Here is a 137,383-nt window from a genome sequence, read left to right on the forward strand (position 1 = left end):
CCTTTTTTTTTTTTTTTTTTATCATGGGAGGCTTCTTTGGCAGCCCAGGTCTCTCTCCAGGCATGGGCAATGCCCTGTGAAACCAAACCCCACAGCCTCCCTGAGCATTTTTAGCCTGGTACCATGGTTCAAGGGCTGACCAGGAGAATGCATAGTCTAAAATCAAGAGAAGGCAAATGCTGGGGCTTGCCTGAGGAAGCAGCTTCCCTGCTTCGTCCTGCCTGGTATTATGGTATTGTTTATCCAGTGCCAGAGATGAATGGAGCACGTGACATCAGGAAAAATGCAAGTTGGACAAGGTCCCTGCCCAAAAATGCAGCAGCCCCTGATTATGGCATTACATTGCAGCACAGGCCCAAACCCAAATCCGCCTCCCTGTAGCAGCACACTCCCTGGGAAAGAAAACCCCAAAAGCTCACTGCTTGCAGAGGCAGAGGGTATGGGGGGAAAGGGGCCTTGAGATTTGACGTCAGTAAAATATAAGGTTGGTGGCACATCCAGGACCAGATTTCAACCCAGTTTTCTCTTTCAGCCACCATTTCGCCCACTGTCTGTCTGGAACAATAGTGTTTCATTTAACAAGCCATCATGATCACTTGGGAGAGGGAAGGGGGGGTGACTGCTTGGCATCTATGTAGCGTTTATTTTCAGATATCCCAGCACTCTGGGGTCATTCATCAGCTCCAAAGCACGGTGCTGTTCCCGCGGTGGGGTTAGTCAGGTCTGGGAGCATCTCCAGTTCTCCCTGGGCAGCGATAGAAACAACCCCTCCCAGCTCCCGATTCCCAGATTTACCCATCAGACTTGAGATTAGTGAAAGTGAGAGGAGTGCTGTGGTTTTCTGGGGATTTGGTGTGGCGTTTTTTAAATTATGCTTGGCCTTGGAAGAGACTGGTGGGAAACTGCCCGGAGTGTAGTCAGGCTGGTCATCTTTCTGAAAACCTCCTGGACAGGGCTGCGAGAAAATCTCGGTGCAGGGCTTTGGGAAAACAGCTCGGGATGGGCGGGATGGAGCGGTGAGCGATGCTCCCGGCCTGCTGGGGGCTGCAGGGGACCAGCGTGTCCCCAGCCCCGAGCATCAAGGGGAAGGGAGGAGGAGGAGGAGAAGGAGGCGCCGGCATCCCGCCCGCACCCAGCCGTGCGCTCCCGGCCGCGGGCACGGAGATCGCAGGGCAGGGACCGGGGCCGGGCGGGACGCGTGTAGGGGCCGGCGGGGAGGCCGCGGGGGTCGGAGGGGCGCGGGCGGTCCGCGGGCAGGGCCGGGCGGTGCCCACGCCCCGCGTGGGGCGGCCCCGGGTCCGTCCCTCCCCGGGCGGGGCGGGGGCGGTTTAAAGGCGGCGGCGCGGCGGGGGCCGGCGGTGGCGGCGGCGGCGGCGAGGAGGAGCGGAGAGGCGAGGAGCGAGCGGAGAGAAGGATGCTGAAGAGCTGCGGGAGGAAGCTGCTCCTGTCCCTCGTGGGCTCCATGTTCACCTGCCTCCTGGTGCTCATGGTGGAGCCGCCGGGGAGGCCGGGGCTGACCCGGGGGGAGGCCGGCGGGGCGCAGCGGGCGCTGCAGAGCCTGGGGGCGGCGGCGGCCGTGGCCCCCCCGGCGGCACAGGGGCCCCCCGGGCTCCGCAGCTTCGCCGACTACTTCGGGCGGCTGAGCCGAGCGCGGCGGGAGCTGCCCGCGGCCCCACCGAGCCCCCCGAGGCCGCCGGCCGAGGACATCTCCCCCCGCGATGTCTTCATCGCTGTCAAGACCACCAAGAAGTTTCACAAGGCGCGGCTGGAGCTGCTGCTCGACACCTGGATCTCCCGCAATCGCGACATGGTAAGGGATGAGGAGAGGGATGGAGATGGAGACGGGGACGGTCCCCACCGCTGGCCGGGATGGAGTGGCTCAGGCCGATCTGTAGCCCACGCGTGTCCGCCGCGGTCCCGGCCCTTCGTTCGGGACCGCGGGTTGCTGTAAAATACCAAATGCCACCTCCCCTTCCCATTTCCCCCATATCGCTGAGCCAGGTATTTCGAGGCTGACTGGGCTGTTCTAAAGCCGGATGTGTTTTTGGGAGGGTAAAATGCAGCGTTGAAGGGTGAGTTTGGAACAGGGGAGGGGAGTGATGGAGAGAGCCCGACTTGGGCTCCTCACACTCAGCAGCCCCCCAAAATTCTGTTCTGGGGTACTTCTCACTGAGCACTTGCCATTGCAGAGCCTGCCTGAGTTGTTTTCCACTGGTGAAAATGAGGCACAGTGTAGAGGTGCAGCCCATCCCACGGGTGCCTCAGTCAGGGTTGAGTCCCTGCGATGAGGTTTGGCAGAGCCCTATGAAGTGCCTGTAGTTGGGCTGCCCAAAGGACACCCAGTTTAGCAGGCCAGGGCTGGGAGAGTGTTGGGATGTGCCAAGGCTGTCGGTCCCCTTGCAAGGAACTGGGCAGGACTGGAGTAGCTAGAGGCTCTTTTGGGTCTGTGATGGCTCATCCACACCGGGGCAGTTCTACCTAGTCTGGTTCCTGACCTTACTATGTCCTACCCAGAGCCATGGCAGTCCCTTAATCTGTCCTTCAAGTACTGAAGCAAAATTGAAAAGGAAAAAAAAAAAGCTGTTTCCTTAGGAAATGTGCCTTGCCATCTGCTCTTAAGACACTTTTTCTACCCTTAGACAGCTTCCCAAGAAAGTTATGTCTGGTCCTAACCTTTCCATCCTACTGTCTTCACGTGTTTCCTCCCGGCCTGGAATTGAGTTTCTTCCTTGCAAACTGTTTTCCTTGGAAATCTGGAGTGGCTGAGGGGGGGGAGGCGACAGGGGAAGAATCAACCTTCCTCACCCAAGTCTGCTGGACTCTGTGGGATCTTGGCTCCTGCAGCTTACCTCAAGAATTATCCTTCTTTTTTTTTCCTCCTGTGAATCTTGTTCCTTCTTCTTTTTTTTTTTTTTTTTTTTTTTGCTCAGGTTTCCTTGGCTTGGCAGTGGATGTGCCATCTCTCTTTGGTCCACTTATTTAATGGAAACCTCTTTTATGCTCTGCTGTCACTGTGAGGGGGTAGTGAGTTTTGGTGGGGGGAAACGCTCTTTGAGCACCTACAGATGATCCTGGGAATGGCTGCTCTTTTTTTTTTTCTCCTCCCTCTTGTGAGCTACGGCTTTCTTCTAGGTTTTCTTTTTTTTTTTTTTGTGCTCCGTTTGTCAGTTTGGATTCCCAGAGCCCCAAGGCTCGGCTCTCACGCTGTCCCCCTGGGCAAGCTAACAAAGCCCCTTTTCTCCTGGCGCGGAGAAAAGGCTTCGCAGCCTCTTGTGTGGCACTTTCCATGGGAACGAGGGAGCCGGAGCCGGCCGTGTCCAGGTCAGGTTGCCTAGAGATGAGGGCCATGAAGCCAGGGGGGCCGCAGCCCGGCGAGGTGCCCGCCTGACAAGCCAAGCTGCTGAGTGACGGCTCTTGTACAGCACTTGAGGACAAGGAGCTGCCGAGAGAGAGCTGGAGGCGGCGCAAACTCCTGCGGAGCGAAGCGAGGGCTGGGGGGGACACATGGAGGCAGAGGAGATGAACCCGCCGGCTCCGCTCTTCCTGCTATGACCCAGCTGCTGCCTCTGGGAAGCTGAGGTACACTGGGCTTCCCAAAACTTGGCATCGAGTTGAGGATTTCTTTGCCTGCAGAGTGCAGGATTGGCTCCATGGGGCTCCTCTCCCTTGCTTCCCTGTATCTCTTCCTTGCCTGGCCCCCAGTTTCTGTCCCAGGAGGGTGGTTTGGTGACAGCAGGGCACTGCCACTACTCAAATGTCTCTCTTGGTCTGAGTCAGGCCTCTTTCTGCTCATCCTGCCCCTCTCTCGCTCTGGTTTCACTAACGGCTCAGGCACATGTACTGCCTCAACAACACGGGGAAGTTCCTGCCCAAGGGTTGAGAATCCCCCATGTCTGATGCTGTGTCTCTGATCCTCCTCTCACATCAAACCCCAGCCTCCCTCTGGCTGTTCATTAGCCAGGCAGAAGGGATGCAGACACTGGTAAGAAGGGGTTAAATCCAGCAGGTAGCTCCTGGCTGGACCCTGGCAGATAGAGGGAACAGCTATTGTGTCCTTCCTTGACTGCTCTTTGTTCTGCCCACAATGGTCCCTGTTTCCTGCCCTCTGTCCCCTCCAAGACACTGCAAAGGGCACCCCCTTCTCCTTCCTGCCTCTCTGCACAGGGAGGGCAGATCCCTATTCCCTTCTAAATCTGCTCCTTGGGTTGCACAATCGAGGCTGGACAAGCTGCTTTTGGGAGGAGAGTTATGGGTTTTCCCCTCCTTGCTTTGGGGAGAGTTCCCAGCTGTCTCAGTATCCTTAGGATGCCGGAGTGGAGGTTGGAGAAGCTTTGCACTTGAAATAAAAGAGAAGGGGGGAGGAAAATGGCCATTAAGCAGAAACCCTGGACAGGAGCAAGTCCAAACCCACTGCTTTCCTGCTGAGTCAGCTGATTTGCAGTGGCGGAGTTGCATAAGATGCATCTCCTGCCCCTGGGGTACCCCAAAGGTGGCTGGGTGTCCCCTGCCTCTGGGACACCTCAAGGGCAGCCGTGCAACTCCTGGAAGGTGCCCAGGTCTCCCCTGTCCCTGGGGCACCCCAGAGGCAGCCGGGCAGCTCGGCACACGCCGTGGAGCCCGCGAGGGCTCCAGCCTGGGCCGCCGTCCCGCCAGCGTGGGATCTGCTGGCTGCCTCCCGCTCCTCGGCACGGTAATTGCAGGCTTTGAAAAATTCCTGCTCTCGGGGCAAAGGGAATGCTTTTGCCTTCCAGAGACAGTGCTCCTCTGATGGCGGCTCCCAAATTTCTCTAGCACCTTGGCCAGGGTCCCCACCCTCGAGGTGGCCGTGGAGTGTGCTGGCGTGCATGTCCCACTTGGACTCCCACCAGAGTGGCTGAGACCAGGGGGCTGCTCATCCCAAACCAGCTCCACGGTGCAGCTGGGCTGTGTGCCAGGGCCTGCTGAGCACTGTTGAACTCAGCTCATGTGTGAGGGTCCCTCCCTGCTGTCCCCCCGGGCAGCCTGTGTGGCTTTTAGAGGTGTGGGCCCCCTTAATTACCTGTCCCAAACGATGCTGCTGTCCTTGTGCATAAAAGCCCTGGAGCCGGTGAGCGGCGCGTGGAGCACCAGGCGGGAGGGTGGGGGACCCTTGCCACACAATGAGCTCATTGTTTTTGAGGAGGTTATTAAAAAATTATAGCATTTAAAATTACAGTGGAGGATTCTTCCTCTTGCTGAAAGGAGCTGGGGGAGGAAGGGCCTGAGGCCTTGCAAGCCCCTTCCCCGCCTCTGCAGGTCCCAGCCCTGGGATCCTGTGCCAGCACAGACTACCCCTCCAGTCCTGGGGAAAGACACAGCCACGAAGTGGGGACGCTGCCATCATGGGGACGCTGCCATCATGGGGACGCTGCCATCATGGGGACGCTGCCCTCGCACTGCTGCCAACCCGCTGAAAAGGGGTGGGGATTTTCCCTCCTAACCTCTGCAGGGAGGGAAAAGGAAAGCATTTGCTGGGGAACACAAAGCTGGGCAGGGACCTGCTCCAGCAGCATCCTCACCTCCTCGGGAGCCCTTTGCCCAGCTGGAGACTGAGCTCTTCCTCCAGCACTTCCTCACTGCCTCCTTTCCCCTGCACCCAAGTGGGGTGTCTGTGAAAGGGGGTGCAGCCCCCTCTGTGTGCTGTGTAGGTGTGTGCTGGAGTGCTCCATCCTTTCCCAGCAAGGGGAAGTGAAATGTGGCACAAGGTCAGGATTTGTGCACTGTGGGGTCACAAGGTGCCTGCCTGGCTGAGGTTCCCCTTTTTGGCAGTGTGCTGGTGTGGTGGCAGCAGGCACGGGGTGTGTTGAGTGTGTGTCACCCCGGGAAACCACTGATTGTGTGTCACCCTGTCACCCCAAGAAGTCACCAAACCACTCAGCCAGGCAGCTCAGAGAGGGGCAGGATGGCCCTGGGGTGGCCCCAGCTGGTGGGACACCTTATGCAGCACTCAGCCATGAGCAACCCACGAGCTCCGGTGGTGGAGGGGAAATGAGTCACCCTGAGAGGAGAAATGAGGGGGAGGGGGGAAAAAAAAAAAAAAAAAAGAGAGGAGGAGCCCTCCCCAAGAGTGAGGAGGAGGCGGGGGGGGCTGCTGGTGGCTACCTGGCTCCTGGTAGACTGCTGGGGGGGGCTGACCCCATTCTGGCCATGGGGACCCCGGGTGCCGCTCAGTCCCGTCCGCAGGGGCCGTACATTGTGCGGGGCTGTGTGGAGTGGTGGCAGCTATTGTTCGGGAGGGATTTGGCATCCTGTGTTTCTTGAAGCTGCAGTTCTGAGAACAATGAGGTTTCCTGCAGGGGCTGAGGGGGGTGCAGCGGGCCCTTCCTCTCCTGCACCCCGCAGGAAAAGTTACTGCGGGGGGGGTCCAAGAGGTCCTGGCACCCTTCAGTGCCACGGGTGGGACAGGGGCCAAGTGGGAGAGGGGTGGATGTAAGGGCTTGGGGTACTTCTGCCTGGGAGGGGAGTGGAGGCTGGCCCTGCTGATGTTGGGTCTGGAGATAGCTGGTTGGTAGGTGACAGCTCAAGGATGTTGGCTGCAGTGTCCCATTGACTTGCACCACTGTGAACTGGATGCTGCCATCATGTCCAGCATCCCACACTGGAGGTGCCAAAGGTGGATTCATGTTTTTTGAGGTTTTTTTGTTCTCCTCCTTTCCTGGCCTGTCCCTCCCCAGGCTTGGCTGTCACCTGTGCTCCTTGCCCCTGCAGCCCCAGGCAAGGGGCCGTGCAGAAAGGGTGCAGCTGCCCTCCAAGAAATGCAGACAAAATAATTAAAGAAATAAAGCCTTTAATTTTTTTAGTTTTAATTGAATATCATGGTGGGGCTGGGAGGGTTGTGGGAAACCTATGAGGCCCCGGTAGGTGCCCACATGGGGTGACTTGCAGCTGTGTGCCCCTGTCCTGGTTTCCAAGTTGCCACCTGGTCCACCCACATCAGGAATATTGCAGGGATGTATGTGGTGAAAGGGCAGGGGAGATGCCTTGGTAGGATGAAGCCTTTTGGTGCGGGCGAGTAATAAACAATTGTCCCTGTGGTCTATTTATAGCGGTTGAGCCGGAGGATTAGTTGTGGGGTTATTTTTGGAGCAGCTGAAGGCAGTTGCTGGACGGCGTTTCTGAGCTAATCAAGCAAACATTTTCTGTCTCGCCTGTGCGGAGGCTCCGTGTCCCCTGTCACCCTCTGGTGAGGCGGAAACCTGGGGTGGGGTGCCAGGGCAAGTGTGATGAGCTTGTCTTGGACATCCTTGGATGGTCTCCTGCTGCCCTGGTTCAGCTCATACCTGGTTCAGCTACTGAACCACACCCCAGGCACCTGGGGGACATGGGGACCAGCAGCAAGGTGCTGTACCCTGCATTGGTTGGGGGTGACATCCCCCTCCTCTACACACAGCACTGACCCTGTCCCACCAAGCAGTGATATGTCCATGGAGCCAAAACAACCACGGGCATCCTTGGCCCCGCAGCTGATGGGCTGAGGTCCCCATCCCCCAGCTGTCCCCTCCTCATCAACGATTCCCCCTCCCCTTTGCTCAAGGCCTTCCTGACCTCTGTCCCTCCCCAAAAGCCAGGCTGCACGACAGGCTCTGCATTTGTGAGAACTTGCCTTCCCACCTCCTCCATCCTTTTTTTTTTTTTTTTTTTTCCCCTTTCTCTTTTCTCCTTTTCAAGCCCCAAAGGTCACTTGTAGCCCCGTCCCCTCCCATTGAGCCTTCTTGCAGATCCGGGCTCTCCCCACCAGCCCCGGCTGGGGACCTGAGCAAACAGGGCCGGGTTAACCAGCGCAGCTGTATGCTAATGACCGCTGCCCGCTTAACTCTCCTCCGCTGAGTAAAGTCAACCCCACTATTGTACCCACCTCCTCCAACAAGCCACAAAACCCCAGCGCGTTCCGGGGCCGGCTGTGGGGTGGCACCCAATTTCCAGCTCACTTGTAATTCATCATCCCCAGCGCTCGGGCTCCATCGTCCCCCCTCTGCTGCCTCCTACCTCCCCCCCAAGCCCTTTTGTCTTTCTTCCTTTGCCCTTTTGTGCACGTCTGGTTTTTAATAGCGCTTGGCAGCTGGTTGTGGTTTCTCTCCTCCAGCTTTGTTTGCTGCCCGCTGATTGATGGCGATGCCTTTCCCACCCCCTGCTCTCTCTTCTTGCTTCTCGCCCTTCCCCAAATCCCAGGCCAGCAGCAGCCCCCCCAGTCCTCCTTCCCGGGCAGCATATGCCAGGAATTAGCTGTGTAAATAGAGGAGTGCAGCCTGGGGGGTAGCTCAGGAGCCCAGGGAGGAGATAGGGTGCTTTCTGGAACTTGGGGCCGTGCTGGGATGGGCAGTGAGGGACTGTCCACTCCTTGGGGCTGGTGAGAGGCACCTGTAAGGCACCATCTCAGCCACCCTGGGGGGGGACATGGGGAGCAGAGAGGAGTCGTGGGGGTATTGTGCAAGTGGCCAGGGACAGCCATGTGCTGTTGACACAGGTGGGGACGCAGTTGGCAGCTGGCACCACAGGCAAACACACCTGCCTGGGCGGCTGCTTTGGCATCCCTGGCCACAGGCGCTGGCCAAAGTCTGAAATCCCCGCTCAGATCGAGCCGCGCTCTGCACCTGCTGCCCTGCACACACCCCGTCTCACTCTGGGGACAGGCCCCAGCACCCGAAACCTCCCTGCCAGCTGCTGCCCTGTGGGAAAGGCGAGAGGATGGGGATGCTCGGCGTGTGGGCTGGGGTTTGCATCCCAGGGGGGCTTGGCACCCTTCTTGGTCTAAAGCTGAGTGTGTTATGGGGATGCCCAGCTCCCAGGTGCTGGTTTGGGTTTTGGCGAGAAGGAAGAAGTCATCGCCAGCATCCTGGAGGAACTGATCCCAGGTGCTGCCCAGGGGCACTGTGTTGCATCCAAAGCCACGTGGTCTCAGCCCCTTGGTCCTCAGAGGTGCCTTGTCTTCTCTTTCAGACCTTCATCTTCACAGACGGGGAGGATGAGGAGCTGAAGAAGCAAGCACGTGAGTCTGTGGCGCTTGTCCCTTTGTGTGTGTGACATGGCCAGGTCCCCTGAAGAGCCCTGCTTGTGGAGCATGGCTGGCATGGAGCTTGTCCTGGGAACCCTGGAAAAGCCCTCACCACAGAGACCTGGACTGAGAAGGAGGCAGTTTTTTTCACTGATTATGCTTAAAGCACCCTCTGCCCAGGAGCCCCACCTGGGGGCAGGTTTCTTTCCCAGTCAGCCCAGCCTGTCTCCTGTATGATGCTGCTGGGGAGCACGCTAACAGGGTGGGGTGCCTTTGCACTGCTTTGTCCCTGGGGTGAGCTGGGACTGATGGGCAATACAGACAGGGTTTCATGGGAGCATTTCCCTGGCAGTCATTCTCCAGGCTGGGGTCAGCGTGGTCTGTTCTTCCCATGCAAATGACTCCTTTTCAGGCTGGGAAGTGATTGCCTTTGAGCCAGGCAAGTAAAATAGGGCAGGATTTTTGCTATCATGTCCTGGAGGAGCTGGCTCACAGACACCCCCTCACCCCCAGGGTGGCTGGTGCATGGCTCTGGGATGAGCAAGGCGTTGTAGGATGGCATAACTCCTAGAACACGGGATAGGGCCGAACTATGGTGCATCAGTTACATCCACTGCATCTACATCCCTTGATCACCCCTTCCCTTATCTCACGTGGACACAAAAGACGTTCTCTAAAAATTCATCAATTGCCCAAAATGGTGTGGCATGGAGGTCTTTGAGCATCAGGATCATCCCTGAATTTCCATCCCCCTGGCACACCTGGGACATGTGTGGTGAAGTGTCACCATCTGAGCACGTGGGGGGGGTATGGGATGCTGCAATGCCGGGCTTTGACCCCCGTCTCTTCACGCAGGAAACGTCATCAACACCAACTGCTCGGCTGCCCACAGCCGCCAGGCCCTGTCCTGCAAGATGGCTGTGGAGTACGACAAGTTCATTGAGTCGGGCAGAAAGTAAGTGGTGTCCAGAGCTGCCGTGGAGGATGGTGGGGCTGAGGGGAAGGGATGGTGCAAGCAGAGACGATTCGTATTTTTGGGGCCTTATTTCAGTGTGGGGTCTGTGGAGCTGCCCCGGGCCGGTGTGACACTGCTGTCCCTGCAGGTGGTTCTGCCACGTGGACGATGACAACTATGTGAACGTGCGGATGCTGGTCAAGCTGCTCTCCAGCTACCCCCACACACAGGACATCTACATCGGGAAGCCCAGCCTGGACCGGCCCATCCAGGCTACAGAGAGGATCAGCGAGAACAAGATGGTGAGGGTGGGGAGAGGAATTGGATCGGGCTTAATTTGGGCTGGGTGGAGGAGGAGGTCTCACTGCTGTTGTCTCCCATCTCTTGCAGCACCCTGTGCATTTCTGGTTTGCCACAGGTGGAGCGGGGTTCTGTATCAGCCGGGGGCTGGCGCTGAAGATGAGCCCTTGGGCCAGGTAAGAGCTTTGGTGTTGCCCTCCCATGGGGACTCATCATGGGCTCAAGCAGGGCACAGAGAAGCGATATCTTTCGAGATGGATGTTGAACCGTGTCCCCTCACCTTACTCTTTGCCTTGCTGAGGTTGTCTGCAGGGGGCTTGGAAACAGGCTGGGAAGGGCTTCAGTTCCCCCAAATTGACTTTTAATCAGAGCTGGGCACCCACTGGCCAAGCCCAGACCCTGCAGGGTGCCCACATCCCCTGGGATTTGCTCCTCTGCAGCCCCTCTCTGTCTCCCCGCAGCGGGGGTCACTTCATGAGCACCGCGGAGAAGATCCGCCTGCCCGACGACTGCACCATCGGCTACATCATCGAGTCCGTGCTGGGCGTGAAGCTCATCCGGAGCAACCTTTTCCACTCGCACCTGGAGAACCTCCACCAGGTGCCCAAGTCGGAGATCCACAAACAGGTACCCCAAGTTGTCACCTAAAAATTGGGCATCGCGGCTAAGATATTAATTGACATGAGACCCAAACATCAGCAGAGGGGAAAAGCCCCATCGGCCCATCCCTGTGGGGTGATGCAGAGTGTGACTGGAGGCTTTGGGAAGTGGGGTGAATCTTGCAGCCCTCCATGCCCCTGCTTGATCCTTATGGCCACGTCGGCCACTTGACCCCCCTGTGCTTGCCCCCCAGGTGACACTAAGCTACGGCATGTTCGAAAACAAGCGCAACTCCATCCACATGAAGGGAGCCTTCTCTGTCGAGGAGGACCCATCCAGGTGAGAACAGGGGACCCCGTCCCCCCCCAGGCTGGGGTGCTGCGGGGCTGCCACTGTCCCGTGCTCAGCATTGCTCCTCTCCTCTGCAGGTTTCGCTCCGTGCACTGCCTGCTGTACCCCGACACGCCGTGGTGCCCCACCAACATGGTTTACTAGGAGGCGCGTGTCCCCTCCAACCTCGTCCCGAATTTCCCCGGTATCCGACGGGCGTGCGGGACCTGCGTGCGGGTGTCTCAGTCTGGCCTCGTCGCGAGGCGGACGGACGGACGGACGGACGTCGTTGCTGTGGTATTGCACAGTGTGTGTGTACTGAAGGCTGCTGTGCGGCCCCTTGTCCCCTGCCCTGCCTGCCTGGCTGCCCGTGCCCGCCGCCTGATCCGGCCGGGATGGTGGACAGGGACGGGTCCTGAGCACTTAAACTGTTGGGCACCCGCGGCTGGTGGGCCCCACGCCATGCGTGGGAAGCGACCACAGCGCGGGGCCTTGCCCGCCCCGGGCTTGCTTCTCCTTCATTTTTTTTTTCCTTTCAAATGTCAAGTTTTTTGGTGTGTTCTTCCCCTCTTTTCATCTACCCTCCACCCCACTCCCATAACCCCTCACCCACCCCACCCTCTCTCGCAGTCCCAAAATCTCAGCAGCAAAGCTCTGGCTCCCAATTCAGATGAGGGATCCCTGTGAGTTTTGCTCCCTGGCTCGGCAGGCAGGCAGGGGCAGGCAGGGGAATCCTCTGGCCATGGCAGTGGCTGCTCCAGGGTGCTGCAAAGCTGCTGGGTGCTCGATGGCTGCACTGGAGGGAGATGGGGTGGGCTGGGAGCCGGCGTTGGCATTAGCTCTGTTTCCTGGAGCTCCCCCTGTATGGCTGAACTGTTGCCGGCAGCACTGATCTGCACACTATTTATAGACTCATGTAAAGACTTTCTATAAATACAGGGGTGGGAGGAGGGCTTTTCCGGAGCTGCCAGAGCGGCGTGGGCATCGTGTTTGTGCAGGGTCTCCCTCCAGTGCCGCCTCCCTGCCTGCTCACAGGCAGCCCTGCACCTCTGCAGAGGAGCACCTCAAAGTCCAGGCAGGGGCTCTGTGGGTGTCCCCTGCCCCACTGTGGGGCCAGAGCATCCTCCAGCACTGACCTGGCTGTGGGTGTTGCTGGGGTGGCCGGAGCACCCAGGAGGCATCCGGCCAGCCAAGCTCCTGCCATGGGCAGGCAGTGTTTCCCAGCCTGGCTGTTATGCTCTCCCTGATGGAAAGGGATTTATCCAGGGAGAGAGAGGGACCCTACATCTTCTGAGAGCTGCCTTGCCTGCCACCATCAGCCCTCTGCCCCTCGGCTGAGCCAGAGCTGAACGTTTCCAACCTGAAGCTGAGTGAAAATAGCCCATAATGGGTGTGTTGTAAATACGTTATTGTGCCAGTATTTTTTTTACTGTGCCTTTTTTTTAAGGAAAAAAAAACCACATTGAGAAATATGTAGATTTAAAATGCTTTTTATACATTTTCTGTGGATCAGAAAAAGAAAAATCCCCAACCTTTGATAATCTGTTTAAGAAAGAAAGAAAGAAAAAAAAAATTTGCGATGTCTTGTAACTATCACTTACCTTAATTTATATGTTCCAGTATCTGGAATGTCACTCTGTGCTTTTTGTAACTAGGATGTGTTTAAAGCAATAGCTGTGGGAAGGGGAACCAGCATGGACAGTGTGTTCTCAGGGACCTGAACCCGACTGCTGCCACGGGGTTCCCGTGGGAGCGGTCACCAATAAAGTGGCTTTTTTGCTGACCACAGTCACCTGGTCCTGGGCTCCTGTGTCTCTTTATGGATGAGCTGCTCTGAACACCCCTTGATCCCCCGCGGATGTTGTCACCTCTGCCCAAGCTCTCAGGGAGGCACCGAGGAGGGGTTGCACCTATCATCCCTCTTTTCCCACGGGTACAGGGATCTGCTAGCCATTTGCATCACAGGGCGTGAGGACCCTCTCCTCCTTCCCCTTCCCAAAAGGCTTGGATAGGGCTTGTCACCTCAGGGCTGGTTTTTCCCAGGCTCAGGGGTGGGAGCGGAGGCGGCGGGGATGAGGTGAGAGCCGGTTGTTAGCAGGGTGTTGTTAACAGCCGGCCGGCAGGCGTGTGCGTGGGAAGGTTGGGGGCTGCAGGGGGGGCAAAGAGCCCCTTCTCTCCCAGCCCTCCCTTCATCCTCCTCACCACAGTTTCAGCCGTCACTGAATATCCACCTGCCAGTAACAAGCCCCAGCTTTCCTGCACTGTAGCAATATCATAAGATCTTCCACCTGTGCCATCCCCACCTTCCCCCATCTGCCTACATCCCAGAACTTTTTTTTTTTTCCTTTTCGAGGCACACTTACTTACTTCACAGTTTCACTTGAATCTCTGGGTTATCAGGGGTCGGCGCTGCTAAAAATACGGCCTGGCAGGAAGTCGGCGTGTGCTGAAGCAGCCACTGCTCCTCCCAACACCCTCTCACCCTTCAGACAGCCACAAAAATCAAAAGTCCCCCAAACTCTGCAGCCCTTGGGCTGCCATGGGCGAGGTGGGGCTGTGGCTGCTGCCCCAGAGAACGAAGTATTGCCCTGACCTGGCCGCCCCAAAAAGCTCCCCAGAGAAAGGGAGGGGTGGAGAGCAGTGCTGCCTTCCCCCAGCTGACTGGGGCCAGGGATGGGTGCAGGATTTGGTGCCCCTCAGCCCTGCCCTGGTGCAGGGTCAGTGAAGGGACCTGTGTCAGGAGCAGGAAGCTGTGACGCTGTGGCACCGTCCCCTCGCCCGCGTGTTTTCCTATTGCTCATCAGCTGCGGTTTCAGCAGTGCCGGCTCTTCCCGGCAGCCCCGTCACCCTCTCTGAGCCTGACTTTCCCTTGGCCCCCGGGGGGTGGGATGGAGAGTTGCACCCAGGACAGGGCATCACCCATCGCACCCCACGCAGGGCTGGGTGCAGGGCAGCTGTTGGCTGCAGAACAGCCCAAATCTTGTGTTAAGTGGTCACCAAGGCACTGGGGAGTCAGGGGATGTGGCATGGGACTGGTATGGTGCTGCAAGGAACAGGAGCCCCTGACAGGGTGAAAGGCTGGGAGGGTGCTGGGAATGGTGCAACACCTGCAGGGGACTTAAAAAGCAAAATAAATTAAAATAAAATACAAAATAATACCCCACGAATAAATAAAATGAAATTAAATTAAAATAAAATAAAGATAAAATAAAATAAAAATAAAATAAAAAAATAAAATAAAATAAAAATAAAATAAAAAAATAGAAATAAAATAAAATAAAATAGAAATAAAGTAAAATAAAATAAAATTACCCCATCGAGCCTTCAGGAGCGGGGGCAGGCAGCTCACCAGCCCTCCAGTTTGTCTCCCACCAGGCTCCCAGCCTCTCCCTCCTCCCTTCCCTACTCGTGGGCCGAAAAGTAAATAAATACACGCAATAATAAACAAAAGGAAAACAAAAGCAAAGCCTGCTGCTCTCGCATACTTGGCAGCTCCACAGGCCAGCCTGCTTTCATCTGCACCCCGGCGCTGTTGTGGGACGTCCTGTTTACTCTCCCCGGCTCGCGGCAGCTGATAAGGAGGCTGTACCTTTTGGAGAGTCTGGTGTGTGGTGGGGGGGTGGGGACAAGCCCAGTTTACTGGGGACACTGCTGCTGTGTAGGGACCACTGCTGTCGACACCACCGTGCCCAAGGGATGCTCCAGCACCGTGCCCGGCCAAAGGCTTTCCCCATCCCTGGGTGGTTGCAACATCGAGGGCAGAGAGTAACACAGTGGTTTAGTCCTTTTTGTTGCTTCCCATCTCCTCTTTTTTTTGGTTTAATTTGCATTTGGGTCACTTGCAGCCCTGGACTTCATGTGAATCACTGCGTTCCCAGCCCGGCTGCGGGGACTCTCAGTGGGGAGCGTGTGCGCGGCGGCGGAACGAACACCCACCCTGGCACTGACGGCGGCGAGAAATGCTTGAGACTTGGGGTGGGAGGGCAGTGTTGGGAGACAACAAAACTTGTGTGAATCGGCTCCAAGAGCCACTTCCAGCTGCTTTGGCCCAGCAAACTGGAATATTTGTGGGAAACGAACATAAAAGCATCCGAGTCGCGGGGCGTGAGCAATGTGTGCAGTGCTCCAGCTTTGGGAGTTGCCTGTCCCAGTGCTGGATGGGAGAGTGCTGGGACCCCCTGGGCTCATGATCTACATCCCACCATCTCTGTGCACCTGGAGGTGACTAAATCCACCGCCAGCATTGTCTGTCTTGGAGCGAGGGGCCGCAAAGCCCTGTGGCAGAGAGTGACGGCTGCAGGATGGCCGAGATGCAGCGTTGGGATGTGCAGGGCAGCCCCTCAAAAGCAGCTCCCAGCCATCACCCACATCCCCTTTATTTTTTTTGGCTTTCTACTATTTCCCACTCCTGCATAACACGCAGGTGGTTATAATAAATACCCCCCAAGCTCCACAAAGTTTATTTTTTCTCTTCCTGACTTTTAAGACCAGCCTTGAATCTATCAAAATGAATTCCCTCAGCCTCAGAGCTCCCAGCAGCCGCTGCTTCTGGTCTGCCTCAGCTGCCCAGTGGGGCCAGCTCTGCTCCTGTAGCCATTTGGCAAGCCAAGAGTGGAGGAGGAGATAAATGGAGCATCTTAAAAACAGCTGGAAACACTTCCCACGGCTCTGCCAGATGAGATCCATGAAGCTGTGGCTTTACCGCACAGCCCCGCTCCCAGCCTCTCCTTCCTCCTCCTCCTTGGGTGTGTCCCACATCCATTCCCCCTCAAACCAGGGTGGTTTCACCAGGGCAACAGTGTCAGGTTTGTGCCTGTCCATGCTGAGGACAGGGACTTGAAAGCAGCAGTGACATCACAAGCAGTGTCACTGTGTTGGTCCGCACTGGGTGATGCTCCAGCCATGTCCACATCATCCTAGTGAGCCCCCCCTTATTTAGGGGGACACAGGATGGGCTGTTGAGCTTGGTAGCCCTCGGGAGCAGGGGACCATGCTTGTTCCCTGTTGAGCAACCCATCCCCAGGCCCCAGAGCTGACGTGTCTGGAACAGATCATGAGTGGCCGGGTGATTTATGGGGTGCAAGCGCCAGGTTCCGTGATGTTTGGCTGGTGGGAAGAGGAAGCGGGTGGGAGAAGCACCAGCATCTGCAACACCTCGCAGTGAGAAGGGAGCTGTGCTTCCTCCCACTTCCCTCCAAGGACTGGGAGGGATTAAAAAAATCCCTGAGCTGGGATTTTTGCTGAGGTCATGGTGAGAAAACACCGCCTGCTTTAGGCAAAGCCTTCCTTGCTTGTAGAGCCCTGCGGTCCCACCGTCAGCTGCAGGAGGAAACATCCTTCTGGCCCTGTCACCGTCCAACCCCTCTCCACCACACAACAGCCCGAGGGCACTGATGTGTGACCAGCTGCTCCATCACCGTGGCCACAGCCAGGCCACCCTCTGGCCCTGCCTGGTCACCTCAGCAGGTGAAGGCAAACGAGCTGGGAGGTCCCAGGGTGCTGGGACCCACCAAACTGGTCCAAGCTGGGCTGCAGACACGGGGTGAGGAGGAGCATCCCCGTAGCTGCCTCCTCTACAAACCCTCCCGACTTCCAAGTGCAGGGCTCCAGCATCCCCACGTGGTCAGACTGATCGGAGTCTCCCCGTTCAGGGTTTCCTTTCCAGGGCTGGCAGACACTCAGCTCTGTCCTGGCCTCCCTGCCACCTCCTGAAAGCACCGCAGGGAAGGGTGGGGAGATGGGGTGTTTACTCGGGGACAAGGGTGCTTCAGAAGGCGTTAGAGAAGATGAGCTGCAATTTCAGCTGCTTGTTGCCTTCCTGGACACATGGGGAGTGCAAGTCCCTGTTGGACCATCCCGAAGGAGAACCATGAACCCAGCTCTCAAGTGGAAGGAGTTGGGCAGATGCCACCTGCACAGTACCATGCTTGGCAGAAAACATGTAGCTTGGGCCATTTGCCATCCCAAGAAGTGACAGGAGATGGGGGCACAGTCCGTAACTGTGTCCGAGAACCACCAGCTCTGCCCGATGGTTTTCCAGCTGCCAACCCACCAACAGCTCCCGGAGGCAGCGCTCCTGTTAGCACAGCTCAGCAGACCACAGAGCAAACACGCTTGAAAGCATCTCCCCAGGGCATCCCTCCCTGCCTTATCTCGGAGGACAGAGATCTAAGGGACCACTACTGAAGGCTGATCTGAAGGCGAGGTTTATTCAAACACATACTGCACCCTTCCCTCTGTTTTCTCCGAGCTCCGAATGGCTCAGGAGAGAGTCCTGCCCTGCTCCCGCTGGGACAGGGAGCGGTGCAGAGGGTGAGCTGCTGGGGATGGTTGGCTGGAAAGCACCAGGAGAGGTCACTGGGCAGGTGGCCTTTGCAGGTTCCCATCCCTGGTGGAGCCCATAAACCTGGTAAAATATTTACATGATGACTCTGACAGAGGCTTTATTTTCCTTCTCACCATCAGACTCCCTTGACTGCTCCAAGCCCTTTTAGAGCTTTAAGAGAGCAGGTTTAATCATCTCAGATCAGGGATGAAGGTGGAAAACATGGGTTTCTCCTTTAGATGGGGGGGGGGGGGGGAAGGGAGACAAATCTGTCAATTATTTATTGGTGAAGGGAGGAAAACTGGTGTCTGTTGAGATTCACAGGCATGAGGGGGAAAGTCACAACAAGGAGTCCTCTGTAGTTCTGCACTGGACCAACAGACAGGACTCAAGAGCACAGGTGTGGGTTTCAGCCATATTCAGAGCATTAAAAAAAATAGATGGCATTTACAAAGACAGAGTTAAATTATTGCTTATCCCCACACCTAGGAAGGGATGGGCTGAGGTCAGGGCAAGAATAGCACAGGATGGAGGCAGGAGCCCAATCCCTCCATTTGACTGGCAGGATCAGGCAGAAAAGAGATCAAGAAAATTACAGGAAGGTAAAGGTTTCAGTTTACTACTTGACAGTGATGCAGCAGCGGGCCTGTGATCAGAGAACAGTACAAAGGAAGAACTAAAAAGAAGCCCACGATAGCCTGGGGGCAGCACTGAGAAAGATGAACCCACACTGAGCTGCACCAGCCCCCCAGCTCGCTACCAAAGACATGTAATACATTTCATCACCTCCTGAAGAGGGACACCTTTGCTGTGGCTGAGCTGGGGGTGCACCCTCCCACACCATTTTTCCACACTTCTTGTACTTCTGCTGGTGAAAATGAACCACTCCCATTTGCTGTTGCTCCAGTGTGGAACAGCCAAGGTAGCAAAAGAGGTTCAAAGGAGTTCACAGTCACACAGACCATGCACAGGGGGAACATCTCCCCAGGCTGATGTGCACATCCCTCAGCTGCTCCAGCACTTTCTGCTGCATTTCCTGTAGCCCTGGAGGTCCCTGGTACCAGCCTGGCTCCATGCATCCCTCCAGGAGCAAATACAAATCAATAACTAGGAACAGTGGTTTTAAATCGTTTATTTTTAAAACATGAAACCCAAGCTGAATAGAAACCACAGAAATTACATTTAGGTTTTTTTGTTTAGTATTTGCAAACCAAAAAGTTACAGTAAAAAATAGCTACGTTACAATCAATAGAACTACAGAATTAAAAGTAAAGATACAAAAATGGGCTCAATCCTCTTTAATCCTCACAATTTAAAAACATTTTGGGTAAGTGCAGGAACACTTGAAAGAAACTAGCAGGTCCAAAGTTTTAAAAAAAAAATTATATATATTTATATATTATATATGTATATAAAGTGGTATGATATACAACCATTATGGTTAAGAAGAGAAAAAAAAAAAAAAAGAAAAAAAAAAAACAAACCCAGAGAAGTTACAAAAAGGCCAGGTACGTGTTCACCATTAGGTTTCTGTGCACAGTGTCCAAGAAAATAAACTTCCCTCTGAATGACGTGAATAAAACTCGTGGAGCCTCCTGTTACCAAGGGACCTGAGGCACACGACGTGAGGCTGGGCGGCTGGACCCGATGCAGAGCACAACAAAAGGAGTGAAGCTTTCCTGGGACTTCAGCAGCCTCCTGGGCAGAGGCCACTGGAGAAGTCTTGGTGTGAGATTAGAGGAGGAACAGGAAGGAAGGAGCTGGGAATTGCATAGTGAGGAGCAATGTGGTATCAAATATGCAGAGCACCTAAGAGCTTCATGCTACAGTTATCCTCATTAGGAAAGGAGTATTTTGAACTTTCTGGTTGTACATCAATTTATGTTCCACTTTGTTCATGCAGCCACAGGGGCTGGGTGAGCACCTGGGAGCTCCAGGCCACCTGTAACCCATCCCTTCTCTCCCAACTGGGCAACATGCTCACCATCACAGCTTGGCAGGAGATCCCACACCCCACTGAATCACTTGTTAGCCATCTAGGAACTGCTACCAAAGCATCCCACGCTTCTGCTGGGCCTCCTGGAATGACTGGGGAAGCCATCCATAGCATGCACAGAAATAATTTCTGGAAAACGGGAGTAGGCTGTGATGAAAGGAGATACAGATTGGGTCTTGTCAGGCCTCTTTCTCAAGGCATTAGATCTACTCCTCGGTATCTCCCTGGAGGGCTTTTCCCCTCCCACCCAGAGATGTTCACTGAGTTACACGCACAGGCTTGTTGAGCTGGGGAAGACCCTGGCTTCTCCCTGGTTCCCGGGTAGGAAGTACTTCAAAGACAGCTCCTCTCCCGAGCTAAAGGAAAACCCATCCACCTCATCTCCTCCTGAATCAGGTGGGGTGGTGAGGATCAACGAGCCAAGACACTTTCTTCTTCAAAGGGCTCAGTATGGTATTTCAGCTGCTACTGGAAGGAAGAGAAGGTGGGACCAGAAGCAAAGCCTGGGTTTATTCACGCAGGTACCTGTACCTTGCTCGGACGGGCACCCACCCACTCCTGCCTGCTGCCACCCTGCAGCACCAAAAGCTCTCCAGAGCAATGGCTGAGCAGCTCCCTGAGAAAGGGTTCCACTCTCAGAAAGGCCAAACTTTTCATGTAGTTTCAGGGAACTGCTATGGAAATCCTAACTCAGGATCTCTTGAAACCCCATGCACTGTGTCCCCCTCAAAGCACTCATATGAACATCCCTTGCATCTTGGCTGAGATGACTGTACACGGAAAATCAACACCTATCAAATGGAGAAACTTAAAAGGACAGGAGGGGAAGGGAGCACTCCATCCTTCACATTTGGATACATGGATGCACGCTAAAAATCTTAGCTTGAACCCTTTTATCAGCACACAAAATGAACTCAATTTAATAATACATACAGGATACAAATACTACAGTTATAATTCCCAAGACAGCACAAGAAATTCACAGCCAAGTCTTGATTTGATTTCCTTTACAATTACAATGCAGTCTTGAACACTGGACACAAGAGTCCAACATGCTATTTACATTTCACATTGTGGAGATGTTTGTGTGCTTGGAAGAGTTCTCAGTTCCAAAAGAAAGTGTCATTCACACATGATGACGCGGTGGAAATAAACCAAGCCAACCAGACAAGCCAATGACCACATTTGTGCTTCTGAAAAAGTAACATGAAGTGTCTTCACCGATGCAGTCACCCTCCACCGGACAAGCTGCCTTCTGTTCTGCAGTCAGAGAGGTGTCCAGAGGCCAGTCTCAGCTCCCCTGACTTCTGGACCCTTTTGCTAGCAACCAGTCACGTGAGAAATGTCCGATAAGGTCAGCTGGGACACACCAAGTGATATGGCCTTGGCATTTTGTCACATTAAAAACAGAGAGACACGATGGAAGAGAGAGAAGTCTCCACAGCTTTACCTCCTGCAGCTTGAAGAGTCTGGACTCCCTCAACCATGAATGCCATCCAGAACAGATGAGTCTTTGCCAGATAGCACCTGCTGTTCACCCGAGAGGGAGGCACAGAGTCTGGGAGATCTTGGCTTTTCAAAGTCCACTCCTCAGACAGAATGTGACCATATGGATGAGACTGATTATGTCGCAGCCATAAGAATAGGCAAAGGCCATCTGTTCTTCAGCAGATCCTTTCAGACCAGCCTGCAAAAAATGCCACGCTGTTGCTCAAGGTTCCAGTAAAATAAAAAAAGGAAAACAAACCAAAAAAAAGTAGTAGTAATAACAATAATAATAAACCAAAAGAAACGCATTTGTCTGTGTTTCCTATCCAGCGCTCTGCACAGCATGCAGCGGGGCAGCAGCGTTCCAGGATGCTTTACAAAAGTGCAATATCCATGTCAAGTAAAGGAAGTGCTGGCTGGACACAGGTACACAGCTCACACCGCAGTCCCGTTGTGCTGGCCTCCAGAGAGTAAAACGTCATCTCCGCAACATTCTTTCCAGTTACATGTTGAAGTCACAGAGCACATGTCTCCACAGCTGTGCCTTGCTGCAAGCCCCAAACACTGCCAGAAGTTGTTCTGGGTGTTGTAAGTGGCTGTGCCAAACCTTGGAAGGAAGCAGGTCAAGGTGGCTGCTCCATTCTGCAAACAAAAAGGCATCGGCTCGCTCCCCGTTACCGCCCGGCACAGGCGATGCCACTGTGACAATTCAGACCCAACCCCAAGTGCAGTCACACACATGTTCAGGGTGCACTCTGTATACAGAGAAATCAGTATACAGAAGCACTTGTTTTCACAGGGTTCCCCACACCCTCCAGCCTTCAAAACACTTGCCTTCAAATGAGTAGGACCAGGCCACAGATTTCAGGGCAGCTCCCCTAAAATTGATAGTGTGAGTAGCAATCGGAGCACATCCTTGCAAGGAGGATGATGGCAGAACAACTCAGTTTTAATAAGGATTATATGGCTCTTACTTCTTTTTTCAAAGTGAAGGAAAGGTTGGGTTCCCTCCAGATAGCAATTGGGTGGTTGGGGCTGCAAACTCACCAAACCACACGTGCACACCCGGGTCTCCTGGTAGGCTCTAAGACAGGGTGCAAAACCTGGTGCTCATGAGCCACAGTGTCCCTCCATACCACCTGTGACTACATTTCCCTGCCCTTGTTATTTGATAAAACAGAGGTATGTTTCAGTGTGAAGCCCATCCAACATGTCTGAAAGGGCATACTCGGTCCTGAGCAAGAAAATCCTGCTTCCAGAGATTTATGGTGAAGTGTGAACTTTTCTCCAAAACCACCTCTTCCTGTCTGCATGGTGGTGCCTCCTCCCTGTCTCCCTCACTCCTTTGCATGGTAACAGCTGGCCTACAGCTTTTGCAGTTAATTAGTGGTTTCTATCTTAAGAAGAGTCTCAAAGCTTGCTCTGCCACAGAGCTGGTACCATCTCACAGCAGATGCCATCAGCCTAGTGAGCTGCCTGCTAGGAGCAATTCCTACCTCACTGCAAGAAGGCAACTGAATTGAGTAAAGGCAGATTGGTAGATTCTGTGCCCCGACCAGCAAACATGGGGTAAACAGACACCCAGTCTGAACATCACTGAGGTGAAAACTAACTGCCTCTGCCAATGGCTCAACTCCAGTTTGAGAGATGTTTCCCATTTTATTTCCTCTGCCAGTTATTTAATATAATGCCCAGCAGCTACGCTAAGATGCCCCTACTAAGAGGTAAAAAGACAAAAAGGAACATCATAGTTACCCTACTGAAAGGGCAGTACTCGACAGTACCTCCCAAGAGGCAGTCTCCTCTTCCAGCAGGAAGCTGTCAGTGCCCTTTGGAGCACTGCTCTTCAGTGGGAAGTACAGCACCAATGAAGGATGTTGCCCTCTGCAGGCACCCAGCTGCCCCTTTGCAAGCCTTGTTCTGCCTCGTGTCTAGAAAATGCCTTACATGTGCATTAGTATGGTCAGATAGTGGTCAGCAATGTGCCTTGAAAAACTAAACAAAATAAACCAGAATAAAATATAAACCTGTTCTGACAGTCACAATGTTCTCCAGACATCAACTGGGTTTCTGATCTAAAACACAGAAGATACACCGATGATCTTGTGAGTTTGCTAGGATTGAGGCTCCAAAAACCTCCTTCAGTGCCAGTTCAGCAACCCTGTGCTGTAAATTATGATTTATAAAAAAGGAAAAAAAGTCCAGCAGAGTTCACAGGTCACTCCTGCGGGGAGAGCTTCCATTTGCTATAAATCCGTTGGTGCTTCCAGTTTCTCTCGCTTTTCCAAGCTGACTGTCCCGTAAGATTTAGCATCAGAGAGTCAAAACTCTTTAGTGCAAAAATGTCCCCCATAAAGTCTTATGAGTCTCTCCCTGGAAAAATTTGGCACCGAGTGGCTGGCTCCTGTTTGATCTGTGTGTCAGCCTCGTAAAGGCAGCACCCAGAATGCCATCTGCAAGTACCTGAGCTTCCCTGATGGAGCAGAGAGATCAGGTTCAGAGCAATGGACAGGGTAGCTGACTGGTGCTGGGCCCCCTGCTCCTCCTCAAGAATTCACATGATAGATATAGTGGCAAAGACAAAGGCATTTTCTTAATGGACTTAAAAAGAAAAAAAGTTAACCAGGGTAGTGAAATGGTTTGCTCTGAAAGAGCAAATTCCAGTGGATATGCAGTGACACCATGAGGCAGGAGTTTCCCTCCTCCCTCCCACAGGGCAGTGGACCAGAGGACTCCCACTGAGATGCTGTGGGATATTGAGTCCCACTGACTCAGCATTCCCTTGTTGTACACTGGTCCCAGGCACCGAGTCTCTGCGTCTTCAGGGTTTGACAGACTGTTGATCCCACTGCAGAAGTGAAGAAGATCTACCACCATCTTTCACCGAGTCCCTCTGGGAACAGAAGGGGGGAAAAAGGGGGGCAGAAGGTATTCACCAACTCTTTCTGACAGGCTGCTCTAGTCAGCTGGCCCGCGGGCTGGTGGACCCAGTTTCCTGCCTGGGTGCTCTCAGTTGCTTGCCTGCACGTATTTCCTCTTTCACATCAGGTACAATAAGGTGAAAGTTTAATTTCAAAAGGAGCTTCCAACTCCAGTGGGCAGGTACCAGGTTGGAGGGGTGGTCTGGACTGGAGAAACAGAAGGAGCTGCACTGGATTTTGGGCAGAACAGCAGGATTGTTCTACGAGGACAGCACAGGGGCACAGCAGTTGGCACATTGTTTAGTCTGACTGCACATGTGGGTTTTGTTTTGTTGTTTTTTTTTTTGCTTTTGCTTTTTCATTTTAATGCACACTGCCAGCATCTGGACGAGGTTGGTTGGTGGCGAGGTATTTGGCTCTCATGCTGGAGGTGTACTGGAGGAAGACAAGACAGAAAAAAACAAAATAAACAAACAGAAAAGTAAGTCAGAACGACTAATGCAAAGACAGAACCACAGATTTCTATCACCTCACAGCATAAAATGGTCTGTATCCACAGCAAGCATACCAAGGAGCTGCTGGCTCAGTCTTACAAGGAAAGTTTCACAAGTCACTGTATAGTCCCCTCTGAGTAACATCCTGTCAGTCTGCTGTGAGGATGGTGCTGGCCAGGTCAGTACAGATGGGCTAATGATTTATCCAAGCTCTCTACAGAGAAGGAAATCCAATAGTCACTAAGTCAAAATATGACATAGGTCACTCAGCAGAAGAGAGGGAAATGCGAATGACGCAGATGCAAAAACCCACCCCACACCTTCATCCTCTCTTAGTCTTGTTACTGCTTTCAACCATGCCAGAAAAGGAGGTTGAAAAGAAAATGGGTGCTCACTGCATTTTCACATTGCATTTTATGGCAATGAGGGCATCAGAAGACTGCTCATGCTACAGATGGGCAGCTTGAAAGGAAAGTGTGGAAGAACAAATCTCTACATTTCTGGCCAAGAAAGAACAGACCCTGCCCGGCTGGAAACAGGCTGCCATCAAACAGGATGATAGCCCACCTAAGTTATCAGGTGGGTAACAGCCCACTGTGGCTTGGGATCCAACCTGTGCACTGTGCAGCAGCAGACAAGACTCCAGTGTAGGGGTGAGAAGAGCAGGTCAGAAAGATAAGAAGTTGTTTCGATTTGGGGGGTGGTGGTGGTGTTCTTATTTTCTTTTTTATTCTAAGCAAGGCAATCTGAAACAGCTCCCAGAAGCTACTGAGGTAACATATGTCATTCAGCTTTGAATAATGAGCTGAAAATCATGTAAATAATATCCAGCAGTAAGAACAAAAGACTTTGCCTCTTTATGCCAATGTGTTCAACGTCTTCATTGTGACCACATTACTGCTTCTGGGGTTGTGCTACCATGATACGAACAACCAAGCAATGAGGACAGACATTTCATTCCTCTTTTTATACCTGCTGGAGCTTGAATAATTCTATAATATCCACAGCTTGCTTCCCAAGAGTGCTCTTCAGCATACTGACTTTTTATCACCTTTTAAACTGAACCACATAAAATAGCCAGTTAAGCTGGCAAAGAGACAACTGAAAGGCAGTTCCGCACCAGGAGGTATGATTTATCTTGCCCACTGGGAAAGAACATTATGAGGCATCTTTAGGTTCTCAAAAGCTCAGCTGTCCATAGGGGTTTTCAGAGAATTAACAGTATTTTATCAGTTTTCCTTCAAAGACTGACCCAGGTTGAACCTCTGCATAATAGAAGAGAGAAACTGCTCTTTTGGCAGAGATGATCCCATCGGCATAAGATGAAGACACCTGTGGCTTATTTGCACACTCAGCTTTTAGTGTCTTCCATAATTGGAAAACTTTCTGCAGAACATGGACCTTAATATAAAACTCTGGCCCAGAAACAGCACCTATATTTAGAAGACAAAGGGTACGTCTGTTCTTTCTAAGATGCATTTTTTGTCAGTGAGAGGGTAAAAGATAGAAAATACCAAGCTGAGCCACTTTAAGGACTATATTCTATTCAGTTTATTAAATGCGATTACTGTTTTAGAAATAAAGTTTAGGGCATTATTAAAACATATAGACTAACCCAACAGGCTCAGATAGGCTTAGAAGTCAAAGAACTTTCTCATAGAGTAAGTAGGGCACATTTTAGGTAATGCAGTGCTGAAATTACCAGCCAATCATCATGCTAAGAAGAGAGTCTTAGAAGGCAAAATGTGTTTGATTGCTCATTTTTCACTTGCATTCTGTATGGTGCCATGTGATAGGAGATGAGTATGAGCAGAGAACTTTTCCAGGTGCTAGGGATTTGTAAGAAGAAGTGTTTAGAAAAAAAATAAATCTCAGATCATGGAAGGTTATTGTGCATGCTTCTGGCCAAGTCATGTAGGTTCAGCACACAACATGCAACACCAACTTCCTTTAGAGCATTAAAATCAAGAAGGGCCACTTGATGAATTGCATTTCAGGGATGTACAAAGTACACCTATCACGGAGGGAGAAGTTGAAAAGAATTCCCTCCTTCCTCCACCAAGAAAAGACCCCACAGTTGTTAAAGTGTCACTAAAACAAAGTAATCAGGAACATGAGATCTGGACAATTGAGCAGAGAGCATTTTACATTCAAACCTACCTGCAAATCCACCAGAAGGAATAAATCAAGACTGAGCAGTCAGAGTTAGGGCTGATGTTCTCTCCTTAACTCAGGATTTTTGCACCTTTGTATCTTTTCCCATTACAGTTTAAACCAGTTACTCTTTCTGTTAAGTGTGTTTTTAATGACAGTGATAAATATGATTGAAACCTGGAGGTAGAGAGCCAACACTTCACTGTGCACCTCCCAACCAGCACAGCTCTATCAGCGTGCACTGGATCTTCAGTCACAGCATTTGCCTCCATCTGCTTTGCTCCACATGCTATTGACAGCAGTCCTTCCTCCAAGTCCTTCAGGAAAAATGCTCTGGAACACACAGATCCCAACATCTGGACAGGCCAGCAGATGAAGATGTATCAGCAGACACTTGCCAGTCTTTGGATGTGTAACCAAACTATATTACCCCAAGTTAAAATGATTAAGTCTTCAGTTCCTTTAAAAAAAAAAATCACTAAGTCTTTAGCTCCTTTAAAAAATAATTCTGAAGCCAAAACGCCCGAGCACAATTCAGACTGAGGAGGTCTTGGACTCCACTCTGAGGTACACAGCTATAAGGTACACAGTTGCATTTAGTTTCCTTTAAAGAGGAGCTTTCATAGAAGGTTAAAGAACATTTACAATGCAGTCATTCTTCCAGCACTCACTGGAAGTACCCATGTGCCTATACACCCTCATTCACCCTTTCAAAAACAGCACTGAGGACAAGTTTCAACCCATACCTTCCCCTCACTTTCAGCTTCCTTAAAAAGTACCTGAAAGACTCCTTGTTACCATTTCTGGTGGTCGCTGGTGCTATTCAACAGCACACCTCTCAGTCACTTACCAGCCAGCTAGGACAAACACAGCTGATTGCACACAAGCTTATTTTTGTATTTCTCCAAAGAAAATTAAAGTCTCTCCTTCATATTCAGCCTTGTTGAGGGTATAAACTTTCACAGGTATGGTTTGCCAGCGCATACTAGTTGGGTGCTTAACACATATAGCCTGGGTACAAAAGAATCTTTGGTGGCAAAAAAAATAAATAAAAAAATTAAGGGAATAGTCAGCTCATTTTAGAGGCCATAAATTCCACTGACTTCTGTGAACTGTGAACTCCATAAGTACTTCACAGCTAACTAAGCTATGCTGAAAGATCACTTACCATATGAAACCATGACTGTGAGTACAAACTATTTACTATTTGTGGTTAAAAACCCACGCCTATCTCTCTCGAGCTACCCTGGCTTTGATTTCCTGCCAGAGCTATTCAGGTAATCCAATAAAGACCAAAGCTTCTGGATTCAAGTTCTGAAAGGTTGATCTCAAATAGCTAGAGCACAGTAAACACACAGGGGTTGATCTTATTATGCATGGGAGGTACAAGATGCAGGGAAACAGCTAATTCCAGCCAGTGGGTTCTGAATTCAAAGGGACTTAAGTTTTTCAAGTCAAAAGAACAGAGCTTCTGTTTGTTTTGTTTGTTTTTAAAGCCTTGGAAAGAATGCAATGGCTTTTGCACAGCCCTGCAGACAGCCACATTAAGCTCAGGTGGGAGCATAGATAAACAGAAGACAGTGCAGACCAGGATCAGGTCATGTTTCAGCCCAGAGATTTCAAGTCCAGAATGAAGGCATTAGAATTTCCCCACCTCCACCCCAAGCAGTATTTTATTTCATGGAATAGATCCAGTTAACATCGCTACAATACCACCTGCAGGAACCAAAATGCGGAAAACCCACCATAAGCTGAGGCCCAAGAGCAGTCTTAGCAAGACTTAAGACTGAAGAAAGCTGTGACCCTCCCCGGGGTGGTAGCACCATGCTTCCAGACAAGGTTGTTTGCGTTCATGCAGAGGACATCAAGACACCTGATCCAGAGAGCCCCTTCCCAGCAGGTCACAAGGCAGGCAGGCAGACAGCAAGAGGCAGCAGGGATGCAGACCAAGCACCAACAGGACAGAAAGGAATCCAATGCAAGGCTGACAAAAGTCCCAACAAGAACAGCAGAGAAGAAGAGACAGCAGCTTTATGCACATGTATTTCTGGGAAAAGAATGCAAGATAGTCACTGATCGCATGAGCCAAAGGCAATGGGCTCTCCCTGTTCCAGCTGGAACCAACACCTTCCTGTTACTGCATGACTGGAGTTCCCCTGAAGGAGCACTGTCCTTCACACCAGGTGAGTTGTCTGGTAGCCCTAATTATACCCTATATTTAACCAAGCTACAAAACCACAAAATGCAGACCACCTACTCTTTTCTGTAGGCATGTGGCTTTGCCATGGACCCCTGTGAGGGAGGAAACACCGGCTATCTTGGAGAACATCAGCAACTACAGCCCATGAGGAATTCAGACAGTGAAATGGTTCTAGGAGGGCCCTGCTCACAGAGCCTGCAGGACATGGATGGGATGATTTGGACACACACAGAACAAACAAAACAGCAAAAGGTTTTGAAACAGAATGAAACAGATCTTAGTGATTATGTCTGGTCCTTTAGGGAAGTTTTTTTTTTGAACTTGCTGCATTCTGACTTTCAGTGCAAGGATAAAAGGAGAAGCTACGCACAGATCTGACAGGCAATGAAGTAACTCTTCAGGACAGGCCACCAATACCAGCCAGGATCTTTGAACTAATTAAAAATCCTATGAATGAGCTAAAAGCTTGTGGCGGGTCAGTATCGGTGGTTTTGGGCACATGCTGTTATGGCCAGTCAAGACAAGCAGAACAGCAGTAGGGCTCAAGGGAAGCCAAAAGCTGAATTAAGACAACCAGTCCTGACTGAAAAGCTGCTAGATTGGTTCTCTTTACTTCTAGAAAATGGCTTCTTGTGATAGAAGAACTCCTATACTACATTTGAAGTGCAAGGTTATTTCTGCATTTGAGCAGCACTCAGTTCAAGTTGTTCTCAAGTGTGGACTTTGAGTTGAAGCTGCTGTGAGGTGGCTTTTCCAAGGCATAGGTGCCTGTAACCTTCACAATGTGCCCCAGAAGCCTCTAGAAGGTTGATACTGCTCCTTGAGTCTGCACCAGAGCCAAAACGGATTTTAATTTTAACCCTTGGCAGGAGGGAATGGGGTGGGAGGTGCAGAGGGAAGGAATGTGAAGAAATAAAAGGCACTGGCCTGGGATAAACAGTGCAGGGATGAAGGGAGTGGTTGGGAGTGGAGAAGGGGTTGAGCAAGAAGGACCTTTTTTTCCAGTACCTGTTCCATTTGCGGGCGCTGTTACCAGTATGTCCGTGCACTGTCCGAGGGCTTAAGCTGCCAGCTCATATGGCTGCTACTGTCCATGGCAGCCAAATACAACTGTGATGACGCAAGAAAGAGAGAGAAAAAGAGAGTGCAGCCTCAACGTGCATGAAAAACACAGTGCAAGCAAGTGAAACGCTGTGGTGTGTGTCAGCGACAAGGTGGGCTCTACAACCCTAAGGGAATCTCCCTGCGGCAAGAAGGAGAAAACAGAAGGAATGAGAGAAGGAAAAAACACAAACAAACAAACAAAAAGCCAGGAAAAGTAACGGACAAACAATGCAGCAGGATCATCACATCTTAGTTTTCACCATCTGTTCACAGAAAGCTAAATGGAATAGGTCAGCTCTGTCCATCCACTGGACATAACCTACTTGGACGGTTATCCCCGTCTCCTCCCTCCCAAAAAGAGGTAGGGACATGTGCATTGGTATTCCCTTTTCAACTCTCTCCTCCCACAGACAATTCGCTATGAAAAGTTACAATTTCTTCTGCCTCAGTACAGTCTCAGCCACCTGCTATGGAGAGCTGTGAATACAAAAATCCCAGAAAAGCTTTTTCCCGTTGCCTGCCAACATGAGAGCAGGCAGTATTTTATTTCTCTTCGCTGTCTGTCTACTACAACCCTCCAAAAAACACATCCTATAGTCTGTTCCCTGTCTTGTCTAGGGAGAAGCTCCTTTGTCTATAGGTGCAGTGCTGCACTCTCCTCCCCAGCTCCTGTGCTACCCTATAGCCCACACCGATGGCTGCCAAGTCAAGTTACTCTGAAAAAGCATATTTTTATCTCCTCCCAGAAACGAGCTTAAGGCACCAGGACTTGGATCCCCCCTCAGGTTATTAACACAAATAGCTACTGAAGAACCAGGGAACTTCTTGCCTCACTACAGCCCCTGTGGAAAGGAGTGTGCTTTCCCTGAAGCAGAAGAGCTGTAGGGCAAGGGGAAGCAGGATATTGAAGGAACATAAGCCTTGGCAGTACCAGGGGGACAGTGCCCTTCTGCCACAGGAAATGCCAGTGGTACAGCGTGTGCCACACTGCACTGGTGCAGCACATGAGCTCTTCTCTTGAGGACCATCTCGTTGCTGAGAGCTGATGATGCCACCAGAGCTTGCGGTCGGAGTACCAGGGGTCAGGAAACCTCTTTGGGAAGGGTGAAAGAGGTTTGGCCAAGGACAGAGACAAGGATCAACTCTCCACATTTTCACTTTCTCTACAGCAAGATGAACTGGTCCTCTTGAAGTGAAACCATGAATGTGATGTCCTCTTTTCCACCACAGTTCCTACTCCTCCAGCCTCCTCTTCCTCCCCTTCCCACGAATTTGAGCCGTGCACCACAAAGTGTATTTTTTTTTACCTATACCTGAAGACTGGTTGATCATTAGACATGCTACTACTCATCCTCTGTAATCACATCACCAAGTTTGTGAGCACTGCTATGGCATGTTCTCAAAAATCTCCTGTAAGTAAGGCTTACAGGATCCAGCGAAGGACGAGATTCGTCTAGTTCTTACACAGACATGAAGGCAAGTCCATGTTTTATCCAGCATACAGAAATGGCTATCAGGCCACTCCAAATACCAAAACCTTCCATGAAAGTTTCCTTTTTTTTCCTCCATAGGAAATTAAATACAAAAATAGATTTTAAAGAAAGTAAAAACAGTCGTGAAAGAAAGATTTAAAAAAAAAAAATCTCAACCAAAAATAAAAAAAGAATACAGGTTTCATCCTACCATCTCTTTAGGGCAGATTAAGGAGAGAGGTTCAGCAATAACTCTGAATTTACAGTTTTAAACTTGAGGAACCAATGCCACAGATAGCAAGTACACTGCATGCAAGTGAACCATCCTGCTGAAGTCACCCATCAAGATACTCATGCACTTCAGTGGTGGCAGGACTGGGCCCATAGGATTACCAGTGTTAATTGATTGACTTTTATTCTTTTTATGTGCAATGTCCAAAGTAGCATAGCAGGGTTTCATTCTCCATGGCACGTGAGACACGGCTTGTCTAGTCAAGTTGCTGCCATTTATGGGCCAGATCCTGTGTTTGGCTGCACAATCAGCTCCCTTGGGAGTACACAGGAGTGGCAAACGTGTGTTCCCCAAAGTTGCTGAAGCAGAGAGGAGCAGTAAAGAAAGACTTACTGAGGGAGGTGGGGACTCCCGGCCAATGAGCGGGGTATTCTCGCAACGGGGGTTCTGGAAATTTGCATTCTGGCTCCTAGGAAAGGAAGACACACATGGTAACAGGGGGCATGTGCCATGCTTCTCTGGGGAAGGTCTCCAATGGTGACATGGGACAGAGCATCCGCACCCCCAGAGCAACCACATCAGGTCAGTGTCCCTCAAAGATTTTCCTGCAGGCCAGGTGGGTCCCCCTTTTTCAGACAAGGGCACAAAACTATAATTTTCCTCAGAGAGAGCACTATTTTTACATTCTTACTCAGAAGGGCCCACACTGAATCATGTCAAGTGATTTAAAAATAGGTCTGTGTGAAAATCTGCCTCCCTGCAGCATCAGACCTGCCAAGCTGCAGAAACGGAGATAAAACGAGGACAAAGTCTCAGGGGATGAACAAAATGATGTGGCAGCCCCAAAAAAAGATGGGTCCTGATGGTAGTCCAAGTGTGATCAGGGTTAGGCACTTCTGGAGAAACCTCTGAAGATCCCACCTGGACTAGGTAGCTCCAAACTGCAACAGCTGTCAGAGCTAACTGCAAATACTGTAGGAAGACATTGCCCACAGGTTTTGTCTTGGCTCTCAGCCTCTTGGGAGGCTTAAAATCTTCTGGCAAGACTACTCTGTCTGAAGAATTAAGTCTTCTGGTGATCAGATTCATTGTGTAATAAGGAGCCCAGACAATACTTTCCTACTTCTTTTCTCTAGACAGATTTCTAAATCCTGGAGGACAAAGCTGTTCACATTTTGGAGCACGCTGTCTAATAAAACTCTTTCTACTGCAGCACTGTCAAGCCATTCCCTTCTCCCAGTGGATGCCAATCATCAGAAAACATGTCATTCTGCCATTTGACACTTTGGACAAAATCCTTCATCGCTTTCTACTGCTCGTTCAGAAGTTCCAACCTTGCAGCACTCGTGACAACAGAAATCAGAATGAAGTAATGTGGACAAGCTTGTTTTTGGGATACTCACATGTACTCCGTGACGGGAGCATTGCTGACTGTGTGTGCTGCTGCTGGAATGCTGGTCTCACTGCCATAACTACTCCCACAGCTATAGAGGCTGGGCATGTGCACTCTGTACAGATTATCATGTGTCTGTCTACTCCCTTGAGCAGCTGATTCTTCTTCCCCATCATCATCTGAGCCTCTGCAAGAAGGAGAAAAAGTTCCTCCTAGAACCCTACAATTACCCCCCACATGTGGGGTTTGCAGGAAACCATGGTAATCCTAGGAACCTCCCAACCATCTTCCACACCTCCACATTCACACCCATTTGGGATGCCTCAGGGTGGCAGTGTCAAACACAGCCTACACCACAGTGACTCAGACCTCCCACAGATCCCATCTGGACCTGTACACTGCGTGATCCCCTACAGCCTCCCCACGGTCTTCTGCCAGGGCTTGGCAGAGAGCACAGCTCTGCAACTGCCCAGTCACACAACCAAGGGATGGACACACATCCCAAAACGTACAGCACTAAAACAAATCTCAACAAACAACAAGAAAGAGAGGCAGTGGGGATGTAGTGCCACACACCCCACAGAAAGCACCCTTGAAAACTGCACTCTCTGTCCTTTCATTTCTTGTAGACATGTCCAAAGAGCTTGTAAGGATAAGTCTCTGTAGACTTCCCTGAACTCCCATTCTGGTTAAAAAAGGTCTGCTTCAGCTTCTAGCAAAACCACAGAAGTCTTTATAGAACTAAGTTGCAAAATTTGTGTCTAAAGTCTTTATCCTCTCAAAAATGCCAGGATTTTAAATCAACTTCAATACAGAGCAGAACTGTTTGCCAGCTGGTTCCTTCCCCCTCTCCCATAGCATTCTCTTGCCCCTCCTATATAATACACACTGCTAACTTATCTCCCTAATTATGGGGTGAAGCACCAAGGTTTGAAATATATTTTATCCATGCTTGTCAAAGCCAGTAAAAGGTTCTACAGCATGGGTATCACTAGAACATCCCACACATCACCTGCAGCTTCTGTACCACATGGTGGCAGTGAAGATCGGAGAATTGCAGCCTGTACAGTCTCTTAGAGGCAGTAAAGCATGACATTCTCCACCTCCCAGAGGGAAGCAGAGGGAGAAATGGTGCTCCAGGGAATGCAAGAGGGAACCCTTCAATTCACAGCAGCAGCCTGAGTCTGCTGGGGTTGGCAGGGCAGGCAGCAACCCACAAGGAAGGCAGCACAAGAGATGCCACTGGGTAAACCTTTCTCCTTCAAACAGGCAGACTGCTATGCTCTTCTTGGTAAGGTCTCTGCAGCAGCTGCATGTGGAAGAGGTGAGGAAACCAGCCATTTTCTCAAGTGCTACTCTGACGCACTTCCCAAGGCCACTTCTCTGTGGGCACTGCAGGCTTGGCTGGCTCTGACTTCCTGCTATTGTTCAGGACATTCCCTTTTACTTTGAACCTTGAGCCTGGGCTTAAGAGCACGAAAATCACGTTTCAGGACCACAGAAGAGAATTTGCTGCAGTCTGCTGCTCTTCTGCAAGAACAAAAAACTCAGTGCTCTTTTAACAGCTGCACGTGGGGCAGCAGCCAGTCAATGAAGCAAAGGTTTGCTAAAGACTTACAGATCAACCTGGTTACTATCATTAATACTAGTTCCAGTCTGCAAGTGTCTCACCTGCCCATACCATTGCCAACAACAGTTGGTTTCCATTATCTATGCAAAGTTGCCCCAGCTTGAGCAAAGTTAAAAAGGCAAGTGTAAACTGCTTCTTATTTCAGTTCTCCTCCCCATACTAGAACAAATGCCTCAAAGCAATGCAAGAGAATAGGAATTTTACAGAGATGGCAATAGCTCAAGCATTACCTCTATATTACAGCTATAATCATTCATCTCTGACTTGACTCATAGTCCTACAGTGGACTGAATACTCTGCACACAGAATATTCCAGTGCAATAAGGTTCAGATGTTAGTATTAACCACAGCCAGAGCAAAAGGTAACAATTTTTTTTTTCTGTTAGACCTGTGCTTATAAATCCTCATCCCTCACACTCCTGGGATCATATGGGAATGAGCTCCATATGCTCACGGGCACAAATCCAACAGCCAGTCTTCATTGGGAAAGAGCTTTACAATGCTACAGGATCTAAACCCTCTCTATACCTCTTATTCTGCCAAGTGTGTGGGACGCTGCAGACAATGGAACTGAACATGAGGGCTGTGACAAAGGAGAAGAGAACCAGGTAGATGAGGCCTTCCACTCCATCATAGCAGAAGCCCGTCAAAGCCTGGACATAATCCTGCAGAGAGAAAGGAGCAGTTTCCTGATCATTACACAGTTAACATTGAGTTCTAACTCAAAAGCCCTTCTCCAGCTACATTCTCTGAAACAATTTATAGAGATTGCAGTCCCTTTTCCAGAGCATATTTCTATTTTAATTTCAGGGACCTTAAGTGTTTTTCATAACTGATCTAACCTTTATTTCCCCTCACAAAACCCAGTTTGGATTTAGACGTGGAAATATTTTCAACCCCACACAATAAGACTTCAAGGGAGGGGAAAAAAAAAAAAAAAGCCAAGGCAGACTTATCCACCCAGCTGAAGACACCATATTTTTCATTAAGCCTTTCAGCTCCCTCACTGTGTCCCATGCCCAAGAACACAAGCATGGACTATCTGTGTATCTGCCTTTAGAGACACAGCTGGAACAACAGCTAGGCCGTGCTATCCTGCAGCTCCAAGGCACTGCACTCCATGGGAAAGGCAACAAGTTATGTGCTATAGACAAAAAAAAAAGCAAACCAAAGCTGAAGGCCCCTAAAACCTTATGGCTCCAATTTGTAGATGTATAAAGCTACATTATCTACTTTCCTATATTGATCTTTAAGCAGAAAGCTAACTTGATCCAAATTCCCATTCCTCTTTCTGCTGGAATCAATCAGTAAAAAGCTGTTGTAAACTGTTCTGGCACACTAGAGACTTGAAACTCCGAAATAATCAGTAGGTTACAGGCTATACACCCCCTTTGTTCTTTCTCAGCTCAAGCCCAGTTATTGAGTACTCACCAAATGCAGACTCCGACAGTCCACTAAAGCTGTCAGCTGCTGCAAGTTGATCTCTGTTGAATTCAAAACCTCCTGGATCCGAGTAAGATACTCCTGTAAGGAACAAGCTATTGATTACTGCAAGGCAATGGCTTAGCAGAAGCTGGTCATGGGTTCTGTACAAGGTTGAGGGAAGCCAGGAAGAGCAAACTTGAGGAGAGTTACCTTGGAGGTGGGGTGCTCTCTGGTCGCTGACCTCATGAGTTCCATAACATCATCCTGCATTTCTACCAGAGCCTTGTGACTTCCTGACAGCTTCTGCTCAACACAAAACATGCAATGTTTCAGCAGTTCAGGTCACATGCACTGAAAGATCCCCTGGAAAAAGACTGAAATCCTATTTCCCAAATATTGAAGCATGAATGGTACAAGTCAAAGTTGTCTCAACTGACAAGGGTTCAGCTGTGAAAGGGTTAAGCTTGAGTTTTACCAAACTGGAAGAAGTACAGCTAGAAAGATGAGGGGAAGGGAAGAACCATAAGGAAAGGAAAAAAAAACAAACAAAGAACAAAACACATACACAAACTATACACACAGCTGGGGCTGGCTCTAGGACAGAGGGGAAGGAGAAAGAGAAGACATAAAGCCCTCGAGTTCTCACCACAGAATACAGCTGGATTTTTTTACTAAATCAGGTGGATGAGAAAGACTTAATGTTAACACCAGAAGTTGTTTGTATTAGGGTGCAGCCTTCACATCCCATTAAAGCATCCACGAGAATTTCACATGCAATAGCATGTCAGAGAGTACATGGAGCAACCAGAAATGCAACAGATACCAACAGTACATCATACCACAGCCTGGAGTGTTCCTAACCCACCCTTTAAAACAGAGGAAGACAAACTTAAAAAAATCCTAAATATAAATGGTGAAGTAGCTGGGGCCTGCCAAATGGTGGGTGGTGTGGGCTCATCTGGCCTCTGATACATACGACCAAGTTTGGGATGGGCCCAGGTGCTGTTCTTCAGCCCCCACAAAAAAGAATAATGACTCACATTTATGCTTCAGGAAAAATCCTTTGGATGTTGAAAGGTTTGTAAGAGGCATATGTGAAAACCACTCCTTCAACCCACAGAAGTGGCTGCGTTTTGGGAGCAGAGCATTGCCACTGTTTAACCCGAAAGAACTTTCAAGAAGAGATTCAAAGCAGGAAGCAGCAGTTTCTCACCCTGGCATTAATTGTGGGTGCTCTGTCTCTACATTGCTGCTCTTAGACAAGCACCATGTAAACAGAGGTACCACAACAAAAGCCATAGTCCTCACCACATCACACACAGGCCCTTCTGAGGGGGCATCCTGGACCTGAAGCTGTGCAGATAGTGATGAAGTTGGAAAAATCTCCTCACTAAATCGCAGTGCCACCTCCTGTACAGCTGGGAAGGAGCTACCAAAGCTTTACCAACAGTTGGAGTGCTCCTTAAAGCCAACAATCTGCAACTTGCTGCATGCTGGCATCAAAAGCACTTCACCTATACCCTGCAGGATGACAAGACCCAGAGGTGAAGGGAGTTAGGGTGCTTATACTCACCTGCTGGAAAGGGTTGGGGTATCCAGCACTACAGGTCATGTAATAGCGCAGAATATCTATTAAGACACAAGAGAAGAAAGTCAGGCCAGATACATCGCTCCAGCTTTGCAGCATTTTACAACTGCCACGAGGGAGGTGTTCAGCTCTGAAAGCAATGCACAAAATGAAAATGCAATATAAATGGAATCAGTTCCCTCTCTCCATGTAGGACTATAGTGCGTAGATGGCACTAGAGAAAGGGATGTAAACTGCCTTTGGGGACAAAAGAAAGATTTGTTTCCTGTCTTTTTTTTTTTAAGCCAGTGAAAGGCAGTGGGGCTGCTCCACTTAAAAACTTAGATAAAACATAGAAATTTTTATTCAGAAGTCAGCACTATCCACTGTATAAACTTAAGACAAGACATCAGTCTAGGATAAATCCAACTACAGTACAGTGGAAACATACTCATAAATTTCCAGACAGAACTGATACTGTGCTCTTCCAGCAGCATCATTTATTTCCAGGCTTGAAGACAGTGTTGTGTTTCTCTTCATTCAGATGTGTGTGAAACCAGCCTGGTGCCCTCGTGAGCCCTCTACATAACTACATCAACTGCCAGCACACACAAATTACAAATATCAGGCTTTCCCCTGCCACTCTCAATAATACTACCAAGGGAGGGAGCTCTGAAAGACTTGATCATCCAAATACCTTTAGATTATTTCTCAAACATTTACAGTTCCTCTTCAGATGAATATGGGTGTGCCAGCTCAGCAAAATCAAGGGTGAGCTCTAGCTCGGTAAAGACTACAAAGGCCCCAAAACACACATACCCTCTGCATTCCCTCTCCACCAGCATCTTTTCCTCCATTCTTTTTAATCTTCTGTCTGTGACTTCCAGTAACACATACTCCAGGCTGCTAAGCTATTGTGATGAGTCCCAGCTCAGAAATCAGCAAAAGGCACAGCCAGAAGTGAGGGGAGCCGTGAAGGAAGCAGACCTGACTGTATCCTGACTCTGCTGTGCTTCCCATAAATATTGAATGCACCTTTCGGCAAACCAACACGCTGGAGACCAAGTGGTACAACACAGACTGTCAGCTCCTGCATGCTGGCAATGCAACCTGACAGCTGTTATTTATAATTCATTAGCCTACTTTGGGGCAGCTTCTGCCAGCTGCTCCATCTCCCTCCCACCGACTCCTTCTCTGGGATGACTTACACTGCCCCAGCCAAGCCTCTAAACAGCAATTAGCAAATTCTGGGCAGATAGGAGGGCAGCAAGAGCTGCTCTGTGCCTCACTTTGGGTTGACCACAGAAGAGACTGTCTGCCACTGCTGAGCCAAGGAAAACGCTGCTCCTCCCCAGCACATAAATCTCATTCAATGGCTACGGGAAAATGGATTAAAACACACCTGCACTGAGAGAACAGCATAGCAACAGCAACTCACAGCATCACACATGGTGACCCAAAGGAGCTGTGATCTTGTCACCAATTTCGTTTAAACCAACAAAACATTAATAGTTTCTCTTGGGCTCCCACAGCGGTATCAAGTTTACATCACCTTTGTAAGTGCAGTAAGTTGCATGACATACTGCTAATGCAGAGCCCTAGAAATATTTCTTGAGGGCCTTCTGGATCATCCCTGGTGGGCAGATTAGAGATGAGAGTTCCTGATATCATAGTTTGCAGCTTGTAAGCCCAGGATAAAGATTGCTGGTTACAAGTGAAGCAAAAAGCAGTACAGTGAAATAAGTGCTTGCCTTGCTTCACCCTGGAAGGCAGGATCAACAAGGATTCACTGTGGTAGCACTGGCTTTGCTGCTGACAAGTGTGACACTCCATACATAAAACATGCTTCCCAAAATGACAATGCCATCAGGAGCAGCTTTCCTCTGCACTGAACCCAGTGTGCTACAAGCTGTGGTGCTTTAAAGCTCAGGTGACAATAGGCAGGGAAGCTGCCTTAAAGTGCTCTTGAGCTGCAAAGTCTGGAAATTAGGGACAGTGTCCCCTGCCTCCATAACACCAGGGAAAGAGCAGGAGGCACTTTCACGGGTTTTAAGCGTGGTGGAGGCTATCCTGTACATCACCAAATCTCACATTTCTGACCTGAAAACGGCTACACTAACCCATCACTTGCACTTTGCTAAAACAGCTCCAGGCAATTTCTTTCTATAATTATCTTCCTGATGCATTTTCCTCTCAAGGAAAATTCCTGAAGGTTGATTTGATTTTTGAAGCTGGCCTTTAGGTGATCTAGTTCATAGCAGAAGGGTTAGGTAGGGTCACATCTGCAGCTGTCCATGCCTGCTGTTGCCAGCAACAGTCCTCCTGACCCACTCTTGGTACAGAGGCAATGTGGGAGCAGAAGGCAAGGAAAGGAACTACCTAAAATGCTTTATTTTTGCAAAGTCTGTTTTTCCTAGAAAGGAAAGTAGAGCTGCCTACTAAAGACAGTTTCAGCTGCTAGAACTACTTACTGGTTCTGCAACTGTGGAGACTTACTACTCACTTCAAAGCCCAGCCAAAATGCAAAAATGGCATTAAGCACCCGCCAAAAGGCAGTGAGAGGGTCTGTAGAAAGCAATCAGAAAAAAAATGCTAGCTCAAAAAAAAAAAAAAAATCCCCACACCTAGAACAGCTTTTCACAGCTCTTCTGCATCTCTACTTGAGCATTCTCCAAGCAGTTTGCATTTTACATAGACACCCAGAAGAGGCTGTCCCTGTGGGTTCAATCAGAGAAAGCTGAAGAATATCACCTGTGATGTCAAAGGAAGGCGACCCTTTTGGCTGAAGTTTCTTGCCCAGGTAACCTGTTCTCCCCCAGGAGTTTTGTTTCCCTAAGGCACCAGCCTGACAGTAAAGGGAAGTATCTGCATAACATTTACATTTCTCTCGCATATCCTACTCTTGTATTGGTGAAAGCAGAGAGCTTGTAGCCACCCCACTTGCTCTCTGCTAATCAGGAGTCCAACAAAACCACACAAGAAAACAGCTTCCCAATGCCACCATCAGCTCAGTAGGATCCTCGAGAGTGCTTCTGTGGCAAACTCTTTTCTGCAGCGTTCTCTGAGCTCAGGTAAGTGTGCAGACACCACATGCCCCACCTGAGGTTTGGTCCTGATCTTACTTCTAGAGAGGAAACTGAGGTGGTGGTGGTGTCAATCCTCTGGTTCACTCAGCTCTGGGCTTCTAAGATGAGAGTGAATCAGTGAGAGGCCAGTCAGGAGGCTGGGCATGACCAGAACACTCCCTGCTTATATCTGAGCATCCAACCTGGCCAGCTTGGCTGGACAAGAGGTAAAAGGCTCCATTATCCGCCCCCTGAGGTTTACAGTCCCCTCGGACGAAGTGAGTGGCTGTTCACCATGCAGATTTCTGGTGGGAGAATTTGGAGAAAGCTCTTCCTGTTGTTTAGACAGATTGTGCCTTTTTATTTAATTTTATGCAATAAGTCATCTGATAATAGCATTATATCAATGAAAAAGAATGGGACTAGAAGATGGCCTCCTGCTTTGAAAATAAACATCTTGGCTGCACCAAGTCTTTTTAGAAGCAGCAGGAGCCGATTATACAACCACTGTTCAACTCCACTGGCTTTATCTCAGTTAATGAATACAGGGTGGGTTAGTCACATACATCAGCCTCTTCTGCAAAATTATTTAATTATTTCCTTCTCCAGAAAACCTGCATTAAGGTTCTTTGCCTCCTTCTTCTGCCCCCCTCCATCATTTTTTTAATGCAGCACATTTTATTATCTGCAAAACAAGAACATCTCCTCTCTAGCTAAAAACATGACAATAATAATGCACTTAATCAGATTATTCTCAGCTCCATTAATTCCATTTAGATTTGAAAAACAGCAATTAATGCATAAACAAGAATATTAACATACTAGTTGCTCAGTATTCAACACAGTTATTTTTCTGTGAAAACTACAACCACCACCAACAAAAAACCCATTGCAAATATAGATGACTCAGTCCCAGTGTTAATGGCAGAGCATAGGGAATCTTACAATACATTGTATTTAATAACACCAACTAAAAACAATGATTAAAGAGAAAAATTGACCCAGCACTACCAAGCTTCTTAAGATTACTTATTAGTTCTTATATGCTTAAAATCAAATGGCAGCACCTAGCCCAGTATGACAGATCCCAGCACTGGCCAAAAGCAGATACCTCTTTGGCAAGACTCAGTCCAACTTCAGCTAAAGTGATTCCCAAGGCAAGTGTGATTCCTACATATATGTTAACTCCCCATGGATTCTTCTTCCATGTTCTACCAGAGCCCCTCCACCCACTCATGCTCCCTTTTTTAGTCACTTCTTTTCTGAACTGAAAAATTCACGGTTGGGTACCCTGTGGTGAAACTTGCTGGAGCAATCGAAGTGTTTCTGCCTCACGTGTCTACACTGGTGTTAATGTTGGAGAACATCATCCAAAAAGCAGAGACAGCAAACCAGAGAGTATAAAGAGCCCATGCACTGAAACCAGGAGCCTTCAAACAGGGCATCTTCCTCCGAGAGGACAGCATCAATGCTGGCTCCCAGCTGCCTGCCCTGTCTCCTCGAGCTCATCGCTCCGGTTGTATACACTGCTCAACTGATCCACAAAGCAGCTGCTACAATTTACAGCCAGGCACATTCAGGGGCACCGACACTTATTCCAGACTTTTAAAGATTTTTCTAAGGAGCCATTACTGGGATTAAAGTGCCACTGAGCAGTGCCACACTGCACTCCTCGTGTCGTGATTTTCCTTCCTCCTCATGAGGGTTCCAACAGCGGAGACCAAAAGCTATTTCTGCAGCTTCCTGATCATAAACTATGACACAGCAGTGAAAACCCACATGGGAAAGGCAGAGGATTCGATCATCGCCCGACCAGCTGCCTGGTGTGATGGCAGGCTCGGGAGTTAGACTGATATCCTTCTGGAAAAAGGGAAAAACACGAACGCTCAACGGCTGCCTCACAGCAGGGAGCTGACACACCAGCCACCCACGGAGGGGCCACCCTTCCGACTCCAGCCTGTGGCAACACCTGCTCTTCCTCCTCTTCACCGTTTTGCTCAGACCCATTCACTGTTATTTATGGAGCCCTGACAACTGTTCTAGCTGTGCTGCCAGAGCAGAGCCTGATTTCACCCGGGGGAGCTGCCTGTCCCTGTCTGTGCCGGGGGAAGCGGGAGGACGGGTGGAACATCAGTCCCGTTGGCCTCCAAATGAACGACACTGATTAACGAAAACTGCAGGAGCCAAGCAGACAAGGACAACTGAAACGGAGAAGGAGCACAAAGGGGCCTTTCTTCAGTTTCCCAGGGTCAACCTGATTGTTACCAAACACGCTCCAGAGCTGATCTGGGTTACCAAATTATCACAGCCCACAGCTGGCATCAGCATCAGATGTTTCCCCTTGGCCTCACTGACCCATTTGCCTCCTTGAACAACCAGGAAACCAGCTTGGCACCTGAAGCCACATCTTTGTCACCTTCACAGCCAAGACAGGATTTTCATCTTGTGCAGTGTTAAACACGCATTCTCTTCCCTCACTACATCTCTCTGTTACGAAGAGAGCTGCCTGGCTCTATCATCTCCTTCCCAGGAAATCAATAAATAAGGCATTCCAAAAATAAGATGTAGGGTGGCAATATCAATCTGTACATACTCTTTTATTCTACATTCTGCCTCCAGACATAGATGCTTCTTATTGTTTCCAATCCCTGTATCCACAGCCACAGCTAAATACCTAATTTCCTACCAGATGCACAGAGAGAGACAGTATTTGGCTAAACACACAGCCATGCACTCGACCTTCTGCACACATGGTAAAGATTCTCTGATTCCACTAAATAAGAACCAGGAAAAATGCAAGTGGCTCCTTTTGCAAATCAGTGTCATTGCTTATTTGTGTTCCATCATACACAGAACTAGATAAAGGAACCATCAGAGGACAGAAGATACAGGGAAAAAAGTTAACTTTCTTAATTAAGTAGCAAACTGAGTCCTAAAAATACTTTTCTTTTTAGAACTTACAGTGTCTCTGCTGGCAGGCACCAAGCCACCTTTTTGTAAAGCAATGATTCTGAGTGCCACTTTTGCCCCCTGAGGTTCAAATTAGAGGTACCCCCAATCTCACCAGCCACTTGAGTCTAAATTAGGAAAAACAACCCCCAAATCCATCAGTGCTTCAGCTGGATGCCACTGTGTTGCAGGTATATTAAGTGGAACAGGATTAGCAAAGTGGTCAAAATACTGCATTTATAATGGAAAGGGAAATTCATACTTCTTTGTGGCAGTTTCCATTCATTTACTCTTTCAATTAGCTTTAGAGAAGCTACTATTTATAGCCACCATTAAGATAAAAGTTTACATGTTTTTGTTGATAACAGATACAAAAATAAGCATTCTAGATTCAAGAATATAGACCTAAGCAAGTTTTAAAAATGCCAACTCAAACTGCACACTGCTCTTGCCACAATTCTGTCACTTAGAAAGGAGAACAAGAGTCAAGAGTGCTACATTTAATGCAAAATAATCGAGGGACTTCAGCTATTCCATCTTATCAGTTATTTCCATTTAAGGGTCAAGGCAGAAGAAAAGTTCTGAAGGTTTTTCTGAGGCATATGTCTACACCTCTGACCAGGGTATAAATGCCTCTTTGGAAAAAACCGCTATTTCCAGAGCTCCACAAGTATTGTTTTCCCACCGTATGCCAGCTCCTCTGTTTCAAACACAGCCTCAAATTCCCAGCCACTGCCATGCTCCCATGTGACAGCTGGAGCTGCAGAACCCTGTCCCAAAGCCAGTCCCAGCACTTACCAGGACTGAGCACTGCATTCTCTTCAACCACTTTGGAGATATAAGCATCAGGGTTGATACAGAAGTCACTGGAGCCCTGGATACGTGGAAGACAAAAGGGAAAAGGCATATCAAAGCACACTAGTATCAAAGAGCAGTTGAGCCAGGTTAGCATCAGAGAACCTTCTATTCTAGGGGTGTTTCAGATGTTGAGGTCTCTCATCGCCACCTCCACCAGCACTGCTTTACACAACCACAGCAGGGCTGGAGTACAAGCTACCACACCACACCAAGGAGCAGCTCTGTACTTTTCCTAGATGGAAATTGCTAGGACAGTTAGAATGGGATATGCTATAAAAACTGGCACAGCACAACATTAATCTCGTGTCTGCTTAACCTGCGGCAAAGAGTGGATGGGACTTGGATGAGAGCCACTTACCACAGCCACAGCCAGCTCCAGGCCCAGGGATCCCCAGCTGACAATCAGGGCAAACACCCCAAGCAAGCACACCCTGTGGGAGACAGACAGATGGCAGATGCAGCAGACCTGATTTCAAGCAGTTCCTTTCACAAGATGTATTATTTGGAGTCCAAAACAGTTACCAAACCCAAGAAATTATCAACCACTGACTGTATCTTCAGATAAACATTCCTGTTTTAAATGCCATGGACAGCAGCAACCAGAGAGGTTCATGTCCAGCTGTTGGTTCCCACGTTGCCTGCCCTGAGGCTGCAGGGGAAAGGGGGAGAGTGCGGAAGCAAAGTATTGCCTACTTCTAGCAGGGAAACCAAAGGCACAAAGACATTGGGGTGGCTGTAGGGGAGGCAGATTGGCAGGTGGGTGATCCATCACTTTCCCTGTTCCCTTTCGGGACTTTATTTTCCAGGTCCAAAGATAATCAAAGATATTCTATATAAAGAATATAGTCTATATATATTATTTCATATATATATATAAGAATATATAAAGAAAACCTCACTAACCATACTGATTAAAAATTGGACAAATCTCTCCTGTGTCTACAATAAATGAGGTTTTTTGGTGTAAGCACTACATGGCTACAGTGCGAGGAAACATTCATCCCCTGTTAGGACACCTGACTTTGGTTCCAAGCTGATGCACCTGAACAGCACCTAAGCAACCCACACAGCACCAGGAGAGACAGTCACCTACAGGCAAACAGTTCACAGCAACAGTTCAGGTCCCTACCACTGCCATGTGAGTCCATCTCTGCACAGATTTAAGGTTTTGTTCTGACAGCTGGACCTCATCACTGACAGAAAGAGTGGGAAGTGTCTGCTATCAAGCAGATACAAGGCAGAGGGATGACAGAGCAGTGGTCTTGGTGACATTCAGCTGGCACACAGTGGTGGAAAAGGCTTTTGCACTTCCCCAACCAGCAAATTAGCTCTTCACCCTTGCTGTCAGTATGAGTGGTAGAGATATTCAGGCAATAGTGCTCCTCAACTCCCTCAGGTACAGGGATGCAGACTAATAAGCAGTTTCATTTTATGTGTCTCTGTCTTCAAAGTAAAGGGACACTGGCTTGCTCTTTTAGGGATTCTTTTTCCCCTCAGGCTTTGAAACATAAGTAGATTCCTTCCCACCCACACCCTAAACAACACAAAAATCTGTTTATAACCAAGATATTCTTTATTCAAACCTAGTGCAAGCATCTCTGTGAGGAAGGGACATACCTTTTTTCTGCTACATTTGTCTCACTGAGTACTAGAGCTTTAAAAAATAAACTTAATGGGCCTCCATTAAAAAAGAAAATCTATCCCTCAGTTTACCAACTTATTTTAATTCCAAGTAATCCCTATTCTGTGAATGGATCTGTGGCTTATCTTGCAGAACTAAGGGAGCTTCACCAGGCTGACATCTGCGCTGCACTCTGAAATAAGACACTAAAGACTTTATTATGCCTTTTCCAAATGGACACAAAAATTATCAGCCATGGATCAGCAAGGTTCTGAGGTTTTATGACATAAGGACAACACAGCTTGGTGCCTCCAGCTGAGCATGTTAATCAATAAGACACATTTGTTGTTTTACTTTAAATGAAGATGACTGGGTCAGTAACTGATTGCTTGGCTAAAAGATCTAAAACTGGCATTTCACCATCTTGCCTGGCTGTGATACACTTGCTTCTTTATGCCATGTGCTCCCTTTGGGGAATGCCTTCGTATGAACTTCTGGCTAACAGGGAATGAGATTCTAATTTAAACCCTGGGTTTGCCATCTGTGTGTGCACTTGGACTTTTGTCTGTATAACCTGCCAGGTATGAAATCATCTGGCAAATAACAAAATTGAATACACACTCCAATTATTAATGGTATCACCATGTAGCAGGATAAACTCTTGGCCGTGTCAGTTGTCAAACTGTCACTATGTTTATGATACCAGTGTCTTTGCCAAACATGCCAAGCTACACCAAGCTACAAGATGGGGAGGGGAATGGTTTTTCCTTGTAATGGGGTGTTTCCAGTGCTTTTTAGATATAGTCATGCATTAATATTGCAGTACCATGGCAACAAGACTCCTCCTCATAACTGTAAACCATTGCTTGTTCTCAGTTTAACATTTCTCCAGGTGTGACAGCCCGAGGTAAACAAGAGCAGATCGTGACACAGAAGGCATGCTACCAGGTTGTGTAGACACATGCAATGCTCATCATCAACTAACAAACACCTTCCCAACTGGAGAGAATCAAAGGGAGATTTTTAAAGCCTGTAATTTTAAGGGAGGATGTTCACAGTAAATGGGAGCCACCAATGCCACCCAGTGGAAAGCAGACCGTGCAGATGAGTTCCCTATCTTTGATGAGAAAGCAATGGACACCAGAACCACTGCCTTTTACAGCTCAAGAACCTTCCTGTGAACATCTCTTGTACGTAATCCTGTCCACAGAGCTACGCTCTACAAAGTCGCTCCACTCTGAGAGGCAAATTTAAAATGTTCAGCTTCAGATGTTCTTGATATCAACTGACAACAGGCAGAGGTTCACACTGGCAGGCACTTGCATTCAGCTAGCTTTCCTTATGCCCTGTGCCCAGGTCAGCACTTACCCCATAAGAATGGCCCTGGAGTTTCTAATGAGCCCAAAGAGCACCAGCAAACATATCAGGACATGAAACAGGAGCAGGCCCAGGTATCCCAGCCACCTGCAGAAAACAAAAACACGGTCTGCAAAGGAAAACTGGTGTATAAAAAGTACAGATCAAGAAGATAGTGTGATTTATGAGGAAAACATGGCCCTGGTTTTCTTCAAGTAAAAACCACCACTAATGACTAACCTTCAGAGAGCTCTGGCTATTTGTGGGGTCTGGAGTTGAGGCAGGTAGAAGCATTTATACAACACACCCATCATACACAGTTGTTGAGAAATGAGACTGCTAGTCTTGTTCACACAATAGTGTGAAGTTATATGCAACTGGTCACCATTAGAAGAAGAAAAGGCATTGTAGCTTCATGAACTTCCGAGGCATTTGTTAGGAAATGCTTCGGTTATTTATTCCACATGTGTGGGTAGAGGTTTTCTGTTGTGGAATACAGCTGATGCAATCTTTTATTAAATTTGTTTAATAAAAAGGAATGTTAGGGTGCGGTGTTAACTTATGGAACTAGTGCGGTTTTCTACTCTATTTAGTTAATCTGTTCTATAGCCATGCTTTTTCCCCCCCCCACGGTTTGTATGCTAGAACACAAACTACAGATTTGGTACATTGAGAATAAGTTTCTCTTCAGCTGGTTGTAAACACAGTTTAGAAAAAAAAGTTGTTGTGCATTTTGATTAAAAGTGGATTCAGTTTTGCTGTAAAATGAATCAGCTGCGGGGGCCAAGAGCATCTGCAGTGATATATAGAGCCTCTGGCTCAGCCACCCAGAACATGCACATAATTTTTGCAGAACAGGCCAAAGCAGATTCTACAACCACTGCACTACAGCACTACTACTGTGACACACCTGTACCAGTCATAGAGGTCAATCTGAATCGCCAGCTCCTCCAGAGACACCTCTTCATTCTTCCAAAAGGGGATCTCAGTTGTTTGCCTGACCAGATCATCCAAGAGACTTTGCAGTTTCTGGACAACATGCAGGTAGTCTGTCTGCTTTGTGAACATCTCCTCCAGCACCAGCAAGTTGGGTTCCACTGTTTGGTTCAGGGCCACTGCAGTATCCAGCACCTGGAGTATGGGAAAGCAAAAAGAGGGGAAAAAAAGAAAAATATTGAAGGACAGGAAATCAAGGAAGTTAAAGGGAAGTCATTCTTACTAGCAAGTCATGGGTAGCTTCCAGATTATCCGTCCTCTGCATTATGAGGCTCAGACTGCTTACCCTTCAAAAGCAACTTAAAAGCATCTATAATGGAGATTGTTTGCAAGTAGCCCAGTGATGGTACTTCAGCTGAACCTTTAACACACATTCACATTTTGCAGCCATCAGGGTTGCAGTGTGATACTGTGGAAGCAGAGGTAGCACAGGAACAACTGATGGTATTAAAAGGCAACATTTTACTAAGAGATTTGTCTGCTTTGGCCTGCCTCCTCTTCCTGTTGTGGAAGAGAGCTGATCAGAAGCTGTTTTTAAACCTAGCAAAGAGAAGACTTCGTTTAACAAGCTGTGTTTGCTTTGATATTTTTAGAAGAGCTGAAGAAATCACCGCGCCATTAATGGAAATGTTAGCACATGGATAAGCCCAGATACGAACGAAAAACAGGAAGAGACACAGCCAGACTGCAGAGGAGAGGGGCTGAGCAAGTCTGCTCATTCCCACCCTGCCCATATCTGCTGCCACCCCTCCCGGTGCTCACCCGGTCCTGGACACCGGCCACGGTGCGGTTCGCGTGGCGCAGCGAGTACGTCAGCCGGTGGATGCCGTCGCTGGTCTCCCCATTCCCATAGAATCCCACAGCAATCCCAGCACTGTGGAGGGAGAAAGCAAGAAAGGGGAGAGTTAAAGCTAACAGGCAAGTTGTATAACACAGGGCTACAGCGCCGCGGGTAGGCACATCAGCACCTTCCAGAGGAAGGGAAGCCGCTGCCTCCCAAAGGGAGCTTGGAGTGATTATGCTCCTCGGCAACCGCTGGAAAAACACACCTGTAAACATTCTGCACAGCATCCCTGTGATGAAGGGCAAAACACAAGATGCATATTTGATTTATGGTAAAATAATGAAAATCTGTCAGAGAACTGCCTGGTTGTCTGTGGCTGGATCTGAACTCCCAAAAACCCAGCCGGCCGCGCAGCTCTCCAGTGGCTCCTGCGAGAGCTGCCATTGCTGTGTCAGGAGACATGTGCTCTCTCCGGACAGGAAATGGGGATTGTTTTGTTACATTTGTTTAAAGCAGGACACAAAGAGCTTGCTGTGACTGCTTGCCCATGGTGGTGGTTCCTCTGGATACATTTTGATGAACATCATCTTGATTTATCTTCCCATTAGAAACATTTGTGTCACACTGATTTAGAGTACTGGGAAGGGAGGTTTAATAACTTACTGGGACAAAAAGGCTTATTTATTTTTTAAGGCAAGTGAATTTCAAGCTTGCAGACACAATTCAACTCCAGCTGCTTAACAAATTACCACCTATCAGCTGATTTGCCATAACTGTCCACACATATCAGTCTGGCCCAATTATCAAGTAAACCATATTAACTTAAGCCTCACTTAAAGGAGGAAGATCCTGTAAATGAGTTGCAACCAGAGGATTATCTCATGCAAGTCAGCAATACCTCTTATATTAAGATATCACTGCAGGAACTCACAGTTCCTCTTCCCAAGCCCATATTTCCTAATAATAGAAGAGTAAAGAACTTATGGAGGGATCACACAACTAAACTCAGGGAAAACAAACATTACCAAGACAGTTTTTCTGTTCTCATGTCATGTTTAGCTTGAGAGCATCCATGATCTTTTCTAGGAAGGTTCTCAAGACACCAAGGTTGTGTTTGTGGCAGCGGCAAGCAAAGTGGTGGTGGTGATGGTTTTGTTGTAAATCTGAAGTTATTCTGGATGAAACATTTAGTTCCTTCACAACAGCTTTGTGCTTGGGTTATAGCACTGCCCTTACAAAGTGGGTCTGAAGGAGGAATCAAAGAGGAAGGAAACAAGCCAAACAAGAGCTTTCAGAACAAGTAAGTGCCTTTGTTTAATAGGAAGGGTCACCAAAGGACACTAGGCTTTCCTCACCACCACCACCACCCAGCTGGGAAATGAACCCAAGCAAGCAGGCCAGAGTGGGCTTTGTCTACAGAACAGACCCTTGCAAAGATCTGCTCTGGCATGTTCATTGCAGTCCAAACAACTCTCTCTCTTGCATCCCTCCCTCCTTTCCTGGCCTCATCCATTTCGAAAGAGTGAGCAGAATAATATAGTTCACCTGGTCATATTTGTACTTTCTCCTCATACGTAACAAGAAACAGAAGGCAAGCTCATGAACTGGAAGCAGATCCACTAGGAAAATCTCTGTCAGCCTCATGCTTTTTCCAGCAATTGAATCTCCATAAATTATAGAGAGTTTGGCCCATAAAAGCCTCAGCTGAGGAGTCTTCTAGGGACATGAGGCAGCCCACACTGTATACAGAAAGAGAGGCAGCAGGTATGGAACTCTAAATATTTAGCATTAATAGAAGAAATGAGCCTCTTTCTTCATGAACACCATTCCTCAAACATTTTCCCAATGCAAATTATGCTGATAACTAAAGAGAGAAAAGCCCTCTGCATTCCTCCCTGGTTGCAGCTATTATCAGAGTTTGATAACACATGCCTAGGATGCACGGGGGTGGAGGGGATAAAAAAGACACCCCTCCTCCTCCCCCTGAACTAGAGAGATTACAGATCCAGAGCTATGCCCAGGATAAAGGCAACTCAGCATCCCATCGCAGCAATTGCAAAGCCATGGCTTGAATTTCCCCTTTTCTTATCAGAGCAAACAAATTCAGATGGACCCTTTCATCCTCCTGAGCTGCAGAAAACTTTAACAGTTGTTTCTGTTATAGACACCAAATAAATTCCAGAACATTCTTGACACTGAATAGGCAGATCTGACCCTTTTAATTAGCGAGCAATTTCTATTCAGCCTATTACAGCTACTAGAAGCCTATTCTTTCAGCACTTGGTAAGTACCCAAAACCTGCTGCTTGGCTCTCAGTATTCCCAGCACAGTAGCACCGTTTTGCTGAGAAAGACTCAGAACCAGCACTCTGAAGTAGCAGCAGATATGTTGTCCTTAAAGATGCAGCCCAGGCAGGTACATTAGCCAGGTTACTCAGAGGTACCAGCAGTGAAGAGCTGGCAACTACAGGGAAATGACTTGAAACTCGTTACCCTGTTGGAGGCAGAACTACCCCAGCAGCCTTCCATAGGCTTCCCATCCATCCCTGCACCAACCACAGCTCCCACTGCCCCAACCCTCCAGGCACAGCCACTACTCCTGAAAGAAAACACTATAGCAACAAGAACTGGGATAAAAGCCATTTAATCCAAGTAATAAATTCCTCCAGACATGCGGCTCATACATTCACTGGAAACTACACATAAAGCATTAATTATTCCATTACTGCCCAGCAAAAGCCAGCCCTGCTTTCACACCCTGTGCTAGCAAGGGGCACTTACACAGCCATTCCTCCCCCTAGGAGCAGGCTAGGGGGAGGTTTTGTGGCAGTTCCCTTTCTATCACTCTAAAGAGGGAGGGAAACCATTCCAGAAGCCAGGTCAGGGGCAGCTGCCTGGACTCATGCTGTGATGAGGAGGGAGCAGAGCTGAAGGGCAGGCAGTGAGGGAACTGCTGCTGCTTAGTTTTCTGTTTGCATTTGGCTTCATCTAAATCCAATCCAGTTGTTTCAAATCCCTGCCCACACACGCTGATATGAGTTGCTATTGTTTAAAGCAGATTTAAGGATTTACACTAGTTTTTAACTACCTTTTATATGATTAAAGGGAAACAGAGGGGCTCCTTCTATTTAAGTGCATTCTTCTAAAACAAAAATAGATCAACTCATCCTAACCCAACAGCGTAAGTCCTTGAGGTCAGGACAAATCACATGGCTTCTTGCACGAACCCCGGGAGGCACAGCAGCCTAAGATACAGCAGATCCATCTCCCAGTACAGGATGACAAAATCATCACCCTGTGAAGAAGCCTGTATTTTTGTCACACAGCCTGGATACAAGCACATAATTCCTGAATGACACAGCTCTTTTCCACCCTAGCACCCTCTGAAAGATACTCCAACACATTTTCAGTGCTCTTATAGGAAAGTCATCTCTATTTCTGCCAATCTTACTTCTGTCACACTCCCCTCCCTAGCGCACACACACCTCTCTCCTCCCCACTCTATACTATCCCATCCTCAATTCCTCCTTCCAAACTTACCTTTATCAGTCTCCTGTCACTTCCACTACCATCACCACCCCTCCCCTGCTTTCCTTCTCATTCATATTTTTTAATAAAATCTTAAAAATTAATCTATCAAGGTCTTACAGACCATCTAAAAAGTTGCTCCTGCTACTCAATAGTGCACTTAAAAAACCACTTGGCTACTCAATAATTTTGGTAAGTTTTAGGAAACCCACTTATTTAAGTCAAGAAAACATTGTACTTTTGAACTTAATGCTATCACTACCAGTGCACACCCACAGAAACCCACTAGACAGTACACTACCAGCTCCTCAAAGAGTTATACAAGTGAGACAGAAGAGCAGCATGCCAGGATTTCTATGTATTCCTACAGATACAACAGTGTGATTTAAAGGGCTGCAGGTTGTACACACACTTTAGTATCACTTTTCAGCAAGACTCAAGAAATTCAAGTCTGGAGAGCAGCTTTCCCATTGTTGGTATGCAAGAGTCACATGGGCTTTGGAAACCCCCTGATAAAGAACCAGAAAAGACAAATCAAGTGTCAATCTGAATTTGCTTGTGACATGACCTGCAAAAAGCCAAAAAGTGTTTTCTGGATTTGCACAAGATATACACAAACAGCAGCACATTAATCTGATAGAGAGAGCACATATGTGCCTTCTAGTGATGAGATCCTCCTGCTGTAATACCCACACACGCAGCAAAACCCTCCTGGGTACTCAGCCACCAGTCTGAAAAGATGAGCACTAGCCATTCAAATCACATCCTTAGAAATGAATAATCTAACTACACCAAGTCATCTTTAATTACAGGAACTTCTTATGAAGAACCCTTTTTAGACTTCTCGTTCTCAGGAGGAATGTTAATTTGTCTGTCTAATTACCACCTTGCACTTTCGCACCAAGGGAAAGTGCTATTACTGGCACTTGAGAAAGCAAGTTTTCACCATTTATTTGTACCCATTTCTTTCAGGTATCATCTCCACAAAGCTTTCTTCCCACCCTAGGTGCTGAGCTCCCTTCTGGGACAGTTAGGGTCACCTAACTGGTGGATGAGGTGATTTATAAGACAGCTCCCCACACACAGAAACCAAGCAAAATTGGTAAGGACTAGAAATGAACTAAGTGTTCAAGGAATAATGTAGGCTAATAATTCCTGCAGCTTTGTGGCTGGAGCAACTGGGAAGGCTCATTAGAGACATTTTGTTGGAGAGTTCCTGTTAACCAGTTCTGCCTCCCTGCTGGCTCAGCATTCTCCCTTTTGCACACCGGAAACAGTGAGAGATTAGGAAACAGTGATCCAGTGCATACAGCAGGATTCACAGTACAAACAGCCCCCTGGGATTAAGTACAACCTAGATAAGCATGTACTAGGCACAGCTGCACTTAACCAGAGTTAACTAGTTCTCACCTGGGAAGACAATAGTCCACTTCAAAGTACTCAGACAGACCGGACCAGCTGCTGGTTGGAACCTCTTATTGTTTCAGCACCCAAGCTTCTCCTCTCCTCTTGCAAACAGTGCTACAAACTGCCTCCCAGGCTGATGTTTGGAACAGACTTACACCCCACTACAGCCACAGCTGGTCTGGCACTTCTGTTACGTGTAACACACAGCTAGGATAGAATATAGCCAGTGGACCAATCTAACTATTGGTACTTAACTGTGACTTCCTGCTAGCACAGATTAGAGTCCCTACTTGTTGGAATCTGTATCTGCATTCCCAGACACGCACAGAGTGCCAGGAGGCTCTGGTTCCAGGGCCCTGTGGCATCCAGCTGCTGTAGAGGGGTAGAAAACCAACCTTGGCTCTGCAGAGGAACAGCAGCACTGGGACAGCACCTTCACTCAACCTGCTCATTGTTCAAGTGTGCTGACTTCAGGGAGGAAATTAAAAACTTAATTAAAAAAGTCAAGACAAATATTCACCCAATAATCACTGTAGATTCTAAGTTCTAAGGATACTTCTGCATTTAATACTTGCAGAAACAAATGGTACACCAGTGGTTAAGATTTTGAGGAAGCCTAAGCAGTTTTCCAGCTTGTGGACTTGTCAGAGTTGCATCAAGTTTACCAGAATTTATACTCAGACTTTCCAATTTTAAATTGTCTCACACACGCTCTGGAGAGGTGTAGAATACCTCCTTGTCACCCTTTCTACAATTAAAAACAAACACAACTACCACACTGCAGCAGCTGTCTCGGTCACATATGCTGCACAACAATAGCTAACAAGGGCCTGTAGCAGCAGCACAGGCTATAAATAGCATCAGCCAGAGCTTCTGTAAGAGGGGGTTAGGACCACAGCACTCTCAGTGGATTGGAATGGATGCAGCTGAAGCTCTTAAGCTCACTAAAAGGAAGGTGAATGAGGCTGAGATTTCTTCCTTGCGAGTTGTTCTGTGGTTTGCCTTTCCATTCCAGGCACCTATTTGCAATCAGCAGAGCACGGAAGAGCTCCCTGCAAACACAGCAATACCAGGTGGTACAGAAGGTCTCCTCCACAGCCCTGAGCCTCTGCTTCTACAAGTAAATCCATCCCCAGCTGCTAAACTCAACACACAATGCCTGCTCTGCAGCATTTGTTCCAATACTTCAAGGGTTTGCTATTCTCTTAAGTATGTGCCTCGAAAGAGAAAATACACAAATGCCTCAGCAGCACAGTCTGGCCCTTGAACAGCTGAGCCTGGGCTTCAAGGAACACACTCCAAACAGATCACACATCAGATCTACCACTCATCAGCAGGCTCACACAAAAAGTGAACCACAAGGCACTGTCAAATACCATCAACTCATTGCTGTCTCCTCTGACTAAGGGACTGCTCCCAGACCTGCCAGACCCACAGAGGGGCAACCAAGACCACACCAAGTCTTGGGCAAGAGTAGATGATGTTTGGAATTGGTAAGAAATGCAGTGCTCAGTGTGGGGCACACACATCCAGAGAGCTCCAAATACTCATTCTGCCCAAGTCACAACAAGATCCAAGGCTCCTTCTCAAAGTCTGCAAACATGTACCTCCCTGCAGATGCCCCACCATTCACTTTCTAGGAAATTCTCTCTACGAATTCTTTCTACACACATTCTTCACTAATTACTGGATTTTTCTTGTTTTTCAGAAATCCTTTTTGTCACCTCACGCCCAAAAGCTTCTGTTGCTCAGTCATAACAGGAAGCATTGCTGACCCTTGAACCATTACTTGGAGTGCCCTTGGAGATGGCACATTAGCACAGATAATGAAATGCAGCAGTGTCTCACAAAATCTGAACATTCCCTCCAGTCAAACACCAATCATTCCAAACCCAAAAGAATCATCTGTGTCTCTTTCTTCCTAATCTACTCTCCCACACAGCCACTCTTTTTGGACACCAGATTCTAAGAAATCTGCATTTAGACCTGATAAATACTTCAACCGTGTGCATCCTATTTAAGTGATAAGCTCTCAAGGACGGAGTGTCCTTCATTTCTCACTTGAAAAGTATCAAAGAGCAGGACATCAGCTGTTCCTTTTCACACTGCTCGAACCATTAGGCACTTCAGCAAGCGGTAGAAAGGAAGAAAACACATGACAGATATTTAAAACACACACACACATCAAACAGAAAGAGGAACTACTGCCAACAGTCACTAACTACAGACAGCAGTTCAAGTATGGAGGCGCATGCAGACGATGCACCACCCCAAATAACTTCGGGGAACCCACAAAACTTTGGGTGCCCGGCCGTACCTGCACACGAGGGTCGCGATGATGACGCACCAGGCCGTGCAGCAGCAGTCAGCATTCAGGTGTTCCTCGCTCTTCCGATGGCGGCAGCACAGCCAGAAGGAGTAGAACAGGAGGAAGAGCAGGTCCAGAGCCAGGCAGGAGAGAGCGATGCCACCCAACAGCAACAGGGCCTGCGGGAAACAGGGGCAGGAAACACTCACACCTGGGCACGGCACAGCCGCAGCAGGGCAGGTCAACCAGGGCCCCCGTGTGTGAGGGCTCTGCAAGGTGTACCTCGAAAACAAGTCATTTTGTGGGTTTGGTGTGGTTTTTTAAACATAAACAGGATGTTTTCAGTCCCACTTTCTCCCTTCTCTGCATTCCACGTTCTGTACCTAAGCTGTAAATCACTGAGCCATTTTGTCTGTCTCAGCTGAGTTAATCAGTGAGGGTTTCCTCTTTACTCCTGATCACAGGTCAGCAGATTTAAAGAACAAAAATAATAATAATAAAAAAAAATAGTTCAGCCAGCTGCCTCTCTATCTCTACAGTTTTTTAATCTTCATGAATAAATATGCAGGCTTATTCATTAGAAATCCAAGTGCATGAGTGGGTTTGAAAGTGGGTGGAATTTATTATACATGCATGAGATTGATTTTTAAAAAAATTAATCCCCATGCAATGCTTCTGTTCAAGGTAGACCTAGAATAAATGGCAAACCCCTTCCATATACCATCCACATATATAGGTACAACAAACGTGGATGGCACAGACACACCGGCTTGAAGCTGTCACAAGCTGAATTAGTGTGTTATAGCTACTTCTAGTCGTGTTCCTGGGAGGAAAGGGAAGCAGTAAGTGTTTAACTCCATTCCTATTTCTTTTTATTTGAAAAATGCTGGCTGAAATCCAAAAATGCAAACCAATTTTGCTAAATACAATAAAATAATTTAAATCCATTCTAACACCAAATATAGCCACATTTACTTGATTCATTCAGATGTGAGAAAGGATATCATTTTATCCATAAGCTTTTTTGGGTAACCCTTGGTAGTGGTGACAAAAGCCAACTTACTAGAAATTACTTAAATGTCTGGAAAGGGTCCAAGTCACCTACTGATGCCCCAAAATTGGGGAGGCAGACATAGATCTGTATCAGCAAACCTAGAACAAAGGTTTGGGTTCTTAAATCAGTATCTCTTTTCCTCCCCACGCAGAAATTCCTTAAAGAACATTTATATGCTTCCTCCTGATCAAAACAATAACTTCCTTCTGATCAAAGAAATACAACAAAGAATGCTGAGATTAAAGTAAGACTCTCAACAAAACTGGTGACTGTTTCTAACAGGGTCTGGTAGTAACTTGCTCTTTGCAGGCTTTTCTTTCCCCTCTTTCCCCCCTCTCTGTTCCATAGGTACTCCCTGCTGAGTTATTATCCTGGCAAACTATACGAGCCACACAACGTCCTTCCCAGCCAAGCAAACGTCAGCCATACATAACGAGATCCATGCTGGTTAAACCCCAGTGCTGCACCACAGATACTCCACGTAGCCATGTGCTTTTTGCCCTCCCAGCCTTCAGAAACCCACCCAAAGTCCACCAGGCTCCCTGGGACGCTGGGGGGGGGGGGGGGGAGTTTACAGGTGCTGCTTTCCCAAACCGGACAGCAGAAACTCAGTCCCGCTGCAGAAAGCGAACTTTGGGATCTTTACCAGAGAGGAGTGGGGGTTGAAGGGAAAAATCCCTATCCCCCTTTCCCATGCTTTCACCAGATGGTGTGAGCGCTGCTTGAGATCCTGAGCAGAAAGGGGCCTCTGAGAGGGAAGCTGCGCTCGGAGCCCCACGTTCTCCCACTTCTGAAGGCTCGCCATGTACGAGCACTCAATACTAATTTAACTAACACATTTGGCATACCAAAGCTCCTCAGGGATATTCTTTATTTTTTAAACATGTCAGGCTGCTGTAAGGCAAAGCTTTCCTGCCCTGCTCGCCTGCACTTCTTTCTTCACACCCTCAACCCTCCTGCACACGCTAAAAGGCATCACTGTGGAAAGACGAGCTCAGTTGAAAACATCCTCCCAGCAACTCTTTATCAGCAAAAAATTCACACTGCAGAGCTCCAGATGTAGGGGAACAGCCCCCATTAAGAGGAAATAAAAGGAAATACTTAAAAAAAAAAAAAAGAAGGAAAAATTAATATTAAAGACTGCCATGCAGCAAGCAACCTGAAGTTCGTGCTTTGAAGGGATGCTTAATATATGCTTTAAATTTGCATCTGGCCAAAAAGGACTTGGCTGGCCACTATACCACAATCTGCATTTCATTTTCCAGAGAATATTTGTTTTCCATTAATGGATATGTGCCATGACAACAAGTGAAATCATCCAGCAGAGCAGTTATTAATCTTTCTGACTGATGAGTCAGTTTAGGACCCAGAGACTGGCTGGCAGTGAAAGCCTGGTTGCAACCAAAGATATGCCTCTGCCTGCCTGTCAGGATTAAATGACAGTATTTAAAAAAGGGGGGTTGAGGCTGGATAAACCCTCAGACACTCTATCCTGCAACAGTAAATCTGGGACTCGGTTATCCAAGGCCACATTATCCCGAGTAAATGTAAAATTATGCACTGGGCCTTTTGCCACAAAGGAGCATCAATTCGTCTTCGAACATTTGCTGAGCTATCAGAACCTTTATAGCAAATGATGCATGAACTGCCCTTACAGGAAAATGGAGACAACTTGGAGGAGCAACATTTTACCACGGCGCTGACACTAATGGCAGAAGTGGAGACAGAGCAGTCCCTGAAAATGAGTGTAAATCCAAGTGGTATCCGCCAGACTGGCAGGAGACAAAGCTACAGTGTCAGGAAGCGCTTTCAAAATAAAAGTTAATAGCTGTACACAGGGAAGTACCCACATGAGCATTGCTGGTTTGGAAAGGCACCACAAAACCTGACTGTGCTTGGTCTTGTGCAGGGATGGTGCTGCAGCGTTAAGAGCCTCTCTCAGCTCCAGCATGGTTGCCAGGATTCATGGTATTTATCCTCTCCATGGGAGTAAGAAGCCAAAAAAAAAAGGCAGAAAATATCTAGGTCCTCATGTGCAGAAAGGGTCACCATCACAATAAGGAACAAAGGAGAGGACAAAACCCCCCCCCCCAAAACTACCCGGGGGCTGGTTAACTCTTCCATGTGGTGTGGGGATACCCACAGGTGCTGACACCATTCCTAAGGACATATTTGTAGATCAGCCTTCAGTTAATTCAATCCTTGGTCTCCTAGACCATGCCTTGTGTTCCTGGGGATCAAATAAACCAATAAACAGTCTTGTCTACTGGATGAAAAATCTCCATACAAAACAGCCGCTTTCAGCTGGCAAGTTCCAAGTGATCCACACCATTAGTTACCTGAAATATCTATGGACTGTGGTCCTGAAAGGCTAATTTTAGCTGCTGAGACTGCACTTAAGGAATGGATACTTCATCACATCCTACAGTCACAAAGGAAGAGATCTACATAAGAACCTGAGAATAAATACAAGATATATTTACTCCCTCAGAAACAGGGAAAGCCTAAAGAAAGCCATGATGCACTGTAATGCTGGAGGTAAACACTGGGTTGCATTCAGGTTAAATTTCAAGGGGTTTACCACTGCCTTAAGTGCTGTTCATTCATCACACAACTGTACAGGAGAGTGTTGGCTTAATGACCCTTCTTCACACCATCTTGTCCCCTCTGCCATGAAGGTTACTGGGCACAAGAAGTCCTGGCAGCAGAATAGGTTTAGGAAGTTGATTCTGAGTACACAAAGGCTCAGGACACTCCATGTGTTAATCAAGTACAAGTTTTACCAATCTCAATCTATCCAACTTCCAATTACCACGTTGTTTAGACCTTGACTGTACTAACAGCAGCATTTTGTAGTGAGCAGCTCTTCACATGAAACAGATGATTGCTATTTTACTATTAGTTAGGAAGTCCACTAAAACTCATTAAGAAACCCAAAAGATGAAGCCTTCAGGTGGTTCCTGAGAAGGTTTCACTTTTAATCTTCCATTGATGATTTTCAAGGTATTTTATCTTAAAACTTCGTAATTTCAACCAACAGGGCAAAATAGCTACAGTTTTTGAGCACCTCAAAAACACAGTGTCTTAATCACTGCCAGCTTGAGAATGGTTTGTAGTTTTACCTTAAAGTTTGCTTTTGCCCAAAGAAAGCTTTCCACTGAATCTGCAACTACTATTCTTTCTGCATTTCCACGCAGCGATTTGAGATTGTGAGAATAAAACAGAGGGAAGAGGTTAAAGGAGTGTGGGAAGAGAAAAAAGTTCACCCAGAAGAACAAATGAAGCCACCTGGGCTGCTGCCAAAGGAGCACTCATCTCTATTTATTCCATGAAGGACGGAAGTCATCTTAGCAAGAAAAGAAACTGCTGTGGGATAGTGTCATGCCTACACAACTTCCTACACTGCCTTTTTCTTTTTTTTTTCCCCTTGACTTTGGGACATATCTTTAAAAAGCTTACATACTCATAGATAATAAGCAGCTCTGTCCTACCAAACTGATTTTAACTGAGGGTTTTTTTTGTAACACTGGCAACACAAGGAGCACACTCTGACCTCCTCATCAGCTTGTTCTGAACGTGCTTGTGTGTTCAGAGACTTGATTTTCGTTTCTGAAAAATGTTGTACGAGATGTTTGTGGAGATACTTGAGTGTCTCAGGATGCCACTCATCCCACAGCCCCTCCAGAAGGATGCAAGCTTTGATAGGGAACACAGCCAACCGTTTATTGGCAAATGTGATGTGGGGGGAGGATGTGGAAACCTCTGCTGATCTCAGCACTAAACCATCCCTATCTCCTCTGCCGGGGGACAGGCCTTCCCAGGCCAATTACTGCACTCAACACAGTGGAGGAGCAAAGCTGGGCAGGAAATGTGCTGTGGAAGAGGCTTTTCCCACGGTACTGGGATGTAATCTCCTCTATGAGGGATCCCTCAGCAGCATGGAAGAGCACCATGGAAACAGAGGACAGGTTCCACTGTGTCATCCCCTTACACAGACATCTCCCAGAGAAAGCACACTGTTAACAGAGTGCAGTAGAGATATATTTAGGGCAAGTCCACACTGGAGCAAGCAATATAGGCCAACACTTTGCCTTTAGCTTTTTTTGGTTGTTGGCTTTCCTTTCCGGAAAGGAGGAAATGCCAAGCATTGTGTCATGCCTTTTTTACTCTTTTTTTTCAAGTCACCTTAGGACAATACAGCAGATACATTAGAATAAAAACAGATCTGCAGTTGAGACCTCTCCTAGCATGACTAGATAGCTCAATTCCACTTACCAAGTTGGTTAAATGACCAGGCCAGTTTCCTCAATGTTGCAAAGCTCTCTACATAGGCAAGGGCATTACACAGTTCATTGGTATTAGAGCTGTGAACTAAAGCCACTTTAATTAAAAATGAGTGTTCACACAGGGTTTTAATGTAGTTTAACTAGAATGGTCTTAATTCAGTGTAGTTTAATTCACTTTAGTGCATTTAAAGTGGTTCTACTAATCTATTTTGAATTTATTCCTCCAGTTAATTCAGATTAATTTCTCAAGTGTAGGCAACGACTGAGAACAAGGCTAGGTTGATTACAGATTCATCATCATTTCCTCCGTACTAACAAATATTCTGACCCCTTATTTCATAATTAAAGACTCAACACTGCCTTTAAAATTGGTCCAATTCACAGAAGACACCAGGGCAGAGGCCAAAAAGACCCAAACTTTCTGATCCTTGGTTTATTGCAGTGACCAACTCAGTACAATCATCACCAGGGTTTTCCGAGTTGTGGTTAAATCATATAGAGCAGGGGTACATCTGCACACCTCAACTTCCACAGGTTGCACAGGGGCAGGTGCTAGAATTCATCAGAGCAGTTCATATCACACACCAAAGAGATGGAAAGAACTGAGTAGAAAGGATTTGCTTGACAATTGGGTTGGATTTTTTTATTCCTGCCCACGAATGCAGACCTAAGCCGTTCTAATCAGCAGTGAACACTGGAGTCCTATTGGGTTGAAGTCAAGTAACAATCCATTTATTCCCTTAGCTGTTACCAACTCAGCAATCTCCATCTTACACAGCAAGGAAACATTCCCAGAGGTAAGGGGGTCCTCTAAATTGGATGTTCTTATCCCTAGTTTCTCCATAATGCTGGCTGAAAGTCTCTATGCACTACAGCAATGAAAAGAATGAGACACTCTCACCAAATTCAGTTTCTAGTGACAGGTCCCCACAGACTAAATCTTTATTAAATGAGGCTTAGCTCAGAACTGGCAGCTTGTCAAATGAGCATTCTCACTGAAAAGGCGGATTTCCTTTCTGGGGATTCTGCAAATTCCCTTACAGGGCTCTAAAAAAACACCACCATGGATGCAACAGTGCTCATGCAGGTCTTTGCCTCAAATTCCAGAGCAGCAAAACGTGTAAGGAATCCTCATGGGAACAGGCCTTCAGCTTCAGGAGATTATTTCTTCCTCGTATTCCCACTTGGATAAAGATAAAACCATTAGTTAACTTTGTTTGAAGACAAGAATCAGATAATTATTTGGAATGCTGAGGTGAAGGGGCACCAAAAGGATAGCTGGAGCAATTTGGTGGGTGTCCTGCATCATTCACATCCAGCTCAGCCATGGCAGATCTGCACAATTCCACCAGACATTCCTTTCCCACAACAGATTAGCTCACACATTCCCACCCGAGAGGGCTCCTCTACTCAAGGTCTTTTAGAAGCCACTTGATTTCCTTGGTTAGAAAACTGTATCATCCATTAACGTCTTAAAACACAATCTCCCTGCAAGGTAATTTTCCAGCAAATGGCATAATGGAAAGAACCCCCATGCTATAAAGGAAGCATGAATTTAATGCTCCTACAACTCGGGGATAAGGAAGCACTGCCTGTGTTACCTGGCTCAAGCCCAAGTGCTGTATAAATTCCCATGCCAAGACAGTTCCCATCCCCAGCTCTGCAGCAGGAGCTCTGCTCCTGCTGGCCTGGAACTCCCTGAAGGCAAGACATGGCACTGCCAAGCTGCCTGTGCATGCAGGCAGGGACCTGGGCACATTTGCACAGCCCAGCACATGAGTGAGGCAGCACTGGTGTGTTTAAAAAAAAAAAAAAAAAAAAAAAAAGAAAGAAAGAAAGAGCGAGCAGGAAATGCTTAGGCCTGAAGCCCAGTGACTTAATCCAATTTCCATCCTTTTTCCCTTCCCCCTCCTACAACGTGTGCTCTTGGAGACAATACACTTCATTTAGAGGGGAAAAAAAAATACTCTCTCCTGTGTGCCTGTCCTTGCACTCTATCAAGCCAAGTGCTGGGACACTGCATTTTTTTATCTGTTTATTTTGACCACTCATGCTTTGGCATAGATACCAACCTCAAGGAATTTTTTCCAAGACTCCAGCTGTACAGAGTGTGCTTTCCTCCACGTTAGCTGCTCTTTAGCTTTTGATGCTTCTTATTAGATTTGAGTTTCAAACCCAAATGCTCCTGTGACTTTCAAGAGTCCTCCACAAAGGTTGAGTCTCTCAGTAGAGCTGATTATATGCATCATCTACAAGTCTCCTGTTTCTCTGTAGGATCTAAACCCCATCATGGCACCAGTTAGGATTAAATGCTGTATTTAGGCTCACTGTAACTTCTTGATCTTCTTAATCATCTCCTCTTAAACCAGCCAACCAAACCTGAAGGTGATCAGCTGCTGCTGTGTTTGCAGACACTGAGTTCAATCCTCAGCTCTGATGTCCTGGCAGGGAGGTCACTGCAAGCTGCACACACCATGCAGGACCCCCTCAGCTGGCAGCCATCAGTCTTCCACATGTCATTTCTATTTGGAAGAGGATAAAAAAGGGCATTGGGGAGGGAGAGGAAAGAGCATGGAAATGAGCAGAGCCACCCCTAAGTGGAACAGAAAACAAAAACTTGTCCCAGTTATGGAAACTTTCTCCAAAGGAACATCAACCCATCAACAGGGTTAGCCCATCCCATCATCAGGGATGGCAGTGTTTCCACTGTAGATAATGTGGTTCTGCTTGCTGTTGCCATTATTTTGCATTATTTTGAACTTGCTGGCCTGTTTCAGGCACCATTTTAATCCCATTTATGTCCTGGAAGTTTTGGCACTGTGCATCTACAGCTGCACACTATAAACTTGAGCGTACACATTTGCTGCACTGAACCACAAAAGTTATACAGAATAACAGAGAGAGATTCCAAATTGGAATGGAAACTCTTAACATCAAATTGTTACTAATGTTAGACTTGAAAGGCAACTTAATGCTGCCCCCTTTTTTTTTTTTTTTTAATGTATACGACTTGTTCCATATCATTAGCACCATGAACACCATGAAGAGGTCTTTTTCTAAACAGCAGCTATTAGGAAAATGTTTAAGCCACAGTAAGAAGCTCAAGCACACACTCTGGCATTTGGAGGCACCCAAGTTTAAAAAAAAAAAAATTAATTAGGAGGAAAAGAGATACTTTCTGGCCAAGATAACAAATCCACTGCAAATGGCTTCATAAACTGTTTCTATTAGCATGGAATGGGCAGGAAGGTAAGTTGCAATAATTTGGCTTCTGCATTTATATGTGATGAGAATGGGTTAGACTGGTGTACTCAGGTGCCTTTAACATGGAGATCCATGTCCAGTTTGTGCTCAGTTTTTAACCCGAAATAAATCTTCCGAATCAAGAGTGAGAAGTTTGGAACAACATGAAAATAACCAGGAGGAAAAAAACAGAGCGCTGAGTTTCCACTGATATTTACCCCATCCAGCTTCACTGGCATTTGTCTACACAGGCAAAGCAGGTCAAATGGTTGTTTACACAGCAAAAACTTGGTGCAGTTCAGAATGCACGTTAAGCCTACTGCAGTGTGAGAGAAACAGCAGTTGATTACATTAGCAAATTACACAGGTCTGGCTGCCCTGAGCACTGACCTCTGGGAGGGGATAAAAAATAAAAATCAAAGGCACACTGCCCTACATCTTCAGAAAGTCAAGGCCCACTGTGCTACAGCCAGCAGCCCACACGACATCTTCCTTAAAATAATTTGTATCTGAAGGCAGCTTTAATGCAGTATGTCAGTCATGTGGAGAGGCCACGGAGAACTGGAAAGGGGCAATATCCTATAGGGATAACTTCTGTAAGTTGGGAAGGGAGAACAGAGACCTCTGACCCATCTATTGACTGTGGACCTGCACTGACCTTCTTGCACAAACAATGCAAACGTGCCATTTAAATGTCAGAGACAAACAAGTGCCACACTTCTCACCATAAATTCACTCCAAACTGCCTCTTTGAAGGCTACTACAGTCAGAGCTTAAAAAAAAAAAAATTAAAAAAAAAATCTAGGGAAAAAGGAAAAAGTTTGTTCCTTCAACTTAAGCTGTACCTTTCCATCATACGAAAGAGGCTCCTTCATGTGCAGGAAAGATTTCCATATTGAGTCTTCTTTGGTTTTATTTTGGGATTTTTGAGTTGCCTTTTTTCCTTTTCTTTCTTTAAAGGAAAAAAAGCTCTCTCTCAAAAAAAACCCCAAACCCTCAGGGACAAAGACAAGCAATATTCACTACTGAGAACCTTCAAAACCGGGAAAGAAAATACCATAGAGGGACTAACAGAGGAAGCAGATCAAAAAACTATCCAAGCTAGCCAAGACCCACCACAGTCACAGCTGGAGCCCGTGTTTCTGCACCACTGACAAGACTGGGAGCGTCATTAACCACTTCTCCTCAGTCATTAACCACTTCTCCTCAGCCTATGCAAGGGAGGCTACGGAGCTGAGAAAGGCCTCATGCAGGCTCCTGGCCAAATGTGAGAAGGGATTAGGGCCTCCTCCAGCAGCTATCCTGAAGGGAAATGCACTCTGAATAGAGATGCTTTCTTTACAGCTCTGCCCATCAGCGCTGCAGAGCTGCAGATGGCCCTCTCAGCAGCCAGGGTCAAGTCAGAGGCTGCCCCCTCAAGAGAGTGGTCACTGCCTCACCCCTCTGCTTCTGCTCCCCAGCCACTGTGCTGATGAAAGGGGAGCCCATGATTTTTAAATTCATCCCCTTAATGCCATTCATGAGTGAACAGGGACACAGCCAGTAGTAGATGAACTTACACATTGAACCCCCTTGTATTCACAGAGGGCATCCACTGCATCCACCCTGCTCTGTGACTCCAGGTCTGAGCAGCTCTTCTTGCAGTTTCTCCATTTCCCCACGGAGCTGGGGGAAGAGGGGGATGTGTCTCCTTTCAACAGTTTCAAAGCTGTTCAACTCTCTTAGGGTTTGCCTGCAAAGCTGAAAGCTGTCATGGACCACTGGCCTAAAAAAAAAATTTTAAGTCCTGGGTTTATATCAGCTATTTAAAGACAAATACACCTCACTTTTAGCTTCCTTTCCCACCAAGTTTGGGACACAGGACTATTTTCCTGTAATAGATGTTACATCAGTTAAAAGGAGGTGTTCTCCCCTGTGTCCTAATGGAATTTTTCGATAGCTGCTTTGCTTTCCCAGGACATACACATCTTATCCACTAGAAATCAGTGCACTTTATAGGTAAACTAATACACATTATCTCTTCAGAGATCCTTTTATCCTGCTCATTAGATCAGCTTTGGTAGGATTCCTCAAGTTTCTGCACAGATACTCATTCATTCAGCAATTCTTCTGAGCCACATCTTGAGATTGATTTTTCAGGGAAGTTCCCAGAGTTCTCTTAGGGTTCTGCCTGCACTTATGTCATGGCTATATTTAAAGGAGGAATCCCACTAAAGTGGTTTATAACATGCTCTGGCAGGACAGTGTAGACAGAGCTAAATCCTATTAAGGCTACTTAAGTTGCTTTCCCCCTCTGAAGTCATCTGTCAAATGCTGGTCCTAGACAAAGCAGCCAGCTATCAAACTAGCTTATCAAGAGTCATGCTTAAAATACCAAACAAGACAAAAAAATGCAATCATCACCACACATGAGGAAAGAAAGTGGGGCAGTGTGCTGCTCCAGTAACCTCCCGGGATCCCAGGGGGTGGAGGAGGCTGGTGATTAGCTTCTCATTACACTTAGATTGTAACCTACTTGCACACACACTGGACTTAATAAAGACAAAATAAGAATGACTATGTCTTTACATGTCAGTCTTGACTATTCTGAAAGGACTGTATGGAGAACACATGAATGTGAGGTATACTTTTAAAATAGAGATCACACTAACAGGGCAGGAGGGGGTACCTGGGGAAACGAAGCACCATTCAGCTTAACTCAGCCCCCACAGGGAGGGGGGAAAGCAGCATTCATCTCCTTTCCAGTTATTTCATCTCCTTTCCCATTCTAGTCTTGAAAATAGGCACCACAGGATCCCAAAAGATTAATTTCCACAAGTGCTAAATGTCCATGTTTAAAGCTCCAGCTCTACAGCATTCACTCCACTATGTCAACATGCTACTGCTGCGAGATTTCAGAGACAAACCTCAATTCCACAGATTCCATACAATAATAGAAAACAATAGGCTGGAAGAGACCTCTGGAGGTCACTGTAGTGCAACCTGCTGCTAAAAGTAGGGCTAATTTAATAGATGAGGTTGCTCAGAGCCTTGCCTAGGGAAATTCCAACTGTCTCTTAAGGCTGGAGTTTCCAAAGCTTCCCTCAGCCCCTGCTCCAGTATTACAAGGCAAAAATGCTCATAAGTGACTGCACCCATGTGCCATTTCCCATTTCAGCCTGTGGTTGTTGTCCCTGCTCCTTTTGTTGGGCACCACCGAGAAGAGCCTGGAACCATCTTCAGTCATGCAAAGGCTGCCCACGGATCTGTCTTTCCTCCTTCTCCACTTCAGGCTGAAGGGCCCCAAGCCTTCCAGCCTCCCTTCACCAGTCAGGCTCTAACCATCTCAGTGACCTTTCCCTGCACCTGAGGAGCACCTCTCCTGCACTAGGGCCCCAAACCATGAGGAAGTAACACAGCATTTATGCTGGCACACATAGCTGGAGGGAGCCCATGCATGTGAAATGGCTGATGGCCCCATTTTAGGCTACTTTCAGTTTGCTTAGAGAGCTAAGCAAAGCACTAACCCTCAAAACTCGGGTTAGCCTCCAGCTGCATGACCTACCCAACCTGATATGGTCACCAAGCACCAAAAGGTGACAGATGCCCCCCCACACTGGACAGTCACTCTGAGGGCACGAGAAATGCAGCAAGTACCATCAGGGTCCAAGAGAGAGGCTCAACAGCACAGATGTTATCACTCCAAACAACACAATGAGACAGCTCAGGGGAGAGGAAAGGAGACGTAGGGATGGGAAAAGGGCAGCAACAGAGAAGGTACATTCTTCTGACTGAAAACAAGGCACCTCAGGAGTTATTCAGCAAGCCCAACTGCATGGATGCTCGTGCTTCCCATTGGCTGCTGCCTTCCAGAGCTGCACAGCAACGAGCCCGGGAGGTGGGAGGCTGCCAGCACGCATGAGAGCTCCCTGCTCAACCCCTCCTCTGCATCCCCACAGCCCAGCCTGGCAAGCACTGCTGCTGCTCCAGCTCATCCTGCCCCAGCTCATCACAGGATCGATCGCCCGTCCCCCAACGGAGGTCAACTAGGGAGAGACAAAGGAGGTAGGACCTCGGTTAAACAAATAACAGGGTCAGTGCTGAGCAGCCACACCAAGTTATCTCAACAAAAACAAGATAGGACAACCCCATGTTTTACCTCCATTCCCAGCTCAGGTTTTTCTTGGCAAGCGGGAAGGCAGAACTGCAGAAATAAGGATGGGGTGGAGGGGAAGGGGCACGATGTGCAGCTGTGCTTCTGTCTGACACGGGTTCTCCTAGCAAAAGCTGTGAGTGCTGCTCTTGTAGGTGTTTTGCTCCACTGATTTAGGAAAGTGAAGGAGGAAACAGTCACAATAGAGTTACCCTGTCTCAGCTTCCCTACAAAAGGGCTCCAATCACAGGGTTCTAGACCACACCAACATTTATAAGAGAAGACAAGAGCTTCTCACAGAAGGAAAGCAGGAGAGAGTACAGAAACTGGAACAACGTGGAAAAGCAACTGATCCAGCTGTTGGGTTTACCACCACCACATCCACAAAGCAGATCACAAAGCATGCTATTGATGGGGAGGAGTAGAGACTAGTTCTAGTGCCTGAGCACAGCAGCTCACAGCAGGAGAGCTTGTTATAGCTTTCCTACAGCACAACCACCTAAACCAAATCCCCGTTAGATGCAAGCAAAAATTAACCTAAGATATACACAAAGAAAAAAAAGGATTGGACATAGAACTCAAATGGAATGAGTTCTTGCAGGCTCTAGCACGAGAAAGGTCTGGAATTCTTTTCATCCAGATCCCAAATCATTACCTCCCAGAAGCACTGAGTCAGAGCCAAGCAAAGGACACGATGAACTCCTCTGCTCTGTTTCCCAGTATGTGCAGGAGAAGCTCATCATCTGGTGCATCTGATCAGGTGCATCTTCTCAGGCAGGGAAGCCACACAGTGCTGACTGAGCTTGCCCCACTCGGTGAGAGGGGGAGAAGCCTCAGCACCTCTCCCTTTTGCCATCACACCCCTGTACTTACAGCAATTGTTTATGCAGCCTAGAACACCTACCTGCTTCCCATTATTTATAAACCCAAAGTCAAACCACTGCAGAAACAACTGTGTTTTATGTCGCTGCCTCTCCAAAATTGCTGCCCCTCAGCTGATCAAGTGGCACTGAGGCAGATGAGAAGCACTAGCACGAAGTCAAATAGATAAGCTTGGCTCCTGACGGCCAAACTCTGCAATGAAATGGGAGCCCCTGAAGCAATCCATGCTGCCAGCTCTGCTGGGGATAGAACAAAGAGCAGATTTAATATCTTAAAGACAAACCCCACAGATTTCCTGCATGCAAACATACACACACCCATTTCTGCTGTGGTTGTCTCAAACGGAGAACAGCTCCAAGAAATACACCACCTCCATGCACTTTCTTTTCTTGTCAGAGAGAAGTAGATCCTGCCAGCCTACTCAGTACAAAAACAATTTAAAAGTTTTTAGGGACTGAGTGTACAAATTCATTTGAAAATCTGTCACATCATCTACTGGTTCCTTCAAGTAAAACTAGTTGTAAAGACATTTGATAAGCAGACAATTAAATACTAGATTTCTTTATCACTTGGCAGTAGCCAAAAAGGGTTGTAATCATTTATGTGGGCACTGTTCTCAAGCTTATAAATTACTGTTATTTCTGCACCAACTTGCTTTTTCTTCACCAAGGAAAAAAAAAAAAAGGTAAAAAGCATAGTTTTAATAAGTGAGATGTCCCCAGTTTTAACAAAGTACTACTTTCCCCGTTAACAGCTGCTGCTACATATGAAGGTGTCAGAGGCTTTTTTCTTTTTTTTCTCCAGCATCACCACTGAATATTCAGCAACAGAATTAAAACAAGAAAACCAACATGAAGAGTTGTGGACAATGCAGCACTGTGATGGGTAGGTTGGCTCTCACAGGGCTCAAGCAATCACTGGTACGATCTCTGAGCTGGAGACAATGCTGCACTTAGTAGAACAGAGCCAGGGAAAGAAGGAAACAGTAGGCAGCACATCTGCTTCCAAAACTTGTCATTTACCCCATGCACAGGGGGAAGATATCCAGGCTCTCCTCCATTTTCCCCTCTTTTTACAAATTGACTGTAAATCCCTATGCCCTCAAATGACTCTGACTTTGATATCCACCACACAAACATTAAGATGTGTTGTTTAAGTGAGCTATCCAGAGGTCATCACCTACAGCCTGACCTGCTAGAGCAACGAAGCACAGCACACACAGCTCCACCCTAACAAGCAAGGCTGTTCTTCCTGCTGTGCTTAATGATCAAAGCTCTTCCCCAAAAAACTGTGATCCCAGGGGCTAAGACCATTTTTGGCAAGAGCCAAGATGGGAAGAAAACCCTTCTCTTTCAGGATACTTCATATGGAAGCAAACACCACACAAGTTATGTGATAAACTAGTACCATTGATGCACAGCTGCAAGAATGCCTTATTAAAACCTGTAACTAAATCAAGGAATTCTAATATTCATAACTGAACTTAAAAGCACTACCCTCTGGGATACTAGAGAATTTTCCCTCAAAGACTGCTCACCTCATTGACAGTCATGTTGCTTTTCATAATCTTGTTCACAAATTCAATCAAGCTCCAGATAAAATCTAATCAAGTTGGACAAGCTGAATTGCAAGGGCTGTCGTTTCAAGTCCTTTAACGGGAGGTCAGCTCAAAGTAAGCCTCTGATGTCCCAGGACTTGAGCAGGATTATTTCATGTAGCTCATTGCTGTAGGCACCAAAGACCATTTTAGCTCCCCAAACTATTTTTAATACTCACTCTAGTGGAGCATTTGATCTCTAGACAAGCTAGGTTTAGTCTTCTCTCCTTTTTGCTCAAATCCATAGTAATTTCTCCAAGCACAAAAATGGTTCTCCTAGACATAGGAAAGACCTGCTATTCATAGAACTTGGTTACTGTAATTGTTCCTCAACTTCAGTTTGTCCCTCTGGAAAACATGGCCATCCCTGAGACCTATTGCTAGTCTGGAGATACTGCCCATCCTAAAGGAAATATAAAAGCACCAGGGATTGCCAGGGCAAAGCATTTGGGAAGACTTCATCATTCACATTTAAGACACGTTGGTCACTTCAGTCTGTCCTTCTGAGACACTCTATTCTTTTTTTCTGTCCCCTCAACTGAAAAGACAAAATCTAAGCCATAGTTAAGATCTAGATCCTTTGGCTACTACCTAGCAAACAGGCATTAGGAAAAATTTACTCCCACAACACTTAAATAAGAGAAGCAGCCCTTTGGTATTTATGCACTTCAGACTAAAGTATTCAAAAGTATCAACATAACATATGATCTTTAAAATAGAGCTCTTAACACTGATATTGTAAGAAAAAACTATTCAAGAGGTTCTGGGTTCTAAAGTCAACTTATAATTTCACCCCTGAAGCCCAGGAATAGCAGCACAACATTTAAATACCATACAAGACCAATGAGACATTGCAAACCAATGTGACTGGGGTTAAAGCATGTCCAGCCATGTCCCATGTACGGCTGTCACCTGGCTGCCATTCTCCTGGTCACCAAGTGTGTAGAAATCCTTATTCAGACTAACAAATCTGATGCTGATCCAAGGCAATCCTCTCTGCGAAACTGGTGTTGGAGGGGGGGGGAGAGTTTTGTAACCATATTAGTCACAAATTTTATTATAACTAAAATCTTACGAGGAGGATACCACTTTTTCCCATCTTCATACTTCCCTGGATAACAAGACAGCAAATGCTCCCACTAGCCAAATTCTGAACATTTAAAAAATAATTGTTTCTCAGCTACTGAAAATAAAAACAGAATTAACAAGTTTCCAGCTAGCAAGTCCACTCCCCACCTTCCTCTTGTTCACCATGAGTAGCTCAGGTCATTTCCGATTTCAATTCCAGCAGGAAGAGCTATTTCAGCCAGAGCCCAGAAACAAGGAGCCCAGAAACCCAGACTCACTGACTGCACTGCATTAAAAAATCCCTTGGAAAAAAGGCTACTGATGAAAGGAAGGGTGCCTTTATCTCCAACACACCAAACATCTGAAAGGATGTTCCCTCCCAGACACTTCAGTGTATGAAGTTTGGTGCCCTTCCTCTTTTTTTTTTTATTTTTTGGTTAAATAAAGTCTCTATAAAACAAAAGAAAATGTTTGTTCATTTAACTGTTTATCCAGCCAGCTTCAAAATTAAAATATTCCTGCCCTGTCTCCACTCCAGGTTGGTCCCTGGTGACTATCTCTAATATTTTACATATCAATATTTCTTTCTGAAAACCAAGCTCTAGGGAAAATGAAGAAGTAAGGAAGCTCGAGCATATTTATCAGGCTTGACACTTCCTATCGGTATGCAGCACTGGGAAACCATTTCCCTGACAAATGGATGGGCCTCAACCCGTCACACAGCCCCGTATCTTGCTTTCAACCTCATTACTCTTTTAAAGAGGCACAACTCTGAAAAGGGCTTCAAAATGCAGAATAGACTTGCAGGAGGGGAGCTTGCAGGGAAGGTGGGGACTGTGGCTGCCTCACAGACACCAGCTGAGCTCCAGGGTCGAGTGAAGACACTCACATGTGTTACTGCTTGTCCAACTGTGCAGTGACCTTACACCACCACCTCAGACACACTCTGTGACACAGTGTGGTCGTGTCTGATTTCACAGGTCACATCCAAGGCTTTAATGCACCCTGGTGAGGAGGAGATGCACACACACCACCCAACGAGAGCATCAAATCACAGATAACCTGCTGCCACAGAAGCGAAAAATTGATCATCTGCTCGTGTGGCAACAAGCACAGCTCAAGACTGTTAAAGTGATGGAGAGTGTGGTCTTCAGGGCAAAGAGAAACCAAGAAAGAATAAGCTTTGATAAATACTGGTTGGTGTTAGAACTTTTAACAGGAATATGCTCCGCTCCGCTACAATTCTTCAGGTCACAAAGTAACCAGAAATAAAGTGCTATTACAGACCCCCTTCACCAGCAGTACAGTGGGTTGTTCTATTTACTCTCAGTATTGTTTCCGACTTCAAACCAGAAAAAAGCCATAAAGGGCAGGAAACAGCTCATCTCTAAGCCAAACCCAGAAGTGTGTTTTTTCCATGATGGTTTAGAAAGAGCTATGGTTTAGAAAAGCCTACGGGCTCACATGAAGATAGAAGTCAGCCAGGAACCTTGTATTTGGTTCCTGAATTCTACTTCTTGATTCAATACCCCAAAATATTCCAAAAGGGAGATTCAACACAAAGCCTGGCATGTCCCACACTTTTCCACTCAATCTTAGTGCCACAGCACTCTGAAGGCATGGGGACTTTGTTCCTGCCCCAAGTTCATGCCAGACCAGGGTTATAACAATTCATCTGACAAGAATAAACAGTGTTTTATGCCTTGATCAGATGCTCAGTCTGGTTCACGGGGCAGCTGTTCAAACACCCTGGCCTCAGGTAGCAGCTTCTGTGCCTACCAGGGCTGGTTACACTGTAACTGCAACCAGGAGAACCCCTGTGCTGGTGTGGAAACGTGTTCTCAGCCAGGGCAGGTCCTTGATTTGATCACCGAGCAGCCCCAGAGTGCAAAGTGTTCCAGCCATCCTCCTGAACCATGACCTCAGGAACAACAAACTTCCACTTCAGACAGCTGTGATTAAAGGGTCTAAAGCTGCAAACTTTATTAGGGATGGGAGAGTCACATCAGTGCCAGGATTTGCCAAGCAGGACCTAAGGTTTAGGTCCCATTTTAACAATGTTGAAACCACAGTTTTGCACTATTTCTCCACTGAGGTCTTACCTGAAGAGGCTTATCACAGACAAACATCCCTGTTCACAGCCCAAATCTAACCTTAAATCATGCCCAGGATGTTAGAATACAGTACTATCCATTTCTTTATTGTGTATGAAATATTGTCCAGCAAGCAACAGACATGTATTTATTCCAAATGGGTGCTGGAAACAATTTCACGAATGCACATGGGTCTTGGCACTGCAGCACTGATACAGCAGTGCCATTCCACAGGAGATCAGGAGCAAAGAAGTCTGTGATGCCATTAAAAGAAAAAAAAAAATATCCAAATTTCAAGGCTGCAGCTTTGTGCCACATTTTGTGGAAAAGTCAAAAAGCTAATAAGGAGTCTTTGAGCACACTGACACAGGTAATGCCAGAAAGTGCTGCTCAGAACCTTGCCCTCCCATAATGTTTCAAAACCAGATCTGCAACTCTGTAGAGAAGTGGACTCATTCTTCAAAGGTTCAGATTGAAAATACAAACCTACTAGCAAAGTTTGGGCTGCATATAGCTATGGGATTTCCTGGGTTTTCAGTGTACAAAGAGGTAAACAAAGGCAATTTGTTTGCATGGAGTTCTACAACATAAAGGTGTTTGGGTTTCATTGTTTGGGGGAGAGGTTAAAACAACTTCAAAACTTTTGTCCAACTTGTAAGGAAAGCGACAACACTGTTTTCTCCTGGGCCCCTGAGCATATCTAACATGCACCTGCATGTTCCACAAAGAATCTAAATAAAAAACCACTACTAACAACAACAAAACTCAAACCACATGGGACTTGAGAACATGCAGTTTAACTGGGTTATTACAAAAAACAGCATTTCCAAACACAGTACAAGGGAGGAAACATTTCACAATGCTCCACAGTCAAGAGAAGAGTGACTTCTCCTAGCTCCAGCCCCAGTTTGTGTGTGCTGGCTTGGACAGCACCAAATCCTGCTGCAATTTGCAGATGCAGAAGAGGAAGTGGTGACACTTCAGGCAGCCTAATCTTTCCTATTAAGTCCAGGATTGAAAAATGTGCAAGACAGCAGAATTATAAGTCACTCGATCATAATTCCAGCAGGAAACACTCTGCTCTTATCGGCATTGCTTCAATCCACCCTTGTTATGCTAATCCAGTAACTTGTGAAGCGCCCTTGATAGAGGGGCCATTGTGAGAAAAATACGCCCTTCAACATTTGTTTTCATAGCAGCTACAGCTGGGGAAGAAATTACTGCACAGCTTCTACCTCTCAGCAGATCACTGCTTGGATCAGTTTTAGAGGCAGAAACGCAAAGTCCATACGCTCTGCTGAAGCTTTGCTGCTTGGAGCTTCACAGACCCACACCTTGTCAATACGAACCGTGTGTCACTTGGACACAGACACTGAGCATATCCCATTACTTGGGATTGCTGCTCCCAAGCAGAGCCTGGAGTACCAGAGTTAGCAGAGCCAACAGCTCCCCTGTCACTGTCACACCTGATAAGCAGAGAGGGAAGCCAGCATCCTGACAGGCCTTCACCGGGCAACGTCGCTCTTCGAGGACCATTCAGCTCACGACTCACTCACTGCTGCTGACGTGCACTAAACACCCACTTTTGTTTAGGAAAAAAAAAGTGATCCCCACAAGCTAAAAGCAAAATCTGTGTCTTTTATAAAAGAGTCACTGACTGCAGATTGATTTCCCTACTTCTCATAAACTCACCCTTTGGGATCTTTCAGCTTCAATTTCATTGGGAAATTTAAGCCATTTTGGACACTTGATAACAGGGACTTTCCCCATTTCTCTGCCCACTAAGACACTATTCATCTCACCACTGCAGTTCTGCATTTTGAAAGCATCACATCCTCCCACAAATAGAGTCAGTAATCAGCAGTCCTAGGCCTTCAACCTTGAAGCCCTTAAACACACTGAAGACTTCCTTCAGAGAACACAGCAACACTACTCCCTGAGGACAAAATTATAAAGCAGAAGGAGGAAGTACATTTTCTTTCACATCCTAAATTGGCTGATAGCTCCCCCCTCACAGTGTAATCCTGAGCTGTGCTTCCCACCAACTCCTTTTTCTTTTGCCTCTAGCTAGGTATGCTGAAATTACTGAATATACAGTATATTTCTGTGTCTTCTCAATGCTACCTTTAGATTAATAGCCACTGCTTGAGATGAACCCTTTCTATCCATGAAGAATCACAACAAGTCAGAAGCACTGCAGCTGAAGAGCTTAGCAGGTCAAGCCCAAGGTGTTGCACAGCCACTTGGTAAATCTCAAGGGAAAGGCTTTTTCACTGCAGCTTTTTCACTGCAAACAGCTGCTGTGAACACAACCCTGTCACGGCACCGGTACCTGAGCAAGAGCAGCCACCGGAGAAGGATGCAACAAGCTGGTCACACCAGCACCAGCTGAACAGGCTCTAGTGCTCCTGCTCAACAGGTCTTCATAGGGCTGTGTGAGGTACTTTAATTTCTAACCACAAACAAGGCTCTTTTCCTTTCTCCAGCACTTTCACAACTACTGACTGGCAGAAGAATGACAGATACGTCATCTTTCAGAATGAAAACCCAGGAGCACAGATTCTTCACTCTGCTGTTTTGTTTTTAACTTCACATCTCAGGTTAGAAACACAGCCCCCAGCATTCAAACTGGAAGTACAAGGAGAGATCCAGCAAAGTAAGAAGAAATCCAATGGACAACATCCAGCTGCCTCCTCCACTCACTATTACATACTCAAGTACTGCAGCCCCTTGGAGCAACACAGGACAGATTCCTGGCCTGAAAACTCTTGGAAAGGACTATTTAATCCAGCCTCCCATACAGCATCCAGGCCATAGCCACTGACAGCTGAGCAGTGGGTCATTCCTGCTATCAGCCATCCCTGGGGTTGCTCAGACCTTGGGCTTGGCAAGCCACCCAACACGTGCCTTGTGGTGTATGTTTGCAACATCACCAGGGTTGGCCACTTCCACTAACAACAACAAGAATAGCATTTACCAGTCCTGCAGGGAATACTTACAGAAACTTAAAAATTAAATTAGGCTATTAAAAACAGCTGTTAGTGCCAGATCAGCATTCTCAGAGCTTCCAGAATGACAAATGCAGAAATACATGATCTCACCTTTTCTTGCTGTTGTGGTTCCTGAAAAAGTCTCATCAGACCTACGCCAGGAACTGGTGTTTAGTTACTCATTTGTTATTTGCCAACCACCTCCTGCTTTGTTTGCTTTTGTTTCAATGTCTTTCAGTTCACTGCTACAGCTGGATGGACTTTCAGCCTCCTTACCTTGATCGGTGCAGCACATTCCTTGGCTTTATAGCAACCTTCAGTGTTAATACCTACAGCTACCTTCATGGCTAACTTTGGTTTGAAAACAGCTTTTCTGTAGCCCCAGGTACCTTGTTACCTGTGCAGATCAGCAATTTGCCTGTTTGGAACATTATCCCAAAGTGGGATTCATCAGTGTGTAAAGCAGAAAACCCCCAGGCTGTGTATGAACTCTCCCATAAAAGATGCCACAAAAGGGAGCCAGGTGAATCATTTTGCATTTGAGTAGTTTTATACATATTTCTAGGCCAGGCCACACCAGACATTCGCCTTGCACTTGAAATATCTCAAACTTAAGATCCACCCTTCCCTACATGGAATTTTTCTTTCTATTCTTTATAGACAGGTATTTTAAGCCTCATTTGTGAATGTATTTTCAGTGAGCATCCTAATGAGGACAAAGAGAAGCATAAACTACATGCTCCAGTGTAGGACTCAGAGAATCTCTTACTGAAGCTTATTTTCTAATCAAGTGGGGCTGTCAGACTTCATTAACTGCAGGACCACCAGTAAAAATGCATCCATTGCAGATTCTCTGAAGCTAAAAAGAAGAGAGTTATGTCCTCCTTAGCAATTCACTACTAGTGATCAGGATCCCTTTCCACAAACTCAGCTCTCTAAAAACACCACCACCAAGAAAAGTAGTTTAGGTAAAAATACAGAGTTAGATCCGGTCTGACCAAGCACATTAGATTAGTGGGGAACATTATCTTGACTCCCAACCTATACAGAAAGCTGGAACATTGACAAGAGACCTTTCACAGCACTTAAGGGCTGGCAGCAGTTGCCCAGAATTCTTCACCCTTTAAGCAAGTGTTAAACCTCCTGGGAAAGAGCCAAACAGTACATTCGAGTTACTGAAGCAATTGAATCATTTGTTACATCACCAAAACACAGCAAAAAGTGGGAGCAATTCACTAGAAAAAGGTTTTGAGCAGCCCCATGATAAGATATCCTGAAGCCACAGAGCAAATATCTGCAATAACTCCCATGTTTTCATGTTGCTTTTTATTGAATGAAGGCAAGTGGTGCATAAACTGCAGAACAAAGTAGGGCAGAGCATCTGCTCAAACACTCTTAAAGCACTCACTAACTGTTCTCACTTAAATCTATGCAGCATAAAACCAGCCACGAAACCTAGTGAAGTAGTTCTCTTTCCTTTATGGGTCTGCAGAAGAACATCACAAGACACCCTTAGTCTTCACTGCAGAAGGAGCTAAAGACAGAAGCTTTTGATTTTGCTGGTTCTTCCCATCTTTAAAAATAAAACAGCCATCTCAAGTTTTTACTAAAAAGAGAAAGCAAGCTTGAGTGTGTATTGAGAAAGCATTTTAACTTAACTCTACAGACAGCACTAGTGGGGGGAAAATGCAGTACTTTGTAGCAGACAAACCTTACCCTCTTCAGACTGGAGGGTGAGGGTGCTCTTGATAGGGGAGCAGGAAGAAGGAATTCAGGGAGAGAGATGGCAAGAATATGTCCCTGGTGCCTTCAGGGTTTTAATCACATTAGCTGAGACAAGGCTGCCCACTGCACTTGCACCTTGAGATCAGTAACAGGCTCTCTACAGAGTTTATCCTGCCTTGCTAATGACACAGATTCACCTTCTTAAGGCTTTGTGGTTTTAAAGGACACACCACACACGTGAATGTATTCCCTTCCTCCTCCCCTCTTCTCTGGTGACACAGCCCCTGAGTGCCACACAGCAGGTGAAGCAGGATGCTGCTCTCTGCACATACATCATTATTTACCCTGCTTTGCTCCACATTAATGAGGGTATTTACATGAGGGGGCACTTCCTCCCTGAATTCTTTGTGCCCTCCATCCTTACTAGGCACTATAATCCTGTTTATGACATGCTGGTTGCTATGGAAGTGATTATATTGTCACTAGATTATACCCTCATGTGGAAAGCATGTAAGTGAAGGAACATGAGCAGGTTTTTGCATACATTTAAAGGCATGATAGTGCAATCCCACATGTAATAACTGGGAGCTTTAACAGTAGCTTCCAGACACAGAGTATGACCACAAGGAATAGCATGGCATCGAGTTTTAATTTGGTTTTCTCCTAAAAAAAAAAAAAAAAAAAAAAGATTTTTTTCCATTTTCCTGTCACCAGCTGCCACTATTTAATTTTAGACAGTGCCCTGCAGCTGAACAGTACAGTCCCAGCCACTTTCCCAGGACCCTGAAAATACTTCAGCGCTCAAAACATCATCTCTTTAGTCTAAAGATCAGGATGAAAGAAGTGACAAGATCATATAACCAAGCTCCACAACTCTAACTGCCCTTTTGTTGATTACTGTCTTTTATAAGAGCAAGGATTCAGAGAGCAGAGGCAAGAGAGACAGATCGTCTCAGATCTGACACGCTCGGTGAGACGCATGACTAACCCAGCTGGAGCTACAGAGCAGGACAGCGGACGTGCCTGGAATGAGTAACCCCACTAGGAAGCCTATTTGCCATGGGCACAGGCATGGGGGGTTATCTGGGTGCTGCCTGGATGGTGAATACATGACAGTGAAGAGTGCAGTGTAAATAGCCTGGAGACCCTGTTCCTTGCAAGCAGCTGGGAATCACACGAGACACTTTCCTACCTACTGAGACCCCACTCAGCAGCACTGGAGGGGCTTTAGATTTTTACAGCCAGGGTTGCCCAAGAAGCCATCACCCCAAGTGCAGCATTGATGACAACATGCAGTGGGCCAGCACCATTCCCCCAACTGATGGTATGAGCCCACATGTGCTCTGAGCCCTTCCTTACCTACAGCATAGCTCCAGCCACCAGCACATCCATCCAGGTCAGGCAAGACAGAAATGCTGTAGTGGAACACAAAGAGCCACACAGCCCAAACCACAGGTATACCAAGAAGAAGATGCTTACCCCAGGATAGCAAACGTTTTGACTACAAAAAGAATATACAGCTTGCAGTTAACATCAAACCTTGCACCAACTGCAGCTTTAGAACAACACTGCGGTTCCTCTTTGCACCTGTCCTGTTCTAACAGAAAAAGATATCCCTCATGGAGAATAAATCTGAGGACAACACTTGTTTCCAGAGGCTCTCAGCCCTGTTTACAGTTAGCCTATGTTCAAAGGACATGGGCAAGACTGCACTGACCAAGGTCTGAGTGCACCTACACAGAAAACACTCGGGATCTCCGTTTTCCCAGGAGACGTGACCAGTGACTTGTCAGAAGGCAGCAGCATGTCAAAGGCTAGTTGAGCACATCCCCAAGGATGAAAGTCTTGTAGGACTAGCTTTAGTATCAAAGAAATTGTCATGTATGTGTTTGTGAGTAGGAGGTAAAGAACTAAATTACTGGTGAATCCCATCTGAAGGCACAGATGTTAGAAAGGAAGCTCAGCATTCACTACATCAGACAAAGCAGCAAATTTCACTTTGGCAGGGAAAAGAAATACAGACATGCCTGGTTTGAACTCGATGATGTACTTGATGAGCACTCAAAGTCTATCCTTAAAACTGCTTCTTTCTTAGGAACCTTATATTTCATTTATTGCACCAAACAGTCAAGACCACTCTTATCAAAGCCAACACATGTAAACCAAACCTAATAATTAAGTTAGTGATGAAAGTCCTGCCCAGAGGTTATACCTGCAGAACTACCTTTCACCAGTTGGATATGTCACTGCTGTGGTACAAGAGGTACATCTCCTCCCATGAGCAGATGATTCAGATATAACCACAAAATGAAGTTGGACCTGCAGAGGACATTAAGAGGTGGGTCAGTCACAGGCAGAAGATGCAATAGCTAGCAAATAGCTAGTAAATGTATTTAGGACAGTAATAAGTCTCTCAAAGCAACATTTTCTTGAGAACGAAATTAAGAGCAATGAAATACTATAGCAGCCAACTGAACTTTAATAGCTGCAACAAAATGCACACAAAAAAGGTGCAAAGGGCACTGCAGTGAGACACACGTGACCCAGCAAGCTGTTGCCTCAGTAGGAATTTCAGACTTAAGATACGGGGAGTACACAGACAAGAAGAATTAACATGCCAAGGGGGGATTAGGGTAACGAGATCCTCATACCTTCTCATCATCCTCTGCTGGGAGAGGAGGTAAGTTCACAGCTTGTCCCTTCCTCCTTCTCCCATAACCTCCAGATCACCCGAGGCGAGAGCTAAGCTGCACTAATAAAAACAGCAGAGCCAGCGTTAACTGTCCAACCTTGTTATTTACACCTCAGCAGAACCCTCCCAGCATCTACTATCACTCACACAGCTCCTCCAAGAGCTGCCTGCAAGCACAGAGGCCTTGGAAGCACATCCCAGAGCACCGTTTGTCCACGTGGAGAATTCTTTCAACAGCACTTGACGTATTTTATGTTCGCCACCTTTAGTTTCCTATTTAATATTAAAGCATTGAAAATGCTGAAAAGCTTGTGTTTGAAGAGGTTTTTAATTTTTAACAGGTCAAGCTGAAAAAGCCCAAAAAACAACCTCTGCAGTGATCAAGAGGTTCACTGTTAGAGCATCAGTCTTCCTAGATCATGGACTCCGAGACCAGCCAAGAGCTTCACCAGAACGTTTACCCAGCTGTCCTTATGGGAATGAAAGGCTATTTTAGCCTTGGAAATCTGTTGCTCTCACTAACTTGTCTACTCAGGTTGATCCAACGTCTATTGTCTAACCTGTAAGAATTTTGGATATATACATATGTAAGGAAAGGCCAGTGATCCAGTACATTTGACCTCAGAAGCCAGGGATGAAGCCCTGTCCTGCCCAAGCTCCAGGCACTGCTCGGTCTCATAAGCCAACAACAACTCAGACTGTGTGGGGAGAGGACAGGAAGGACAAACAGAAGAAGACGGTCACATTTTGAAATACTAAAAAGCACACAAGAAGTGCTGTTCAGTGGTATTAAAATAGCACTCTCATCCAAAGTAAAGATTTCTGTTATAGCTACACAAGTGTCAAACAAATCATTCCATCTTCACTGGATGTGCTATCTGTGCTTTCCACTAAATCCAGACAGAAAAAGACCCAAAACACAGCTGATCCATTTTTTCCTGCCACCTACTACAACTGAAACAGTTTCCCCTCTTAAAGGAACATGAACATTAACACTTGCCATTGCCTAGCAATACCTCTAATCTACTCTTGTGCAATAGCTCCCATTTTCTCAAGTCCAAAGTGTTCATTCTAACCTTACTCAAGTCAAAATCTTAAGGAAAAAAAAAAGAAGCAAACCTATCTTTTTAATCATATTTGTCTAAGGTCAGTGACAGCCAGATATCTCCGTCCCCAGCCTTTTCCTAGATTTGTGCCTTTCTGGTTTGCTTGCACTTGACAGCCTGTCAGTCTAATGCTAAATGGAGATCATGTTGTCAGGGTCTACTACGGCATTCACAGTGATCAGAACTACAAGAAGAGTTGCAATAAAGTAGAAATAAGTCCTTTTCTGAAGTCCTTTCAGCCTTCCCTCTAGTTCTCCTTCTGCAAAAGAAAAAAGCCCATGAGTATTTCAAAGATACCAGAAGTAGCATGAAGCTCTCACAGAAGACCCCAGTCATCTGTTGCTGGGGGTCAGCCACAAAAATTAGTTCTGAAAATTACCTTCCTTCCCATTTCGGAAACAAGAAGAGATTACAAAATTATAGAAGTTCATTATTGACTTTTTTCCCCCCCAGAAGACTCAAAAAAAAGTACCTGGTACTTTTCATTGTAGAACACTCAGCTATTCTCTAACTTCCAAACAGTAAAATGGGCACTGTCTGCAACTGCTCCTGTTAGACTTATTCCAAAAGTGTGATTCCCTCAGGTGCTAAAGGTTTAAGATATCATGTCTGAGTAACTTTTCCTTAGATTCTCCTTCCTCTTTTCTCTCCTTGAAAGTTACATTATTACACCTCCTAAGGAAAAATAATATTTGTAAGCAGGACAACTCCACCCTTTCCTCTTAGTTCAACACCGAGGCAAGATTCAGCTGAGGTCAGCCACAAGATTCAGGTAGAGGTCAGCAACTACATACACTCAGCTGCTTCCTTCATTTCTATGCCCTTGCATGTTCCTCACCAAAATCCAAACCAAGGAAGAGCTCATCAGATCTGCATTTGCCAAAAAACCCATGGATTCTGCAACTGATGCAGCACAGCTTGTTACAGCTGCAAACATTCCTGGGCTCTGATAATTATAAGCCCATGGCTGGGTGTCTAATTAAAGGAGGAATGAATTAATGAGTTTTACCAAAGGCTTTTGAGTCCCCATTATAATTCTCACCCTTAATCGGCAGCAGGACACTCAAAGGACAGCGGGAGCAGGATCAAGAGCAGAGACGGGGGATGGATAAACCACCCCCAGCTGATGCTTCTCCCCATCACGTTCCTCTCCAACATGTCACTGTCATTCAGACCCCGACAGCCAGATCAAACCCAGCAGGAAAACGGCTGGGCCTTTTGGACAGCTGAATACAAAAATGCTTCCTGAAGCTGCCACAAAGCACACACCAGCCTTTGAATGCCGAGAGCGGGGAGATGCCGGGCGAGAGGCTCCGCAGAGCGCTGACTCCGCCACTTCCATTCATCCCGGCCCCAGCCCCCACCCAGCGCCAACAATTACAGTTCAGTCTCAGGCTCCCAAGGAGGCAGAAATTGAAAACACGTTTTCATTGAAGCACAGCTTGAATTTCATGAATTCCATTACTCTCGACTTTCTCAGCATTTCCTGGAGTGAATACTGTAAGACAAGGGAGAGAGGGGACAGGAGGGCTGGAGGTAGGGCAGCAATCCTGTGTCACCCCTCTGACCACACCAGTCCAAAAACAGACTAGGGGCACTTGCAGTGAGGACACGACTATTCCCAAACAAAAGAAAATAAGTATATGCTAAACATAAGTTTAGGGAGGAAGTGAAATAACCAACTGCCAGAGGCCTCCAAACAGTAACAACCTCCCTTACGACCAGGACTTAAATAACAAGGCTGCAGGCACAGCCCAGATGTGAAGCACTACAATTTCAGCAAGCAACAGAAAGCATCTCTTTGGCAGGCTGAAGAATTCTTAGCTACTACACCAAGAATCAAAATAACCAGTTTATCAGCTACAGGAACTTGAGCACACTGTTAACTGCAAGAAAGTTCACCCCAGGGAAAAAGCGATGGTAATCGGAGAGAACAGGTAGCGCCAAGCAATGGGTCATTTTTTCCACATGTACAGTTGTAACACAATCAACTTTGGGATTATTCAGTTTTGCTAATTAACACCCTATGGAGAGCTTTGATAGCATTAGCAATACTCTTAATGGTTCCGTCACCGACATCCTTTTCCCTCTCTCTCCCGACCCCAGCCTGGGCCTTATCTTAAGGAGCATTACATCATCTGCTGCACCAAGGCCTCCTTGTAACAGACACCATTATGCAACTGAAGTGCCTCCATTTGGATTTTGGCGTTATTTTGGATTTCGGTGTTGAATAGGCAGCTTGTTTAAATTCTCAGCATGAACAGCAGCATTTTACAGCCTGAAAAGGGTGTCCGTGCACAGGCACCAACACTGGCATAAAAACTCGTCTGAATGTGTTATACATTTGTGAAACATCCATTCCCCACATTCCCCTTTCCCCTTGTCCAGGAATAAGTCCCTCATTGTTAGGACTGATTAGCAATATCTTTCACCCCTAATTTCACACTACAAAGGGCCTTCATGCATATGCACGTGTGGCACCATTCTGAGCCATATCAGCCACAAAAAGCATTTAGTACTGACCAAGGAAATCCAAATCTGAGGACGCAGCTCCAGTTTAAGTGAGGGTGAAGGGGACTGTCAGCTCTTCCCCCGGCTGGTTTCAACACTGCTCTTACTATTGACCAAAAAGCGCTCATTTTTTAAAATAACAACTTAAAAGAGGTCAGGCACACATTACATCTGCTGAAGCAAGCAACCTGATGACCATGTGAAAGCACAAATGATTGTAAATGTTACCCTCACACCCAAGTGCTCAGAGAAGGGAATGGTGCAAGTGTCATGACCGAGTCACACCAACTGCTGTGTCCATGGATTGCACGCTAACCTACTTTTCTTTTCTTGCAAGAGAATAGCCTTGCAGCCTTAGCACACAAATGACTACTTTGCAAAAAACGTGCACATTTGCAGCTTACCAAACCCTAAAGCTCACAATTACAAGATCAAACTTAGAGTGGCTCATTACCCAGAAATCTTAAAAAAAAAAAAAAAAAAGGTCTGAAATGAAAGCCTTTTGCAACATGAAAGTGCTCTGTGGTTTGCTCTTTCCCAGTTTATCTAATATGAAAAAAAAAAAAAAGAAATTGCATCAGCATGGCTCTGCCCCACAGCTTCTGTTCACTAGATACCTGCAGACCCTGTCACCGTGCAACAAAAGTAATTCCTGGTTTGAGGATAAATGTAACCAATTTCTAGTTTTTCACCACAACACAACCAACAGTCTCAGTCACCCCTTGAAGTGGAAGAAAAGGGAGGATTTCCAACAGTGAGGACTTTTTTCTTTTTTTTTTAGACTGTCATATGAGTGCATCCCCAGGACTAAAAGTCCTGCATGAACTTGATCCTCCTTCATTTTAGCTCACCTGTCTTGTTAATCACCATTGTCAGCTGAAACAAAGAACTGGTAGGATGACATACCCTGAAAGTACAAACAGCCTGGCAAAGAGAGAAGCAAGGTTACTGGGTTCTGTTTTTATTATTATTATAATAAATAACTCTCCAGGATATATCAATATATCCCTGAGCATTCTTAGCCTTATTCAGGTCTTAAAAGTGAGAATTAAGGTTCAGTACAGAAGATAATCCTGATATATTCCAAAGTTACTCAAGTGTCATCTGAACCTTACAGCAAATAAATTCCCAGACATCACATCCCTTCCCCCAGCTATGGGAATCACATTCAGTTGAAAACAAGCCAAGTTCTCCTACCCACTCAAGGGGAATGGGAAGTCTCACCATAACTGGTAAAAAGTTTACTACTGAAAGATTTAACAGAAACAAGAAGAGAATTGACAGTCATTGAGAGGTTAATGCAGACGAGATGCTGACTCCCCTCCACTCCAAGAAAATTAAGAGTGAGCACTATCTTACTCACTGCTTGCTTTCAGCCACCCAAGCGTATTCAGTTGACATCAAAGAACATAAAAAGAGTGACTTCAGGAGAAGCCTTGGCCATCACTGTTTAGCATTCAGCACCCCAATCCTTAAAACAGGTACAGGACTGTCCCTGAGAGGAGTCACACCAAGGTGACCAGGCGAGCTCTGCCACAGCACAGTCCTATTGCATCAACACAAACAGCACCAACCATCAACTCTGGACTTCACCCCTTCCATCAGCAACTGTGCTGGTGGGGGCAAGGGGTATAAAATTAGCCTTGTCCTAGAAGAACAAGGAGGAAAAAAAAGAAAAAATGGAAAAACCAGAAACTCAAGGGATTGTAAGGCACTTGTCCCTTCAACTGTCTGTTCTGAAGTCACATATGTCAGGAAATCTGATGTGACAAAGGTTCATAACTTACATCTCACTATCAATGGACAGACTTTTGTTTACAAGTTCAAAAATAAACCTAATCCCAAAATAAAAGTAAGATATCAAGAAGACTTGTAGCACAGCTCCTTAATCCACATTCAAAGCCTTGGGATTAAGTCAGAGAAAGCACCTGACTTCCTACCCTTAATCTCCAGAGTTGTGCCTAATGGGATATGTTCTTCTGGGTGAGAATTTCTCATCTCACTTTCCCTAATAATGAAAAAGAAGGAGCACCAAAAATCCACATCCACATCTGCTTTAAGCAGTGCTTGTTTTATTGGATCAACATTTAAACAAAGGTGCTTTGTTAACCTGAAAAGCACAGATGTTCCTGTGCTCAAAAAGGCATTAAGAATTGATGGGAAGAGGGAAAGAAAAAAAAAAAGAAAAAAAAAAAAAAAAAAGAGAAGGTAAGACTGAACTGATTTTGACTAGCCCTTTCTCCAGAATGCTAGTGATCAGGTTTTGCAGCCCAGGAGACATATAGTGTTACACTCATATTAAAAAAAAAAAAAAAAAAAAAAAAAAAGATTTTTCAAGAGGACAAATGTTGTCTTGGTGCAGAAGTACCAAGGTGCCACTGGCTGGCCACCACAACCACCAAACAAATCTTTTAAATTCTGGTTCTACTCTTCCAGCTAAGAGCAGCATGATACCTTCCATGGTACCTTCAGAGCAAGCTGCATAAAGGTCTCTTAAGAGTGGGAAGCTCACGGGGGTGGACAGCAGCATCCTCTCTGTGCAGGATTAATACTTTTAGGATCCTGCCCAGATGAAGCAAGCATGGTTTACACCTTTGCATACTCACTTGCACCTCTTTCCCTCCAACCCCCACAAGGTGTTTCACATTTTTCCAAGACACCTCTCACCCCCCCGTGTGCTCTGCTCTGTTCAAACCATACATTTAGAACAGTTACTTTTTTTTGTCCAGAGTAAGGTAATCTACAGTCAGGGTTTCCAGAAACTGTCAGTTCTCAGGAGACCATCTGAAAACGTAGCAGCACAGCATGGGTCAGCAAAACAAAAGTAAGGCTGCAGACAGAAAGCTGGCAAAGGTTGATTTTTTTTTTTCCTGTCTGTACACCATATGCTGCTGCATGACCGGATGTACAGTCAACAGAAAACATTGTATGTCTACCTTTGGTAAAAAACAGCCATCAAAAGTTGTCTCGATTCTACATTTTTGGTTATTCATTGTGCTGCAGTTCCTTAGGAAAGGCTCTTCCAGATAAAGCACAGAATAGAGGAGTCAGACCACGGCACCAATTTGCTGATGGTTACTCATGCAGCAGAGACTGACGAGTAAAGGGAAGGAGGGATTTACCATCAGTTCTTAGAAAAATAAAAGTAACTTCAAATTCATTAGAAAACATTGGATTCTACTAACAGGGGTCGCTTGACCCTTCTGGAAATACAAGCAAAGTAGTGCTACAGCAGGAGAGCTGATCAGACCTTGGAAATGGTCCATCTATTCTTGAAAGAAAGAAACCTTCAGTCCAACCCCTTTAAGGAAGGCACATTACCCTCTGACTTTGAGCCAACTAGACAAAAACACGTCATCCAACTTGACTAATACACATGTTTCCAATTTACAGAAAGACTCTTGGTTTCAAAATTGAAATAAGACGCCAGTACAGTAGAGGAAGTTCTAAAACAATCTCTATAATCCAAGTTTTTTGGCAGTTTAGGCTCCATCATGTTTCTCCAGCCAAGAAATACTTCCAAAGATGACATTAGCTGTCATGTGCAGGGAAACAGCCTCACAGAGCCAGAAAGTACCTGACAGAATTAATTTCTTGCTGAACCTTTGGCTACGGGTTCAAACACACATGCCTTGGATTAGAGTTGGCAAGCCAAAAGAAGGGAAGCATCTCTGGGCTTCCACAGCACCTTTCCCTGCTGGATCCCTCCTCAGCACACGTTTGGTAGGAGAAAAAGAATATTACAGGACAAAAGCACTGACAGATGTATGACAGGGAACTCCTGGGTGACAACACTGAAGAGACCATCTCAAAACCAAGGACTAGAGCATATCCCTGCTCTTATTGATGCTTCCTTTAGCACGATTCTGCATCTTAATTGGTGTGAATCAATCATCCAGTCACTTTCCAAAGCACACACTGTTGCCATTACACCTACTAACTGTGCATCTGCAGTTCTGACTCTTACTGAGAAAGCACGAAGTGGTGCAAGGAATGAGTTTCAAAGATGCTGGAGAACTTTGCTTTTTCCAAGCCTGATTCACACACAACCTATGCGTCTACACAGAGTCATGTCAACACTGCCAGTTTCCAGTAATGAGCAAAAAGCTGAATTTCAAGTCAAGGCTCCCTGGCTTAGCTTTCACAGCCTCTTTTCTCCTTCACTGTTCACAGCACACTTCTCAGCACACAGAGACTCAAGAGCTAAAGCATTGTGGGCTCCTTTTCTGTCAGTGCCACAGACACCCTGACTCAAGCAGATATCCCATTACCTGTTGTTGTGCTGTATTACCAAAGCTATTCAGCTTTTCTACTTCTTTCCAGCATGTGACCTCCACACAACCTCAAGGCTCTTACCCAATTCTACCTTGAGAAAGAAAGTGAATTCAACTAAGTCAGTCACAAATACTTACATTACTGAACAGATTAAACCAGTGACATCACCAGTCTCAGGGCCATCTTACTGGGCCAATCAACTGAATTGGAAGTAAGTGGACAGTACTGGTAAGATCATCGTCATTTGTTCAGCAGCAAAAGGCAGGGACACCAGAATTGGTGTTAGCATGATGCTGTCAGAAGGAACAGGAGCTCTGCTCCATTTTTACATTCCCTTCACTCCAGAATTTGTGACTCACTACACAGTGAAAAGGCTTTGCAGTGCACTGCAGTATGACTCAGATGAGAATACAGCCAGAACAAAGCTGTTCATATCAAGATATTTTCAACCCCAATGATTCATGGGAGGATTAGGAAAAGAACCAGTCTGATAAGATCCTCTATAGGGAGGGCTATGGAGCAAGTCCTGCAAGCAGCGCACGAAGACAGATCTGATAGGACTCACCAGCATGCCAAACCCCCTGGAGAAGAAGGATTACAACCCCAGCTCAGTCTACATTGAGGTTCACCTCAATTCCCCCAGAAAAAAAAAAAAACAAAACCAAACAACTAGTTGTACTGCTGTCCACAGCTTGTCGTGGGGGAAGTGGAGCATCTGAAGGACATCAGTACAGACATACATTTTTAAACAATCTAGTCTGGAGGGGAAGGATCTGTTCTGCTCCTCCACACTCACACACACTGTTCTAGCCTAATGCAACAAGATATGCTGTGGGAGAAGATAAGAGTAAGTAATACCAAGAGAAAGTGTTTCAGAGCCTGACTCAGGTGTATGCAGCCAAGACCTGCAGCTGCACTGATGTCAGCCCTTGGCAGCAACACCACCCTAAGTATTTCTCATGTTCTCAGACAAAAGAAGGAAGCCCTGGTAGGTTGGTACACAATGGACACAGCTGCCTTGAGAGAGGCTGGTGCACAGGGGGCGTCCCTCCTGCTCCGACCAAGGGGACTACACGGGACAGAACAGCACAAGTAGCCATCAGATCTGCGTCCTGCTAGATAGTCCCCATCATCCAGGGGCCCAGAAGACTTGACAAAGAGCTGGACTTCAAAGACTGGCAGTGTGTGCTTATCTAGCTGTGCTTCAGAGAGATTTCAGGGGACAGCAGCTCGTCTGCTGCTTCAGTGGAACAGCAGCTTGCACATCACACTAATCCTTGCCAGGTAGAGGTGGAAAGCTTGTTAAATCAGCAGCCTCCTCACCTGCAGGAACACGTGGCACTGCAACAAGTGACATGACAACGGGCTAATGCAAGGCACTGCATTTCACTTCTGGCTGAAGTGAGATGTTCAGCTGATGCAGAAATTCAAAGCCTGTCATCAAAACATGAGTACAAGGAACAGGTAAATATTTACTAAGAGGTTACAAAATGAAACAGTTTTATAAGGAAAGCAATGCTTTCCCTTGGCCACGGGTTGAGAAATCTTTTCTAGAGAAGCAGCAGAGAATCAGAAAGGATACATTGCTTCCTTCCTCATAACAAATCAGAATGGGAAGGGACACTGAGGCCAGCTGTATGTCTATTTATGATGACAGTGCAACTAACCAGTGCCTTGAAGTCATGGAGTTTAGTAAAGGTGATCTTTCCTTACTATAGCTAGGGATGCCCTGCCCTTATCCACCCCCCTAAACTCCCAGCTAGCATCCCTTACTGACCTCTCCTCAACCTCTGGAGAACTCAAATGCAGTGTGTAGCTTAACAGTTCATACTTAAGAATCAGGGTATCAATCACTAATGGAATATAAAACAAAAATACACACAATTTGTGGCAATGAGACCTACAAAGTAAAGAAAATAAGCAGAACTTAAGATTAAAAATGGACTTCCTTATTTTGAGGATGTATACAATCCCACCTGCTAAATACAAAAGGTTCCTAAAGACAAGGGGAGACAATGCCAGCACAGGCTGCAAACACAGAGCAAGAGATGCATATTCATAACAAAGCTAATAGAAAAAAAGCTAGAACTCAAACCCAAAAGGCCTTCTGAACAATTTAAAGCATGAGAGAGCATTCAGCATTTCAGTTCCCAGCCCAGGATTAAGTTTCCCTCTTTCACTGCATTAGAATTAATCTGTGTGGCTACGAACTCCAGAGTCAACTCGCAGAGCCACAGCAGCTTCGTTATATAACCACGACACCGATAGCACAAGGCTGCATTGCTGGAGCCTGTTTGCTCCCCCTCACCAACACCAAAACCAGCAAAGCTGCTGCTGCTCAAATCATTCTCTTGACGACAGACGCCTCAGTAATCCAGACATTCGAGTTTGGATTTGATAAGACGTTTTCTTGCGAGCTGATGTTAAAACTTAAAAGGCCATCGACTGCTGTGCAAGAAGTCCTTAATATCATCAAGGGAGGGGAGGCAGCTACACAGGAGGAGAACAGCAGAAGGCTTTAAGTGGGAATATGATTACTGTAGAAAAATTATCTGACAAACAAACACAACCCCAGATTGTGGCTAGGAATGCTTTCAAGCAATTTAAGTGAAAATCAGTACATCTGCCATCTATTCAAAGGTCAACTACTGCTTGTTTCATGATAACACACTCCCAAGAACATTTTTCCATGAACTCTTAACTTCTGATCTCCAGCTTCTCATATACCTTGTTTTAAAGGCAGTTACCCTCTGAGGTCATGGAAACACAGTTCAGCTGCTGTGCAGCATTACATCTGCATGTGGCCATCTTGAACTCTGCTAAGCCAAGGGAACTAAAATTAACAAATTGAAGCCCCAAATACAAAGTTATGTCAAAAGTCCCTTTGATTTACAGGTTTCAAGGTGTTTCTTTGTATCCACTCATCACTCCTTAAATACACCTCTTGCATTTTGCTCTAGAGTCAGCCCACAGGTCCGTTCATCTGTTCAAAACAAAAAGCCAAAACACACTGATTTCTCAAGTATTTCTAATATCTTCTATTTCCAGGATAAAATGAGAACTGTTTAGGTGCCTCAGCCTTCCTGCCTGTGTGCATGACAGTAGGCTGCATATATAGGACACTGCAAGTATGTTCAGAAAAGCAAAATGGTGTTTTCAAAACCAGAGAGCGTGGCAGAACGAGGCAGCAGAGCCACTGCAGCTCTGTTCCAAGATGACAGCAGAGATCACAGATGTTGGAGCGCACAGATTCACTCCACAATCATTTTAATTACATGCCTAGCCAACCAAGCACAGGGTACGGGCTAAGCAGCATTAAAAAAAAAAAAAAAAAAAGCGGCACACAAGTATTGTGTGAGCATCCTCCCGTGCACTTGATGCGAATGCCGCTCTCGTGCATTAAGTCATCTGTTTTCCAGCAGGCAGGCAGGCGGTTTTGGGAAGGCACTGCTGGCCTCTCTGCAGGGCTGGCGGCATCAATGAGGATGGTCAGCGCAGCCTGCACAGGGTTATTGCCGGCCATGGGGGGTTACGGTCCAGCCAGGGGCACCAGGCCGGGACGGTGCCTTCGCCTGGGCAGCGCTGGGACCTGGCCAGGGTACCCACCAGGGCACCCACCCGGGCACCCACCCGGGCAGCTCCAGCCCCGCTGCCGGGGCCGCTCCGCGATGCGGTTTAGTGGGCACGGTGGCGTTCGGTCAAAGGTTGGGCATGATGACCCTGGAGGTCCATTGCAACCTTAACGATTTTATAATTTCACCTTCTCCCAAGAAGAACTTGGGGCTTCCAGCAGCCTGGCGGGGGTGGGGGGCAGCTCAGGGCTCCTGCTCACCTCGCCGGCAGCGACAACCTCCAGCCGCCAGCAGGGAGACCCCTGCCCCGACCCGGGGCAAGGGGATGGAGGGGGCAGCTCCTGCCTGCCAAAACCTCACGGACAGGGGGGACACGGCACCGACCGACACCCACGGGCACCCACCCGGGGAGCCCGAGCGGGGACCGGGCATCCCCCTTTCCTCCTCCTCCTCCTCCTCCTCCTCCTCCCCCCCCAGGCGGTCCGAGCCCGCTGCCCAGCACCCACCTGCTGGTACTCGGCGTCGTGCGGTCGGAAGTCGGCGGCGGTGAGCTCCCAGCGCAGGCTGAGGTGCGGCAGGCGGTGCAGGAGGCTCACCCACCAGGGCGGCGAGTAGCTCACGCCCGCCATGGCCCGCGCCGCGCCTCACCCCGACCCGCGGGCCATGGAGCGCCTCCCGCCTCACCGCCGGCCCCGCATGGCCCGATCGCCCCCGCGGCCCCCGCGCTCTCCCGCTCCCTCTTTGTTCGCCCGAGAGGCTCCGCCGCCCGCGCCCGGCACCGCCCGCCCGCTCCCATTGGAGCCGCCGCCGCCGCCGCCCCGCCCCGGCCCGGCCCCCGCGCTGGGATCGCTGCTCCTGTCCCTGCCCCGCACACCGCGCTCCCCGCAAATATCCCGCGGACATCCCGCGGACACCGATTAATGTGCTGCTGCCACGCGGTTTGCACGACCCAGAACCAGCCAGGTTGCAAAGGACCTCTGAGATCATCCAACCCGTGACCCAACACCACCTTGTCTGCTAGACCATGGCACCAAGTGCCACATCCAGTCTCTTCTTAAACTCCTCCATAAATAATTATCTCTTTTTAAATACCTCCAGAAATACTCTGTTCAAGTGATTATTTTGTTATTTTTCCCCCTTATGCTGACACACAGTGAGAGAGATGAGTGTCTCCTAAACGTTCATCTGTGCTCCCTCTGCTGCAATGCATGTTGCCATGTGTGCACCCAGTCAGGGAGTGCTGGATAACGCTCTACCTCTAGGAACTGTGAGCTCAGGAAGAGGAAATTTGCCATCTCTGGATTTTTGGAGGGGGGGTTGAGATGGATTAATTATATGTCAAGAGGAACTTGAGCAATGGTCACAGCACTGAGCCTGACAGAGTTCAAGAGGCATTTGGAAAAATAACAAAATAATAATTTGAACTGAGTTTCAGAATCTGAGTGTCTCAAAAAATGTGTGGATATGGCACCTGAAGATGTGGTTTCATGGTGAACATCGTGGTGGTGCTGAGTTGACAGTGGACTTGGTGATCTTAGAGGTCTTTTCCAACTTAATGCTTCTCTGGTCCCATGAACAATGGTACCTGCACTGACTCTGGTTCACCTTCCACCCTTCTCTCTGTGGGCAAAGGTTTGGCCTCACCCAAACCCTGACCCACAGCCAGTGCATTGCTTCATCAACTCCAACAGACCTGGAGCTGTCAGCTTGTGTCGATGACATAATAAATCAGAGCCTTGAATGAAACATCTGAATGTTTCAGCAATGACAGCATCCAACTGCACAACACCTGGGAGCTGTGCACAACATAACAGCGTGTGCTGGGCTCCCCACAGAGCCACTCAGACGCCACTTTCCCAGGGATTATACTCCAACTCAATGGAAAAAGCTTTTCATTTCTCTCTAAACAGAACATAACCAAACTATTTTTAGTCTTAAAGGTAAAAAAATATGAGCGTATCCTCTCCGGGACTTCTCAGAATCAAGTGACTATATAAATGCTCCGTATAACACTAGGATAGCATAGTGGAATAGAAAAGATTATGCTAAGCAGCAGCAATCCCAAATTTATTCACTTCATTACAAAGATCGTGCTGTTCCTGTTACAATTGAAATGTATACAAATATTTGCTGTTTTCTTTTTAAAGGAATAGACCAAATAATTTCATTCTTGTTGTAAGTATGTAGTGTAGTCCAGCATTAATGCAGGAGTTCCTAAACTTGGCCAGTCTATTCAGACCATCTTCTGGGCCTTTGTTCTCTCTACCCCAGTCTCCCCGTCCCAGCCCTGCAGCAGCACACCTCACCCACTGCTGACTGCTCAGAGCACTGTGTTTAAATATCACTCAACAAAATTTGGAGTTGGAAAAGGAAAAAGGACTATCCAGTCCTCTAACAGACTTCAGGCAAATGTCTCATAGGTCTTATAGGCTTGAGAAACCCTCATCTGTTTAGAATTAGAAACCGTTATGGCCCATGAAAATATGGGAGTGCTGTGCATCCAAAAAAAAAAAAAAAAAAAGAAAAAAGAAAAAAGGGTAATACCAGCGGGGTTTTATTCTCCTAAATGGCAGCAGGTCAGTACATATCATAGAGACATCTCCTTTGCAAGTATGATTTTATTACTTTTCCCAAATGCAGCCAGGATTTCATACTTTATGTTGTCCTGACTGATGCGTTTCATAAATAAGGAGAGCAAAAAATGCTACAATGGGCTATTTAACACCTTAGGAGACCAAATAAACATATTTCTGCTGATGTTCTGAAATATAACATCAACTTTAATAGCTTTTGACTGGGACGGGATTTTCGTATGAGTATTATCAGCATAGCTAAAAGGAAATCTTATCACTCCCAAATAGCATTAAGGCACACGTCAGAGGGTTCACACCACGCAGGGTGAGCCCAAGTACAAGATATACGAGGGTACAAGATACAAGACCTCAACTCCCCCCAGCTTTCTCCAAGAAAAGGGCTTATTTTCTGCAAAAGGACAGCTCAACGTCAGCTAATTTAGTTTTCTTCCCTGTTATTTTCATTTTTTTTTCTCACAGCGCCAGCGAGAATGAAGAAGGAATTATTTTAAAGGCCAATGAATCCAACGTATTTCACCTCCGGTTCTAAAATCCCAAAGACAAGGAGAGGAGAGACCTTGCAGGGGGTGAGAGATCTCTGCATAAGCCACTTATGGCACAGAGTTTATGCAATTCAGCTCTAAAACGCCCAGGGCTGGGATCTGTCCTGCAGATGTTACTGCTGCCTCTGGAATGACACAAAACCCCCACTGGGCTGCAAGGCCAAGTACCTTCGTCAGCAAATGATGGACACGGAATAGAAGCAGATGCAGCAAACGCTCCACACCGAGATCCCGTTCGATGGAGTTGATGTAAATCAAACTGAATGAAATGTTTTGGAAGAGACGAGAGAAAAAGCTGGATGCTGTTACATGGGGGTGTGACATCAGCACGTCAGCCCCAGTTTGAGGCACCATAATGGGGACAGGGGTAAGTGGGAAAGGGAGCAGCTCAGCAGTGCTGGTGTTCATGCCTCTCCCTCAGCCTTTTGCTGTGAGGACAACTGGATTAAATTATAGCAGAATGAGCATTTGGGATTACGGAGAAACAGAGGCATCAACAGTTTTCATTTCTCCACCACAATTATTTATAATGATATGGGGAAAAGAAGAGTAAAGTGGATTCAGCAAACTAGGAATGAGAGACAAACCACAAGATCCAGCACCAACCATACTTTCCATTGCAAGGCACTTCAGCCTGTTGTACCACCTCCAGAAGCAATGTTTGCAGTGCTGGGATGTCTAGCATCGCTCATTTGATTCAATTCAGGTGATTCTTAATTACATGACAACAAGAGAGTTATCAGGGCTCTCATGTTTAGATTATAGCAGCCTTTTTCCCTTCCCACACAAATAGGTTCGCTCTGTTGCGCCAAAGCAAAATGAACAAAACATGACACTGCTGTGACATCCCAGGAACAAAATCTAACAGTAAATCACCCTTGCATGGAAAGCTGTTCTACAGTCAACCAAAGCAAACTGCAAATGTCAGCTTGTTCACTGGTAATCCTGCTGAAAAGTAACCCAAAGAGCTGTATTAGCATTCACTAAATTGCTCTGACAGTGGCTTTGCTAAAGAATCACTGGACAAAATGGACAAACGAGAAATACTCCAAATTAAAGAAAATGAAGATAAACCAGACTGGTTTAAACCTCCAAAATAAGGCAGCCAGCACTGTTCTCCATCCTCGTGAGGCCATCAAGCAGTCTGCAGAAGCACTCCTAGAAATGCAGCATTTTTCACTCTTCACAAGCTTCTTTCTACTGCAGACATCCCTACTGCTGATGTGATGCTGGCAACGAGAGTACTTTTTGAAACAGCAATCCCATATCCCCAGCTTTTGTTATTCACTCTGAAATTAAATAATTCAGCTTTTAATATACTGTGGAGTGAGGAGTCCTCCTAACTGTCAGACCTAATACGTGCTACAAAAGGTTTTAGCCAAAATACAGATTCAAAAAAACCCAAAAAAGGCAAGTTTGAACTCTGAGTGCCAGCAGATGGACGAGTTACCCTCCTGAGACAGGGACTAAATTATGGACAGTCAGAGGGAGGTCAGTGAGACAATCATGTCTCTGCATCAGCTACCACTGTTAGGCAACACCTCTGGCTCTGCCACTCCACAAACTCTGCCCTTACATCAAGCTGTGCCTCCTTCCCGCTGAGCTGGACTGTGCCTCCATTAAAATTACCCTTCCTCTCCTCCCAGGGCTTCCTCTGTAATTTTCTACTCAAAGTCAAAGGAAATAACAAAGCCAGGGCTGCTCTCCAGCCTCCCCCAGTTATTGCTGCCCCCTCCACAGCAGCTCAGTCCCCAGTCTCCCCTCTTCCCAGCAAAGCCACGTTGCCAGGGATCTTCCCAGCTGACTTCTCCTCCCAGCTTGAAGGATTTCCCCTGAGTGGAGGCATCTGCAGGCAGGAACATTTGGGTCTTCATTACTTTCCTCTGACATCCTCCCAGGGACTTTTAGGTTTACACAAAGAATAGCCACTACCAGGGCCAGCATAAAACACTGCAAGCAAACTCAAAAACGGCACAAGAAAAGGTTAATTCTCTCATTTCCAGTCCTGAGGCAATATTCTCTCTCTCTCATGTTCTACCAGGCTTTTTAAACTCTGTGAGTTCCAGGGAAATGGGTGGAAGATGTGGAAATCCTATTGCAAAAGCACCTGCCCGCTCCTTTCCCCAGAGAGCCACACAGAACATTCTATTATTTAGTTAATTGCAAAGAAACAATTACAAAGGAACTTGGCAAACTCTCTCTAATCACAGCAAGACCTATTTGCAGTCCAGTAAGTTCAGCAAATTAGCAAATAAGTGAATACAAAAAGGAAAGAGTCACACAGCTCAAATTCCACTTTGTTGGTTTGTTTTGTCACTCATAGTTTCTGTTTAATTATTTAAGGTATTTCTTCATAACATTCTGGTACATTTTGTTTAATAATGAAGGTTTACTAGCATGGAAATGCAATATGTGGCTATTAAATATCTGCTGAGAGAGAGAAGAAAACTGCCAGTTCTGTGAGTAAATTATAGAGAGCCTGCTCAGGAAAAATTTCCAGGTTAGATAAATAGAAGGTTCTGCCACAATTTGTGTAAGATCCAAATAAGGATTATTGCTAGATAATGGCAATGCTAAGCAATGTTTGTGCACAATGTTGTACTACAGGCATTCATGGACAATCCTATTTATTAAGAGCTATTCTAATTTTCCATGCATATACCTAGAGGCCATTCAAACACAGCCTTTTTAAAACCAGCACTGTAACCAAGTGACAGATTTTACAGTATTTCATCCCTGAAGTCATATTGCAGCAAGAACCTTCAAGCTCTGTTACATTAGTGAAACAGAGATGACGGGCTGAGGAAGGGAGAGGAGTGAGATCCAGGTGTGGGATTATCTGGCTGATAGAGAGGGGAGTAAGACAGTCCTTGACAATGGACATGATGTCCCTCCTGGTTCTTCCCAGACCATTTTGAGCATCAAGATTTTATGACACATCTGTTCACACTACCAACAATAGAAGCCCTAAAGGGGCTTCTGTGGTACCTGGCACAACGTGTCTGTGAGGCGTGTTGGCAAAATCCTCCCAAATAGAAGAGGAGCTGTTACAGTCTGAGCAACACCTTGGCAGAGGAAGGTTGTTTATACACAGCTCTAGTGAGGGGAACAACACAAATGCTGTCCTGGAGACCAGTGGGAATCCACACACTGATTTGAAAAAGGTGACTGGGAAAATGGGAAAGACAGGCTGTGAGAGGGGCAAGGGGAGCAACTTAACCAGTGGACTACAACAGAGTGTAAATAGGAAGAACATAGCAACACTCACCATTCAAGGCTATTCCTTTGTGCACAGCAAGGACAGAACAAGTGCTAAAAGCCACATATAACCAAGAGCCATGTGCTTTACACACACCTGTACACAGGGCAAACATCTGGAAGGTGATGTCAGTGCTGTCTCTACCAGCAGAGAAACACTTCAGCAAACATTAGGAAACATCAGAGGAACTGATGCAGCACCTGACCACCAACCACACTCGAAAACCCTCCCACCAATAACCCCGAGTTTAACATGGAAATGTTGCTCTTTGCAGGTCTCAATGGTGCCCATCAAACGAAACCTTTTTTCCCCCCTTAAAAGTTCATATGGGAAAGCAATTCATCAGCTGACAAACCTTCCATAAACAGATGCTGCAGAGCTTGCAAGAGTCAAGGGCATTTTGACTTCAGATGAAGACAAATTATGATTTAATACAACTACAAACATTTAATTGCTTTCAACTGAATTCAAGGCTAGTCTGCTCCAGGAAATTGTATCAAAACTTTTCCATTCGTGCCTCATGGATTACCTCCAGTGTTTAGGATTTAAAACCAAAATTGGTCCTAAGAAATCCAGAGAATATGTCAGTAGAGCAGAGAAGGAAGAATAAAAAAGTGAAATTAGTTAATATATTCATCAAACACAGATTATTTCATCTTGTACTCTTATAGCTGTTTTAGTCCTGCAACAAGGACTCTGCTTGACAGGAAGGTGACTGCAGGATTCCCACGTCTTGGCAGCAGTTAATGAGGTCTTCTATGTCCACAGAGCAGCATAAGGCTTCTTTTTCCTGTGAGTCCCCAAAGGCTTTCTCAGTGGACCTGGAAAGGAATGCATGTGTCCTAGTTCCTTCCAGAGCTTCATAAACAGCAACAGGAACTGAGGTGAGGGGATAGATACACTGTCAGCAAACTGGAGAGTTGAAACCTGTAGACTCCTGCTCTCCCACAGCTGCTGGCAGACCAGTTTGTCCCAGTCCTGTGCCTCTCTACAGCACAACTGAACCTCTGTGCCCATGGTGAGTTCCAACACTGATTATCCCTATAAAACACCAGAAGGCAAGACTGAAAGCAAAAGTCCGTCAGCTCTTTCAGTTCCACCAGGCTTTGGTCAGGAACCCTGTTCACTCCTGATGGGACAACCTTAAACCTGTACTAAAGCAGAAATTCCACACCCTGCATGTTTCCCAGTTACCTTGTTACTGTAAGCTCAGGAAAACAGTCAGGGATAAAAGGTCAACCCAGGTGCAAAGTGAAAGCAGGAACACGGCAGAGGCCAGAGGGGCAATGCAAACACAGCAACGGCAGCACAAACACATCACCTCTTCGTATACAAACTTTATTTCAAAATTCAACAATCAGGAGTAAACACATTGCAATTGTGTTAGCTTTTCGAGGATTCCAAAATAAGTTACATAAAATACTTGCACAGTTCTGAATATTAAAAAGATCATAAAAATTAATGGTGCTCTCATATGCCAAGATTACTCCTTTTCCATTTTGACTACATTAAAAGTTGCCTGTGCAGGGATTATTTTTATAGCTATGCAAAAAACCACAGTTTTCATGTCTTGATGCCTCAGTAAAGATTTACAGGCAAAGGCACTTAAGGGCAAAAAGAGATCAAGAGAGATAATGTCCCATTAAAGTCCAACCTCTGTACTCACACACAATCTCTAACTAAACACTGCAAAAGGTTTTAAGTTGGAAACATCATTCCATATCAACAGCATGGAAAGTGTGCTTTTAGATTACACAGGTTACAGTGGAATTTAATTTTAATTCAAGACCTTGATGCCCCCACAAGGTTTCCAGGGCTTTCTACAGAAAACTTATTTTTCAGAAACAACATGTTTGTATTGGATTTATTTTGACAGGTTTGAGCCACACTGACTTTCACTGTCCTCAGCTCCCTGTTGAGGAAAAATGCCATTTATTCAAATAATTTTTTCTTCCATCATTGTTCCACACTTCTTCCCACAGGTGCTGGCATTCAGGTAACCACAGAACAAAACCTTGTGTCCACCACTGTTCCCTTCAACACACTCCATTCCAGTGTACAACACAACCATGTTAAAGGCTACTGATACTGTGGAGGTTTCTCTTCCTACTGTACCACACCAAACTCGTTGTGCAGTGAGCAAGTTCTCCTCCAAACCAAAATATCACTTTGAAACCCATCTCAAGTAAAGTATCTGATTTTTGATACCTAGGAGAAAGCAGTCTCAAATTTAGAAAGCTCTAGACATATTTTCATTCCTTCCAGAAAATGTTTCATCTTTTTCATCCTGATCCTGTGCCTTTGGGTCATCCCAAGATACCAGCTCCCCTTTATGCCAGAAGTTGTCTGTTGACAGCTCTACTGCTGGTCACAGGCTCAGGTAAAACACAAATCTTCCTGCTCTGTATCAACTTCCTAATGCTTTCATATTGGTCATTACAGCACAGTAAAGTAAAAGAATGTCATCTTTATTATATTTGCTGTCTCAGTATTTCCCTGTAGGATAACAGCTAGGTAGGTATTTGATACCAGTCTGGGTCCTGACACACTACATACCCTTCCCTTAATGTGTCAGTCCTCAGCTCTAGTTACTCTCTCTGGAGAGATCCATGACAGAGCCCCAGTTACAGACTTGAAATATTATACACAGGCAACTCAGTACAGCTCTGCTTCCATTTAGCAAAATGACCCTTCTTCTTAACATGACTTCCAGAAACAGAGGGAAGCAGGTCTCAGCTTCTACCAAGAGGATTCTATCCCTTTTATTTTATATATATTTTTTTATCCTTTCTGCAGATGACAGTCATGTGACCAAAGTACAGCCAGGAAAAATTTACCCATTGGGAGTGCAAATGACATTCTTCAGGCTGCTTTGGGTATGGAGAGCTCCCAGAACTGCCTTTGGAAATAGTACAGGCAGCATTTCTACCGATGGGATTAAATGAAATCAGCTGCATTGTGCTGCAGCCATCCAGTTTCCTCTTTGGCTGCAAGTACTGGCACAAACTCTGATAAGCTTCAGATAGTGCTTCACTGAAATCACAGAACTGAGACAGCCCTGACTTATTGGTATTCTGCAAAACAGTGGTGACTGATTTTTAATTTAAAAAAGAGAAGGTGATAAAAATCTTATATTTAAGAGTGTGCTTTCTGTTTACAGGAGACTTTATTACTCTTTGATGACAAAGAAACCATTAGAGTTTCCAGCAAACCTTCGCTGTGTGCATGTAAAATTAAATTCTCCTTTCAATAAATATCACGATTAAAAAAAACCACACAAGCATTTTAATGCTTTTGAAGGGTGTTGGTGTGACAGCAGGAATTCTCCAGTCAAAAAGTACAGTCTGCACAGAAGATCTGGAAAGACCCCTCTGATTATATTCTCCACAGCCCATTAGGTCTTTGGTCTTTCCATGGACAATGCTATTGTCAGTGCTGTTTCTGGATGCAGTCTTAATTTCTTAATTCAACCTACCACTTCTGTTCCCAAACCAAACTGCATGGATTAGGTTTTGTTTATTATGCTCATCCTAATCCACAATGCACAGAACTAAGTGGGCAGTGCCCATGTTCTCCAGCACCAGCCTGGCAGCCTTACCTGAGGACAGAAGATGGGTGGATATGTGATCCCTCTCTCAAATTCTGACTGGAGCCACTGTGCAGGTGTGCACAGGCAAAGGGAGTACTGGGAAGAGGCATCAACCACAGCAAAGCAACATCAGACTTAAAACCATAGTGCTCCTCCCCTCAGTGCATGAGCACTGCAGTCAGGTGAACATTTCAGACAGTCCTATCTCCTGTGGCAGATGTTTTCACATCTTAGAGATGACTCTGTATAATGAACTGAAATTTGTGATCTGTAAGCAGAAAGCAGTCACAAGGGGATACCTTCACAGAACACTCCTGCCACTACACACCTGCCCTGACAAATCCAAAAATCTGATTATGTGATCAGACATTTCAAATACAAAACATTCTGTACACATCATCACAAGCACACGTGGAAAAAGCAATAAATAAGGAAAGCCAGTTGATACAGTAGGCCTAGAATGGCCCTATGACAGAGGAATGGTTTACAAGGTCTGTAAATGTTCAGTATAAAAATAAACAAAAAAAGATACAAAATATGACAAGCAAAATTTTTAAATAGGAAGGTCCAGGTAACAAATACCAGCTGTACCCCTGAACCTACACAGGCTGAAAATTGGAGTCACGTCATTAACTGCTTTCTGATTACACAAATTATATTTTAGTTGATCTGAAACAAAACTTTGTTTGACATGAAATAGCTTAAGGCTTTATTGCTTTCACTTGAATTTGTCAGCTGAATTTACAATCCTCATTGTGAAACAAAACATTAAAGTGTTTTGGTTGAGTTTTTAAATCCAAACTCTCTGTGTGCCAGGGCAAGGTTAACAGTCAGTCAGTGGCTTTTAGCCATAAAGTCTGCAGAGATGACATATGAAAGAATGGCTGAAATAATGTCAACTGCCATTAAAAAGGGGCTGCTATTCCTCCTCTCTTCATCTTTGACATGCCTGATCTTGGTACAAACAGTTTTGTTCGTGAATTCAATAATTCAAGATCACCAGAGCCTGTCACCAAAGCTTAAAAGTGGCTGTAGCTTTTCTTCATCTGCAACAAAGGAGACACAATAACAACATCATCCGAGTCGTCTGAGTGAGCTTCATCCCCGGGCAGGGCTGGAGCAGGATGGGACGGCCCCTCAAAGGACCTGGCTGAAACGATTCCAGAGGAAACAAGGTCATCAATAAACAACATTGACAAAAACAAGCCCTTGTGAGAAGTGTGATATTCTCCGAGCCACTGAGTTTCCAGACCTACCCACAGGTATGGATAAGCCTGATCTATCTGTTTCTGCACAGAGCTGCTCCTGCTCTCCTGAGTGAGCCAGCCGTGCATGGCCAGTGTTGAGCTGACAGACCGACCACACCTCATTTGTCTTATTGCCTTTAAATCTCTGCAGGTGGTTACACACCACCAAGTAAAGCAATTTGATACTGAAGCCATCACAGGTCATAAAACCAAATATTTATTACACGCCCAGAAAAGGAAAAACTGACCCAAGCTTAAACTATGCAGAAAGGTAACAATGAGAATACAGATGGAGCAAAGGGAAATGGATACAAAGAGAGAGAGAAGCTCTCAGCCACTGTCTTTCATCCTTATACCTGTAAAATACCAAAAATATTATTCACCAGCTGCACTACTGTAATGACAACGAAACAGTGACCACACCACACCATGGGGTTTGTTTTTCTTTATTTTTTTTTCATTTTCCTTCTTTGCCATTTTTCTGGATGTGTGTTTCTATGTGTCTCATCCATTCCAACGTGTTCAGGGCATGAACAGATAGATCCCTAATGATTCCAGTAAACACTGGAAAACCAGAGGGATAAAATGAACCCATACAAATTCCCTAACACCTGAAGAGCAGAACCATCAGCTTGCCCTCTACAAGAGATCTATGAACTAAATGATGACTGCTATTAATACCTTCCAGCACAATATCCTCCCCTCAGCTATTAATACCTTCCAGCACAATATTCTCCCCTCAGCTCCACTTACTTTTCAGTTTCAAATATAAATTATCTGAATAGACTCTCCCAGAGAGGAAAACTAATCAAGACAACCTGTGGTAGAAGGGGAAGCAGGCAAGAGGCCATACACTGAGATTTTGACCTGAAAGGGAGGGCACACAGAGAATATTACCTGAGGAGAACAGACAAGCCACGGGTCTTGTAGTGAAATAAGAGGTTCCTGACACCGGAAAAAATCTCCTGGTATGGAAGAACAAGCATAAAAACTGGAATATGAAATAAAGAAAGGGGACCACAACTGGCCCAGAAATATAAAAAGAGTGACAGACAGAGAGCCTGTGAATGGCAAGGAGGAATGAAGGCAGGCCATTACATTGACCTCAGCCTACAGAAGCAAAGAAACACATGACTTTCTAGTTAAGTGAAATTCTTCTCTGCATCAGTCAACAAACAATGTCAGAATTTTTCAGGAAGGTTTATGAGACAGTAGCTCTGGTGATACAGAGGAACAAAGGGAACTTCCAGAAGCAGGCATGGTAACTAGAAGAAGCAACTCCAACAATAAACATATTACACATCAAATAGCTTAATATTATCCAAACCATTCTTGATTATATCCTGCTCTTGATGTCTGAGATTCTTGTCCTCATGTTCAATTTAATACACTTCAGAAACAACTTTATCTTTGTGCTTGTGAAGGTTAAGAACTCATTAGAGTTAAGGGTTGTATGTAAATTCATTATGATTTCAAGAAAGCCTCAAATGAAGTTAACAGTAGTAGCCAGAGTGGCCAGTAATAAGCAGAGAGAAATTCTGCCCTTAATCGAGATTGCTGTGCATGTACAGAACATATTCTTCCTTCCTGACACTCCCCTGACAGAACGAAACAAAACACCACATTTTGCAGACTGAATAGTTAATATCTGTTCCATTTCATGGGAATCAGCAGACATGGCTCTATAAAATCTCCAAGTACTGTTCACATTCTAAAGACAAGCAAAGCAGCACTGAATGCTACACCAGAATTTTTTAATTAATTTTTTTTTTTTTTTTTTTTTTAGAAAATACAGAGACATCTAACCTGATACAAACAATGAATCCAAAGTCTGCAATGCTAGACAAGGATTATATACATTCATTCTAGCAGATATATAAGGTTTTTTAAAACACATTTTTATCTTCCCCATTCCTCTCAAAGTAGTGCTGGAAGGGTAGTGAAGTGAAATGACTTATTGCAATATAGACACTGACTGGAAGCTTAAGATCATTGTAAGACCTAGAGGTCACAAAATGAAAGTTTGGACTTGGGACAAATGAAGTAAGAGCCTGTCCAGCTGCATGATTAAAAGCTAAAAGAATCTGATTGCTTTAAATCACTCAGCTGCTCAACAAGCTCTTTGTCTCAAGTAGTTTCCAAGCTGCAGGATGACCATGGAAATCCCAATTCACCATCAAAACCCAGTTATGAGCTCAGAATGGCAGAGGTGGACTTTTGGTTAACTTTAGTTTAAGCTACATAAATTGACGTGGCAAACAACCAAACAGATCACCAAGGGGTCACATTTCTTCAGAAAGGTGGCATTTACATCAGAATGCTCTCCTTCCTAATTTGTCTTTTGGGACACTTTGGTTAAATACTCCAATACACCATAGATTATGGACCTAATAATTCAGAGAGCTTAGTGCCAGGCAGTCTTTGGGCAGTTGTGCAGCTACAGAAGCACACACCCAGTATGCCTCTCCACAAGCCACCTGGATACATTCTATCCTCATCCCAGATTTTGAAAAGGTCTCCCATATTCCTAAAACCAGCAGCAAATTTACCCTGCTTTGCTCCCAATCTCTCCTTTTTGATATTCCCTAGTAAAGGACCGCAAGAAAGAAAGTCTGAAAGTTCATGATTTCCTCTCTATCTCTTTTAGTATAAACAATTCCAAAACTTCTTCACTCATCAATTTGTCATCATAATCTGCAATAAAACTTAGCTTTGGAGACTTCATAGCCAGACAGTGACTGTGCTCTGTTGGGATTCACATGACCACGTTTCCCAGACAAGCTTCATCTTACACCCTTTTTTGGGTCTTAGAAGCACTAAGCATAATTAAGTGATTCTTCCTCTTTGGGTAGAATTTCACAACTGATTTACTCTAGGTTTACACAGAGCATGCCAATAATGACTACTGCAGTAGAGTTCAGGCAAAACAGGGTGCTGCAGCATTTTTTTTTTCCTGGATACTGTCACTAGACATAATTAAGATCACTCAAAACTCAAACATCTTCAGAAGCAAGCACTACCTACTCCTTCACAAAGTGGAATGTGCCTCTGAAAATGGAACACAGTAAAGTTTCTTAAACACATTTTCTTTCACTGAAGTGTGACCTCTGTTTTCACAACCCCTGCAAATCTGGCTTATTCCCCATCTCCTATCTTAGAGAAACAGCCTCAGCTGCTTAAAGCATTCTCTGTTTCTGAGCAAGTCTGCAGGGACTGTCAGCTTTTCATCGACAAAAAACAAGTCAGTGTTTCTCGGGTCACACTCAAAGTTGCTCTTTTTTCCCCCCCAACTGGTCCATTAAAGCCTCAAATATCCCACTCTGGACAGAACCAACCTTTTTCAATTTGTTTTTAACTCCTTTGAAGCTGCATGTCTGAAGCTGCCTTATCTGCAGCATTGTTTTGCCTTTCCCACTCAGGACTTCTAACATCCTCCTAAAAGCCTCTTTGGCTTTAACTCCATCTTCTCACAAACAGCTATAAAGAATTCAAGAAGAAAACCAAATGGCATAAGAGCCATAAAAAAGACAGATTTTCTCAGTTTGTATTACAGTAGTACTAGTTGGCAAGGTTATTCAGGACTTCATTTTTCCCCCCTCACTGCAGCAGCTGAAGGCTGCTGAAAAAAAACGTGACTGAACACACATGGCTGCCCAGGATGGTTCTTTTTACCAGTTGTCTGTCTGTCTGCTGCAGAAACTAAGTCAGGGTGGTGAAAACATTCTCAGCTTGTCTATGGCTAAGGGCCCAAAAATGTAGTGGAAAGTACCATCCTACAGCTACAGGGATGGGAGGGCTGAAAAGGAACTAGAGAGGCAATACAGGGGAACACCATGTTCCTCAAATAATTACCACTTGCACCAGAGAGACTTTCCAAACCACAGTTGTGACAAAAACACAAAGCACTGTGAGGAAGCTGGTAGTGGTACTCTCAGATCTTTTATTTTTTATGTAAGGAACTGCACGTGCCAGGATAAGCAACATGTCATTAAATTAAGCCCCACACACAGAGTACAACTGTGCACTTGCACATGTGTGTGCACGTGCAGATGCTCTCCATAAAACTGTGTGTGCACCCACTCAAAACACACACACTTTTGAACACAGGGAAATGAGATTACCAGGAAGAGGCGACATGAGGACTGAAGGAGGTCTCTGGAGCGCTGCTGAGACTGGTTTCTTCTCTGTACTGTAAAGTGCAGAATCTGCTTTCTCACTTGGTGTACTGGACACGGAAGACCTGCAAAGAGACAGACTCCAGAGTAAGCAAACCACTGCACTCTGCCCAAGTCATTTGATGGTATTCTAGTTTTCCCCTATTCTTCCTCCACAGCCCTTAACTTGTACATGTCAGGGCCTCAGATTCATATATTAAGCAAGTGTACTAGCAATCTGTTTGATAGCAACGGCAACCTGTTTTTTTCCAAAGAATAATTATTTTACTTTACTTCTACTCATTGCTATGGAAGAGAAAATGCAGCAGGATATGGAAAGACTCCTGCTGCTACAAAATTCCTTTTAGTTGCACGTCCTTCGACTTTTCTCAGGAGCAAGCTCTCCCATGTCTTTGTTGTAACAATGGCCTTGTTCTCTTTCTCTGCCAAGGAACCCACACTACAATTCTATTAAACAAATACTCCTCTCTTCTAATAAAACCAATTTTGCTACTGCATGTTGCAGAAATATCTACTCCTCACTTACCTCTCCTCAAGCAGAACTGTACGTGCTGAGTGAGCCCTGAAAATGGACTGAATGAACGTCACGATCTCATCTCTCTCCTCGCAATCAGAGGACGAGCCCGAGGAGTCTGACATGGAAGACATGCAGGAGTTCTGCAAAACAATCAGATTAAAGAAAACTGACCTTTTACAGACTGCACAGAAGCTTGACAGAACCTTTCACAATCTTACTCCTGATTGTGAAAGCAGCAGCAGAACAAACATTCCCATCTTTTGGTCTGCAGTCTTTAAGGTTCTGTAGGACTAAAACAGCAGGAAATGCAAATCTGATCATCATGCAAGCTTTGAAGAACCAGCATTCAATTAATGAAAAAGCAGACACCTGCAAGGAAAGTTCATTTATTTTCCAGGAAGGAAACCTTTTGAAGATGAAGGAGGTAAGGCAACCTTCATAATGGATCTATCTTCTGTGCTATCAAGCAAAGTATTCAGTCCTACTACGTGGGGCCAGTTTGCCAAAATAAAAGAGCATGTAAAGTGCAACCAGGTGGACAACCTGGATGGAGAATTACAAACTAACTTTGGCCTGATAAAGGTCCAAAGGATGTTTATATAAATTGGCAAATCATTTACAGAAACTGAATGTTTAATTGGTAAGGAAAATTTTTCATATGCAGAACTAAATAATCTGAAGCAAGCTGAACATGACAGAGGACACCAAGTCTTTGGTTGAGCATGGTACATCAAGACTCCTTTATTTTTCAGTCTAATCAAAGATGCTTTTCAGCTTCTTATTTCTGAACTTCAGTGACAAAAGTTTATCTATTACTACAATGATCAAGTAGTGAACACTTGAGAGCAAGTGAAGTTTTCAATAGCACCCTGAATTAAGGAGTTAAGGAGCACATTATTAGATGATGGGAGAACCAGAAAAAAAAGAGACCCAGTTACAGTCCACAACACTGAGAATTTATAGCTTTACTTCTGAGAAAAAGTGAGAACTACAGAAGGTGGAAAGGGAGCCCAGGGAATGAGCTCAGTATCTTCCTGGAATTACAGTGGAGTTGCCAACCAGCACATTAAAACAACATCACCAGGTGATTCAGAGAATCAAGCCTGGAAGTGCAGCCCTTTACACTGCAAACCAAACATAATGGGATGTTGGGGTACCCATTTGCCCCACAATTACCTTGTTGAGAGATTTTGCTTCATGGATCTCATTATTCAGTAACAGTTTCTGTCGAGCTAAATGCCCTCTGAGAGCTGCCTGCAGCACCACAACTGCCTAGCAGGGAGAGAAGGAAGTAGATATTAGCTCCTTGGAAAGATAACCCACAGACATACACCTCTGGGGTCACCACCAGGGTTTAAATTCCATCTGGGAGGTGCTCATGATTGATCCTATCAAATGCAGGTAAGTTCCAAGTGCCAGCACCAACAGATACAGCTACATGCTCCCATTTCCATGTTAGACTCTGGCTACCCAGTGGGCTCTGGGTTGCTCTGGCACAATCAAAAAACCAAGCCAAGCCTGGCAGATCATTGTGGTGATAACACTGACTGTAAGTCTTTCCCCTCCACTCAGAGAGTTTACTGGGTTGTTGTCTACAAGAAGCATTTAGATGTAAAGACTAATTTCTGAAAGTGGGATTTTTAATGTTCTGGAAGAAACAAACATAAGATGCCACACCGGGCTATTGGAAAAAACAGTTTAATCAAAACCTTTCTGCAAAACATTAATGAAGAAGTGTCTTTGTTTGATAAACTTGCCAATTTCTTCATAATACTCTGAGACATTTTTCCTTAGCAAAAACTTCAAATCCTACTTCAAATCCTTCTCAAGATTCATCACAGTAAAAATTAAAGCATTATTAGAATTATCTAGTTTGGAAAAAAATTCCTGTCTGTTGGTATCAAAATTTTCAGAAGTACATTCATCTTGCAGAAGGTACTAAGTAAGGAAAATCTGAGACCAAAAGGGAATCACTGACAAGATGTATGAAACAAAACCAGGATGTCAGAAGGAAGATTATAAGCCAGCCTGAAAAACAAACATCACTGTGGTAAAACATCTTTGAAGTTATTTGTTTGCTCTTTGATACAAATTACATCTGTTGTACTATTTTGTTGGGTGTAAACAGACTCACCTCATCCAGAGCAATTTCTTCTTTCTGAAATGAAAGATGCTCATGTTAATGCCACAAATATATATGAGCTTTATCTAACAAAGACTTTCCAAGTATTCCCCAACAATTAAAACACACAGAAAATACTTGTTCCAACCCCAAAAAAACCTCAAACAACAAACCTAAGGAAAAAAACCCTTTTCATCTTTTAAGATATGTGGACAGATGGTAAAGAGTAAAATTCAGAGGGGCATGTCCTCGCTGTTCCCTGTTAGGACAATCTCACCTTGGTTTTGTACATCTTCCAGTGTCTCTGGATGATTTTGGCTGCTTGTTCTTCCCTGTGATCTTTGACTTTAACTGTGCAGACTGGTGAATACTGCAAAGGAGAATCTTTAAGTTAGTACAGTCAAGACACAAAGCTGTGAGGGAGACAGGTTACTAATGACTCAGGAAAATCAGCACCAGAGTTCATCCTGCCTGCAGGGCAGAAGGAAGTTCAAGAGGAAACTCTTAGTTCTGAACCCTGGTCAATGTTCAAACTCATCATCCAGATGACTGTTACAGTGAAACACATTCCTGCCCCCTTTTCAGCCCTTAGCAGAGCATGGGAATGGAAAAGTTCTCATCTCCACATACTCCTATTTTTCTGTGCTTTGCTAAGGCACTGCTAACCCGCTGCTTTGTTGGTCAGAAATGGTTTGTATGTTATGAACAGACTGAGAAGAAATGTCAGGTTACCTAATTTTGCAGTTCTCCAGGAAAGACAAGTATTAATTAACCAGGGAATTCTCTAATGTCTCATCCTGGCAACTGTAGCCCCATAATTATCTGCTTAAACTTACTGATTAGTTGGCCTTGTCTGACACTGAGCAAACAGAGGGCTTTGTGTAAGTTGGCATAACTCTACTCTTCTATCTTGAAGAAATTAATTAGAGGACAAAGAAAGAAACCAAGAACAAAACAAGATTTTGTTCCAGTTATTTCTTCTGAGGTGTGGTTGCATATTCCCCCTCTCACCATTTGATCCTTTTGATCCCTAATTATCCCACACTAATTGTCAGACCTCACTTGCCAAACAAAAGTTAGCTGCAAGTTTAAAAGACTAATTTAATTTATTGGTGTAAAATTTTAAATAGAGGAACAAGAGATTTTATAGACTCTAAAAAAACCTCGATTCCATGAAAAGGATTTATTTATAACCTAAAAATGCCAAGTTACAGGCTTAAGTTTAGCAAATGGATCATGTCATATTAAAAATGACAACCTACTATTAAAATGAGAAATTGGTAGGAACTTAGTGATAATTACAAATAATGGGAACATTTCAATAAATGGATGGTTACTGGCCAAGAATATATATAGTCTGCAGAGGAAAAAAGGAGCTGTTTGTTGGCTGTTTTTAAAGGCTCGAGTTACTTGGTATTCAAAACATCCTCTAGCATCCATCAGCCTATAACACACAAAAAAGAATCTAAAGAATTGCACAGTATATCAAAACCCAGAAACCTCTTAAGCAAGTGGACATTTTTATTCATATTTTTTACTACATGTATTTCAGGGTCTATTTATTTTTAAGTGCAATCAAAATCCCCAGGAATAATTTCCCAGTAGTATTTAGTGAAATGAGCTTAACATGACTACACAAAAAAAACCCCAAACCACAAAAAACCTGTGTGTCTGTACCTTATGAAGATTTTCCATTGTATCTTCTGCCATTTGTCTTTTCTCTTCCTCCAATTTTGACTCCAGTTTCTCTACTTTCTGTGTCAGGTTCTGGATTTCCTCACTATGGTTGGAAAAGCAAAGATATTCATAGCTAGAAGTTTTCTGATGTTCCTGCTTTAAAAATACTGAACCTATTTCATAACACTTCGTTGCTTTGGGCTTTTTTTTTTTAAGGCCAAAATTGGAAACTTCTCAGGATAACAATATCTATTCTCATAGTAACAGACAAGTCACATCAATTCTCAAGTTGTGACAGCACAGCCTTATGCTAAAATTAAGAAGTCCCAAGGTTACAGTGGTACCCTTAATACTATTAATAATACATCTAAATCTGCTAGAGTTTCATATTTGTCAGTCAAACTCCTTTCTTACAAAACAATTATGAAGTCACCTTTTTTTGACACCCTCACACAGGATTATTACTCACATTTATACAGAATACATGGAGCAACTGCAATGACACATTGGCAATAGTCTAGGAGCACAGGTTAAGGTAAAGATACCACAATTTTTCCTTAGAGAAAACATCTCTGAGCCCAATATGGCAGCTATTTCCATTTATCTTATTAATTTTTATTATAATTTAATTCTTATTTTTACTCTACTCCTTAGTCTTCCACTTCCTCTAAAATCACTCTACAGAATTCTTCCACTAGTAACTTACTCCTTTCCAAAACAGTTCTGCTTAAAAGAATTCCCAGCTTCTTGCAGCTCAGATGAACTCTTATGGATTTTGAGCCACTTCAAAAGAGAATTATACTTCAACAGTCTTTTGGTTCTGAAAGGATCTACTAATACAAGGTGTGATACCTTAAAGTCTGTTCTTCTGTACTCTTTTCTTCCATCTTACTCTGCCACTTCTGCAGCTCCAGCTCCACTTCAGCCTTAGCCTGCAGTAACTGCTTGATATCTGATCTTCAGAGGAATAAGGAAATCTAAGTGATACTTAAGGCATTCATGCTTCCACAAAGTAGTTATTTTTGTTTAAACTTCTAAATAAAATGAGTTTCCTCGAATTTGTAAAGTAACTAAATGCTCAAGTTTTCCTTCTAAACAAAACAGAACACGAGCACACGTTGTTCAGAAGGAAAAGGCCTCCTCACATGCTCTCACTGTGCATCTTCATTCAGAAGTGACACAGGAGAAATCATGTTGAAAGAAACCCACAAACTTTTACAGCACAATACTTGCAAGAAGTGCTGCATAAAGAGACACAGAATCTGCCAAAGGGTTTTCAGTGTGGCTGGCAGAAAAATAAGCCTTGAAAAATATGTGAGAAACAAGCAGAAATTCTCATTTTCCATCCTCTGACCTTTTTTTCTGCAATGTAATTTTACAAAGAGAGTAGGATTAGAAGAAGCATTTGAAATAAAAGCTGAAGGGACCCTCAAAATTAATTTTTTTGCTGAAAAATGTGAAGTACTTATTACATTATTTCATAAGGTGATCAGAAATAATAATTCACACCTACAAAAGAACAACATCCCAGACAAGAGTCACACTTACTCTTTACTGAGCAGGAGATTTTGAAGTGCCTTCCTGTCACTCTTCAGTTTCTTCACTTCCCTTTGGAGATGATGACATTCCTCAACATGGTCTGTGTATTGGGGGGCTGGATGATCCAGGTCTACAGAAGGTGAAGATGACACAGCAGGCAACTGTGATGAGTCACTACCTGCTGGTGACACCCTGGTGCTCTCCATGGCACATACTTTCTAAGCAGGATAAATTTACATGGAAAAACACAAAAGAGAAAAAAAGAAAAGGGGGGGGGGGGAAATTCAAATTTACTGTAAAAAAATTTTAGTTAGGCCATGAGAAAAGATTAAATGAAAGCTAATTCTAAAACGTGCACCTATATGTGACAAATACGATCGAAGAAAACAGGGAGGAAGGGCACATGCTACAGACATCATGTAAGGCAGAACACACACAGCTGATACACTGAGGGGTAACATGCCAAGGAAACAAGCCAGTGGTTCTACATTTTCTGCTCCAAGACAGGTAAGGCCACACAACCATGACCACTTACTTTTTCCAGTTCCGAAATCCGCCTCACCAGCCTCTGTCTGCTCCACTCACTATAATCTAAACACAATAACAAAGCTTTAAACATGTAGCTACATCAGTGGGTCAACATTGTTCTCACTTTTTGAAACTTCTGTCCATTCAGAAAGACCATCTGAAGACCTCTGAATGCCAACTTTAAATATATACCAATGGAAAAGGGAGAATGGGCTTAAAATATGCAACTTCTAAATCAATTAGCTCAGAAAGCAATATAAACCATTCACATTCATCAGTTTTCAACAACTGACAGACAGTTTTTCAGTGCAATGCTAAATCCTCTAGTGATTTCAGTTCAGAATTCTCAGGGATAATAATAGAGGAAGTGCAGGTCTGACTGGAGCAACACATCCAGAAGTCAGAGAGTGACTCCTGTGAGAAAGTTTTCATTCCAACCTTTGCCACTCCCAAATCTTCACCTTTGTAATAACTCCCTTATTTCTACCACTGCAAGGTCCTGCTCCCAAACATCTTTCAGCTGTTACCTAAATCCCTTATCCTACATTCACCAACTTTTCAGCACATACTTTTTGTTTTACTGGGAGGAGGAGAACTGCTCAGTACATGATCCAGATCTTCCTTCAGCCTCCGATTCTCAGTCTGCAACTCCTTGATGTTCCTGGACAATCTCAGCACAGCAGCATTCAGTGCCTTCAGTCTCTTCTGGGTATCTCTGCCCTCTGTACTTGGAAAAGGGGTCAAAACCAGAGAGTTAACTTTAAAGCACAGGACAAAGAACCAGCATTAAAAAGAGTGGAGCAGCCTCACTATTCAAGTCAGCTGGCTAAGTTAATTGTCTCAGCTTCCCCCAGTAAGCATTTCTCAACATCTTTTACTTGGGAAGTTATCTATTCTTTTAGCAAAAAACTCCATTCAAAGGCCATCTTGCTCAACACTTTGATAATTGTTTTAATTTGCGTCAAAGGAAGAAGATACTTTAAAACTTTGAAAATTCATTTAGTACTTTCACTTCCTCCCCCACTCTGTTTCATTAACACATAAACAAGGGTGCTCGTATGAGTGTTGTTTATTTTGCTTTCTGCTTGTTTTGTAGCTAACTTTATAAAGCTTTAGCAGTACCCTGAACCTGATTTAAAAAACACTTATCTTCAGTCAACTGTGAGACTCCTCTAAAAAACTGTTCAGCACAGAGACCTGTGTGCTCTAAACTGCTGTTGTTCACCTAACAAACAACCTGAGACTGGGAGAGAGAGAGGGCTGGACACACATAGAATAACTCTCTAACAAATCCAACACACAAGTGTGTTTTCAGATAGCTGGGAATGCTGCTCTAATGTCAGAGAAACTATCCTTGTGTCTATAAACCCCAGAGAAATTTCTTCATTTAAGGTATATTTCAATCAATCAGATTTGAAACAGATTTGAAGAATTCTACTAACATGGGAATAAAAGACATCAGAAAAGGGAAATAGAAAAAAGAAAAGAGAAAAAGGAAAGCCTGCTATGTGTTATAACTACTTTAAATATGAAATATTTGTTCTTCATTGCTAATGAGAAAAATCTTAAAAAAATTACTTCTAGAAATAAAGATCTGAAATAACTGATGGACCTAGTTTTGGACAAATGCCACCACCAGTGACAAACACAGAACAGTTTGTGAAGGAATCTTACATCCCACCCACAGGAACAATTACAAGGTAAAGCAGGAGACAGCCTACAGTTGGCATATCAGAGTGAGAAGCTGAATTTGATCTCCTTTTTAGAAATTAAAAGGAAATGAAGACATAAAAAAACCAAGGCTGTCCAGATGTCATGGATGACTGTTCATACAGCTGTCCCAGGCAGGAGGAAAAAAAGAGTGAAAACCAAAACACAACACACCACCAAAACCAGGCAGGGACTGAAACGATAGAAATCATAACCATACCACTGAGTGACATTATTTTAGGCTCATCAAAACCTAAATTAAAGAATTGCAGACCATTTTGAGGACTTGAAAGGCTGCCTAGTTTCCAGCTACAATTGAATTCTACAGCTTCACATATAAATAATCACACTTTAGCATTTACACTGAAAAACAGGAGCCAAAAGTCATTCACTTCAGCCAGAAATAATGTAGACAGGCATCATGAAAGAAACACTCTCCTACAATACTTTCTATGTGCCAGAGCCCTGACCTTCAACATCATTTATTATTTCAGTGCTCAGCCTCTCAAGAGGAGACTGACAGTCACCTAATGGAGGGAGACTGCCCTGACCACTGCTTTTTGAAGCTATGAATAAATGAGGACAAGGAAGAGACCTGATGACTCATTTTCACCTGTAAATAAATTAGGTGTGATGGTTTACAGCCTCAAGAGGCTGGTCACTGCAGGCCTGAGCCAAAAGAGAATTATTTTTTTTAAAACAGTGACAGAACAAATTGCAGTTTTCAAGCCACAAGTAACAGTGAATTAGGGAAACACAAGCAGTTTAAATAATTACTCTAAAGAGTTCTCGTATGTTTCTATCAATCTACATAATTACACCCAACATTAAGATGGTTGCCTGTACTTAACGTGAGGAGGTCAAGCATATTTTGAAGTGGTGAGGTAACAAATTTTCCTATCCCACCAGACACTCTTACCCTCTTCTGAGCTTGGACAACATGCACTTGCATTGATGGTTTTAATTTGTCTCTTACTGGGGCTTTGTCTTCTGCCTTTGTGCTTTGATTTTTATTGCTTCTATGGACTGCTCACCCTCACCACCACCGACACACCCACACACCCGTGACAAGAACAAGTTTCTCTCACAGGGACTTACTAGTCTGCCTGTCTGTACTAAAGAAAAATAATGTTTACTCCAAAACCCCTTTCTTTGCAGCACACAGAGCAAGATGCAGAACTGACTCAAGAGTAAAATGCCAAACACCCAGTGAGTTTTTTTTCAATCACCAGTGATGCCAGAATGCGTGTGATTATGGGGGAAGATGAATTTTATTTAAGAGATAAATTCTCAGAGCTTTCATGTACTTCTAAAATAGCTCTAGTATTTTTCCACATCCACAAAATGATTTATCTACAAGAAAAAAAACGTGACTGAGACATATGCCAAGGCTGTGAAGCCAACCAAATTAATAACAAAAAGCAAATCCAGCAATCTAAATGACAAACTGTTCCCCTGTAATAGTTTTCCATCAGCTACAGTAGTACATGAGTGATATATCAAACACATACATGCAAACATTTGCCTCAAAAGAATTAAACATACTTTTTCCTCATAGCCTCAGACTTTGCCAGGAGGAGCTGGAGGCGATGAACCTGTGAAATACAGATTCCATTAAGGAGCATTAGCAATGTCAGCTTCCACAGCACAGATTTATTCACTAGGTGAAAATCAGAACAAGACTTTGGGTAGCAGCAAAGGTAACAATGCTATCACTGAAAATCAGGCTACTGTTATACTGCCTTTCATCTTGACAGTACACTTAGGGATGTACAGTAGTTTCTTTATTTGCTCTTTTTAGTTAACATGCTCAACTTCTTGAAGGAAAACATTTTTTCAGTACATGCAGTTGGAGCTATGAGAATATCTATGAAAACAGGTGCAGCTAAGCTATAAGAAACCTATCTAAAATATTCCATTTATATTTGGACTCAACAACTGAACAGCTTTCCCTCCTGCATGCATTGAAGGACCTGTCAGACCTACCTCTTCATAGTAGGTTTCCATAGCTAACCTCACTTCTTCCAAATTGCTGGTCTTCATGTCTGCCTGGAATTCACTGAAAACAGAATAATACAAAAAATAACCCAGTCAGACCAGCAAAGACACTGCAATACCTGTTGGTTCACAATTTCTGGGTGGGTGGTTTATAACTGCTAATACATTCTTGCAGTTTATTAAAATGTCTTAAAGAATATAAGAACACAAATGCAAAATAACATGGATTTCCAATTTTCTTTATTAGCTCACCCAATTCAAGCCTCTACCCCTTGCCCCCACAAAATCATACTTAATAGTGTTGTCTTTCTCCTTGCACTGCTGTTCAAGCTTGAGAACCTTCTGCTTTAATCCACTGACCACCTACAGAAAGAATAAAACACTCATGAGCCCTCAAATAATATCTCTTCAAATAAATTCTATTCCTCCATAACCTTGTCCTGCCTTTATAAATTGTACATAACAAGACATACTTATTCCTACATACTTCAGTACTTAGATCATACATATCTGCTACCCTGTGAAAAAGAGAATGAAATGATCTAATGAAAAGATCTAATGAAATCAGATCCCTAATTTGTATCTGTGGTAACATCACCAGCTTAAGAATATTTATACACAATTGTAAAATAAAAACAACTTTGCCTATTACCTTCCTATACCTTTGCCTATTCAAAGCAGCAAATAAAAGGGAGAATACTCCCTAAACAGACTCAAGACAATGACAAAGAAAGCTCCCTAAAATAATGTTAATTCTAGATCTTTGTTACTGGTTGACAAAGCACCAGTACTTTACCTGACTACAGAGATAAAGATTACATGATTCCCTAATTGCTTATTTTTTCTCTACTTCATTTTATTTTCAGTAGTGTTTCAACTCGGCAAGAGAAAGAAGAAAAAATGAAAGCAGAAATAATGAAGAAACCATTACCCATCCATTATCATTCTTCTTTTCTAATAAAGCTCGTGCCAGCTCAGAGCCCTGAAAAACAAGACACAGAAAGCAAGTGACCAACCCTGCTACTTTATTCTACTGCTGGCCCTTCCCACAGAATTTTCCAACCTACTCATCTCCACAGTCACTTCACAAACCAAATTCTGAAGACCCTATGCTCATTATTCAATATTAGCACATTTATTGTAGATCTGCACACAGAAAGTGACAGCCACGAGAAATTTAGTGGGATTCAAGTCTAAGTGTAACCACAAACACTTCTGAGCCTTGTGGGTCTGACAATAAGGCTGCTCTTTTGCTTCCTGGTCAAGTCTCAGGACTGCATGCACTGGTGACCCTGTGGTTAACTCCCTTCTACTCTCAGGCAAAATATTCCGAAAGTGGGCCCCTAAAGAGACAGGATTTTCATTGTACCTTCAGCAATTATAGGTATCTTTGCTAAATGAACTTCTCTGCACTGCATGGCATAATATTCCTTGGAACTGAGCTGAGATACACAAAACAGAAATCCCTTTGCACCAACCAGCCACCTCTCATATTCAAGCTCATCATTCACAGGGGTCAACATGCAACAGACTTGCATTCTTCTGTCCCACTTCTATCCCCCCAAGAAATAGTCACCCTGGAAGGATCCAACAGTTGTTCAATCTGTTTATCCTTCCTATTGTTCTCCTGTTCCAGTCGACGGAGCTTCGTTTTCATTCGATCTCCCTCATTTTTCTGAGCTTGTATTGTCTAAGAGAGGGGAGACAAATTGAAAGCACATTTCACATTTCAGAAATAGGAACACACATTTTGATGTCAGTAACAATCCAGTGACGATGGTGACAGTGAAGCAAAAGAGAAAACAAACAACAACAACAATGAAAAAATACCATCCCACTGGAGCAGGGCTGACAGCTCAGGGAGGTGACAGTCCTCACCTTTCACACACTGCACTCACCTCAACAGACAAATTGTTAAAGTGTGATCAGTAAATGGGTAATGGACAGGAAGGTGAGGGGGAAAAAAAAAGGAGGTGGGGGCAAAGAAACCAAAAGTAATGAAACTTTTTAGCATTCAGCTAGGGCCATGGTTGGGGCTCAGCACTGGCTACACTTCAAGGCTTCCACATGCAGCACTCAGAAGCATCTATCACACCATGAGAACAATGAAAATGCCTCAGTCTGACACAAATTTTAGTTAAGCCTTACATTACAAATGCAAAAAATGTAGTGGATGTCCCAGTTGTAGAAACCAAAGTATTCTGGAGCAGTAAGGCCTGGGCACCTTCAGGTGGATGGAGCAAGACTGTGAATTTTTCTGTGAGTATCAGAGAGACTGTACCTTCTTCAGTTCTATAATTTCATCATACATATCTTCTTTTTCTTTGTAGTCAGGAGTTCCAGGAATGTAGCCTACAGAAAGGGGTATGTAAAATAAGTAGATCCAAAAGAGGTATTTTTAACTCGTCAGGAACCTTACAGTTAAAGAAAAATATCTAGAACAGCACCAAACTGGAAACTAGGCCTTTTTTTTCCCAGAAGAAGAAAAATCAGCAAGGAAATTAATTTTAGAAATGGAGGTGAAATGGAAGTGTAGCTATATGAAACTTCTGCCAGATTTTACAGCCAATTTCTCCTAATTACTTCTCTCTGGTGCTATATTAAAATATCCATCTCAAGAAAGGTATAGAAGACTGAAGTCTTCTCATCCCAACAAATCTATTATCTACAAAAGTTTTCTACAAGGTGTCCAGAATCCACTTTTCTCTGTATGCTTAACATGCGATAATCTATCAACTTCAAAAGTTGCCAGAAACTGTGTATTACCAGTAGAAGTAGAGGTGTAATTTTAAATGGAAGTGGAATTTTTAAGTTCACAGTTCTGCTTTAAGAAAACCAGCATTAAAGTTTGCTCTTCTCATAAAACTCATTTGATCTTAACGTCACAACCACACGATAAAACACTTTCTAGAGAAGAAGTGAAAGGAGTCAATTACACAGAATTTCAGGCAAGCAGATGGTTTCTATCAATGGTTCCTAAACTATGTCTTGCAAAGTCACAATAAATTGTCTACAGCTGTCCCATTGAACCATATTATACTTGCAACATTTTCAGCTGCAAATGCATGGCAATTTGCAGAAGTTCTGAAAGCTAACAGTGATTCATTGCTCAAAAAAAAAAATTGGAAATCCCTGCCTTAACCAATTTAGAAAATTCAAAAAGTATCCCAGGGATCATATTTTGACACATATATTTTAACCAACTGAAATGGCTCTTGCTTTATTGAAGCGAAGATCTTAAGCAATGTGTGTTTTCACAGAGGAAAAATATCATTAACTGTTATCCACCTCACCACTGCAGACTTTACCATTACTAGAAGAACGAGAATGTTTTGGCTTCTTCATTCCTAGAGCTTCCTTCAAATATTCCGGAGTGCTACTGGAAATGTTGGTTCGCATATGCCCCATGTCAACACCTGATTTCAGAGGATGGCTCATTCCTGCCAACAAAAATGGAACAAAAATGCAAAAATCAGGGCTAATTCTGAGTTAAATGTGTGGATTTATTCTGAGCAAATGCAACACAGAAAGCTCCAGATGCTGTTAATTTTTCCCTCTATAAATTACAATGCTCAAGATCAGATAATTTCAACCTCCCAAATAAATAACAGTGAAATGACTTCCTATGCAAACTTTCATCAAATACAACTCTATTTTTTAAGAGTTTATACGTTAAGCTGTCCACAACACCCAATTTTATCCACATATGCAGATCTAATTTCCATACTATTACCTTGTTTCAGTGATTCCAGCCACAGCTGCCTTGGCTTTTTTACAGCTGCACTCTCTGAACATGCACTGCCCATTCCCTGCAGAGATCGCCAAGCTGCAGCTTTTTTGGGATACAGTTGTGTGCTAGAGCTGTAGGGAGACTCTAGAGCAAAAGAAAACATCTCAGTGTTGCCTTAAGGTCACAAAAATTCTTGTTGTCTTGTGCTTCAAAGTTCTCAGACACAGTCCTAATATTATCAAATTAGAATTAACATCCTGGCTTGTACAGAGTAACAGGACACTTACCTAAAAAAAAAAAACCTAAAAACACTGTATTGAAGAAATAGAATTCCAAAAAATGAAGAGGCTTAGAAAGAAGCATAGTGACAGTAGTATGATTCAACAGATGGAAATATTTACATGTACAGTTTGGATAAGCAACCTTAAGATACCTGCACATCTAAACTAACATTGTTAATAACACTCTAAGGTAAAGTCTTCTTTGAAACATTTACTGGAAGCCTAAAAAACCAGTTAAATGGAAAAGTATAGCAAGAAACAAACTCCAGAAAAGAAAAGAAAAGGACAAACCCCATATTAAAAGTGCAGATCTAATAATAACATTGCACTTCTAAGGTTACGTGAATAAAAACCCCACCAACAAACCCAACAAATGAAACAGAGAACTGCTAAATCCACACACATATCTATTGGGTGGTAGGGAGCTCCAGTAATTCTACATTGCAAGTATCAGCATTTCTCCAAAACTACAATAAGAAATTCAGAATATTTGCCAATAGAATGAATAACATGATAAAAAAGTAGCTTATGCTGGAGAATCAAGACTACAGCTATTCCATAAACTTCAATATTTAGCCTATACAAATCGAACTTGACAGGTTTCAGAACAAATCTCAGGTGTGCTCTGCACACAGCAGTGAATAATTCTGAAGAGAAGAACAAGATGTTGTCTCAAATAAACACTTCAGTTCCTGTGAAGAGCAGAAGACAAAATTTTGCAACACTTACTTGGTGACTTGGGAGGTTTGTGAAAAATCTTCTTCTTTAACTTCTGAAAGAGAAACACGTTTTTATGATTGAAAATATTCAACTCTTAAGATTTCTGCATATAATCTCAAAATTGGCTCCACTGTCTGTGTATGTCTTGTATTCTAATAAGACAATATCTTGTCCACAGAAAAGAAAAACAGAAGCATTAAGTATATGCAGATTTGGCCACATCAGTGGTCACCATGAAGGTGGTACCCGCTGAAGTTTGATGCCACAGATAAACAGCTGACATGAAAACTCACCATTTCTGTGTCTGACTCACAGGTTATCACAGACAGGCTGTCATCTCCCTGGGAAAGACACAGGAACTGTGACATCTGCTGCTAAACAACTGGTTATAACACATATCCAGAAAACTTCATATCATTTACTATCACAACAAAGTGAGAGTGCAATAAATTCAAACAGTAAATGTTGTCACCAGATCCTCTGTTTCTCTTCTATTTCATTGCTCAAATGTCAAATGGATGAGATAGGAGTTTTCAATTCTTTCTGATAAAAATAAGCCATTTGTCAAAACCACTTAAGTTGCTGAGAGATGGTTGTTGCAAATCCCAGCATCACTTGCTGTAACACAAATGGTCTTGTGATGCTGTGCAAGTCACTTCAGTCATGAACCATCACAGAATGGTTTGGGTTGGAAAGGACCTTAAAGATCATCAAATTCCAGCTCCCCTGTCACCTTCCACCTGAGTCACAGAGACTTGTGCACTGCAGTGCACAAGAACCTCCAGCTGATTCTGTCTGAATTTCTCCACCAGTTAAGCTGCAACTCATTCATCTGTTCTCTTCCCCGCTTGTTTGTCCTACCCTTGCCATGCTGTGGGATGGTTCAGTTCCCATATTCAACTGGAGAAGTGATCAGGCTGAGGGAAAAAAACTCAAACCAAAGAAAATGACAAGTTTCCCTGCTTCTCAAATGTAACCATATCCAGAGAAGAATGGAAATTTCCACTTTTCTTTCAAGTTATCTGGATGCATTCTGCCCTCACAAAGACCTTTTCCACTTGCTGCTGACTCCATGGCACTCACAGCACCATTCTTTGGACAGATGCTGATTCGTGTCTGTCAGAGGCAGGGGAGAGGGTGAAGTGTTTTTGAGAACCCTGGTTGGCAGAACAGGAGCAAGGACTGACCACAGAGCAGGTAAAACAACTTTCTATGCTGGCTGAGAGGAGGCAGGTCTGTATCTCACACACCATGCCACAGAGTTTTTAATTTCCTGAGGTGATGCTCCTTGCAGCACAGTGATTATTTTTGTTATTTTAAGGCATCTCAGTCTGAAATATCTCTCTCCCCAAGTGCAGCTATCACACTTGGAATCAGAGAACGTGGAAGGCTCTCAGCCCTGATAAATGGTAAATAACAAAACATTCATCAGGACACAAACATGCAATAACAAACCCATCTCTGTCCTTGAAAACCTTCACAGCCTCTTTGCTCCTGCAAAACTGGCCCAACCAGAGCCACCCACGACAGGCAACAGGAGAACATGGGGACTCCCAAAGGGGCTAAAAATCTCCACCTGGCTGCTGAGGGGGTGGGAAACGAACACCAACACAGAATCACGGGATGAACTGGGTTGGAAAAGACCTCTGAGATCACCGAGTCCAACCTGTGACCGAACACCACTCTGTGAACCAGACCATGGTACTCAGGGCCATGTCCAGTCTTTCCTTAAACACCTCCAGGGACGGTGACTCCACCACCTCCCTGGGCAGCCCATTCCAATGTCTAATCACCCTTTCTGAGAAGAAATTCTTCCTAATGTGGAACCTAAACCTGCCCCGGCATAGCTTTAGACGAGGCCACCCCCACGCCGTACCATGGACCGGCCAGGGAGACAGAGGTAGGACCCAAGAGTCCTGCGGGCTGGACACGGACCAAGCCATCCTCCTCCCACTTACTGAGGGGGCTTTGTCCCGGCCCCGAGGGAGCGCTTCGCGGGCCGGCCCCGGGCTGAAGCAGGCCTAGACCCGGGGCCTCCTCCTCCTCCTCCCCGCCGCTCACTCCTTACCAGTTCCCCCTCCGGTGCCGCCTCGCCGGCCCCGCGGGCCATGTTGGGAGGGTGGCGGGGAGGCCTCACGGGGCGGCGGGGCCGCGGGGGCCCCCTCGGGCCGTGTCGGGGCTGGGGGCGGCCATGGCCCCGCGGCGGCACTTCCGGGTCGCGGTAACCATGGCAAACGCCGCGTGCCGGGGCGAACGAGCGCCCCCTTGCGGCCCAGGATGGCAGCGCATGCGCAGAACCTCGGCGCGCCTGGGGGCTGCGCCAGGCAGGGTTCGGTCCGTGCGCAGAGCGCGAGTGACACCAAGCGGCGCCGCGGGGCGGGAACGCCGGCGGGCGGCGGGACAGCCCCTGCCAGGGCTCCGCTCCGCCAGCGCGCCGGGAGCTCCTGCGCGGGAGCAGCGGGACAACCGCGGGCAGATCGCGCCCCCATCCCGCACCCACTGCCCGCCCGCGGGGCGCGCGCGGCCCACGCCCCTCGCCGGGGATCGGCCACGCCCCCCGACCGGGCATTGGCCACGCCCCCCGACCGGGCCTCGGTCACGCCCCCTTTGCGACACTCGCGGTGCGGCCGCGCCGGGGCCGGTCCCAGTGGCGGTCCCCGTTCCTGTCCCCGTCCCAGTGCCGGTCCCTGTCCCGGTGCCCCCCGGCCATGTCCGGCCCTCAGTCCTGGTTCGTGGCCCGGGCCCGCCGCCGCTTCGCCATGACCCGCGAGTGCGCCGTCCTGCTGCCCGGCGTGTGCGCCGCCCTGGCCGACCCGCGGCAGCCCGGCCTCGACGACACTTGCCTGGAGAAGCTGCTGGACTGGTTCCGCAGCCTGACGTGGTTCGGTGAGCGCCGGGGGCCGGGCCGAGGTGGGGAGGGCGGCAGGTCAGCACCATAGGGGAGGGTCCATCACGGAACGGTTTGGGTTGGAAGGGAACTCTGGGGATCCTCCAGTCCAACCCCCTGCCGAGACAGGGCCAACCCAGAGCAGGTGACACGGGAACGCGTCCAGGTGGGATTTGCATGTCTGCAGAGAGGAAGACTCCATGACCCTCTGGAGGTGCTGTCCCCTCGGAGACACCTGAAAACGCTGTTTAGTAGCTGAGGCTACACCTGGGCTTGGACCCAAATTCCTCAGTTCTAAGAGTTGTCAGGGGTTACCTCAGCTCAGGGAATCACCTCAGTGGGAGAGGACAGTCCTGGCAGTGACCTGCTGTTCTCTGGCACCACTAGACCCGACTGTGGAGCTGGTGCAGGACAACCCGTGTCTGACAGAGCTCATCAGCTCCGTGCTGGCCCTGCCCGAGCCCAGCCCCAGCATCCTGTCCTTCACCCTGCAGTTGGCCGGGATACTCGCTGCCTCCGAAAACCGCTTCCAGCACCTGCAGGTGAGTCAGCTACCTGGGATTATGGGATAACTCTACCTCCGAGCAGTCACTGCACAACACTGAATCCCTGGATTTAAACTGTCAGTTTCCCTCTATAGTAGGTTGACAGGAAGTTTCTGATTCCCTGCAAAAACGAGGGAGCTTTATAAAGCCCTACTTTCTACACCAAAATACATTTATAGTACAAAACCTGAAAGGCTTCATTCAGGGAAGAGATGTGTACAAGTGCACAGAGCAGTCTAATGGAACTGATAAGTTCCATTCAAGTTCCATTCCATATAAGTTGATGTATACCAACTCATGATATACAGAAGTTGTCTCTACCACCTGAAAAACAAGCAGTTTTGGTGCTGAACAGCTCTGTTGCTTAGTCCCTCAGAGAGCCATACATTGAGTTTAAACCTGGCATTCTGAAGTTTTTCTATTTTCGTGGTACTTCTAGCAAGAGAATCTTTCACTACACTATCGATACTCTTGACTTGGAGGACAGAGCAGCCTCTCCCCTCCCCTTTAGCCCCTCTGCTCACCGTTTCCTCTGTGTTCTGTCTGGCCTCAGCAGGAGAAGCTGCTGGGGAGGCTCTTTGGCCAGGACGGGCCCCGGGGCCGCGCGGTGTGGGAGGACGCGTCGGTGTGCAGCGGTTGGGTCAAGGGAGTGCACAGCATGGTGCACCACCAGCCTGCCCTGCACTTCCTCTGCAGCGGGGGTGAGTACTGCCAGCTCTGCTAACCCACTCTCCAAATCCTCTGTGTCCCTTCCATTCCAGTCAGGTGTTCGCTCAGATGTCAAATTCCAGTTGCTCATATGTCAAATGAGCGAGACGAGTCTTCATTTATTTAAGAGTTAAAGTAAGCCATTTGTCAAAAGCACCAAAGTCATTGAGGATCTGAAAACAGTTTTCTTATTTTGTTTGCTTATTGTTAAGGACTGGCTGACTTAGAGTAGAGGCTACAAAATAAAGGATAAGAAACTCCACCACCACCATTTAAAGCTGTGTGGTACCTGAGTTAGAGTCACACGTGTTTGGAGTTCAACAAGGCTCCACCTCACCGTAGGAACGCTGTTGTTTTTTCCTCCAGTGACTTGTTCTGTTTTCCCACAGGAGGCATGGATGTGATCTTCGCTCTGCAAGGGGATCCCAGCCTCTTTGTGGCTTCGGCTGCCAGTCAGCTCCTGGTGCACATGCTCACCTTCTCTGTAGAGTCTGAAACATCTAAAGCTCTCAGCCCAAAGGACTGTGAGTGGCCAGCGTGTGCCCAGATGATTAAAAAGCATGTGGAGGATTCCCTTCAGGCCGGCTCTGCCTCTCACATTGAGCAGTCACTAAAGCTATTAACCAGTTTGTTTGGCAGTTGTTATGCTGCATGGACTGAAGTGCTTTGGTCAGATATAGCAAAGCAAATAGAATCCTTTCTGATGGAAGAGAGTCTTCAAGCACAGCACATGTTGGCAAACCTTTTGCTTAACGTGGCACGGTAAGGATCTGGCACCTTGGATCCCATGGTCATATATATCTGTTTTCCATTGTTTAATAGTATATAGAACTTACACTTCTTTCTTCTCAGGTCCCCTGTGTTTTGTGACACTGAAGGCAGTTTTTGGGCATTAGTAACTTCTGCTCTGGAACACTTAACCCCAGTACAAGCATGTCCTTTAGCAGTGGGACTTCTGAAGCTCTGCAAATGGTAGGACTTACTGCAATGAAATTTTTGCACTCTGCAGATGTTTCTGTACTAAGATCTCTGGTGTCTTTCCAGGAACTGTTTTTGTCCTCACTGCATTTTCTGTTACATCCTTTAATATGTGAGACTGGTTGGCAAGAGTCATGCCAGTAACTAACAGGCTTCAGACTGTACTGATAGTAAGGATAATATAGTTTCAAAGAGAGAGAGATTAAAGGAGCCAGTATGTGTATACTCTTGCATCTTACCTACAGCCAGCCAATTCCAGGAAGAAATAGCAAACTCTGGTAACTGTATTGCCAAGGTCGACTGAGATGAACACAATTTGGCTGCCTGTCAAATCCAGTAGTCTGTTCCATTTTCCCTTTCACAGAAACCCTGGCTAGTGTAAGAGCTTTCACTCTGTCCAGCAGAAGGAGGGATCTGGAGACTCTGGAGACAGTTGTAGAATAACTGAAGTTAGAAAGAACCTGTAGAAGTGATCTAGTTTAACCTCTTGCTCAGTGCAGGGTTCACTTCAAAGACAGGTCAGGTTGCCCATGAAGGGCCTTCACCCTTCAAACTTCAAATATCCCCAAGGATGAGGATTCCACAGCTTCTGTGGGCAACCTGTTCCAGTTTCACTTCACTATGAAGAGTATTTTCTGTGTACCCAGTTGGAATCTACCTTGTTGCAATCTAAGATTCACATCTTCTGCACCTCTGAGAAGTCTGCCTGCACCTGCTCCATAACTCCCCTTAGGTGGTGAAAAAGTATCAAGAAATCATCAGATGAATACAGCAAATACAGATTCTGGTTTACAGGCTAAGTAACACTCATGTTTTAAGATAGAAGGACACCATTTTGTTGACAAGAAACACTTCCCTCTCAGCCTCCTTCTTACACAGGATCCCACTCTCTATTTGCATAACTTGATAAAGCTCCTTCTAAATTCCAGAGCCATTTCTCCTCTGCTTTCAGTTAGCAGGGGAAGCTTGGAAGAAGGCTCAAATTGTGGTACTGCTTCTGTTGTTCTGTCATTGCTGGCTTGGTTAAAAGCCTGCATAAAAATCATTATCCTGTTCAGAATTTGGGGGCAGACGTTTGGGAAGGAATTGTTCTTGTTTTGGTAACTGCTGTTTCCTCCTTGAAGCCCACAAGATGTGAGGATTCAGGCACTGACTGTTCTACTTCAGCCAATGGACTGTATTTTGAGAGCAGCCTCCCAGCCTCTGGAATATGCAGGTACAGTTGTGATAGAAAAGTTAGAGGCCAGTCTGCTTGCCAGTGTTTCAAGGGTCTGGTGCAGGCAAAACTGCAGGTGAAAGAGTAGAACAAGTCAAGGACGGTAGCAGTGTTTGTGATAAAGTGCAGCATCCTACTGACAGTTGCATTTGAAGGGATATTCATACTACATCACTGAATATCTTGATTAACTTTGAAAATCACAGTCTTTTGTACTCAATAACAACTTGAGCTCTTCCCTTCTCTGGTCCTCTAGGTTTGCTGGATGAGTCTGTTAGTGATCCTGTCACTGTTGAAAGTCTTCTGTCCTCCAAGACATCTTGTGCTGGCCTCCTGTGTCAGACCTTGGCTCACCTGGAGAAGCTGCTGTCTTTGGTAACATTCAGAGAGCGGAAAAAAGCCTGGGGATCAAATTGGTCCTTGAAAGACAGCGTTAAGATTGGTTGCAAATTTTTGCAGCAGAGCTTAATAGAACATGGAGAGGAGTTGACAGTGAGGGCTTCCATAGGTTAAAGAAATCAGCAAATATTAGCAAAAACCTTTCAAATATGAAAACAGAACAATACTGAGGCTTGTAAAGAAGGACTGCACGTAAGTTCTAAATCCATCTTCACAAGCTTTGTTACCATACCTCCTGCTGCAATTATTGATGCAGTGAAAAAAAACAAAGATAATTTTTTTGTACTTCTTAACATTGTGCTACCTTAAGAACCCTCTAGAAATTGCAGATTTCACTCCTTCCTGACCAAAAACTCTCTGTACACACTTGGAATTTTTGCAGGAAACTCTTTTACTTTTCTTTTTTTTTTTTTTCTTTCTCACCCGTTAGAAACATTTAAGAGTGGATTTACCCTGTGTGTCCTTGCTGCGCTCTCTCATGGCAATATTACAATTCTGTAATGGCCTCCTGAGTCCTGCTTCCCCTCTGGGAAGCACAATAAGCCGAAACTTGATCAATTGTTTCAGGGTGCAAAAGTCAGCTCTCGATGTCCTTGCAGCACTCTCAGAGAAAAAAGGTGAGTTAATCGTCGCTTTCTCCTCCAAAACAGTTTACAATCCTGAGTCTTTCTGTATTTCAGCAGTTGAATTGGGATTGGGATGCTCCTTCTCTCAGTGTTGGTCCTTTAGTTTTGTTTTCTCGGTTTCAGGCTGTGACACTCTCATAGGAAGTCTATTTGATGTCCTTCTGGCATACCTGGAGAGTCCAAACACCAGCCCTACTGTGAGTGCAGAACTAAGGAGACATCCACATCTAATAGCTTGCCCTGGTGGGATGTAATCCTGAGAAATTGTCTGACCAGTTGGTTGTTTCTTAGCACAGTTTGTATCGGAATATGTAGGAGACTTGTCTTGGTTCTGGCTGGCTTAGGAAATAGCTAAAATTGTAATGAGAGAGTAACTGAGCAATGCACTGAGTGTCCTTGAGAAGACAGGAGCCATCACATCTAAGAGTAGCACTGACAAACTCAACCTGACATGGCCATGAAGCATTGAATTCTTTGCATAAGGGAATTTGTTTTCTTGCTTTGTCTTGTTCAAATGACTCCAATGACAACTGCAAATCAAAAGCTGGAGGTACTTCAGAATAATAAGTTGAGAACAGGCATTTTCTGCGTGTTTGTTAGAAATTATATATAAGCACCACTTATTTGTGGCTTACTTCTTTGTAAGTACTTGTTTACTCTGAGAATTGCTCTGTAAGTTTGAGGCTAAAATGAATTTCACTTCTAATGGCATAAAGGCAACACTGCCTCCTCCTGTAGTAAAATAAATCTGCTTTACATTGTTTCAGGTTCTAAAGAAAGCCTTTCAAGCTACATCCAAGTGGTTGGTGCGCTTGCAGGAACTGTCCTGCTCCAACAGGCAGTGCCAACAAACTGAGAAGATTTTGGAAGGTAATTAAACTATTTGAGACTAACAGCAGCTAGTAGCATATATGAAATCTGCTTTTGCCTACCTATCCTGCTCAAAGCACTTAGGATTGACTTGTTCACAATTATGTTAAATTCAAGTTTAGCTGCCCAAACAGTGCTTTGAAGCACTCTGGTAGAAGCACACAGCAAAAGGGATTGCATCAGATGAAGGGATGTGGAGGTTGTACAGTGATGGCTCCAGTAAGGCTTGTTACCTTTCATGTCCATTCAGGCTTCTCACTTGGCTTTTACAGATGTGTTTGTGGTGCTGCAGAAGCGTTTGTGCAGTCCTTGCTGGGAAGTAAGAGATTCTTCTCTGGAGTTCCTCACTGCCATGATTAAATGCTTGAGAGGTAGGTGCGAAGATTTAACAGTTCAGATTGAAAGAGTGCTTCTTTTAATGTTGTGAAAGTCAGTCGGGCTGGTAAAGCATCTTCTGACCCATAACTGGAGGGCTAAGAAAAGAAAGAAGTGTCAACATTTTTACTCTCAGATCATGATCAAAATCTGACAAAAATATTAATAAACTTATCCTACTTTTCTGTTGAACTCAGATTGCTGTGCCTGCCTTAATGGCAGTTTTGGTGAGTTAAACTGAAGGGTGTTGAGACACGTATGTCAAGGCAGGTGACAGTGCTTAATGGCAGATAATACTTTCCCTTTTTTCAGTTTGCTCTGCAGTGGAGCCCGGTTTCTATCAGCAGGCTGGGGGCTGGGCTTTAGAAGGCTAAAAACATAGACCTGCTTTGCATGCTCTGGATTATTTACTGGTTTTCCACTTTACTGGTAGCTCAGGCTCTGCAGCAGGTAGCACTGAGGCAATGTTAATTTTCCTGTGGTAGCTCACTGATGTCGACTGCTGTTGTCCCCAGGTCACAAAGGAAGCATTCAGCACACTCAGCTGCATTAGCAGATTACCCTGCAGCCCCTCTAAGTGCTGCTGTTACTTTTGTTTTCTCTGCCATATGCCTTGACAACAAGAAAGGAGGACTATTTTTTCTTCCTTTAAACAAAGGCATAAGTTTGATGAGGCTCAAACCACATCCCCGCTTGCCCGCGGAAAGTTTTTTCTTGCTGCTAAAACAACTGTAAATGCAATTTTCCGAGTTCCAATGTCTAGCAGAGCTTGACTGAAAGTCACCAAGCTGCTGGGAAATGGGGAGCCTGACACAGAGCATCTGTGCTCTTGTGAGCAGCTGCCCGGTCTCTGCAAAGTCTCGTCTCACTGGCAGCTGTCCCTGCAGGCAGTGGGCATCCTTGTATGACGCAAAGAGCTGTTTGCTTTGGAAACAGCTTCATGCTCAGAGAGAATAATGCCCCACTTCTTTGGCTTGCTGTCTTGTTTACAGACCAGGATGGGTTCAGGCAGTGTCTGCTGTCCTCAGAGGTGCCAAGGCTTACAGAAAATCTGCTGGAGGATCCAGAGAGCTACGTGCGGGCGAGTGCTGTGACTGCTGTGGGCCACCTGGCCTTTGTTACTTACTTTGCTCCGGAATCACCTGTAGCAGGGAATCAGTGTAACAAAGAGGTATGATAACTTCCTCTGCACAAGCAGAACTACCCATCAATGCACTGCTGTATTACTTATAACTTTTTTTCACAAGTCATTTGCAGACTCATGCAGGCAGATTTAACAACCAGCAGTGACAAGATTTTGTACTTCTGCTGTTCTTGTTTCTTTGCGTGTTTCTCCCCTCACTGTGCTTTCTCTTTTGTCTTTTTGCATCTAGAACACTGTAGCAAAGCTTCAAGAAATCTTGTCAACAGACTCTGAGGGCTTTCCTAGGAGGGCTGTGATCAGCATCTTCACCAAGTGGCTGAGAGAAGGCTGCACAGCTCAGCTGGAAGACAGAGAGCAGTTTGTCTCTAGAGTCATCCAAACTGTGGAGCATGACTTAGACTGGGAAGTCAGACTTGGTGGTTTGGAACTGGTTGAAGTTTTCTGTAGCCAGACTATTTGCCAGCTTGGCCTTTCTGAGTGCCCCTATGCTCCTGTCTCCTCTGCAGTCACCAGTTCCACCCCTCGGAACGAGCTGCTGAGGGTGTTCTGCCGAGCAAAACTGTTCGGCTTTTTGTTTCGATCATTGTGTGACTGTGACAAACCAGTGGGTCAGAGAGCCTGTGACATCCTGATTGGCCTAAGAGGGAATTTCTATCCGGTGAGTACTTTGGAGAATCCACAAGAGATTGAAGATTCACCTGCAGGACGTGGCATTGCCTGGTTACAGAGGACACTAAGACAGGGTTCTCTGGCCCAGAACTTCCCCACAGATGGTGGTAACGGGGTGGATTTTCAAGATCCAGAGAGCATGATGGTAGCTTTGGGTGCAATAGACTTACTAGAGCTACATGATGAACTAAATAAAAGTAGTGACCATGTGGAAGAAAGCCCTCAGTCCCTCTTACAGGACATCCTTGCTACTATGGGGACTATAGAGGAGAATGAAGTCGACTGTTACTGAAGACATTTCTTGCTCTGAGGGAGCAATGCTTAAGCAGTTTTCTTCTGGAGGAGAAGGGTGGTTTTGTTAGCTGTTAAATGGGTTAGAAAATCTTTAATACTGATGATTTTTTTTTTGTTAAAAAGTGTAATTTGCAATAAACAGTTGTTTCTTTTTCAAAGTAAAAACATGAGAATTGCGTTTGTTCTTTTTTTTTTAAGTTGTGTGTCTTTTAAGAAAGCACCTGACCAAGCCTCCGTAAGGAATCATTTGAAAAAAAGAAAACAGTGACTGAAAACAAGTTGTAGGCTCCTTTCAGATCAAGAGTAGCTAAAACTGATGAAGACTGGTTTTGACCTTTAGAGCAGAAGGTGGGATTTAAGGAGTAAAAAGCCTTAGCCTTACAAATTGTCTCCTGTAGACCATATACTTGTTTGATCTCAGCAGTGACAGTAACGTGCTGACTTTGGTTTTAATTGAAGCCATAAGCAAGTCCATTTTGATGGTTTTTTTCAAGTGCTTCTCCATTCCTGAAGCACTGGGATAGTTTCTTAACTTTTAAGAGAAACTGACACCTGCAGCTTTTTCATGATAAATTTGATCTATGCTTAGCTTTGGCAAACAATCAGAAAACAGCAGCTATAGTGTGAATGGCAACACTTTTCTGAGAAAAAATTGCCAATTTCATAAAAACTCAGGAAAGACTAGTTTGCAACTTACTTCAGTGTCCTGCCACGTGCTAAGAAGCTTTGTTCAACTTAGAAAAAAAAAACAAAAGCAGTACCTTTACCAGTAGATCAAACCGTGCTGTCTCCTTTTCCATCGCTGAGGTGTTACTGAGCATCCTTCACCCTCCTGCTGCCTCTGTAGGGGCAGGCACACCACACTCATTTTAGGCTAATGGAGGCTGCAGCATCTAATGCAGTGAAAGGACTTCTGCAATCTCCTCTTGCAATATTATCCCTGCAGCGATACAATGGGGTGAGATGTAGCTTGGATCTTTTGCTGGTGAGGCTGAAGATTTACTCCGTGCCTTTTGATGAAGTCAGCACAGCTTTATGTGTGACAGAGCCCTTGGGTGTTGTACCAGCAGCTGTTATTAGGAGAGGGTAGCTCTGCTTCTGATACACAATTCTACTTGAGCAGGGTCGACACCTGGCAAAGGACAGAAGAGAATAAAATTCAGGCCTTTTCCTGCCACTGTGTTCGTCTCAGAAACTGAAAGGGTTAGTGAGAGGGATGTGCTTTTAAAGAAGCATGGATTGTTTGTGGAGTTCTAGTGAAGGGATTTACAGTTCCAAAACCAGCATTCTGTGTTGACAGTAGGTCAGATATGCTCCAGGAAAGGAGACAGCAGGTTGCTGTGTAAATGGCTCCTTCCTGTTCAGCGCTCGAACTCTTGTGATTTCTGGGCTGTGCAGTTTAGGACACTCCAAGGAATTATTCAGATATCAGCAAATTGAAACAGTGAGTTGTTACAGAAGGGAAACTCACTGCTTATTACTGAGGTCTCTCAGCTCCCAGACCTATTAATTTTTCATGGGACTTATTTTTATTTTAATCAGCTGGGGTGATGGTGACATTAAGTTTATAACATTTGCCAAATTGCAGTCCAAAGTCATGTTTATACACAGGGTGCTTGTACACTAAAACCCAAATGTACAACAAACTGGGAGGGCTCCTTATCTCTAGGAGGGGTATTAATGACTCGCTTCATCTTTCATTAAAAACAGGTCTCCACCTCCAGCAATTATGTGACTCAGAGCTGACTCTGTGATTCCCTCTCTCTCTGAGCTTTGCCTTACTTTGTTTTCTCTCCTGCTCCAGTTACAGTGGAATCCTATTAACACTGAGGTGTTTGCACTGACATTCTGCACCTGATAATTGGGAGAGACAGGAAGAGTCATGAACATCTGAACAGTGTGCAGAACAAATGCCAGGGACTAGAGGGATTAAGGGGGAATAAGGCAAATTAAAAACTAACAATTCTTTCTACAGGAAATGATGGGATGGGATTTGTGAGCTTGAAATTTAGCTACCTGATTTGTGAACATGCCCCAATGTAGATCATCCATCATGCTGGGATACCCTCTCTAGGATGCTCATCTTTGCACATTTGAGGACTCATACAAGCCCCACCCCACTTGCTCACATTGCCAACTCATTTTAAACCCACTTCTTACCTACCAAGGCTTGTTTTGCACCTCCACAAGATCCTTATCCCAGCCACACAGCTTCCTACTGGGTTAAGAGTTACACCCTGTGGTATGTCTTGCCATGGGGTTGTGGTCATGGTGCCCCTCTGGGGAAGATTAGCTCCCAAGGAGACCATCCTTGGCAGACTGGTTTCCCCCAGATGCATCCTGAGCATTCGCTCCAACAAGTGCTGCTGCTACTCACCACTTCCCAGCACGACAACAGCCGTCCCTCCATAAACTGCACATCAGCTCGCTCCTGTCACACACTGAGGACTCCAGAGACGTGGAGAGGGAGCTGGGCTGCCTGACCTGCTGTTACAGGCACAGGAGAAAGTTCAAAGATGCCCTTTTCGGGATGGATTTCTGGGGAAACTGCCGCGTTCACCCCGTCAGCGCTGTAGCTGTGCTCGGTTCCTGCAGGAGGCACCACCGAGAGCTTTTCCAACACACAGAGGCACAAACACAACCGCAGCTGATTTGGCAGCGGCTGTGGCCGGACATGAGCCTCGTTTAACGCAAGAGGCAGCTAGAATCGGAACTGTCGTTTCCTTTAGATTGTGCTGTGAGAAGCAGGCA

The 137,383-nt window shown here is 45.6% G+C and overlaps 4 protein-coding genes across 9 annotated transcripts; 2 read left to right on the forward strand and 2 right to left on the reverse strand.

Annotated features, from left to right (window-relative positions):
- Positions 1 to 1,316: 1,316 nt before the first annotated feature.
- Positions 1,317 to 12,987, forward strand: LFNG (LFNG O-fucosylpeptide 3-beta-N-acetylglucosaminyltransferase). Its single transcript, XM_032704396.1, has 8 exons — positions 1,317 to 1,810; positions 8,956 to 9,004; positions 9,866 to 9,965; positions 10,114 to 10,267; positions 10,356 to 10,441; positions 10,727 to 10,892; positions 11,119 to 11,204; positions 11,294 to 12,987. The coding sequence occupies exons 1-8, from the start codon at positions 1,415 to 1,417 to the stop codon at positions 11,358 to 11,360; spliced, it is 1,104 nt and encodes a 367-aa protein (XP_032560287.1). The 5' UTR covers positions 1,317 to 1,414; the 3' UTR covers positions 11,361 to 12,987.
- A 5,649-nt stretch (positions 12,988 to 18,636) lies between these two features.
- Positions 18,637 to 94,405, reverse strand: TTYH3 (tweety family member 3). 2 transcript variants are annotated; one of them, XM_032703864.1, is made up of 15 exons: positions 94,200 to 94,405; positions 56,477 to 56,646; positions 49,204 to 49,315; positions 48,356 to 48,576; positions 47,458 to 47,553; positions 44,827 to 44,899; positions 44,409 to 44,484; positions 37,603 to 37,658; positions 36,240 to 36,332; positions 36,036 to 36,128; positions 35,133 to 35,269; positions 32,985 to 33,161; positions 31,975 to 32,050; positions 29,782 to 29,883; positions 18,637 to 24,360 (listed from the first exon to the last, which is right to left on the reverse strand). In XM_032703864.1, the coding sequence occupies exons 1-14, from the start codon at positions 94,320 to 94,322 to the stop codon at positions 29,803 to 29,805; spliced, it is 1,584 nt and encodes a 527-aa protein (XP_032559755.1). In that variant the 5' UTR covers positions 94,323 to 94,405; the 3' UTR covers positions 18,637 to 24,360; positions 29,782 to 29,802. The 2 variants fall into 2 exon arrangements, with proteins under 2 accessions (XP_032559755.1, XP_032559756.1); XM_032703865.1 differs by lacking the exon at positions 29,782 to 29,883 and having other exon boundaries at positions 23,031 to 24,360; positions 94,200 to 94,404.
- Positions 94,406 to 100,774: 6,369 nt separating this feature from the next.
- IQCE (IQ motif containing E) lies at positions 100,775 to 126,101 on the reverse strand. Of its 4 annotated transcripts, none has more exons than XM_032703861.1 (22): positions 125,990 to 126,101; positions 124,215 to 124,262; positions 123,931 to 123,973; positions 122,924 to 123,064; positions 122,499 to 122,630; positions 121,472 to 121,542; positions 120,767 to 120,880; positions 120,122 to 120,172; positions 119,483 to 119,553; positions 119,179 to 119,251; positions 118,738 to 118,787; positions 116,052 to 116,209; positions 115,490 to 115,545; positions 114,964 to 115,172; positions 114,268 to 114,372; positions 113,416 to 113,518; positions 112,016 to 112,108; positions 111,751 to 111,774; positions 110,793 to 110,888; positions 109,626 to 109,756; positions 109,046 to 109,164; positions 100,775 to 100,909 (listed from the first exon to the last, which is right to left on the reverse strand). In XM_032703861.1, the coding sequence occupies exons 1-22, from the start codon at positions 126,029 to 126,031 to the stop codon at positions 100,845 to 100,847; spliced, it is 1,995 nt and encodes a 664-aa protein (XP_032559752.1). In that variant the 5' UTR covers positions 126,032 to 126,101; the 3' UTR covers positions 100,775 to 100,844. The 4 variants fall into 4 exon arrangements, with proteins under 4 accessions (XP_032559752.1, XP_032559754.1, XP_032559751.1 ...); XM_032703863.1 differs by lacking the exon at positions 100,775 to 100,909 and adding an exon at positions 101,406 to 104,723; XM_032703860.1 differs by lacking the exon at positions 100,775 to 100,909 and adding an exon at positions 101,406 to 104,827.
- Positions 126,102 to 126,549: 448 nt separating this feature from the next.
- Positions 126,550 to 134,799, forward strand: BRAT1 (BRCA1 associated ATM activator 1). 2 transcript variants are annotated; one of them, XM_032703858.1, is made up of 13 exons: positions 126,550 to 126,807; positions 127,196 to 127,350; positions 127,907 to 128,054; positions 128,451 to 128,823; positions 128,914 to 129,033; positions 130,164 to 130,255; positions 130,512 to 130,630; positions 131,085 to 131,271; positions 131,404 to 131,477; positions 132,048 to 132,150; positions 132,423 to 132,521; positions 133,518 to 133,696; positions 133,899 to 134,799. In XM_032703858.1, exons 1-13 carry the CDS (start codon positions 126,630 to 126,632, stop codon positions 134,628 to 134,630), a joined length of 2,559 nt encoding a protein of 852 aa, XP_032559749.1. In that variant the 5' UTR covers positions 126,550 to 126,629; the 3' UTR covers positions 134,631 to 134,799. The 2 variants fall into 2 exon arrangements, with proteins under 2 accessions (XP_032559749.1, XP_032559750.1); XM_032703859.1 differs by having other exon boundaries at positions 127,910 to 128,054.
- The last annotated feature ends 2,584 nt before the right edge of the window (positions 134,800 to 137,383 follow it).

Source organism: Chiroxiphia lanceolata, chromosome 16, assembly GCF_009829145.1.
Source record: "Chiroxiphia lanceolata isolate bChiLan1 chromosome 16, bChiLan1.pri, whole genome shotgun sequence".
NCBI classification, from domain to species: domain Eukaryota; kingdom Metazoa; phylum Chordata; class Aves; order Passeriformes; family Pipridae; genus Chiroxiphia; species Chiroxiphia lanceolata.

Excerpts from the sequence above, each read along its gene's own strand:
- LFNG (XM_032704396.1), top strand. The coding sequence starts at position 1,415 with ATGCTGAAGAGCTGCGGGAGGAAGCTGCTCCTGTCCCTCGTGGGCTCC. Across the intron at positions 10,442-10,726 it reads AAGATGAGCCCTTGGGCCAG|CGGGGGTCACTTCATGAGCA; the intron begins GTAAGAGCTTTG and ends GTCTCCCCGCAG. Across the intron at positions 11,205-11,293 it reads GTCGAGGAGGACCCATCCAG|GTTTCGCTCCGTGCACTGCC; the intron begins GTGAGAACAGGG and ends TCTCCTCTGCAG.
- TTYH3 (XM_032703864.1), bottom strand. The coding sequence starts at position 94,322 with ATGGCGGGCGTGAGCTACTCGCCGCCCTGGTGGGTGAGCCTCCTGCAC. Across the intron at positions 56,647-94,199 it reads ACGACGCCGAGTACCAGCAG|GCCCTGTTGCTGTTGGGTGG; the intron begins GTGGGTGCTGGG and ends TGTTTCCCGCAG. Across the intron at positions 32,051-32,984 it reads GCTCCCGTCACGGAGTACAT|GAGCCAGAATGCAAATTTCC; the intron begins GTGAGTATCCCA and ends TTCCTTTCCTAG.
- IQCE (XM_032703860.1), bottom strand. The coding sequence starts at position 126,031 with ATGGCCCGCGGGGCCGGCGAGGCGGCACCGGAGGGGGAACTG. Across the intron at positions 119,554-120,121 it reads AGAAGAATGATAATGGATGG|GTGGTCAGTGGATTAAAGCA; the intron begins GTAATGGTTTCT and ends TTCTTTCTGTAG. Across the intron at positions 119,252-119,482 it reads GAGAAAGACAACACTATTAA|TGAATTCCAGGCAGACATGA; the intron begins GTATGATTTTGT and ends TTCTGTTTTCAG.
- BRAT1 (XM_032703858.1), top strand. The coding sequence starts at position 126,630 with ATGTCCGGCCCTCAGTCCTGGTTCGTGGCCCGGGCCCGCCGCCGCTTC. Across the intron at positions 130,631-131,084 it reads TGGAGAAGCTGCTGTCTTTG|AAACATTTAAGAGTGGATTT; the intron begins GTAACATTCAGA and ends CTCACCCGTTAG. Across the intron at positions 131,272-131,403 it reads AGCACTCTCAGAGAAAAAAG|GCTGTGACACTCTCATAGGA; the intron begins GTGAGTTAATCG and ends TCTCGGTTTCAG.